This window comes from Haemaphysalis longicornis, unplaced genomic scaffold (assembly GCF_048455015.1).
Source record: "Haemaphysalis longicornis isolate Haplotype H1 unplaced genomic scaffold, Haemaphysalis longicornis Haplotype H1 scaffold_1, whole genome shotgun sequence".
Classification (NCBI taxonomy): Eukaryota; Metazoa; Arthropoda; class Arachnida; order Ixodida; family Ixodidae; genus Haemaphysalis; species Haemaphysalis longicornis.
The window spans coordinates 313,795,633-313,939,811 of record NW_027526203.1 but is presented as its reverse complement, the minus strand read 5'-3'; the positions used below and the strand labels follow the sequence as shown (position 1 = coordinate 313,939,811).

General features: G+C 48.7%; 2 protein-coding genes across 8 annotated transcripts; both read right to left on the bottom strand.

The window, feature by feature from the left end:
- Positions 1-31,415: 31,415 nt before the first annotated feature.
- Positions 31,416-111,058, bottom strand: LOC144150257 (influenza virus NS1A-binding protein homolog). Of its 7 annotated transcripts, XM_077682120.1 has the most exons (13): positions 110,829-111,055; positions 110,336-110,471; positions 108,244-108,335; positions 68,473-68,709; positions 64,167-64,351; positions 63,639-63,763; positions 60,420-60,676; positions 55,117-55,396; positions 51,947-52,150; positions 51,136-51,375; positions 42,684-42,809; positions 40,649-40,822; positions 31,416-35,568 (listed from the first exon to the last, which is right to left on the bottom strand). In XM_077682120.1, exons 2-13 carry the CDS (start codon positions 110,370-110,372, stop codon positions 35,237-35,239), a joined length of 2,289 nt encoding a protein of 762 aa, XP_077538246.1. In that variant the 5' UTR covers positions 110,373-110,471; positions 110,829-111,055; the 3' UTR covers positions 31,416-35,236. The 7 variants fall into 7 exon arrangements, 6 of the variants coding, with proteins under 6 accessions (XP_077538246.1, XP_077538267.1, XP_077538253.1 ...); XR_013318495.1 differs by lacking the exons at positions 31,416-35,568; positions 40,649-40,822 and adding an exon at positions 42,916-44,123 and having other exon boundaries at positions 110,829-111,058; XM_077682141.1 differs by lacking the exons at positions 108,244-108,335; positions 110,829-111,055 and having other exon boundaries at positions 110,336-110,473.
- An 8,137-nt stretch (positions 111,059-119,195) lies between these two features.
- LOC144150247 (RPA-interacting protein B-like) lies at positions 119,196-120,073 on the bottom strand. The gene has a single exon (XM_077682106.1). The coding sequence runs from the start codon at positions 120,023-120,025 to the stop codon at positions 119,348-119,350; it is 678 nt and encodes a 225-aa protein (XP_077538232.1). The 5' UTR covers positions 120,026-120,073; the 3' UTR covers positions 119,196-119,347.
- Positions 120,074-144,179: the final 24,106 nt, after the last annotated feature.

Below are 144,179 nucleotides of genomic sequence, written 5' to 3'. Positions count from 1 at the left end.
GTCGCGACTGTAGATAGTCAAAAACGTACCGTCGCCACTGCCTCCACGCGAGCCTCAACACAAACCGAAGCGGAAGAGATAGCCATTGCGCTGTCCCTTACCTCCACTCGTCGCGACTACGTTACAGTAATCACGGACTCGCAGGAAGCCTGCCGACATGTTCAAAAAGGTCTACTCCCTCGCACCGCCCTACGCATCATTGAACACTCATCTTACCTCCCCGAGGAGTGCCACATTTTATGGACCCCTGGCCATTGTGGGTTGGCCGGCAATGAAGCGGCGCACGACGCGGCCCGAGAAGTGGTACACCGGGCCATTGCCCCCGACCCCCCTCCTACCACCCTGGATGCCCACCCCCTACTCACCTACAATGACATTCTCACACACTACAAGCTCTCTCATCGCACCTTCCCTCCACCTCACCTGTCTCTAACAAAAACCGATGAAATCATTCTACGTCAACTTCAAACCCGGGCCTTCCCTCACAATACACTTCGGCATTTGTTTTTCCCCACCTCTCACTCACCACAGTGCAAGTTTTGCCCCGAAAGGGGTACACTTTATCACATCGTATGGGAATGCTCCCACACACCCGACCTCCCTCCCAATCCCCACACCTCCCCTTCACAGTGGGCGGCGCAGCTGTCCAGCTCTGAACCCGGCTCCCAGCTTAACCTGGTGAAACGGGCCCGGACTGCCAGCCAGAGCCAGGGACTCCTGGACTAAGGAGTCTCCCCACTGGTCTGCCTCCACACACGGAGTCGGATTGGGCCTCAATAAAAGTTTATTCTTCCTCCTCCTCCTCCTCCCCACGACCGTGCTTTCTGATTGTAGTTCCTCAAGCATTCTTTGCACGTGTTCTGCAGTCTCACTCTTGCTGAGTGAAGCAATTAAAGCTACCGCTAACCCGCCGGCCCTGCTAGGCGACTTCAACGCACCTCACTACTCATTGTGCTACATCAAGACTCCGAGAAGAACAGCTAGGGCCTTTCTCCATGCAGCCCAACGTCACATGTTCACGCTGGGAAGTGACTTGATGCAATGACCACCCGACTTGGCATTAGTGCCACGCGAGACATCACCCCCGACCTCACGTTCACAGCCAACGCCCCACGCCTCGAGTGACGTGCACTCTAGGCATCGCCCTCACCCGGCCAAACTCCCTCGTCGCCACGGGCACGCTGATTGGCCATCGTTCTGTAAAGACAGTACCTCGCCAACCCCGGGCCGACGCTGACCTCCAACAGTGGACGATCGACCTCGCAGAACTGGGGCAAAAAAGCCCTGTGCGCAGTCCATGGTACGAAATACCCTCAGAACGTACCCACATTTTAACAGGAGGTAATGATGCGTGTAAAATAACGAAGAATGACTTCGCAGCTGGATGAATACACACACGCCTGCCACGTGGTAAAACAATGTCATCAATAACATGAAAGTATGGTTGACAATACTATGGCACAGGGAACAATTTTTCCAGAAATGCACATGTTTTCTGGTCCCCGTAGATGTTCAACGAGTATTTTAGCTAGGAACTTTTAGAAAATTGAATACATCCACAATGTCCATAGGAAATCTCCACAGGGCCCTCAAAAGAGTAAATGTGAGCTGGTGAGATTTGTCATTCACGCGGCCCAGCTGGGCCCAGCTGGGCCGCGTGAATGACAAACCTGGCCGCCTATACGCACACCACGTGACCTTTTCACTTCACGTCTGGCGCGTTTTGGATTTTTCCGTTTGTTGCCAGTACGGGCAGCCCTGTTCATCGCTGGCTGCCTAGGCCCTCTCCACCAGGTTACTCTGTGTTGAGAAGCCAGCTGGTCCGTCCACTGCTCGTAGGTATTGTGGGGATCGCGACTTTCACGCGAACCCCTTTCTGGCTAGCTTCCGGCGTTGCAAAATGCGCCTCGCTCGCGCGACGGGAGCCATACGGGAGGGCGCCAGCGACCAAAGGGTTCATTGTCGCCAGGGTGGAGGAGTTGACCCTTTTCCCCTCTGCCTTAATTGCCCGAGAACCAGTTCTTCCTCCCCACTAGCTCCACCAAATCGCGAGGTCTGGTGGGTTGTCGCGTGACGAGAGGACGGCCTCTTGTCTTGTGGGATGCGGTAGCGCGCGGACGTTTCGGCGCGCTGGTCAGGACCTGGGGAACTCGCCACAAAGGGACGCGTCCGGGCGAGCTCGGAGACTGCACCCGCGCTCGCACGCGCGGCGCCCCGCTGCTCCGGTATTCAATCGGTGAGTCAAACCATCTCGACCTCTAGCGTTGTTTAATGCCTCGCTCTAATGTTACCGTTATGGCCTACGATTAGTCTCTATGCAGTGCATTTGATTTACACGTTGCAATAAATGCTGCCATTGGTGTTTTGCCCTCGTCACCTCCTGCCTTTGTCTGTCTCCGCAAACAACAGACCCGTCCGCAGCCGGCGCGCGCAAGGCATGTTTGCTGAGCGCGGATGGCTGCGGGGTGGGACATAACTAGTGTGCGAAATGTAGAACCCCACAGTATAACGGGGTTCGCATGAGCTCCCGGGATAGTAGACAGGGCCATCTCTGCGCGTTCAACCTGCAGTGTCCTTTGCACTTCAGCGCTGCAGTCGGCCAGCCTCCTTTCCCATGAAGTGCGGGTAGGATTGGGTAGGGGCCTAGAGAGTGTGATTAGTGCTGGGGTATATATAGTCCCCGCTGTTCGGATACTATCGACTATCCCGGAAACTCCGGACTGGGGGTTCCTGGCGAAAATAAAGTTACTGTCTTCTTCCCACACCATGTTGTACAGGGGGGGGGGGGGTGTATTTAGGTTCTCCTTTCTTCCTTCTTTATTACATGACAGAAAAAGGGGTATTTAGGTTTTCAATTTGATTTGGGGACCATAAAAAATAGGAAAAACAGGGTGCCACGTTGGGGGTAGAAGTTACAGGTAGCAGAGTAGAGGTTAGAGAACATGACATGTAGTAGAGTGCCGGGGGGGGGGGGGGGGGGGTAGCAGTTCGTTTGTAGTCCGAAAGGCGGTCGCCTCGGCTCTGCACGAATAAAGGGGTTGCGGTGGTGAGAACCTGTCGTCGCTCAGGGCGACAGTGAAAATAAATGTGGACAAGCCCCTACCCGCCCGATTCCAAAGGAATTGGATTGGATTGAAAAAAAAAACTTATTGGGCCGGCGGTGAAAGCCTTACACTATGACTTCAGACTTGGCCGGAGTCGCCCTCGCCGTCGCCGCCAGGCCCGAGCCTTCCCGTCATCGGGTCGCTCTGGCTCCTGCGCTAAGATGAACCGCTGGACGGCCTGGATTTGGAGGTCTTGGTCTTCGGATCGCTTCGCGTCCTCAAAGGCGGGTGGCAGTCTTCCTGTCGTGGATTCTTCCGGGAAGTTGAGACAGTCCCAGACGATGTGCTCGAGGGTCGCAGTGGCTTTACGACACACCCTGCACGTGTCGTCTGGGTGCGTCTTCGGGTAAATCTTGTGCATTAGGGACGGTCTCATGACCGTTCTTGTCTGGAGCTGCCTGTACACGACTGTCTGTTCTCTGCTCAGCCCTTTGCAGGGCGACGGGAGCGTACTACGTCTGGCTAGTTGATATGCCTGGGTGATTCTTTGTAGCTGGTCATTCTGTCTCTCGTGCTGTGCCACGGGCGTTCCCCGCTTGGCCCGACGCGGCCTGGTAGTTCGCGCGCCCGGGCGTGTGCGGTTTCGTTGTGGTTTGCACTGACGTCCGACACCTTTCCTGTGTGTTCCGGGAACCACTTGATTTTCTTCTTTTCCAAGATTCTTGGCGCTCCTCTCAGGATTTTCTCAGCAGCGCGGGAGACCCTTCCTCGTGCGAAGATCCTGACTGTTTGCCTTGAGTCTCTGAACACGGTGCTGCACTCTAGGTCTTCAAGGGCCAGTGCTATGGCCACTTCCTCAGCTTCTTCTGGTTTGTCGCTCTTCGTACTGGTCGCCGCACTGACGTTGCCTTCGGCGTCGATCACGGTTACGGCGAAACCGCTTCCGTTCTCGTACTGGGCTGCGTCTACGTAGCGGGCTCCCGCGTCTCCGGCGTGTAGTTCCGCCAGTGCCTTGGCCCTCGCTTATCGTCTGCCCTCGTTGTTCTCCGGGTGCATGTTCCGCGGGATCGCGTCCACCCGGATGGCCTCGTCCGGGATCGGCGCCTTGATTCCGTGCTGCTCGTCGTATTGAAGCCCCAGACTTTCCAGGATTCTCCTTTCCGCCTTAGTTGTTGGCAGTATCTCCAGCTGCGCCGTTCTCTGAGCTTCGATGACTTCTTCTAGGGTATTGTAGATGCCTAGGCTGAGCAGTCTCCCGGTGCTTGTAGACTCGGGTACCCCGATGGCCGCCTTGTATGCCTTTCGGATGGTCGCCTCTCTCCATTCTTCCACCTGTGGAAGGCGGCCCCGAGTCTTGTGAAGTTCTCCTCGCGTAACCCCCTCTTTCTGTTCGACACTCTCTTCATCAGTCCGATGGCATTGGCCGCCTTGCCGACGACCCGCGCCACCGTACTTCCGTTGTTTCCGCGTTCGTTGAGGAGCATGCCCAGGACGCGTATATCCGATACCCTGGGGATCGCCGAGCCGTCTTTGGTGTAGACCGTGATTTATTCTCGTTCCCTTCTCTTCTCGGCGCGCATGCCTTCCTAGCTCGGTCTTGCTCGGTGAGCATTTCAGGCCGGTGCCCTCCAGGCTCTCCTCGACCACTCTCACCGCTCGCTGCAGGGCCTCTTCCGCTCGGGCATCGCTGCCGCCCTCGACCCACAGCGTGATGTCGTTGGCATATACAGTATTTACTGGCGTAATGATCGCACTTTAAAAAAAATTGATGCAAATTTAGGGGTGCGTTCATAACGCCGGGGAAATTTTTCGCAAAAAACTTTTGAGCACAGAAAAGGCAAGCAAGTTGCGGGTCAAAATGTTTACGATAGGTCTTATGAATATATTAAAAATAATAAATAAAAACATAATAAAAAGTCCGCACACCACCGCCAGCCGCTTTGCAAAGTGACACAAAATACAGTGTTTTCATGAATTACGGAACGCACCGGAACGATTTTGCTGCGAGGTGACAAGGGCGACCAATAAGTGGCTGCCGCTGTCACAGTGCGGGACATCAAAACAGACATCAGACATGGGGGCTGACGCAGCAAGCTGAGCGGTTTTTTTCTTTGCCTTGTGAATACATTATGGGCATTTAGTGAGAGTTTCTTCCTCATCGGTATTGAACGCATGCTTGCCGATATCGCTTATATCGGCAAGTCATCGGCAATAACGTAGCCATGTCCGCTTTGAAAGGGAAGGAAACAGACGTAAGCACGATCATCATCAGCTAGACTTGGCACACATACGACATATTTCTACGGAAAGTTCAGGGTGCGTTCGTTGCGCGGGAAATCTAAAAAATCGAATTTTGACGACAAACTTGAGGGGTGCGATCATTACGCGAATGCGATCATTATGAGAGTAAATACGGTATATAGTGTGACCGACGTTCTGCACCTCAGCGAGTCTGTTGGCGGCTTCGATCATGACTAGGTTGAATAGGAGCGGCGAGATCACCGACCCTTGCGGGGTGCCTCGACTCCGGACCTCTTTGGCTTTCGTCGCAATGTCACCCGCGATGATCTCTGCCGTCCGACCCGCCAGGAAGCTTCTGATGTACGCGTGGGTTCGCCCTCCCATGTTCAGCTTCGATACTTGACGTAAAATTGCCGAGTGGTTGACGTTGTCGAATGATCCCTGCAGATCGAGACCCATGATAGCTCTCGAGTCCCGGGTGTCCCTGTCAGCAATTAGGTGCTTCAGCTGGGTCATGGCGTCCTGCGTGCACAGGTGTCTTCGGAAACCGATCATGGTCTCGGGATAGATGCCGTTGTTCTCCAGGCATACTCCTGCCATCGCGCCATCAATACATGTTCCAATGCTTTGCCCAGTGCCGGATTACGAAATTTTGGGGCGCGGGGCTACCTATTTCTTGGAGCCCATTGAGATAATCGTGGGGGCCCTAATGACGATGATGACGATAATGATGACTGGATTAAGACGCTGAAATCTTCGAATCCCACATGTTACGCTCACTGATCACTGAAAAAATATACATAATTTTAATGGTTTCCAGAAACTGATTTCTTGGTTTCTTTCGTAATTTAATTTACCGGTATTACCTGATATGCATGTCAGTATGACTTATTCGCCAGTCGATAACAAATTCACAATAATAGAAATGCCGCATTGGCACACACGACAGGCCAAAGAACGTGAGAGCATTTTCTTCAAAAGAAACATTTTAAGCCTTCTAAAAAATGCCTAAAATTCAACAGAACGCATGAGTCGCTGCCTTAATTGAACATCAAAATAGCCATACGAATCATGTACAATAACTTCGCTTCTAAATAAATACATTCAATACATTTAAGAAAAGCAGTCATGTCTGACTCAATCACTCGTGGCAAAACGGGAACAAAGAACGACTTCCTTCAAACTGTGCACTGAAAAAAAAAAACAAATGGGAAAACTACCACTAGATAAAACATGAACGAGTAGAAAATTGAAAATGGCACGTTATAGCTTTTCACACTCGCAAATTCACATATTGGTTCATCAAAAGAAATATCTTTCAGCAGTTCCCTTACGATCGACATGATGGATAAAAACATTCTTCTTGCAGATAGTAAGCAGTTTTTAATTAAAAACAGTTTTAAAAAAGGAGTGTTCCGCCTCCCAGTTCGTTATAAAAAAGTTAGATAATCACCTCAGAGGAATAGAAACATTACGATTGCTGTAACATTTTGAGCAGTCCGCCCGCGCTTCTGTCTGGGAAACTGTAATTCTCCAGGTAGTGAAAAAACGTCGTCGAGATCGCACTTATGCGCTTTCACAAACATGCTACCTTGATTGACAAGGTCGTCATCGCTATGAACGTCCTTGTCAAGCACTATACCCTGAAATTTGTGCCAAAGACTGGTGTTCGCAGATTTTCGAGCCAGTAAGCCTGTGGTCAAGTTGTCAGTTATTACATTGAGTGTCCCTCGGGTTAAAAGTCCCGAATGTTCTACGGAAATAAGTCAAACATGCTCACGCTGAACCCCTTGCGCCCAAATATCCGTGCACAAAAACGTCCGTGTAACAAAAGCCTGCACCGAGAAGACCGTAGCCGGGCTTGGGGCTTCTACTTCTAGTGGGTTCGTTGGCGCCGTCAAGCTGTGTGTAAAGCTTTACACAGCGAAGCTGTTGAGCTATCCGTTAATTCCGGCATTTCAACAAACTAAGTATAACAGTGTAAAGAAAATAAATCACTGGCACCGGGAGGATTCGGACCTGTGCTTGGTAGATAGAGTCGTCGTCGTACCCACTCGGCTATGAACGCGAGTTAGTACCGGAGAGTCAAACGGCTTACTCACTCGGCTGTGACTGTGGGGCAGAGGTCGGCGAACTCACTAATGAGTCCACTCACTCAGACTCATTTGGACTCAAACTCACGCGTGAGTTTGAGTTGGAGTGAGCGCGAGGCTAGTGTGGCATGGTGAGTTTGAGCTTGAGTGAGTTTGAGCCGAGTGATCCCGACTGAGTTTGAGTCCGATTGAGTTTTAGTACGCCTGAGACCTAGTGAATTCTGAGTCCATTTTGAGTTCTGAGTACATTTTGAGTTTGAGTCCATTTTGAGTTCTGAGTTCATTTTGAGTTTGAGTACATTTTGAGTTCTGAGTACATTTTGAGTTTGAGTCCATTTTGAGTTCTGAGTACATTTTGAGTTTGAGTCCATTTTGAGTTCTGAGTACACTTTGCGTTTGAGTCCATTTTGAGTTCATTTTGAGTTTGAGTACATTTTGAGTTCTGAGTACATTTTGAGTTTGATTCCATTTTGAGTTTGAGTTTGAGTCCATTTTGAGTTCTGAGTACAATTTGAGTTTGAGTCCATTTTGAGTTCTGAGTCCATTTTGAGTTTGAGTCCATTTGAGTTCTGAGTACATTTTGAGTTTGAGTCCATTTTGAGTTCTGAGTACATTTTGAGTTTGAGTACATTTTGAGTTTGAGTATACATATTGAGTTTTGAGTACATTTTGAGTTCTGAGTACATATGAGTTTTGAGTCCATTTTGAGTTTGAGTACATATGAGTAGCCTAGCAGGCAGCTATGGTTGGCTGTTAAGTTTCATGCGTCACTGTGGGCTCGGAATTCAGGTTACCTGCGGGTACGGCACCAATCGCGATCTGCATGATCGGTTGGGAGGGAGGGGGTGTCTGATTTTTTTTAGTTTCTTGTTGAATTTTCATGGCCATAAGCACTTGCTGTATACCTAATTTTCGCGGCTGGGCGCGTGAGTGATAATTGACTGGTGAGGTCATAAAAAAGGGTTGTCTTAACTTTTCCTCCTGACGGATCCACTAAGAGCGTGGGAAAGGGTGGTGGGAAAGCACACGGCGGCGCTGGCGTGCTGGTTGTTCGCCTGCTACTGTTAACGGCTTGATATACTAGGGGTCACAAAGGAAGAGGTGAGAGCCGGGGGGAAATGGGGGCGGGGGCTGTCCTTTCTGCTGTTTCAAATGAATTAGCTGAATTGACTGGGCAGCACCCCTTAAGACAGAATAATGACCACATGAGATTGGGTGAAAAGTGAAACTGATGAGGCTAAGGCGTGTAAGGTATCAAATGAAAGGTCCGGATTAACGGAATCACGTGGGGTAAATAAAAAAATGCTTCCTGATTGTAGTCATCAGGCAGTCGTAATGAATCATAGATTGGGTTAAAATTCAAAATGACGCTGCGAGGGCATGTGAGGAATCAAATTCAAGGTCTCGATGTGGGGAATCATTCGGGACGAAAATGCGTTTGGATATATCATGAGGGCATGTGAGGAATCAAATTCAAGGTCTCGATGTGGGGAATCATTCGGGACGAAAATGCGTTTGGATATATCATGACGTAGTCATGGTAAGTCATAGATTCGGTTAAAATTCAAGTTCATGACGCTAGGGCGTGTGGCGTATCAAATTAAAGGTCTCGATGAGGGTAATCACGTGCTTCCTGATTATTATCGTGACATAGTCAAAATGAGTCATAAATTAGGTTAAAATTCACAATGATGCCACTGGGTGTCCGGGGCATCAAATTGAAGGTTCCGATAAGGGAAATCACGTGGGACAAAAATGTGGTAGGGCTATATCATGAGATAGTCATGGTTAGTCATTGATTGGTTTAACATTCAAATTGATTCCGCTAGGATGTGATGGGTATCAAATTAATGGTCTTGATGAGTGGAATCACCTGGGAGAAATACAAAAATGCTTCCTGGTTATAACCATGAGATTGTCATGGCGAGTCTTATATTGGGGTAAAATTCGAAGTGACCCCGCTAGAGCGTGTAGGGTATCAAATTTACGGTCTTGACGAGGGGAATCACGTGGTACAAATAAAAAAAGACTTCGTAGTTCGAATCATGAGATAGTCATTATGAGTCATAGATTGGGTTAAATTCAAGGTGAGGCCGCTGAAGCATGTGGGGCGTCAAATTGAAGGTTCCAGTTAGGGGAATCACGTCGGACACTTAAATAATACGTCCTGGTTACTTGTCATGAGAGTCATGGTTAGTTTGACTGGTATGGATTCCATATGACCCTGCTAGGGTCTGTGGGGTATTAAATTAAAATTAAAGGTCTCGTCGAGGGGGATTACGTGGGACAAATATAAAAATGCTTTCTGGTTATAACTATGAGGATATAGCAAAAGGTATATAGCAAAAGGTACACACTCACACACACACTCACACACACACACTCACTCACTCACACACACACACACACACTCACTATCACACTCTCACTCTCACTCACACTCTCACTCACACTCACACTCTCACTCTCACTCACACTCATTACACTCACTCTCACTCTCACTCACGCTCTCACTCTCACTGTCTCAATCTCTCACTCTCACTCTCACTCACACTCACACTCACACTCACTCTCACACTCACTCTCACTCTCACTCTCTCACTGTCTCAATCTCTCACTCTCAGTCTCACTCTCTCACACTCTCACACTAACACTCTCACTCTCACACTCTCTCTCACTGTCACTCTCACTCTCTCACTCTCTCTCACAATCTCTCACTCTCTCTCTCACTCTCACACTCTCACTCTCTCTCACTCTCTCACACTCTCTCTCACTCTCACACACTCTCTCACTCTCACACACTCTCTCACTCTCACTCTCTCTCACTCTCTCTCACTCTCACTCTCTCTCACTCACAGACTCTCTCACTCACACACTCTCTCAAACACACACACACACACACACTCACACACGCGTGCATGCTGGAAGTTAACAGCTGGGTACGGTGGCGGTCATTGCTTACAACGACAGCGTGGTGTTTTTCCGAGCTACGAGAGCTCATCCCACCTAGCAAATGCTAATAAAAACTCATACAAGTGCCTCAGCAAACAACGAGGCATTTCAGTAACTCACGATGTCACCCGCGTTGACGTCCGTCGTAGTCCGCACCGTCGTTGTCCGCACCCGTCCCCCTACACTATATAAAAAAAATACTATCCGGCGCCTGGTTTCGATCCCTCGACCCTGCGGGCGGAACGCAATGTACATGGTGCTCTACCCACTGCGCCACAAAGCCGACACAGAATGGGAGGCTACGAACGCGCCTTATATTCTTGACTCATTCAAACTACGTCAAGAAGCTGCTGATACAACGCATTCACTACCACCAACTCCCCAAACACTAAACGTTAACGCAATACACCCACCCCCTATGCGACGCATTTACTCGAGTCCCCCACGCGGGGAGATAGGCCCAATTTTTTTGTTTGTCCCACGTGATTTCCCTCCTCGAGACCCTCAATTTGATACCCGACATTCTTTAGCGCCACACCTCTCTGCATTTTCACCCAATCTGAGACGATCTATGACTCCCGTGTTACACGGTTCGCCATTTTCGATATTTTTCTTATTTCTTTATTAGATTTTTAACATTTAGTTTTATCAATTCTCTACATTTACGCTTTTATAATGATTACAGGTTGAAGTTCCGTGATATCTGCATTTTTTTGTATATGCAGGGCGTTACAAGATCATGGCGGGGATAGGGGGAGGGGTGTACTCGGCAAAGGATGCTACGCAATAAAACAGCAAAGGTATATCCATGAACGCCTCGCGCTTCAGAGATTCGCGGGGACAGTTCGCTTTGACACAAGGCGTTTTTCAGGATGCAGAGCAAGAATGCACGGAACCTTAACCCTAAACAGCTTCGACATAAATGAACGGAGCAGTGAGCGCACGTCCCCTCACCCAATCTTGCTTGTTTCGACCCAGGGACCCAGCACACAATCAAGCCTGCACCGCCTCTGTCATGAACACGAACACGGAGCCTACATCAAGAGTTTGGTATCCAATATATACGTACAATTGCTTCCAACCAGCGCTACTCTTCATGGGCAGCAGGTATAGCTGTATTAAATCTGCAACGAAAATTGTTTCCGACGTCACAGGAGCTACGGTGTCATGTCGTGGCGAATGCAAGAGTTTGAGCTCACGAATTTGCACCCGTAATATTTTTACCACGCGTGAATTTGAAAACACTGACTGCTAATGAAATCAGAGTCCATCTGACCCCGAGTAAATTCCTAGCATGAGAGAGTTGTGAGGCCATTTGAGTTCTGAATTCATTTTTTGTTCTCAGCCCATTTTGAGTTCTGAGTTCATTTTGAGTTTTGAGTAAATTTTGAGTTTTGAGTCCATTTTGAGTTTGAGTACATTTTGAGTTTTGAGTACATTTTGAGTTTTGAGTACATTTTGAGTTTTGAGTACATTTTGAGTTTTGAGTCCATGTTGAGTTTCAGTACATTTTGAGTTTGAGTACATTTTGAGTTCTGAGTACATTTTGAGTTTTGAGTCCGAGTGAGTTCTGAGTTTTGCGCTCAATGTGAGTTTGAGTTTGAGTGAGCGCAGATGTGCTGCTCAGCATTGAGTCTGAGTTTGAGTGAGTGGTGATTCGAAAAAAAAATTGTGAGTGAGTTTGAGTGAGCCGCGCCAACTTTGCCGAGGTATGCTGTGGGGAGAGGAATAACGCCACCTGGTTTGACAGAGAGAACGTGATAGGGTACGCGTTGCACCTGCGGGCGCCTAGTTTAAGTTCTGTTCCGTTAGTTCGTTCTGCTTCTTCGATTTGCTTCTTCTCCACCGTTATAGCAACAAAGATAGAGTAAAGGTCGTTGCGGCAGCGCAGAAGAAGCAAATTGGCTGCTATCGTGAACTTAAACCATCGAGATGGTCGTGAAGGTTGCGTACAGCTTCGCTACCTTCAAGTCTTACGCATTAGTGAGCTTCCTCAAATTTGTTTTAGTCCGGGAAGCTTTCTCAGGAACGTCTGAGCAAAATAAAGAAATCGCATTGAAATGAACGTCAGTGCTGTCAACCATATATGTTCGGGGCTGCGCTGGCTCTTCCCTATAGATGTCACGGATTAGTCAGCACTTCTGTGAAGTTGAGGTTGAGGCGCCGGCCGTCGGATTTCTATCTGATGGCCGGGATCTCGCCCTCAATGAAGCATGCTCATCGACATTCCTTTTTACAAATGGTTGAGCGGGGCCCGGGTGCGGGGGGCCCCTGGAAGCTGTGGGGCCCGGGGCTGCAGCCCCTATAGCCCCCACCTTAATCCGGCACTGGCTTTGCCACGCACGATGTGAGCGAAATGGGCCAGAGGTTGTCTGGGCTCGGCGGCTTGCCTGGCTTGGGTATCAGGTTCATCTTCGAGTGCTCCCAGTCCTTCGGTACGACTCCTGTTCTCCAGCACTTGTTGAAGAATTTCGTCAGCGCCTCGATTGATCCGTCGTCGAGGTTCTTGAGCGCCCTGTTCGGTACGCGGTCCGAGCCCGGCGCCGACCTGCTGTTGAGCTCCTGCAGGGCAGTCCGCGCTTCTTCTACGAAAATGTCTCTACCTAGCTTCTCGTTGGGCCTTCCGAGATAGTCTCCGTGAATGACCTTCTGCGTGGTGGGGATGTACAATACGCGGCAAATGAAACGCGAACACGAAATATGAATCAGAACACGCAAAATTGAAAAATACTGTTCGTTGAGGTCTAACAATGGCGCGCTGTTGGTATATTCGGAAAGTCACATTTCCGGACTTTGTTTTTGTAACCACGCCGCGCGTCATTTTGACTTGTACAAAAAGAAATCGCGCTATTCGCGTGTTCTGATTCATGTTCTCGTGTTCGCGTTTCATTTGCCGCGTTTTGTACTTCTCCAGCAGCTTCTTTTCCACCGCCACCGTTCCCCTCTCCTTGATTTCCGCGTGCATGATCTTCGCCAGCCTGTCCCTCTGGTGAGACTTGGTCTCGGTCTCGTCCAGGAGGTGCCGGACGAGACCGAGACTTAGACAAACGCGCCAGAGATCATGCCAGCAAGCTCGCAAACCAAAACTGGAACGATTTTTGCGAATCGCTTAAAGGCACCCTGAACACTTCCAAAACATGGGCTATTATCAAGGGCATGTTGAACCCCGAAACAAGAAGGAGAGAGACGAGTCACCAACTCAACAAAGTGGCTCACAACTTCAAAGGTACTAACAACGAATTGATTTTGGCTATTAAAGAGCGATTTGAACTGGATGGAAACATCCCACCGGTACGCAGGAACTATCAAGGTAGCCCCAATGACTTACTTGATAGAGAAATCTCGAAGGAAGAGCTACAGCAGGCTATAATGGCCAGCAATAAGAAAAGCGCCCCCGGTGCAGATGGAATAACAAACAATATGCTAAGAAACTTAAACGATGCTCAGATGGAGGCCCTGGCCAAATACGTAAACGATTTGTGGCTCGAAGATCGACTACCCCCTCAATGGAAACACTCCACGATAACAACTATACCCAAGCCGGGGAAACCCCTTGAAATAAAAAATCTAAGACCAATCTCTCTTACCTCATGTGTCGGCAAAATCTACGAAAGAATAATTACGACAAGACTTCAAAAGTACATAGAAGAACACCAACTTTTTCCGGACTGCATGATCGGTTTCAGGCAAGGACTGTCCACCCAGGACGCCTTTCTACAGTTAAAACACGATATCATAGACAACGATAACGACCAAGATCAAATCATCCTCGCACTGGACCTCAAAGGCGCCTTCGACAATGTATCGCACGAGTCTATCCTTAAGGCCGTCGAGGAGACACAGTGCGGGGAAAGAACATACAATTACATTAGAAACTTCCTATCAGACAGAACAGCAACAATCGGCATAGGCAACACTCGATCCGACCCCTTTAAGGCACCAAACAGCGGCACGCCCCAAGGATCAATTATGCCTCTTCTGTTCAACTTATAACAATGATCAAAATTGCTAAGAAACTGGAAGAACGTGAAGAAATTGGAAAAGTCATATATGCCGACGACATTACTATCTGGACGAAAAGCGGAACATTACAATCTAAATTAGATCTGATACAGGATGTTATCAACGACTTCCAAGATCCGATCATAAAAAATGGCTTGAAATGCGCCCCTGAAAAATCTGAACTCATCAGGCTAAGATCGACGAGAAACAACATCCCTCCAGGCAGCATTATACTGGATGGACAGAACATCCCTTTCCGCCCCGCAATAAGAATACTAGGCATGGTCATTCAGGAAGACAATAAAGCCACAAATACTCTCAGCAAGCTTGGAAAGACGGCTCAACAGCTGGCCAGAGTAGTAGATTACAAGAGCTAGTTTGGGCATAAGACAGGAGGACACCCTCCGCCTTGTTCAAGCCCTCATAATGAGCCGCATTGCATATAGCCTCCCCTTCCACCGGATGGATCACAAACAAGAGGAAAGGGCCGATGCAATAATAAGAACAGCTCACAAGACCGCTCTAGGCCTACCAATTTACACACCCAACCAAAAATTCCTGAAGCTCGGCGTACACAACACCTTTAGAGAAATCAAGACTACGCTATTAGATGCCCAAAAAGAACGCTTCCTCAAAACCAGAATGGGCAGAGAAATTCTCAGAAGATCTGGACAGGAGGTTCATGCAGCCTTCATTAATAGGATGGTCGATTTAACACCCGCTCAAAGACACTGTATCAAGACCTCTCCAATTCACAAGAAAATGGACCCCACTCACAATAAGGGCAGAAGATTGGCAAGAACTCTCTACATCCGAAAAACATATCAGGACAATCCAAACGCAATCTACACCGATGCGGCCGTAAACAAGTAAGGCAATTCATCAGCCGTAGTTTTTTTTTATTGCAGAAGTTTGCTATTCAGCATAAAGGGAAATTAAATGTATAGATACACCCCGGATTCCCGAAGGAATCGGAAGCCGTAGTCACTAACGAACATGGGAAGATGCTGGATATCATCATTACCAAACAACTAAATATTCAAGAAGCAGAAACTGCTGCCGTCATACTAGCAATCAGATGGGTTGAATTCAAGAATAAGGACTCAATAATTATCACTGACTCGACCGGGGCCATAAGGAACTTCATCTGCGGCATCGTCCCAAGGAATGCTGAAAAACTTATCCCAAAAATTCTAAAACAGAAGCACACACTTGTCTGGACTCCCGGCCATCAGGGGCTAGAAGGTAACGAGGCGGCCGATTCTCTTGTGAGGACTACCGTATACACCGCAGAGACCCGGAACATTCGCACGCCCTCCCTGCTTACTGTCAAGGCACAGACAAATTAACATCCTACAGGCTTCACCGAAGATCAATGCCTACGCCACACCCCAGCCTAACTGCTGAAGAAGCGAGAAATCTTAGAAAAATACAGACGAACACCTACTTGCATAAGTCCAGACTATCACTTATGTTCCCAGAAAAGTATATTGAGGGCTGTAATCAGTGTCACCAGAAGGCCGATTTATTCCATACAGTCTGGAATTGCCCAATTACTTGGGACAAAAATAGCCACGAAACCTCATTAGAGTCCTGGGAGGAAGCCCTGTCCAGCTCGGACCCTGCACAGCAGCGTGCGCTGCTTAGTAGGGCCAGGGATGGCCAAATAGCTTCTGGGGTCCTGGAATTTGGATCCCACCCTTGATTTCTCCCCCTTTTCCCTCACCCCTTTTCACCAAATAAAGTTTACTACTACTACTACTACAGGTCTTGTCGTTGTGCAGTTGCCCGTCTGCCGCGTTGTATGTCTCGTCCCACTTTTGGCTGCTGTTGTGCGTTGGGTGGTCTAATCCCACCACTGACTCCAGTTGTTGGGCGTCGAGTGGACTAATCCCACCGCTGACGGCAGTTGTCGTGACTTGGGTGGTCAGATCCCACCGCTGGCTGCCACCAGTTGTTGGGACTCCGGGGTTTGGGAATCCATCTTGGTAGCGTGACTGGTGACCGGAGACGTTGATCAAGAGACCGATACTTGCTGATGAAGGAGAAAAACTTTATACACGTATTTACATGATGAGTACAAGCTAGGATGCTGTGCTAGCCACAGCCACAGCAACAGAAGCAACTCGAGAGCGACACTCAGCGGCTCGCAACACCGCCTTTTTGTTCATGCAAAAGTCCCAACTCCCAAGTGTCTGGTCCAGTCACAGATCCACCATCTCCCGCACGCCGGCACCGACGTCGCGCGAAGCCGTTCTGGATTGTTCTCCACGCGACCACGAGGGAGAGGAGGCGATGGCGCCGCCGGTACCAGAAGACCCTTTTCCCCCAGTACGAGGTGCGCCTGGGGGCTTGACTAACGATGCTCGCCGATTACAGATTTCATGGTCCGCTCTTCCGAAGACCTCTCTGCTGTTTCACCAGAATCGCCCGGGCGGGGATGGCTCAGGAAGTCGGGTGCCCGGACACGCCTGCTCGTTTCCGCTAAAGAAAGGGGCACGGTTCACGCAGGGTTGATGAACTGCTGTATTCAATGCGGATAGACACGTGCACGAGCCGATACCGACGAACGCGCTAATTAGCGCCGAGGTCCGTGCGGGGGTGCGCCGGGTTCATGCTTCGGTGCGCCGGCTACACAGCCCGGTCATAACACTGCCCAGCGTGCGGCAGTGCTCCTCGATCTTGCGGTTCAGTTCAGCGACCTTCTTTTGCAGCCTCCTATTCAGCCTTTGCTTAATCCACCTCTCCTGTATGGACTTCTTGGCTTCGATAAGGTGGGCCAGTCTGCTGTCCATGCCACCTACCTGGTCGTCCGTTTCGATCTCTCTCGTGGCTGCCTTGATGTCCCCGGTGATTCTTTCCATCCAGGTCCCGATGTCTTCTATCTGTTGATCTCCCTCCGGGCTTTCATTTCTCTGCTTCCTGAACGCTTCCCAGTCGATCCATGTGTGTTTTCGCGTCTGCGCCGCTCCGACGCCTTTCATTCGAAATCGTAGTTTCCACGATCATGTAGTCGCTGCCCAGGTCCATGCCGGTGTTCCTCGACACGACGTCTTCCGCTGCAACGTCCTTTACGAAGGTGAGATCGGGAGTAGTGCCCCTGGATACCGAGTTTCCCGTTCTCGTCGGGTTAGGGGGGTCCGTGACGAGGACGTATCCTTTGTCGATCGCGTCTTGCGTCAGGTTGCTGCCCTTGGCGCTGCTCTTGGCGTACCCCCAGGACTGGTCTGCGGCGTTGAAGTCGCCGTAGACCAGCAGCCATGGAGCCGTTTGCCTGCGAGCTCGCCCTGTGCAGGAGTGCCCTGAAGCGTTGTTTGCGTTTGCTCGTGTTGCTGTACACGTTAAGGACGTAGACGCTCTCCTTCCTCTTCTTGTTCCACCTCGGCCAGTACGTGGTCGACCGCGACGTTCTTGAGTTGAATTTCCAGCATTGTGTGCTCCTTTTTGTCATGATGCACAGCCCCTTGCTGTCTTCCTCGGCGGACCAGATCGCTCTGTAGCCGTGGAATGGCCGATGTGTCGCCAGTGTTATCTGTAGTAAGATTACGTCCGGTTTCTCCTTGCTGTTCTCGACGTGTTGCAGTAGTACCGCCCGCTTTCTTTCTAGGCCACGGCAGTTCCACTTCCAGATGATCACACTTGGTTCTGGGTCCATGTTTGTTCCGTTCGAGTGATGCCTCCCTGCGTCGCGCTGCGCGGGTCCTGATATTGGATAACTGCCGCCATTTGGCTCTGTAGCTGTTGGACGGCTCCCTATATTTTCAGGAACCGCTCGTGGTCCAGCCTGCTCTTCTCTGCGATGGCCGCCTTTATTGCCTCGAACATCTGTTCCATTTTCGCTTCCAACTTGTTCAACCTGTCGTCCATGCGCGCCTCGATGCCGCTCAGTCTTTCTTCCATGCCGGCTTCGATGCTACTAATCTCCTTGGTGCCGCGCTTTTCCGCAGTTCTCTTCTTTATGGCCGGCTCTCTGGGTTCCGGGACGTCGCTCGAGTCGTTGTAACGTTACATCCATCGGCTGCGCTTTCGGCGGGGGTTCCGCCGTCGCCGCGATCCCCGTTCTTGGTTTTCGTCATGCTCTGCATAGTTTTCTTCATCTCTTCCATTCTACATAGTTCCCTATTCTCTTCTCGAAGGGCCTCATGACTTCGTTCTCTTTGCTCTGCTTTTGTTGTTGCTTCTTGGACTCTTTTTCGCCGGTCCTCTTTGTACCCTTGGCCTTGTCCGCCCAGCTTACGTGCTCCCTCGACGGAGACCTTCCCTTCCGCGTGACGCTGGGACTCTGACTCTGCCTCCGTAGAATGCCACCGCTCGAGGGCGATCTGCCTCTCGATTCTGAGGGCTTCCTGGATGGGGACCTCGTCTTGCTTGCGGAGTTCAGTTCCGGGAAATCTAGCTCCAGCGTCAGCTGCTCCTCTTCTGTGGAAGCGAGGCGCCGCTCCCATTGTCTTTTCCCGGCCACGTAGGGCGTTTTGAAGCGCGCCTTGCAGGTCCTGTCGCCCGTCACGTGTTCTCCTCCGTATAGCTTGCATTTCGGCCTGCACGGGTGTTCTTCCCCCCGGGCAAGCTTGTCGCAGCCCGGACATCGCTTTTCGCTCGGGTTTGGGCACACGTCTTTTCGGTGGCCTACTCAACCGCATTGGTAGCACACGTCCACCTTCTTGCAGTACAAAGAGCATCTCAGCAGCGCCGATCCGTACCTCACTTAGTTCGGTACCTTCGTTCCCTTGAAGACGACGATGACTGTAGCGTCTCTCCGGTTCTCTTGGCTCCTAGCGCCAGCGGGTCGCGTCGGTTGACTACTCTTTCATCGATGTCGTCGGGAGTTTCGTTTGTCGGGATTCCCCTGATGATTCCCTTGACCGTGTCGTGCGGGCAGTTCTGTAGGCCCACACCTCGTACTTCTGCCCTCTCACTGCGATCTCTTTGACTTGGCTGTAGTGACTGGCTCTTTCTTCTTCTGCCGTGTAGATCACGATGATGTTCTGTTGCGTGTTTACGCACAGGGTGTCTTCGTATTCGGCTTCCTTGGCGGTTCCCGCCACCGCGTGAACGGCCACGGTCACTTCGACCAGGCCTGACTTGGCCGTTGATTCCGCCTCTCGGCCTCATGACGATCTTGATATTATCCCTCGGGAACGCTGGCATTCTCGCCGCTTTGATTGCTGATGATCTCGTTCTTCTTGCAATATTCGCCGCTTTCCTAGTCGCGGTAGCGTTCTTGTCCGTTCTCGACGCGGTCTCTCGTTGCTGGCTACGGACGAGTCGGTCGCCGGCAACTTTCCATCCTGCCTCGTTCATTGCCTCCGGCGAAATGTCTTTGCCCTCTACTTGCACGCTAATTTTGCCGAAATTGCTAGTAGCAAAATGGGTGGCTCCATTTTCGCGTCTAAACTTGTCATCTTATAAGGTTGAGCCAGCCCCGACCGGCTCGGCGCAGGGCTTAACCTCGGCGACCACGCCAAGGCTTAGCGGCCTCCCGCCGATCGATGGCTTCAATGTTCGACAAATCGACGAAAAAGCACTTGCTTTAGTAGATATTGGTGTCATTCGATGCCAGCGTCATCCCGAACACGTTGGAAATTATAGATTAGCTCTTCACACTCATTCGCACTAACTGCGGTTGAGCACGTCCGTTCACGCGCAGCTCTCCAAGGGAAAGAAATTAATTATTATAATGTATATTAAAATTATAAATTGTTATATTATAGTTTATTATAATAAAAGAATATATAAAAGGAATGAAATTTCTACGCATGCGCTCACAGCGTCAACTTGACACCAAGGCGGCGAAAATCCTATGCAGCAGTGGAGGCCTTTCACAACTGCATCTTGCGTTCAATTCGGGGAAGTGTAGACTTCCACTCCGATCCACTCATTTCGCATGCATGTGTGTACAAACTCATCAGTCATGAAGTTCTTAGGACCCCATGCAACTACTATAATAATAAATAAATAAATTGGGTCAAGTATCCCATGGCCTACCTGAAATCCCATCTAATTACCTACCAATCGCCAGATCGTGGCCAGACACTGCATGGTAAAACTATGCGCTTCCAAACAGTTTTCTTATCATTACAACAGTATAGGCAATGGCGTCTACGCGAGGCAAGTGCAACTAACTCCGCATAAAGCAGCCAAAATATCATTCGCAGCGCTTGGAAATTTTCCGTTATGCAAATACGCGATAAATGTGTTGGATGCCTAGAATAAGGTACATTCAATTTAGTCGTAATGGGATATTTCACAGATACCCCTGAAAACACCGAACAAAGTAGTATTTCGAATACAGATAAAAGACAGAGATTCTCAAGTCTACCTCTGCCGGTTTCGCGGGATATTCGTGAAGCTGGTTTCGCGCAACCTCATTCAAGAAGCCTCTAAAGAGAAGCGTCCCCAACCTTTGCTAGAGCAAAGGTTGATGCAGAGCAGAGGGAGGGGGAGTCAGTAGTATTAACTCTATGGAGGGGGCGGCGCGACCATGCGTCTGCTCGGCGTTAGGTCTAAAGTCGCGCTTTTGCTTGGCGCGTCGTAAGGCACAACCTGAAGGTTACCTAACGTTAAAGGAGTACTGACACGAAATTTCAAAGCTGAGATAACTATGTAAAACGCTTCCTTTTTATCAGGAGATATCTCCCAGCAAGTTTCAACAGCAACCGTTCAGCGAAACATAATTAAAATCCGTTTTAATCTTCGCCTGCACGAGAAAGCCCAGAGCGGGCCGACGTGACATCATCTGCTACGTGCCCCAAACTGCCGACGTCGGGGCTCCCGTGACGAAGCCGACGCGCTGGCTGTGGTTGGCGCGCGCTGCTCGGGCGTGTGTACACGTCATGGTTTTGGGACTGACGTCATGCTGCCCGGGCCTGTGGGGACGGCGAAGACCTCGGCCGGTCTGGGCGCGCGCGTGCGCTCGCTCGCGCGCGCTTCCAGAGAGGCAGCGATACGGCAAGAATGGTGACGCCATGTGATAGATGCTGTCATGGCGGCCGCTCGGCGTTTTTTTCTCGAAACCGAAACTGGCACGAATAAACGACGCCGTAAATGAATGTTTACGCTGCGCTCGACCGTCTAATCTGTCATTCTATGATTAGTGGGCTGGTAGGAACGCATAGCAGCGAAAAAAACGGAACATGAAAATTTCGTGTCAGTACTCCTTTAAGCATAAACACAGGGCGTTAGGCCTAACGTCGTGCTTTGGCGTCTAACATCGTCAACCGGTATCACTGAAAAAATACTCATTGTACGTCATGTGGGCCATGGTGGTTCATATCATATCGAAAGATACAAAACGTTAGGCATAGCCGGAACATACCCTACAACTGCTGCTAATATTCTAGTAAAGCTGTACATACTCACAGAATAGCGTCCGCCCGCAGTGGTGTTTGGCCAGTGCTTCATAAGCTTGGTGCTTGCGCCATCTGTCAATGAATCTGTAGTGGCGTCAACGTCACTTGCAGTATAGTAGTAGTAGATGTAGTAAACTTTATTTTTTGAAAAGGGGCGAGAGAAAAGGGGGAGATCAAGGGTGGGATCCAAATTCCAGGACCCCAGAAGCTATTTGGCCATCCCTGGCCCTACTAAGCAGCGCAAGCTGCTGTGCAGGGTCCGAGATGGACAGGGCTTCCTCCCAGGACTCTAATGAGGTTTGGTGGCTATTTGTAATTGGGCAATTCCAGACTGTATGGAATAAATCGTCCTTCTGGTGACATTGCTTGCAGTCCTCATTATACTTAGCTTGGCACAAGTGATAGTCTGGATTTATGTAAGTAGGTGTTAGTCTGTATTTTTAAGATTTCTCGCTTCTTCAGCAGTTAGGCTTGGGTGTGGCGTAGGCATTGATCTTCGGTGAAGCCTATAGGATATTAATTTGTCTGTGCCTTGACAGTAAGCAGGGAGGGCGTACGAATGTTCCGGGTCTCTGCGGTGTATGGTAGTCCTCGCTAGAGAATCGGCCGCCCCGTTACCCTCTAGCCCCTGATGGGCGGGAGTGCAGACAAGTGTGTGGCTGTTTTAGAATTTTTGGAAGAAGTCTTTCAGCATTCCTTGGGACGATGCCGCAGATGAACTTCCTTATGGCCCTAGTCGAGTCATTGATAATTCATCATCATCATCATCAGCCTATCTACGCCCACTGCAGGGCAAAGGCCTCTCCCATTATTCTCCAATTACCTCGGTCCTGTGCCAACTGTGACCAATTTATCCCCGCAAATTTCTTGATCTCATCTGCCCATCTAACTTTCTGCCGCCCCCTGCAACGCTTGCCTTCTCTAGGGATCCACTCTGTCACCCTTAATGACCAGCGGTTATCTTGCCTTCGCATTACATGCCCTGCTCACGTCCATTTCTTTTTCTTAATCTCTACTAATATATCCTTAGCACGTGTTTGTTCCCTGACCCACTCCGCTCTCTTCTTGTCCCTTAATGTTACACCTATCATTTTCCGCTCCATTGCATTGATAATTATTGAGTCCTTATTCTTGAATTCAGCCCATCTTATTGCTAGTATGACGGCAGCAGTTTCTGCTTCTTGAATAGTTAGTTGTATGGTAATGATGAAATCTACCATCTTCCCATGTTCGTTGGTAGCTACGGCTGATGCATTGCCTTGCTTGTATACGGCCGCATCGGTGTAGATTGCGTTTGGATTGTCCTGATATGTTTTTCGAATGTAGCCAGTTCTGGCCAACCTTCTGTCCTTATTGTGAGTGGAGTCCATTTTCTTTGGAATTGGAGAGGTCTTGATAGTGTTAAATCGACCATCCTATTAATGAAGGCTGCATGAACCACCTGTCCAGATCTTCTGAGAATTTCTCTGCCCGTTCTGGTCTTGAGGAGGCGTTCTTTCTGGGCATCTAATAGCGTGTTCTTGATTTCTCTGAAGGTGTTGTCTACGCCGAGCTTCAGGAATTATTCGTTGGATGTGTAAATTGGTAGGCCTACAGCGGTTGTGTGAGCTGTTATTGCATCGGCCCTTTCCTCGTTTGTGATCCATCCGGTGGAAGGGGAGGCTATATGCAATGCGGCTCATTATGAGGGCTTGAACAAGGCGGAGGTTGTCCTCTTCTCTTATGCCCTTCCTTTGTAATCCTTCTTTACTCTGGCCAACTGTTGAGCCGTCTTGCCAAGCTTGCTGAGGTATTTGTGGCTTTATTGTCTTCCTGAATGACCATGCCTAGTATTCTTATTGCGGGGCGGAAAGGGATGTTCTGTCCATCCAGTATAATGCTGCCTGGAGTGATGCCTGTTTAGCCTGATGAGTTCAGACTTTTCAGGGGCGCATTTCAAGCCATTTTTTATGATCGGATCTTGGAGGTTGTTGATAAAATCCTGTAGCAGATCTAATTTAGATTGTAAAGTTCCGCTTTTCGTCCAGATAGTATATGTCGGCGGCATATATGACTTTTCCAATTTCGTCACGTTCTTCCAGTTTCTTAGCAATTTTGATCATTGTTAAGTTGAACAGAAGAGGCGAGATAATTGATCCCTGGGGCGTGCCTCTGTTTGGCGCCTTAAAGGGGTCGGATCGAGTGTTGCCTATGCCGATTGTTGCTGTTCTGTCTGATAAGAAGTTCCTAATGTAATTATATGTTCTTTCCCCGGATTGTGTCTCCTCGGCAGCCTTAAGGATAGAATCGTGCGATACATTCAAATGCGCCTTTGAGGTCCAGTGTGAGGATGATTTGATCTTGGTCGTTATCGTTGTCTATGATATCGTGTTTTAACTGTAGAAAGGCGTCCTGGGTGGACAGTACTTGCCTAAACCGATCATGCAGTCAGGAAAAAGCATGGTGTTCTTCTATGTACTTTTGAAGCCTTAATTCTTTCGTAGATTTTGCTAATAACGTCACTTGCAACTTGGCGCCATCATCATCAGCGGTTACAAGCGCAAGATCAGAAGGAACACGACCACGCGCTGGGGCGTATCCACGTCCTCGCCGCTCCCACATCCAGCCGGGCTTGCGCACCAGAAGTAAATGTAGCAAGCCACATCCGTACAACCGAGTCCACGGCCCCTTCCCACAAGAGTTGTAGGGCGCGGTCAGAAAGGAGCCTCGGACAAAATGACCGTTAATTAGTCGGCGTGAAAACATTCTATTCTGCCTGAACAGTCGTCTTGTCCGAGGCTCCTTTTTCACACCATTGACATCGCGCCCTACAAACAATCAATTACATAAGCGGAAGCACTTCTAGGGCCGACCAAAAAAAAATCTGTGCAGAGTCGTGTGTGCGTTGTCTGAAGCCTACAAAAGTGTTGTTCAGCCGGGACCGTCACGTAACACAACCGCTACACGCGCGCGCGCGAGAAATATCAACTGGAGACGGCGAGAAGGGCATCAGCTGCGCATCTCCGGTGGGAGCTGACGTTGTCGTGAACCGTCACGGCCAGATGGCGTGAATCTCTAGCTTTCTCGAGCCTCGTGCTTGCATGCTTTTTGGGAGTTGGGAGGTCCCAAATGAACGGATGTACTTCAGCACTACTGTGCACTGTGTTCTCGTACAGGCGAACCTCGTGGCGCTTCCGTAGGTGCGGCGGTCACGCAATTAAAGCGCACTAAACAGGATTCCGAAAGCCGCGATTTACGCGCGCAGTCGCTGGAGTACTGTCCAAAGAACGTCCTCCTCCAAAAAATGGTTTGAAAGTGTTCAGCCGCGAGTTGTCTCTTACTAAAAAGTTCCAATTTTAAGGGCTGGGGCTTTCGCTTTTTTCTCCCGCATCGAAGCACTGTGGATGCTACAAGCTCACCAGCTCGGAGTAAGACCACGAAGAGCCACCAGTCAAGGCCCTTATTGCTTCAAGATACGCTCAGTCGTTGGCTCCGCTTGGCAGTACCAGAGTCCTTCAAAACATTGAAAGACTCTGGCAGTACGTTGGTCACGCTTTGTTTAGCATCCGAACACGCATGCATGGTTAGCGGGCGCGTTCACACAGTCCTTCTCGCATCCACCGTGGGCGCATTAGTATTAGAATGGGGAAACCCAGCGTTCGGGGCGAAACAAGGGGGCCCAAAACGTGACGTGCTCGACCACGACAATTTTCGGAAATTTCTCCGTACGAAGCTACGACTTGCGGCCAGCTTGCGTTTCTTGCATGCGGCGCTGTTGCGGCGAACAAGTGCTTCCGTGGGCGGTTCGTGTAGAGAAATTCGGGCCTAGCATCACCGCTTTCACTAGGAGCGCGGACTTTGATACACAGCACAAATTTTCACCACTATCATCCCCTTTCGCGCATGTGTAACTCGGGTCTTCACCATTAAGTCCATTCTGGCCTGCGGCGACAAGTTTTGGCTGCGGCGGCGGCCCATGTCGGGTGCACGCATGCATGCGTGCCGTGCGGTCGGGCGCTTGCGCGCCCGTTGTGCGCGCCCGTTGTGCGCGCAGAGCGTTTCCGCCTCCACAAAAACGCCTGGTTTTCAGCATATTTATTGCTCGGGAAGGACGCGCTAAATTTACTCATCTAAGCTGGTGCGGTGGATGGCGGAGATTGGCATTGGTCTCTACGAAGATGCGCCGCGCCATGGAGACGGTGAATGGCAACGACACTCGACTTGAAGCTGCCCGAACCACCAAATTCCACAAGCCGGAGACGCCGATTAGCTGCGGCATTTTATAGTACCACCAATGGTGAGGCCGTAGGGCCGCAGCAGCTGCTAAATTACAGCTTCTGCGTCCCAGGCACTGTTCTGCATTTCAGGCGCTGCTGAATGGCACGAGCAGTCAGAGGTACTCGAGGAAAGAATGAAAGATTTTTGCATGCTTGTGCGGCCCCTGCAGTGCGCAGATGTGTAAATTTGGTAGGTTCCTGTCGTGAACGCGAACTCTAGCGAATTCGCGTGCATGCGCACAGGTCAAAACTGCTAGCAAAGATGCGCGAACGCGTGCCGTCGATACATGCAGCGCAGTCTGCTGATACAGTCAAGCCCGATTATAATGAACCGGATAGAGCGAATTATGCTACATATCGAACAAAAATAAATCAGTTATGAAAATACATGCAAAACATGCATGTATTTCAAAGTTCACATCGGATATATCGAACTCGGTGAACGTAGAATTGCCGCCGAAATGCATGGTCTCACAGCGGTAATCGAGATGCTGACTGGCCGCGGTTGAGACGTTGAGCCTCACATGGAGCGACCTGACGCCCGACACTTTTTGTAACTGAAGCAGAGTGGAAAGCCGGGCTAGTTGAAAATAGTTCATGACTGCAACTGCGCACAACAAAACGGGACCATAGAATTTCGGGGATTTCCAGAGTGTCATCGACGACCCGGTTGCCGTCACTGTGAGCCTCTCTGATGCAGGCACCGTTATCGATGTCATGGTAGCTGGTGCTGTTGAAAGTTCCAAAGAGGCAGGGCATGTCGCGAGTGAAAGCCATTCAATGCTTAATGAAGCTTTTTCGGCAGTTGATATGCTCAGACATTATTGCTTCAATATTGAAGGACACACTCCAATGCTATGCTAGTTTACACCGCCAAAATGAAAGTGAAAACTAGAATCATTTCTTTCTTGTGAAGTAGGCAGTTGAGGTGGAAAGCGGCCTTATTGCTTGCAATAAATGGATTGTTCTGTGTATGGTAACGACATACTTCATACTGTGTTGGTTTCGGTAAGCGGGGAGCGGGGGTGTCCCGCGTATTGCGAACTCTTAACAAAAAACTCGTTATCGGTGGGTTTTGCTATATCGAACTAATGCCAGCACGTATTACAGTTCGCTATAACCGGATTTCACTGTAGTCACTTCCAGAGAGATGGGGGGGATGGCACTGCGGCAGCCGGGCAGTGAAAGCTATTGTTTCCTTTACTTTTTTCCAAGCAAGCAGCGTGCATTGGTTGTGTTTCTGGGTGTGAAAATGACAGAAGCTAACATGTACACAATACGTGGCTAATTACTTCCTTAAAGGGGCCATGAAGACAAAATACAAGCTTGTTTTATACGAAAGATTTGGTATTTATAGTGCTCCCAGCGCTTGCCCGGCAGCAAATGATGCTTTATTCATTGAGAAGTTAAACAATCCAAGTCCAAATTTTAATTCTCTTGCTAAATCGTGTCTCGTGATGTCAGCGATGACGTATCCATGGCATGTACCTCAAACGAATGTTGATATGTTGGCTAAGGCTGCAGCGAACGGCAAAACATCGTCTATTGCAGTGGTTCTCAAATGGGGCTCCGCGGACCCCGGGGGTCCGCGATAGCATTTCAGGGGTCCGCGAAGCTTCCCGCCAAACGTTTCACCCGCCATTTTTCTCTCGATTTTGCCAGCATTTGCTTGCAAAGCAAAAAGGTGGATCCGCCGGATTAAATGTACATTTAGCTTCTCCGCGTGGCACATATTTTTACATCTGCATTTTGTCCAACACGCCAGCTATGAAAGACAAAGAAAAGAAACCCACAAAAGGCAGCATATAGGTGTCTAGAAGACTTACAGATTCAAGTACAAATTGTTTGACATTATGGCACAGATCAACATACGCTCCATCGTGGGGTCCCCCATCACTATTGCAAGCCCAAAAGGGGTCCCCGGGGCAGTCATGGCTGAGAACCACTGGTCTATTGCAAAGTTAAGCGTCAGTCCTCCGCTAAGGACCGCTGTACACACTTGCCTTGTTTATAGATTCATACCCGGCTTATTTTTGCGGCAGCTGATAGTAATCATTTCGTGAAACATTGGGTTTGCACGATTAGCAGGGTCATGTAAGACAATGTCGTTTATGCCGTTGGCCAGGGTTGTGTCAGACAAGCCCAATGTGGTGGACGGTTGTGCAGCTATGGCTGGCACAAAGCGTGCAGTGTGCACTGGTGCTCTTATGTTTACGTATTCGTAACGTCCATTGTTTACCTCACCATTCTTACAGCTATAAAAGAATGTGCACCAAATTTTAACGCAAATAGTTTGTTCTGCAAGCTTATGGTAAGAGTTGCACTGTTATAGTTAGTGTCGCAAAATCCAATTTGCATTGGATTTTGTCGGCCTCAGCCAATCGCAACGAGCTGCCCACAATAAGTCATAGGTTCTTTGTAAAAGAGTGGCTAGGGTGTCGCATGGCTATTTTCCGTTTCCCTCATTATGTATACATACAGCTTATTTGAGTGAAGTTTGCGTTAAAGGTAGTGTCAGCGTTATCCTAACGAAGTAGTCTTTCAAATGAAACAAACTTGCATTTTGTCTTCATGGGCCCTTTAAGAATGATGCACAAGGCGCCGGGACACACGAGACTCCTCACCACTTTGCATGTTTGCACATGGATGCTAAAACTTCACGGTGCTGGTAATGAACGTCCGTGCCAAAGGCAAGACCGAAACTTCACCGGTTATCAGCCCAAGATAATTCAAAAATAGGCACTCGTCGCCGTTGCGGTGATAGACCGCGCAAGTTGAACCTTGCCCCTGAAACCACCGGAAGCATCTGCAATACCTTTCACATGCCTAGCCACCACAGCACTGTCCACGGAGCGGCACTGTCCACTAATATCACTGGTCACGCCGGTGGCTAGCAGCAGGCTGCGCTGCACGTATCGATGGCCACGTGTCCACGCGTTAACATGTTTTGACCCTTGTACTTCCTCGATGTCAGCTGATTGATTTGATTGATTGATTGTGGGGTTTAACGCGCCGACGCAACGCAGGCGATGAGGCGCGCCGTAGTGGAGGGCTCCGGATTAATTTTGACCACCTGGGGATCTTTATCGTGCGCCGAAATCTCGTACACACGGGCGTTTTTGCTTTTCGCCTCCATCAGAAAAGCGGCCGCCGCGGCCGGGAATCGAACCCGCGACCTCGTGCTCAGCAGCGCAACGCCTTAGCCACTGAGCCACCGCGGCGGGTCTCGATGTCAGCTACCAACAAACACTGGGAATAAAAATGCACGAGCTATGGAACTTCGTCAGATGGAAGCAGATTTGGCCCTTCCATTCGGCCTCTGTGTGCACCTGGTGACGGTGAAAAGTGGATGCTTAGAGTTACTATAATGGTATAGTAGGCCAGTATTTCGACCAAGGCGGTCAAGTGCTTTGCAATGTGCAGTGGAAAGGTACCACAAAAAATCTGCACAGTTGCTTGCAATTGCAACTTGCTACATGCAGGTGCCTTCAGTTCACCTACCCAGTTTTGAGACTATTTTAACTCATTTTTGCTGATGCACAGACGACAGCCCACACTCTTGGTTGACATCCTTTGTGGCAATGGAAGCAAGCAAATTATTTTATTACAATTAGTTACACATGTTAATACTCTCGCCCTGCTAATCCCTACAGTGCATGAACTTGAGTTGGACTGCGATGGCAGCGCCGATGCGCCTCGACGGAGCCATGTCTCCCCTCTCGTTGTGGGTATTGTTTCGTTCTCTTCCCTCGGCGGGAGCGAAAGGAGTTGTCGCCGCCAGCACCAGGTATTGTTCCCTGAGCACGCATCGCCATTCCTCCCTCCTGACCGTCAGTAGGGCGGAGGTCAAGGCCCTCAAATAGTTAGCGCACTGCTTTTGAGTGCGAACCGGTCGAAGAGGAGGACAGCCCGGCGACCGAGGCGCTAACTTCAACGAGGTTGTCAAGGGCTGCGACTGCGAGCAGTCGCCTGCAGACTCGCTCCCGTGGCAGTTTCTGGGCGCCAGAACCCCATACCTTTTTCAGCCAAGCGTGTGGTGGTTTGGAACCTTTTTGGCCTCTAGGACCCCCATCAGGGATCGTGCCACAATACCCTCCTTGTGCGCTGCAGCACCTTTTAGGTTCAATCCAGTTTTCATTTTGTCTTGTGTCCGTGCTTCATCGTCTGCTGTAAATACTTGTGTATATGTGTAAATAGACTTTTCTTCGTCGTCTACTTCCTTCGTCTTGTCATCAAATGCCTCACCCCTCATCCACGACAACACCACCAACATCACCGACAAACCAAACTTTACTGTGCCTGATTAAAAAATTAATGACATTTACGCCATCATGCAAGACGTGGGATGTGACAGCTATTGGATTAAACCGCAATACAGAAAATCAACCAACCTTTCCAGTGATCTGCCATGCATTACCTCGTGCATCTTTTTTCCATGGCTAATTGAGCTGACAAGTTTTTTTTAAGGTGCTTGGTGAGACCCCATGTGTCTGCCCCATAAGTCATGACCGTTATTTGAACCTTGGGCCATGCTGACCTAACTGCCAAATGCACAGCCTTCAATGCGTTATTCCAAAGGAACAATTGCTAGTTCACTCATTTGGCACCCAAGAAGTTCACAGATCGAATCCATGCACAAACTATTTCTAGAGGCAAGGTGAATTCAGCATACAACCCGCCGCGGTGGCTCAGTGGCTAAGGCGTTGTGCTGCTGAGCACGAGGCCGCTAGTTTGATTCCCGGCCGCGGCAGCCGCTTTTCTGATGGAGGCGAAAAGCGAAAACGCCCATGTGTACGAGATTTCGGCACACGTTAAAGGTCCCCAGGTGGTCAAAATTAATCCGGGGCCCTCCACTACAGTGCGCCTCATCGCCTGCGTTGTGTCAGTGCGTTAAACACTACAATCAATCAATCGAATTCAGCATTGGTGTCAGTCGGGATACCACTAGAAATGTCACAAACAGCTGTTGATGCAAAAATTTGCTTCGATTTACAGCGAGAAGTTAAATCTTGTCTTGCATGTCTGATTATGCTGCTGAACCTCAACAGTTCAGGAAACACAACGCTGTACTTGACAGGTTTACTAACTTCAGCAGTTCATTACTTTCCAGGTAAGTACTACGATAAAATATTACGGGGAATTAACACTGCCGACATGTCAACTTTTGGAAGCGAGTTGAAGTTCGCATTCAGGTTTTACACACCAAACACAGTGGGTTATGAGGCGTGCTGTAGTGGAAGGCTACAGACCAATTTGGACCACCTGAGCATCTACAACACGTGCCAAAATCACAACACGAGAGTTTTTGCTTTCCTCCTGTATCGAACAACGGGTGCCATAGCCAGTAATTGATCCTTTGACTTCGAGATCCGTCCTGGTCACCAACCCGCCATGGGCAGTCTTTTAGAAGCGAGAAGCAAGGTCCAAGGCAGGAATGTGTGAGGGAGCACAATGATTATGCTGAAAAACAACAGCGAGTACATATGTACACTTTATTTATATACGCATCTCCAAGCCCACATGGGAAACATGTCTGCACACATTATGCCAATGCACGTTTAAAAAGAAATATTCTGTTCCCTTCAGCAGTGATCCCCAAGGATACAAAATGGTCATTTTAGGGGTGTGCGAATACTCAAAGCTTCTGAACATCAAAGCGAATAACATATTTGATTAAAGGAGTACTGACACCAAATGTAGAGGCCTAAAAAACGATATAATTGGCTTCAGTAGTTTCAGTGATACGAGGCTGGAATCATATCGAAAATGTATTTCAATTGCCCTGGCCGTGAGCTACCACAAATCGGCAGCACTAGCGAAATCGTTATCGCCACGACGAAACACGACGTGCGGCATGTGCACGTCGCCGAGCTCGCCAAAGTTCTGCTATGGCAAGCTCACGGAATGCGAAGTACTGCTCAGTGGAAGCCTGTCCGAGCAAATTGACGGACTACGCCAAAATGAATTATTTTCCACATGACGACACACAGTGCGAAACGTGGGCTGACTTCATGCGCGGTGGCGGCCGCAAGAACTGGTCGCCGAAGCTGGCGAGCAGAATTTGCTTGCTACACTTCTCGGATGACTGCTACCTTCAGAGCCCGAAGATGACGTAGCAGCTGCAGTACAAACGAAGTGGAAACGATTAGGCAGTTTAAGAATAGGGGAACCCGGCGATGGGGGCCCCCAAGAAGTTAGGGGCGTCGAAGAGTTTTAAGAGGGGCATCCTTAACAGGCTTGTGTTGCTCGGGTTGGCTCGGGTGATGGGAACTTTAGGCTTAGCACCGTGGCAGATGACAATGACAACTGTGAATGACAATTCCTAGCACAACTTTTCACCACACTATCATCCCCTTTCTTGCATGTGAACTTTATTTCAGCAATAACTGCCATTTGAGCGATTGGTGACCAAGACATCTGCCGTGGACTTTTTTAAATTCTTCCGTGCAGTTAGTGCAACCTTTCAGCCGCTTGCTGCACCGCACGCCGCAGTGCCCGGATTCGGAAGAGCGGCGGCAAGCTGTTGCTACTGGGGTGTGCGCCGGTTCAAGCCGCAGCGATATTAAAAAACTCGGGTGGCAGCGACTCATCCGAGTTTGACGATTCAGGCGACATGTCGACTGTGCGGGCGAGTGCAGACCATGTGCAATTGTAGCAGACGATGCGGCAAACGTTCCTGACGTCACGGGTTTTTGATTGACGTTAGCACCAGCAGTTTTTGCGGCCACAAAACCGTGACGCAAGGCCATCCGGCCTGCATTTGAACGGCCATTTGGTACAAGACGACCGAATCTGAAACTGATAGGAATAAATGCATTATAATTCTATGCTTGTGGCTGACCTCTCCTGGTTCGATTTTCGTAATTACTCGGCCAATAGGTACTCTTTACAGCAGAGAAACCGAAAGTAAGATATTTAGTGTCAGTACTCCTTTAATGCTTCAAATCGAGTAGCACTATTTAAAAATTTCAAAAATTTTTGAAGTTTGAAAACACAAATACACAGGCAGTTGCTCCAATAAAACAGAATACATCAAATTATGCCTTGTTGAAAATGAGGAACTGCCATTTACACCTTTTTCATAAGGGAATTTGGTTAATCATACAGTTTGTCGGAACACATAGTCATAACCTAATTTATAGCGCTTGTGGTTGAGGACCCCATGAGGTGACAGTTGCTCCACATAAAATATAATCAGCTGCTTTCTGCCACAGGATAATTTTTCAAGCTCTATTAGATGCTAAAGCACACTAGAGAATTCACTAAATATTTGCGCTGACACGCAAATATTCGAATAAAATCGTTATTCGCTTTGCATTCACCTTCAAAGCAAAAATGACTATTTGCACACCCCTAGTCACTATACTCCACCTGCCTGCTTCTTAAAAGAGAAGGTAAGAAACGATTACTGGTAAACTGCAGTTGTACAAACCAGGCCTGCACATTTTGCTGCAGGGCTCTATCAAACACCCAAGGCTGGAATTGGTAGGAATACTTGGGCAAGATTTGGCAACAATTAGCCAATTTCCGTTGTAGACGTAAAAAAACCATGAAGTTTTGTGCTGTTGTAAAAGCTGTATGAAACCCTGATGTGTGCCCTGAACAATCAAATAGTGTCTAGAGATGGGCACCATTAGCTCAGAGTTGTCAACTTGCTAACTGCACGAAGGTGGACCTTTTTGCCTGGTGGAAAAATGTTCGTGCGCCATTTTCTCTTCAAAAGTAAAAAAAAGTGCCGAAACGTGCTTTAACGAACTTAGGCACGCGGCCTTACGTCGAAAGGCAGTGAGTACAGTAGGGTACGGTCAACAGATGGTCAGGTCACATTGATCCTGATTGTTCATATTCCAAGGACGGGAAAGACACCCAGCAGCAGCGGCAAAGGGGCCAAAGCTGCCAATAAGCCAAACTTCATCCCTTTCAACAAAAGCATGCGAGGAAAAAAGAGAAAAAAAAAAAAAGTGACAGCACTCCTCAAACTATAATCAGCGTGGTCCATATCATACTTTCTTCACAATTCTGTTGAAAGACGTCAAACAAATGCCATTTGCACCAGCACCAGTTCAAAACTTCTTAGCTTCAAATTTATGCTAACAGTACTCCACTTGTAACCTCAACATAATTAATGCTTTCACCACTTCCCTCCTTTTTTAGATTATTCAATGAAGTGGTTCATCAAGCAACAACATTAAAAGTGCTTTTAGACAACTGAAGTGTAAATGGTCTATGTACATTTAACAGGCCTGCTATGAGCAAGGGTATAACTTGCTGATCACAAAGAATTCACAGCTAGATTCATGCTGCAGCTTGTGCACACCGACAAAATCATAGCTGTATTGAGCAATCCATGGGAAAAAGAAAAAGAAAACCTGCAAAAGAATTTGGGAAGCCTACTTGCAGGCAACTGCTTTAGCGCTCAGCATCAATCCTAACAGAAGTTGCAAAAATTCTTCAACGTTGCTTTTTTCTGCAACATGTTTTCTGCAACATGAACTGGGCATATCTACTAGAGTCAACCTCTGCCCAAAGCTCAGTCAAATTTTAGTTTCTTTCTCATTACAAGCTAACCAATGACCACCTAAAGATTTTACCCCTGTATAAGGTGGCAAAACACAATGAAAGCTTTCTTACACTTGGCAAATTCATTGCTTCTCACACACTGCAAGTAGATTAGTTGCTCTTGAAGGTAGGATGTCAAGAAAGAAAAATTGCTGTGGTCAATTTTTCAGCCAGAAGCAAGGCAACGTTGCCCTAAAATGCTTTCAAAATACTCTCTCTCTTGCTAAAACAGGAGTAAAAATGTTCCCATTAAGGAACCGAAAAGAAATGCACCTTCGCCTGGAGCTCCTCAAATGCTACCACAGAAATAACAGTACATGCACATTCTCTGTGCCTGCTACAAAATAACAGCAGTTCAAATCTGTCTGCACTGTGGGGTTGACAGGGCAAAGTCTGGTTCACTATCGCCGTCAATCACCGAACAAGTATTTGTGGCTGTTTACAAGACCACACCCCCACAAAGCCTGTCTGGTCTACTCAGCCAGCCAGCATCATTCTGCAATTGTCAGTTACGTCAAACCTTTCAAGGGCAGAGGCTTCCCGGTACACAACATGCTTCCAATCATTTAAAAAAAAAAGAGGCAAACGGAATGGTGTGCACCAGCTGGCCGTGGACGCATACACACAACACAGATGTACAGAACGAAAGAGAAGCCTCAAGAGGAGGAGTAGTGGCCACAGGGAGAAGCACAACAGAAAGACCGTGGAGTAGGAATGGGGAGGAGGGGTGGAGGGCCAAGCTAGCGACACTCCTCGGCCGAGCCCTCGCGCGAGGAGTCCCGGTCCTCGTCCTCCACTATGCGGGAGATGGGCTCAAGTCGGGGCTCGCCCTTGGCCACGAAGCTGGTCCACTCGTTGGTGCGGCCGTCCAGGAACTCCACCGTGTTGAGGAAGGCCTTGCCGTTGAAGCCGCCCACGGCAAAGATCCGGCCCCCGACCACCGCCACGCCCACATTGGCCCGGCAGCTGGTCAGTGGTGGGCCCATGCTCCAGCTGTTGGTCTGTGCGTCGTACACCTCGACGCTGCACAGCGAGCGCACTCCGTCGTGGCCTCCCACTGCGTACAACTTGCCTGCAACCCAAACAGCGGAGCCCGTGAGGAGCGGGGCAGGCTCCACAACAGAGGCCGTTCGTGCCACTCTAAAAGCACAGTTGCAAGCTCGCAAGTGTGCTTGGCCAAACACATCCTTTTGAAATCTTAATGGCCATCCAGCTACTCAACAACAAAACTGGCATCCAGCAGAAGAAGAGATGGGGGAAAAAAATGCCAGAAACATTGCAAAAAAGGTATACCGATTCTAACGCGCCCCCGATTCCAACGCGCACCTGATTTTCCTGGCAAAAACACTTGCACCTCCGATGATAACGCGCACGGATCTTGAGCAAGAAAAACGAATGTGAGAGAAACGGGCGATTTATCACCGAAAGTAGCCTCACTCATCTCACTTGTCGTTGCTCTCCGCTGACCACAACATCTCGCCCTTGGTGCCGTCAAGCGCGTTCGCGATGCTACACTTCTGAACGAAGGTTCAACCATGGTCGATGGGATCGTGGCCCATGCCTCGCACGCCCATCCCGCGAGCTTCTCCAGAGGCGCACGCTTCAGCCGACCGCCGCTCGTTCTAAACGCACGGGAGCCGCTGCTGCCATTTCTGTTATCAAGCGCGCAAGTGGAACGATTTGACGATTTGTGTGAAGGCCGAGATAAAAAGCGCCTATGCTTCCTGTGTCCGAAAAATCGTTGCTAAAAGCTTTGGCGCCATTTTGAGATGGCGATGACGATGGGTGGGACGAAATTTCCGCTGTTTCGGCAGTTTCGGTTTCGTATCCGATTCTAACGCGCATGCGATTTCTCGGCCTATTTTTCCGGAAAAAAAGTGCGCGTTAGAATCAGGTAAGTACGGTAATAGCAAGTGGTGTAAAATTTAATAATTGCTAATAAGTTGTACTACAGTCAAACCTTGTTATATCTAAACCGGTTACAACAAACTACTAGAAATAACTAATGAAATTTTCCTTGAAATTCTCATAGATATTAATGTACCTGGAACGACCTGAAACGAAGCATTGTAATTGAAGCAAAATTTTCCCGGAAAGGGTACATACAACAACCTATTTTTAGCTGAGAAAAGTACAAGGAAATTTTCCTACATCTGGTGGTGCGTGCTACTGTTTGGCAGTTTCTGGGGTGGCAATTAAAACTTGCGAGCCATCCAACGAATGCTTTCCACTGTTCATGCAAGCATCCCTTTCCACCTGTTCTTCTTGCGCCTGCGCTGGGTGTGGCACACTCTGTGCACACGTGCGGGGGTTGTGTGCAAGAAGAATTTGCTCTGGAGAGCCAGAAGTCCCTAGCCAGGCCCTGTTGGGTTGTTGCTTGCCCTTTCTTTGCTGTTGCCTGTGCCCACTGTCCAAGTGTTCACCAACTAAGCAAGATGAACAGAGTGACGACAGCTTAAAGCGGTTTATATAGATTGGGAGGAAGTCCCAACAAAGGCTGCTGAACCGAGCCCAAAGAAGAGGGTGTGTTATAGCATTCAGCACACTATCAACTATTTTTGAGTGGCACGAATACAGTTACAGACAGGCGACATCAAAGGCGATTGAAGACAGAGAAGGCCGTCTTCACAACGGTTTCGGACATGAGGGCCAGCAACGTCGCAGTCAGCGGGGGCACTGCTGCAGAAGAAAGCTGGAGCCTTGAGTGATTGATTGTAGGGTTTAACGCGCCGACGCAATGCAGGCGATGAGGTGCGCCGTAGTGGAGGGCTACGGATTAATTTCGACCACCTGGGGATCTTTAGCGTGCGCCGAAATCTCGTACACACGGGCGTTTTTGCTTTTCGCCTCCACCAGAAAAGCGGCCGCAGGGGCCGGGATCGAACCCGTGACCTCGTGCTCAGCAGCGCAACGCCTGAGCCACTGAGACACTGCGGCGGGTGAGAAAGCTGGAGCCTCCACTACCGGGATCGACAGTTCTGTTGCAAGCACCATCTGGCTGCAAGTATCCAAAATTTCAATGTATTTGAAGGTAACAAAGAGTGAACATTAGGTTGATTTTTCCATTAAAGGAGCCATGAAGAGAAAACACAAGTTTGGTTCATTAAAAAGATTGCCTCGTTAGAATCATACTGACACCACTTTAAACGTAAACTTCGCTCAAATAAGCTACATAATTAGGAAAAAAAGGAATGGCCATGCGACCCACTAGCTCATTTCCCGCAACAGAACCTATGGTGTCGCATATGAGACAGCTCTGCGAAAAGCAAACGCAAATTAGACAGTGTTTATAAGCTTGCTGAACGAGCTATTGGCGCTTAAATTTAGGGCACATTCTTTTTAAAGCCTTAAGAATGGTGGGAAAAACAGTGTAACTTACGAATGCACATGTAAACATAGAAGTACCGATGCGTACTGCTGTTGGTACTGCGCGCACTATGCTTGTTTAGCTGCACAGAACTGCGGAGCTTTGGGGTCGTCTCAGACGATACTGGCCGATTGATTGACGCTACGGTGTCTTATGTGACCATATTTGTCGAGCGAGCACTATGTTTCAGGCAACGATTTTCTCCCAGAACAAAAACAAGTCAGGTTAAAGAAGTTTAAAAACAAACCGAAGGCACAAAACGGCATGCCACGGTATGGTGGCGCCATCTAGGTTTAACGTAAACAAACGCGTGAACACCTCGATGCCAACGCTGCCGTGCAGGGTGGAGACACCCTTTGAACAGTCCCGTGCCGCTGCAATTGTTCACCGTGCTCAACGAATCGTTCTTTTCGTTTTCCACGCGACCCAGCAACGCGAAACAGATAAGATGATTTAAACTTTGCCAGTTAACCGCGTTGCGGCGATAATTGTAGCGCGGTTTTGATACAATGACTTGTTTCGGCGGTGAGCGAGCGACCCAAAATGGCGGCGCCAGCGTATACGTGTCTCCACCCTGTACGGCGGACGCGTGAATCAAGGGACCCTAGGCTGCAGGGCGGTCTGTGATGTCATTGCGGACCACAAAAACACGCGATTTAGCAGGAAAATCAAACTTGTAACTTAAATTGATTATTTCTCAGTGAACAAAGCGTCGTTTGCATTCAGACAAGCGCTGGGGGCACTATGAAACACGAAATCTTTCGAATAACACAAACTTGTATTTTGTCTTCATGGCTCCTTTAAAAATGGCGCAGATTTTGGGTGCACTCCCTAAGCAAGGCAAGTAGAGGCTTGCTTCCCCCCTCCCCCTCATGATATTGGCTGTGTGGCATCTCATGCCTTGGAGCTTGGACACCAAACATGAGCAGAACGAATTCGTCAAACGCACATGCCCCGACCACCACTCAGGTAGGGTCGACCACACACTAGAGTCACACTAAGTAACCGTGTTGCAAACAGAAACCCATTTGACGCACTCCAGTACTATGGCTGGAGCTTCCTTCGTGCAGTGCCACCGAAAATCTGCCTACACGCTCTCATTGGTCGAATGTCATGATTTGCTGTGCCAATGACGGAGAACGCAGAATGCAATAACAGGGACCATGCCGAGCTTATGTGGGAGCGCTCTTAACAACATGACAGCTCCATGCAAGAAATTTTTGCGGCAGTTGTACGTAGTAAACAATGCCGCATTTACGGTGCAACTCAATTTGTACATTGTTGTATGTTTACGGTACAATGATGCAAATTAAGGTGCATTTGTTTCATCAAGAAGGGTGACATTTGTAGTGCCAGGAGGGGAAAAAATTTTTACGGCCAGTGAAAAGTGTGCATTTATGATTTAAACAGGTTTGAACGCACTAATATGCAAGCAGATACTACAAAAGCTAAAATTAAAGTTGGTTATACATCTTTCAGGTATGCGAGGCATAGACAATTGATGCTAAAAAGAGGGGACGGGGCTGACATATATGCCACAGCTTCAGTACGCAAGCTGAGTTGTAGGCTTGCAGCCCACCCCTGTAAGCTGTCTTGTAACACGCCTCCCCACAAGGGGTGTGCTGCTTGTCAAAATTTATGCGTATCTTGCTCAAGTACACTACTCATTTGCCCTGTGTCGTCCTGGGGAGGCCTCCCGGCACGGCTGACAAGACAGTCAGAACACCTCGTTGAACAACCAGAGAATGCTCTTGTAATGGGCTCTCCACAGCTTTTTAAACTGTTGCTTCCGATGAGTGCACACAAATGCCATTGTGCAGTCATCGGCTGCAAGGCCAGTGAAAAGAATGTGAAAGCTTACCACTATGTAACACCAAAAAAAAAAAAAAAAAAAAGCTGCAGCAAGTGTAGCTACGACTCATCAAGCCCTTAGAATTGGACAAGTAAAAATGCATCTATGTTTTGCGGATGACATTTTGCTGCAGTCCCACTGCAAAAGAACTCTGCTGCATGCACAAAAGATGTTGCCACCATTCACATTTAACTGAAGGTTATTCCCTGATGTGTGCAAGATCAGGCCTATCACCCAGAGATTTTCAAACTAAGATAAAAGAGAAATCTGGTGCTAGTGTCTAAGGCTAGCTGCACCTCGACAAACATGGCATCGTGGGACCGCTAGGAGTTTTAACCTTACTTGCTTGCAAATGATCTCAAAAGCTGCCTGCGGCTCCAAAAACCGTATTATCGTCACAATACTGCCTGCTACCCTTTCTTCTATCTTTTGTATGGCCCCTGGACACCTTTCTCCTTCCTGCTGCCACCTCCACTATTGTGTATGCACACAAGGCCACTGCCTGGGCTGCTGGTGCCCACCCGACCGGCAGTGATTGCCTTACTGCGTCCTCCAAAAAGTCTACCTACGACTGCCACCACAAATATATACAGCTCATCCCAGGGCCCCTGGTCCTTCCGCAGATGCCGTCTCGAGCCGTAGGGTTGTCGTCGCAACTACTGCCGTGTTACACTGAGCCCTACCTAGTGGAACGTCAGATCACTGATCTGACGCATGAAATTTCGCCAGTACAGCCCCTAGCACCGGAATCATGCACCAACACAGTATCATTTGGTTCAAGCCATACGAAGCTCTCACACTGCACGTGGCCCGATGACTGCAGCGACAGATTTCCTCTAGCATGTTATGAAATTCTATGTTGTCACTGCTCCGAGCAGTAGAAGGCACTTCGAGACCCCTTGCAATTAAGACATACGTGAGCGGCTTTCATACCATTGTACTCCACCACACCACAGCCTCTCCTGGCATTCTGCAGGGGTGCCACCTCTACCCAAGTGTTGGTTGTCTGGTTGTACTTTTCCACTGATGCCACGCATGTCCATGAGTCGCAGCCGCCAACAGCATACACCTCTCCGTTGAGGCAGGCCACCCCAGCCTGGTAGCGTCCTGTAAGCACCACGCAGGCAATGCACGTTACTTTTGGCCAATCATGATCTAGTACGGCCAAACATTATAACGATACTGTGCCCTGGAGTGCACAGTTAGTCCATAATTTTTTGTTTCCTGCTTGAATAAGACTACACACGCTTTCTCAAGAGTTGAGAACACGTCCAGAGTGCGAAATTTCAAGAATAGCATCAGCCTGCAAAAACAAGCTATTACCAGCAACAGTTCAGTCTAGGCTGAAATTTTTCAGCTTTTGTGAAGGCCTCCATTAAAAAAAAAAGTGCAATAGAGGTAGTTTTTCTCCCCTAATATGTTGCACAGTCTGATGGCACATCTGTACATGTACTACATAAGGCATGGGCCACATTAATAACAGCAAGGATAGCTAAAACTATGTTTCAACATCTAATTCACTAGAGATCGCCCACTATATGGTAATGATGCCCTCTACAATGAAATTATACAAAAGCAAAATTTAGATAAAGACAACGAAGCTATCAAGGACAGGTAACTGTTCAAAAAGATCATTGTGTATGCAGCAACCTCAGCGTGCAAAACAAATGCAGAATTTCTAACGTCATGAATGGCACTAATGAGATGACGTGGTTGGAAAGCGAGAGGGAGCTGTCAGAGCGACAGTGAATGATGTTCAGGTGAGCAAACAGCTTGGACCCACCTGAAAATGTGAAAGTATATGTAATTTTTTTGTTGGTGGATATCAAATGCTCACCAAAAGTGGGCTTGCAGTTTTAGTATGGAGATTGGGTGTGCGTTACTCAGGTAAATATGGTAGTTTGGAAACAAAATGTAAAAGGACACTCCATATAGCATTTTGCCTTGAATTCGACAAGAGCACTGTTAAGCGATTCGAAAATCACTAGCCAGTTGCACAATATCGCTGTGACTGGCACTTAGTGATCGATTGCACAGAAATGGTGTCCTCACTGCATGCCCATACGAAAGGTTCTTGCTCCAGACCCATGAAGTATGGCTATGTTTGAACTAATGTGTCCTGAACGCTGCCTTCTACTGGATGCTTCACTGCAGTGTGCACTTTTTGTGATCCTGTGATCCTTCAGGAAAATTCTACTTTTTACTTTTCATTTGACAGCGTCACCCTTACAAGGTCTACTTTTGCACAAACCCGTTACATCATCAGTATGACATACTGGGGACTGAGATCCAGTTTTGACTCAATTTGGCTTAGCTGTGACTTGACAGCAAGTGAGTAAGCGCCTTAAAAGTTGATGTTAGTTACATAAGCCCGGACAGCAAGACCAATCCAGACACATTTGGCTGCACAGCTCATTGTCTGAGAAAAGAACTGGCATTCAGAAGGTGTATCGGATAGATGCACTAATAACCCGCCGCGGTGGCTCAGTGGCTAAGGCGTTGCGCTGCTGAGCACGAGGTCGCGGGTTCGATTCCCGGCCGCGGCGGCCGCTTTTCTGATGGAGGCGAAAAGCAAAAACGCCCGTGTGTACGAGATTTCGACGCACGATAAAGATCCCCAGGTGGTCAAAATTAATCCGGAGCCCTCCACTACGGCGCGCCTCATCGCCTGCGCTGCGTCGGCGCGTTAAACCCCACAATCAATCAATAGATGCACTAATAACAGTACACTCTTCACAGAGCAAAACATCTTGATGCAGTAATCAAAAGCTGGAAAAAAAAACTTGGCTCATGTGCTGACCTATGGTATTCACTGTGCCGGCTACATTAATGATGTACTTTGACGAGTTCGTGCCAAAGGTGCGTTAAAGAGAAATTTTCAGATTTTGAAAAATAACCAATATTGCGCGACTTTGCGTAAAATTGAAGTTGTCCCACAACTAATGCAGGGCCGAAGTGTGTGGCTCACCCAGCAGCATAGGTGCCACACTGGCCCAGGTCCTGGTCAGGGGGTCGAAGACGTCGCAGCACGACAGGCCCCGCTTGCCATTCCAGCCGCCCACCACAAACACCCGGTTGTCCAGGTTGCAGAGGCCTGCAGAGAACAGCAGGGCACAGCTCAGCCAGCCCTGGGGACGACCCCAACGAGGACGACCAGTGCCCAAGTGAGCCGAACAGCTGGCCCCGCCACCCACGCTCACCGTTGGGACTGACCGCGGATCGCTGCGTTCCCACTCACACGTCCTCAATCACACACGGGAAGAAGGCTCACCACCACCATGCACGGCAAACACAAAGAGGGGGAACAAAAAACCCACGTGAACGCACGCAAACTCACAGAGCAAACATTGTGTGTGAAAACAAAACCAGACACGTCGGCTACAAATGTGCACCCTGAAAAGCTACAAGCGCGCACACACACATGTAACTCTGCAATAAGGACGACATATTAGGAGTCAATAATGAAGTTGGTAAAAGCTAAAAGTGCACGTGCCATTACATCAGTTGCAGTAAACCTGACGAAACGCAACAGGGTTGCAGTTAAGCAGAGAAGGTCCCATGCATAGAACTCAGGAGCGAGGCAGGGGTATCGTGCAGTGAACAGATACTGGACTGCATGCAGAGCGGGTGCCTGGCGAGCAGTGGGTTCAGAGCTTGCGCTACCAAGGGAGCAGAACAGCCGAGCAGTGGCTGCAGGTGCTGCTACGCAGTTGTACCACCACAGGCACCTGAACAGGCAACAAGACGCTCCTGCTAGGAAATGAAATGGACAAGCATGCAGGTTACACGATGCCATTGTGTAGCTGATGCCAACAGTGATGGCAAAAAGGAGAACACCACCGGGTAGCAAGGACAGCTAGCTACATCTTCAGCTGTGCTGATATTCTTTATACTCTCTCAATCATGGGATATAAAAACAGTGGGAACAAGGAGCATGAAGAAAAAAGTGGCAGGTACCCTGGTCACAACTTTTTTAACTCAAACAAAAAACGAGGGGAAAATAAGAAGAGAACAAGGTTGAGGACGGGACAAAGGAGGAGCACAGAAAAGGCCGAAGCTGCCGTAGTTGCCGCCTCGCAGGGAAGCAGCTTGTCTTGTTTGCAGCGGCGTGGGCAGATGGGGGGTTGCAGCAGCCCTGCTGCGACGCCTGCAACTGCAATCCAACGATCTAGGGAAAGTGAACGGTGCTCGCCACCTTCCTGGCCGTCCCTACAAGCTTCTCGTTTGCACGGCCGCCAAGCACCGGTGGTCAGCTTCAGGGGTCCTCACCTGCACTGCCTCTATTTCGATTGCACTGTTTTTTGGTGCGCAGCAGAATTTTTGCGCTGCTGCACTCTAGACAGTTTCAAGCTTTCTTGCTGCGCCGGGAGGCAGAACTAGGAGTGTTGCAGGTGCTGGGCGATTCGACCTGAAAGCACAGCAAAAACGGAAACGGAGCATTACGTGCTTTTACTGCACCCACTTGTATGGCCCACAAGTTTGCTCTTGGCTGGCACTCTTCTGCCCTCCAACTGAGATGCACAGGCATGCAAAGGCACACACACGCACGCACACACACACGCCCCTGGAGACAACTAAAGTCACAACAAAGCAGTGTACAAGGGACAGCGCGCATATTAAACAAGGACAATCTTGATCAAACACAGCCCAGCGATGGGGTAAAGCCCAGATGACTTTCTGCTGTGGCCCTGCAAAAAGAGATCCCGGAAGTCACAGGCTGAGTCACAGGCTGGCATGCAAATTAAATACAAAAGGCTTCAAATTCTCCTCAGTAATATGCACCCCCCATGTTCAGCTTTGCAGTGCAGGCTTTACTTTTCTTGCTAGATAGAGCTTCTGAGGAGTGATGAAAATGGAACTTTATGCACATTATGTACAGTTAAACCTCGATATAATGAAGTAATAAGAAACACCACTTGACCTTGCTATAATAAAATTTCGTCGCATAAAAATTCTGTACCTAGCGTGTAGAATGATTACCAATGTATTTGCCAGTCGTAAGGATTCGTTCAGAAGACCCTTTATTTTCTCTGAAAGTAATCTGCAACCTTTCTTTCCGTTTCCTTGTCAGAGGTGGCCTAGCACTGTGTTAACAGGCCCACACGGACTGCATGGCATCTTGCAGCTCAATCGAACTCGCACAGTGCTGCAGCACGTCAACAGCATCAAGCACTTTGAAGCTGCATGGGGTTTCACCGTCCTTGACGTCACTGCCTGGGCCCTGTTGCAAGTTTCCCAGCACATCCTGCATGATGGAGTTGTGCATCATCTGCTCTGTAGCAGTGATGAAAAAGTTGGCGTAGAGGAAGCCCTCCAAAGCGACAGCAGCAGGAACAACCCTCTCACTTTTCAGGCACCTCCACGCCTCTTCAAGGCTGGCCTGATCAAGCTCCTTGCCGTACCCAAGCATACGGGCCACGAACAAAGCCTTTTCAATGGCCTCTGCGCTGTCGTGTTCTTCAGGAGCACTAACTTTTACAGCCACACTGTTCTCGAAAAGAGCTTTCAATAAGCAGTTCTGTACGGCTTCCTTCACAGTCGCTTTCCCACCTTGACGATGATGTTGCAGTAGAGAGAGAGCAGCAACTTGTCAATCAGCTGATGACAATATGGGCACTCGACATTGTTGACAATTGCCTGGTCCAGTGGCTGAACGTAAGGTGCAGTTTTGGCGGAAAAAAATCACAGCCCAATGTTCGTGAGCTTCACATCGTCAATGGGATGTGCACCAGAATCGCTGCATTTCAATGGAGTGAAAGGGCTTTGTGCTTAAAACCACTCATGGCAGTGACACATGCACGCACCCACAGCAAAAAGGAGAATCGACATACCTAGCTCGGCCCAAGCAGCAAGAATGGGTCGGCAGATGCAGACCACAGACCAGTGGAGTATTGGAATAAAAGAACTCAGTGTTTGGGGGCCCCAATAAAATGGGGGACCCAAATGCAGCGCGCTTTCCCCACAACGAGCCTCAGAATAGGGTTTCGCCTTGGAGGAAAGAATCCTGGGTTTCCCCAACGAGCTGTGGCCGGCTTGCACTTTGTGCATGCAGTGCTGCTGCGTCAAACAAAGGTTCCAAAACAACAGTACGCCGCGTGGGTGGGGCTCGACTTTTGCACTAATAGGGAAGGGTGCCTGTATGGTGGCTTCTTCAAAGCACTCGCATCAGCCAGGTCCCTCCGTGAAAGGTCAGTGTTAAAAACTGTAGGCCTGGTACAGCGGCAGATATTTGATTAAAACCAGCGTGGATGACAATCCCTAGTGCGATTCTCCTTCACACTACCATCACCTTTCTTGCATGTGGGACTTTGTGTCCGCCATGAGTTCCATTTCGGCAATTGGCGACAAGCTGCAGCTGCAGCTACCTATGTTGGTTCGTGTGCACAGGCAGGGCCATGCTGCTGTCATTCACCGCACCGTGTTTCCGAGTGTACAACATGCTTCACCCTTCCCAGCGAACCTTGCATGAACAAACTCTGCTAAGTTGTCGCAGCCTGCAATGTTGACTAGGAAAAGGAGAAGCAGTCCTAGCTTCAGCTTGCATATACCAGGCATGGGGAAGAGCAAGACCAGTTTAGGCTACACCAAAGGCACAAAGAGGGGGAAGAGGAGGGCAGGTTTTGTTGACAGTGAAGCAAAAAAGGGGAGACTGTAAGGTTTGACCATGAAGGTCGTCGCATTGCGGGCGCCCCCACGACGCTGACACTGAGATGTCAGCAGTAACCCTCCGGAGGGGCCGCTAACAATTAAGTAGCCTCGACGCTCGGCACTAACTTTTGGAAATGAGCACGGTCGTGTTCGGCCTGGGACAAAAGGGAGCGGCTCTCTTTGACAAGTTGGGAGGCGACCAGCATGTATGGACTTTCTCCGAACGCACCTTGCTCGGCCGGAGAGTATCGCACCAGGCCTTGCTATTTCTTGTTTTCTTTAACGCTTCCCCTTCCCTCACCGAGGGTATTTATGTCGAGCCCGGTGAGAAGAAGGGGGTCTTTTGCTTTCGAGTTAGCTGCAGGTCGTGGGTAGAGTCCCGCCTGCGCCGGCTAAACCCAGGCAAGATTCTAAGCCCCACTGTGGGCTAGTTCTGCTCCCTTGTATATGCCCTGTAAATATTCTTGCACACAAACTGTACGCAGTTTGGATATCGGAGTCTGCCTCGTCCCTCACAACGACATGAGACACCGTGGCGCATTCCTGGAGAAGGAGAAGTCTTGAAATTCACTGCGACATTGTAGTTACTTATTACCTGCTTGCAGCAGAGCAACTGCCGCACGACCCAGGAGGCCCATCGACATGGGTTACTAATGTTGCTCGCAATGGCATCGCTTTTCGCTCAGCCATCACTGTCATGGCAAAATTGTGATTACGGGTCAGTTTTCTTGAAGTTCAGAGGCTCTACTGTTAAGAAATTGCACAGGCAGCTATTTCAATGCACTAGCGAAATTAAATGTGCTCAGTTTCCAATGGGCATTAGGTAACTTATGCATGGTAACTGTTATATTGAGGATTTTATTACATACTGAAATCTGTTATATCGAGGTTTTACTGTACATATCTTTCATGGGGACCAAGTTACCTGATTTGGCAACTTCTTGATTTATTCAAATTTATCAACGCAAACATATTACAGAGAATTCGCTTTCTGGCTGGAAAGAACACCAGCAAATGCTTTTTTTAGTGTGCACTGGTGGAGTGCGAAAAAGGCTCAACACAGTGTAAATGTTATTGTTAGAGCAGTCCCTTTCTGCATAATCCAGTAGACATGACCACTTTCGCAGGAAGAAAACCACTTCACGAAACAAAACTGTTTCACGAAATTGCTGTTTGCTGAAGCCCATCAAGAGCCGTACAACAAAGACGTGATCTCTTGTTTGCCTAGCACAAGGCTGCCTCAAAAATTTTTGCCCTGTGTCAGACCATTCACTCTTATTTTAACTGCCTTTAAAGGAAGTCTTATTTCATATGCAGTACGACGACTATTTGGTAGGAATGCTCAGGTGGGGGCTGGTTGGTACTGATTCGTATTTGACTGCGCTGAGTGGTAACGAAAAATTATGAAAACCATAGGATACACACAAGACAAGAGGGATGATAGCGATAGACGAGAGCTTGTACAGCAATAATTGGTTTTGGAAAACTGTTCTTTCTTGCAGACTAATTCATGTTTCGAAACAAACTACACTGCCTCTCGGCGCTTAAAAAACAAAATGACTGTGCTGAGTTTCGTTTCATTCCCTATTACAGATAATCAGCAATCACAGTTTAAACGAGTTATACATTGCCACCATTTCTGTAGCCATTTGTCGGTTAAAAGGGGCATGAGAAAACTGCTGTAAACACGTAATGTGAATTTGCTGAAACACATACTGGCAAAACGACAACTTTAGGGAGCTAAAGTTTGTACTTTTCGGTCCTGCCTTCAACAGGATCCCAGTAGTTTCACCCACATTCTGCGAAGAAGGCAATGCTATTGCTGCCGTTTTTTTCACACAATGAGGGTAAAGAACAATACGTGAATTTTATTAATCCGTAAATAATGAATACAGTTCTTATTTTCAATCAGAAAGGCATGTCCAAAAGCACGTTCACTGCTTACGGAACGCCTCTGCCCCACTCTTTTGCTAAAAATGCCCCTCCCTACTGCTGCTACCGGTGTGTTATCTGTTACCTGACCACCTTTTTTGACGCAGCTCAGTGGGATGTTTTAGTGGTAAGGGTAAGCTTGCAACGAAGACAGCGTAATTCAGCATAATAGAAACTACGATGCCATGAGGCGCGCGCCTCCCCATTGGTGCAAGTCGTCAGGCTCCTCCCACTGCTGCGCGAGAGGCAGAAGCTGCGGTGGGTACGGAATCATCGACGCGGGCGTGAAAAGATTGCACGCGCAACGCCCCCGCGTGCGAATCGCGTGCAAAAACGCGCCATGCATTCACACCACGACTGCTGAGGCATGTAGTGAGCTTGGGCACCGCGAGTGAGGTGACGAGTGCAAAGTTTTACGCGCTCCAGAAAGCACTGCTCGGCGAAATGGAGGTTAAAAAAGTAGAAAATATAACTGATTTCTTCAAGCGAAAGTAAGAAAAGAAAAACAAAAACTTTTTTTAGTGCTAAATTTTTTTGTCTGTGTTGGTTCATACGAATTTCGGATGATACGAACATTTTTGCAGTCCCGCGAGATTAGTATCATCGAGATTCTACTGTAAACGTGCATTCATGGACTAGCACTGGCAGTGCTACAGTGAGCTAGAAGGCTTTTCTAACTCCCTGTAGCAGTGCCACTGGCAAGGAAGTAAGTAGCTTGCTGTCATAATGGGTCTGGCAAATGAAAAGCCATGTGTAGTTGTTGGGTCATTGTATGCTTTGCCACCAAACAAGCCAATGTTTAAATCAAAGATTAAGAAAGCATGCAAATGCACGCAAACGACCACAAGCACAAGGACCACGCTGTGTGCTACTAAGAGTGAACATGTACGCCATGGCTCGACGATGCACACGTATTAGCGGAGGTCAAAGCTCGAACAAAGAGAGAAATAATTAAAACTTATCACATATTTTCCGAAGTGGACGAATGCATTACCACACCCTTCATTAGTTCATACGGCAGCGAGATAAAACTAATAGTTGATGGCATAGAATGAAGAATTGAGTGTATCAGTGTATGTTACTTTGTTCCAACACCCTCCCAGCAACAAATATATAACCGTCCATAGTTTTGGGAATAAAGCAGTTGATAGTTTGCGCTTGCCTTGCATGGCACCCTGTGCTTTTCGTCCTTCGTTACCACTTAGCACAGTCGAATAAATCACAGACTTTTTTTATTAAGACAAAGATGGTTAAAACGCGAAGCTGCTTGAACCACGTCGGAATGGCGCAATTGGATAGACGTTGGCTTCGTAACACTGATCTTGGAAAGTGTCTTGTGTGCGTGTGTGGGTGTGTGTGTGTGCGCGCGTGAGGCGCTTGATGTGCCGTCGCTATCATCATCATCATTTAGTGATACCATCGTGTAAAGTTGGCTTTCCTGTAGTGCGTTTTGACATGACATCGAACGCCATCACAGAGGCATAGAAAGATTCGCTTTTCTAGACAATTTTCCAAGTGTGATGCCCAATGCCAGCAGCGGTCTGCAACTGTTCCTTTGCTTATACTTAGTTCACTATAACGCTGAAGGACACTGACATTATAGAACACTTACATACTGAAGCCTGTGATGCACCACAGTTTTGAACTCCACAGATGTATGTCATGCAGGGAAGCACCCGTCCTCAGCAAGGCACACAAAGATCAGTAAAAGCTTCCCCACAGTAACGGCTTACATGATTAAGAGCACTCAGTTGCAATGACCTTTCATTAATTTTGTGTTTTAGCAATAAAATTAGCTATTTCACATGAAATTTGAATGTTATTCTGCTAGTTCCTTTTACTGTACCAATGCGGATTTCAAGTTTTCCCATTACGAGTGAACTCTAATTGCAATTCAAAAATGCAAAATTATATTTCAATGTACAGTCGATCCCGGATATATCGAACTCCAAGGGGATTGCAAATAAGTTCGATATATCGATAATTCGATATATAAAATATTTTCTTTCGCATAGGACTTCAAAGGGGATTTTGGACTGTTCAATATATGCAATAATTCGATATATCTGGGTTCGATATATCCGGGATTGACTATCAAGATTTTGCTATTACTAGGTTCACTATAAGCTGACTATACTGCGTTTCTTGCTAGAAAACAAGAGATAGTTGCACATGTCAGTGCCCAGTTACGCCTTATAGGCCCAGAGGGAAAGAAAGAAAGAAAAAAACCCAGTTTTATCGAGTGTGAAAGCTGTCGAAACAGCAGAGCTGTGGTTCTCTTGTGCCGGCTCAAACGTCAGCGCTCGCCCGCCAACGGCAGCGACGCCGCCGCGCAAATTCGACGGCTCGCGCAGAGGAGCCCGCAGCTAAATGTCAGAGGTGGGAGGCTCCCTCCCCTGGCGGGAGGGAGAGGAACCTTTCCTGGCAGGACCACTGCACCCATTATTGATGGATCTGGGAACTGGTTTCTGTGAGGCGGGGCCGCAGGCAAGTCAGGGAACGGACTCCTACCCCCGAGTTACACACGACCTTCAGCAGACGGACGAAAAGGCTCGACCTACAACAGCTTCACTGTTAAAATAAGCAAGAAAGGTCATAGGCACTGCACTGCCAAGTGAACAGCAAATAGCCATTGCCTCTGCCTTCAAAATTTTCTGCTAACGATACCATACTTCAAGGAGTGGTTCAGTATCTGCAGATGCAGATTTGTTCCTTGGATTCGTCACAAGGCCACGGTCACGAGTGAAAGAAGTAGTACACTTTAAAACCAAGGCTATGGTAGTCCCTCACGCAGCCCCAGCTTGGAACTAGCCAAGCGAAAGTAGCCCCCTTGCACCTACCAGTATTCGAGCGGGCAACAGCCATTGGCGGCAATGCGGTCCAGGTGGAGCCATTGAACACCTCGGCCGAGGCCAGCTCCTTGGAGCCATCGCTGCCCCCGACCACATAGACAAGGCCGTGCAAAACGGTGGCATCCACACGACCCCGAGGGGTCTGCATGGGGGCCAGGGAGCTCCAGCGATTTGTGGCCAGGTTGTAGGCCTCCACCGTGCGTAAGCACTCGCCCCGATCATAGCCGCCTGCGCAAAGGCGCCAAGTGTCATCCGATGCTGCTCCCACTTGTAACTACAAACATGCCTATAATGTGCTGTTCAACTAGCAAATTCTGCGATCCGACAGTTCACCGGCTTCGGCAGAGCCAACTTTGCCGCCACGACTGGCAATTTACGGGTGTTGGCAGCGAATGGCCAGCATTCTGTCAAGGTGAATCCGACATCAAGGAGCACACAATTTAGTTTCTATATGCCCATAATGATTGCTACTTACAAAAGTAGAGCTAGCCACAACTCGTCGTAACAGAACTAGCAAAGATAATTGTGCCAGCGAAACCAGTTGAGCATAGTGTGGAAGACCACTGCCAAGTCAAACGAATATGCACAACCTGTACACTAAAGAAGCACAATTTTAGCTCTCCACATGTGCCGTTTCCTGACAATGCTTCAAAATTGGCTAGGCACCTCTGTTGTGCACCAGCTCTGTTTTGTCCCCACAAAAGCCACCCACAACAAAACAGGCAGAGTTGCTCGCATGCCCAGGGAGCAGGCAGCGCTAGGCCTGCTCTCGTACTGAGAGAGTTTGGGCAACACTTACCACAGACCAGCAGCTTGCCCTGGAAGTCGGCTGTGCCCATGCCACAGCGGGAGCTCATCATGGGTGGTACCGTCGTGTATCCCGCTGTGGTGCTGCAGACTTCGGGCGAGCTGTCGCCAGGGCCGGCCGGGCCATTAAGTCGTTGGACCACTGACAGGACGATCATGGTGCCCGACACCACCGCCAGCCCCATGGTGCTGTGTGCTGCAGCACATACACAGGTGCTCAGGACTCCTCTCTCCTTCCCCACACACGCCAAGGAACACTCAGAGCATTGCAAACCAGATGCTACTCGGGTGTACCTAACACTTCCAGTATTCTGTTCCCCGTGTCTCCTAGCAATATTCAGATCTATTTACATTCTGCTTAGTAGACATCAGCGACTATGAATCCACCGAGTCTTTCTGCGCACTTACAAATCGTGGAACAAGGGCTGCTGATGCTCACTGAATCTGACTGAACTCCTCTCAGTGTCCCTGCCGTCCTTCGAGCATGCTAGGGAAATTACTGTTATCAGCGAGAACAATACGAGTGTGCACATTAAAACATCAATACCAAGGCAGAAACCTACACTCGTAAAAAGTCAGGTAAAGAAAAAATCCTACAGCCTCCTATTGATACTTCATCTAAGCTTACAACTACAAACCATGGGTCAGCAGTAATTGAAACACCTGCAGTCTGCAGCTCAGCGTTTTATCTCCTCTGGCAATCTGGACTCTGCAGCTGCACCCGCCATTCACCACCTTTGGCAGTGGATGGGTTAACATCTACAGGGTGTCTAGCAAATTGCCTGATTCAATTTCCCTGACTTTTCCATGTTTTCCATGACCATTTTAGTCAAAATTCCCTGACCTATACAACAGGCGCCATTCTATGGAAATGGTCCGTGAAGCATATAAAAAGCGTACAGAAAACACATTCTATAGTAGGGAAAAACACATTTGTTGCAAGTGCCCCGATTCTCAAATTGCATTTTGATTAACTTCAGTTCGTTCAGCTTGAGGTTTGCTTGCCTTCAGTTACGGCTTCAGGGAGTCTTGCGGGATAGAAGCTTCAAGTCGCGCTTCAGCGAGTACCTTTTGGTTTTTTTTCTTGATTGTCCTGGCTCGACATGCAACGTGAACCGCATGGTGCGTTTTTACACGCGATTCGGGCGCGTCGGCGCTGCGCGTGCGATTTTTTGACGCCCGCGTCGACGATTCGCGCGCGCGGCAGCTTCTGCCTCGCTCAGTGGAGGAGCCTGACGACTTGCGCCAATGGGGAGCCGCGCGCCTCATGGCGGCAGACAGCCGGCTGGCTCCGCCAGATATGCTTTGGCTTACCACCCCGGGCAGGTATTGCATGGGCGCTTTCACGAGCGGCGCGGATGATGTTTCATAGTAACGTTTTCGCCCACGTTAAAAGCTCCTTTACCGCACAAGCAACTTCGTGCGTTCCTTGTGCGGCATTTTAGAGAGCGCTTAGAAGCAATCGCTCGAACTCCGCGGACGAAGCCGCCGCCTTGTTGCCGCCGCCGGCAGCACCGCGCGCAGCGCGCGGGTGGTTCCGCGGCAGCGTCAGCGCGCCTGTGACGTGCGCGGCGCGTTTTCGCGAGCAGAAAACGCCGCATGCGGTTCATGCTAAACCATGTCGTGTTCCTTTTTGATTATGTAATTCTGGCTCCTGATGTCATAAGAAAGAAGTTCCTTCAAGATTAGCTCCCGAAAAGCGCTGCCTTTTAAAATTCGCTGAACAAAAAAAGCGCGTTGTGCGTGTGATTTGGGCGCCACACACATCGTCCCTAGGGTGGCTAGGGACGATGTGTCGTCCCTAGCCCCTATCGTCCCTCTGCGCAAGTGCACCCAGCAACCTAAAACCAGCTGCGAGCTGCGTGAACCGCACGCCGAGTTTCTGCACGCGATTCGTGCGCGGTATTTTCACTGCCTCGTCGACGATTTCGTGCATGCGGTGGCTCCTTTCCTGCACAAGTGCGTTTGTACCTTGAGTAGCATTTTAAGATTGTAATAAGCGTAAAAGCGGCCGTTGGAGCTACCGCACTACTTTGCGACCGGTGCTGCCGCCATGTTGCCGGCGCCTGCCGCTCGGCACACACCGTGCCGAGAAAACGTTTCATGCGGATCACGCTTTCGTCGCCGGCGAACGTGTTGCGTTCGTGTATCTTCTTGGGGGACTCCAACACTGTTTTCCCCTATTCTAAAACAGTGTGGACAGGCCCCGAAGTGGTTTTCCCTGACTGGTACTACTTTATTGAAAAATTCCCTGACAAATCCCTGACTTTTCCCGGTGGTTCAAAATTCCCTGACTTTTCCCGGTTTTCCCGGTTTTCCCGGTCGCTAGACACCCTGATCTACCATCCTCTCATGATGTTGCCTGTCAACAGAACACTCTCTAAAAGTGGTTCGGCCCCTAAACTCCATGGCTGAGGATCATTGTTGTAGGTTCCAAAAAGAACTCTAGAAGATAAATTTTGTTCCCACCCTGTACAGCAATAGGGATGCACTGACATGATTTTAGTAGACTGTAAAGCGGGATTCACACGACGGAAAAATCCTGTCTTTCAGGCCCGCGGAGCCCGCTCTCGTGACCAGTTTTAGGCTCCGCCCCTCGGCGGGGATTGCCTGCCTATGCTCCAGAAAAGAAAATGCTGCCGCATGTTTTCAGCAATCACGGCGGACCTCTGTGGGGAATAGAAACTGTTTTTGGCACTATGGTCAGGCCGTTTTAGGTTGTACCAGGTGCGAGGCCGGCTTTACCGATGCGGCGCGGTCGGCACATGTGGAAGTGGAAAGCGGGCGCTGCAGAAGCGCACCTTGGCGTTTGGGGACACTGTGGGTGATCGGGATTAATAGCTAGGGTGCTTCGATGTGTGCCTCTCAAGAGTTGCCTCGCTTCCACCGTGCTGTTGTCTGCTAGTCGCTCTGCACGTGTGGATGCGCCAGCAAACCGGACCATCCGGTGACGTTGCCTTGATGTCACATATTCGTCCGCCTGGGCGGGCCTGCTCGTCCGTCGTGTGAATGCCGCTTAATTAAAGGGCGCAATCCTTGCCCCAATGCAATATCAAACACGCACGCCAAGACCCATATTTATGAAAACAGCGATGCCAAATGCGCCATGCAAATGATTAGGCATGCGCGTGTCTCACTAAATATGCACATCTGGTAACCAACCTCCGGTGGACGTCGTTGCAATGATCTTCCAGTCCCGGTCGTCCTCGTCCGATGAAGAAGATCCGCTAGAATCCGAACGGGTGTAAAGAAACTGGCGTGGCTTTGCCGGTGTCGTGACAGTGATGCCCGAGCGGCCCTTGGCCTTGTTGCCCTTTGGCTGAGACAGCCGGCGGGAGAGGCGCTTGTAGTCCTGGATCATCTCCGTGTCCTTGGCATCACCAGCCTCGATGTCATTGCAGTCATGGAGAGTGCGATCAAGGTTCAGGTAGAGCATGTGCACCTGAGAGGGATGCAGAACCTGTGTCATTTCAATGGGCCACACAGCTGCAACCCAAGCCACAGGCACAAATAACTACATAAACACAATAAGCAATAAAGCAAACGGGTACAGCATTCATCTAAATTGTAGGGATGCACAAATATTTGAAGCTTCAAATACTTTTTGAATGGCGTCTGCTATCTGAACAGTAACGTGTGCTGCACATTTGATCAAAGTATTCTATTCTAACTTTACAAAAAATTAAGGAATAAAAATAGGCTTTGCCGCAAGACGCATTTTCTAAGCTCCGCCACACAACTTGCGCCCCTGGGTTGGCTTGTTAGCTCTACGCTGCAATTGTAAGCCTGGCACATGTAACTCTTGCACAGAAGCATGTGCTAAGTATGGCATATGTAAGCTCAAGCGGAATGCTGTTTGCACGCAAAACTTATAAATTAGAAAATGTCTGTGGTCAATGGCGGTACAAGCACTTAAACACAGTTACAGACTCTTCGTTAAGCTTGCAACGAGATATCTAGTCGTTCCAACCATTAGCATGCCTGGTAGGCGGCCTCTTTCAACCTGGCGGGATTGCAACACGTCAAGAAGCCCATCTATGTTAAAGAAATAAAAGAAGCTGGGAGATGCGTTTCTTAATGGCAATGCATGCCAAGCTTTTTTTACTACACTGCTTTGCTATCTCGTTACAATCGTATTTTTTACTGTAACTTCTTGTACTATTTACTACTTTTGCTATCGAACACATAGGTGTGTAATGTACCGATCCCAAATTGTTCCCTTTTCCTTGGCTGTGTTTAAAGCTCTAAAGACACAGAGACGGCTGTGTTTAAAGCCCTAAAGATACATAGATGGCTGTGTTTAAAGCTCTAAAGATGCAGAGAATGTCCAGATGTAGAATATCAACCTCATAAACAGACATTTGGTTCTCATAATACCAAATTTCCCCACTCCGTATTGAGTCTTTACACGCCACATTTGTGCAGAGTACAGTAAAGCCACAGCAGCTGGCTTGTCATCGCTGAGAACGGTTCCCTGTCTCTTCCTGTGCACATGCAGTATAGGTATGCTAATAAGTTAGTCTTTCATAACCTAATGGCAGGCATGTAAATGAAATACAGAAATAGAAGGAGCTTTCTAGGGCATTTTTTGTTTTTCTTTCCCACTACTATTACGCAAGTCAATTATACCCACAAAATACTCTGAAACTTCAAACGCGGCTGGATTCACGAAATATTTAGCTTGCATAAAAGAAGTCTTTTACGGTACACAGCTGGTTTCATGCTGGTTCAAGACAGAGCTACCTGGGGAGCAGCGATACCTTGTCTGGTTGCCAGAAGAGCATGGGCTGAGGACCTGGTTCTCAGCAGCTGGCAGCTGGGGCTAGCCGGCTAGTCTAGAAGCTGGTACCAGATGTGAGGTCCCAGTTGGAACCAGCTTCATAGACTATCACAGCTTAAAGAAAGCTAGCTATATATATATATATATATATATATATATATATATATATATATATATACAGTTAAACCTCGTTATAACGAGACGGGCTATAACGAAATAATGGACATAACGAGCAAATCGTAATTCCCCTTGAAAGTCCCCATAGAAGCCAATGTATTTAAAACCTCGTTTTAACGAGGTAAAATTTGCCCGTTACGGGATACAACGAACAAATTTCGTCGAGAAATCAAATTTTGAGCTAATTTTACAACAGTGCGCCACGCGGATTTGAGACAGTGCGCGACGCGACAACTGTATTAGCAGTTCAAAACTCCCGCCACGCGCGCGAAGCTGGATGGCGCGTCGTGCGGACGCTGCGCCCGCGATGCCATTCCCACCCTCCTCTCACTGCGCACGGCATGCAGGGGGGCCCTTCGATTTACAGTCTCGGACTCACCGCGGGCTCCCCGAGAAGCAATCCGACGTTCGATTTTCCCATGTATCCTTATGGCTTCGGGGAATCCTCGGACTACCCGCGGACTATCCGCGGTGAGTCCGAGAAGAGCCCCAATGCACACGGCGCGCGCGGTTGCGTCGCCTTCTTCTCCCCCCTCCTCCCCTGTTCGTATCGCCGACGTCGCTGCGTAGTTGTGTGTGCGTGGGTTTTGGCAGTCTTTATCGTCGTACTGCCCGCGGGATTCCAACAACGCGAGTGCGACAGGCGGGAAGCGAAAGCGAAAGACTATCACGCTTGAACAGAAGACGGCTATGATAAAAGCCGTCGCATCGGGCGCGAAGGGAGGTAAGGTGCACTCCGTGGTAAGGTGGCAAGAGACTTTGACATGTGGACGAGTACGCTGTCCACCATCGGGAGCAACCGAGAGTCCATCGTCAACGCTGTTGCACGTGGCATGAAAGGAAGCGCTAAGGACGGCGTCGGAGGCACTATATAGATGCGGTGGACGTGCTGCGCCGCTACTTCGCCGCACACGAGGGCGGCGAAGATGGCGTGAACATAGGCCTCCTGCGCTGGAGTTTTGGCGACATGCAGCGCCCCTAGCGGCCGACGCCTCTGGGTAGTACAAAAGCAGACGACCCCCCCCCCCCCCCCTTCCATGTGTTTTCAATTACAAGCCAGAGTGAAAGTTGGTTGTGGCGCTTTGTGGCGTGTTTAAATGACTGCACACTGTATGAAATAGCCCTTACAGTAGTTGCAGAGGCTAAAAAAAGATAATATCCGCTAAAAGAAGCCGATTTGTCGGCTTTCTTTTGAGCGAGCTGTCGCGGTGGTCGCGGCGTGGGACAGTATCGCCAGGTCGGGTGGTTTAACTGTTTGAAGACAGTTACAGTTTTTTTCTTCTTGCGTGCGGTCGACAAAGGAAAGTTCACGAGTAGCATAAACACGGAACGCTGCTCATCCTATATCCTGAGGTAACTGCAAAACGTTGCTTCAGCGGGAGCATGCAAGCGAACGTAAGAATTGCGCAGTCGACTCAGCTGACACTGCTGGCCTGGCACCGCCTTTGAAACGAGTGGAAATTTTGTTTCGTATTTTTGCAAACTAAAGGATTCTTGCGTAACGTTCTACGCCGCACGATTAACGAACGGCAGGGTACATGTATACTAGCGAGTAGGTGGGGCAATACGCCAAATAAACAAATTAAGCGCTATTAAAAGACGCAAAACATGCACTAAATCACACGCCCGCTGCCTGCAGAGATGTGTACTTCTATAACATCACATAACACAGCCGCATACACGGCGCGGGGCCCCAAATATTTACACACGATCATCACTGACTGTGTTGGTTTTCTAGTGCAGGGGTCGTCGAATCTGAACGCCGACACGCCAGTTTTGACTTCAAATGGAGTTAGACAGCGAGACAAGAACAGAGAATTGGTGTCCTCCAGTTGAATTGCCCCCCCCCCCCCCCCCCCACCCCCATCCCCCCTATCTTCACACTTCGCCAGATTATTGTCAAATAATTCGCTTAATTTTTTCTCTTTGCATTCAAAGCCCCCCTCCTCCTCCTCATCTCCCCCCCCCCCCCCCCCCTCCGGATTTGCCGCCCAGCCCTCCGCCGTGTCGGCTGATGGAACTCAGCCCTGACCCTCATTCTAGGCTATTAAGTGCGAACTGGGAATGTATGTTGCAAGAGCGTAATTAAGTAAAGTGAGAGCAAACAAGGAAAGCGAGCGGCCTCTTAGTTCGCCCGACAACTTTGTTTTACGGCCACTAATTTCGAAATCGCAAAACAGATTTCACGCTTCTGACGGTCGCGGCATTTTGTCACTGAGACACGCAACAAAACGGCAAGCTAACGCTGCACCATGTATTCGTAACGGCGACGCAAACGAGCTATGTTTAATGAAAGTGCACGCATAGTGTGCAGGTACGCAAAAGAGCGGCGCACCGCAGCAGGCGAGCCTGCGGTCCGCCGGACTCGCTGGCTTTTTAAAGCGCGATCATCGCCGATTGCGTCACTCTTCTTTTTTGATTGGCTGTTTTTGAGAAGTATTTGTCACCTAGAGTATTAGTTTAACCTAGAAATTTCACTTAAAATTTCACTTAGTACGACCATCGATCGGTGAACCTGCGAGTAGCAGACGCCGTCACGGTCCCGGCACTTTCGTCGTTGCTGTAAACGTGTTTAGCGCCGCAAAGCTTTTTCCCCTAATGCCAAGTTGATCGCTGAAATAGATCGGACGCGTCGGGGATGAGCTGGTGACCACGTCGCAAAATAATCGGGAGAGTCGAGCTCATTTTGCTTCTGTCAACACGGGATCCTGTGGGACCCGCGCAGCTTTGTACTACCCGGAAGTACTGCCCGGAAGCCGCTTGCGCAGCGCCCCCTGGGCAGCGCAGGAGGCCTATAGCGGCCGCTGCTGAGCGAGCCATCGCTCGCATCAGGAAGGTGCATCAACGTCCAATTACGGACTTCTTCGTAGCCAAGTCTATTTGAAATACGAGTTTTGAACTGCAATAAAGTAGGTTCGTGACTTTTCCTTTTTACCTCCGGAATGTGTTTATTTTTTCTGACTACCGCCGTGCGGCAAGATGCTATTTCGCCCGGTTTTTGTTTTAGGATGGTTTTAGGTAACTACAATGCATAATATTTGCAGTAAATGTCGGCTGCGGCTATAACGAAATATTGGCTATAACGAGCAAATCGCGGCGCCCCTTCAATTTCGTTATAGCGAGGTTTAACTGTATATATATATATATGTGCGTGCATGCACGCATGCACATGCACGCACATACACGTGTGCACTCACACCTAATCACTATGCACATTTTCCTGATGCTTTCATTGTACCTGGAAGCAACAACTGCCAGTACTCGCTATAGTTTGGGCTAGTATCAGTGGTTGCCGCTTTGCTCGTTGGCTGGCCTGCTCAAGCTGGTTTGAGCTAAGTGCCAGGAGAGTACCCTCACTAACCATAAAATAGACGAGGCCAGCTAACAATTTTTTTCTCGCTTACTTCTGAGGGCAGCGCCTGTACATTATGAGTGTCCCTAACAGGACGCGGAAGAGACGTGGGAACGCAGCGCCAAGCCTGGCCGACGCTCCTACGCAGCGGCGCACCTTCTCGGTGAGGGTCTCCATGAGCACGCCCTCCTGGTCGAAGGAGGAGCGCATCCAGTCGAGCACCATGTGGCACAGGTGCTTGTTGTTGGTGGCATCCATCTCAAGGTTGCTGTGCTGCACCAGCTCCACCTGAATGTGTGGCAGGCTCTGCAGCTCCTTGCTCTTCACTACCTCTGCTATGTTGTCCCGCAGGTACGTGTCAACCTCCACCACCAGCTCCTGGTCCATGGACTCCACCAGGATGGCCCGCACGCCTACGCACACACCACACGGGCTCCGCTCTAGATTCAGACTATGGGGTGTAACGTGTCGAAGCTGCACCTGGGCTAGGAGGCGCGCCACAGTGGAGGGCTCCGGATTAATGCTGGCCACCTGGGGATCTTTAACGTGCGCCAAACGATCGACACACGAATGCTTGTGCCTCCATCTGACACGCAGCCACCGCATTTGGCATCGAACCCGCGTCCTTGGGCTCAGCAGTACAACGCCATAGCCACTGAGCCATCACAGTGGCTCAGTGGCACAGCCCAACAGCACTCAGCCCACATCCACCCTCCAACAGCACTTGGGGAGGTCCGCAGGTGGCTTCCACTTGCACATTAACATTGCCTGATGTACTATGTTCTACCACTCAATAACATTTCCAATGCATCCACAAACACTTTTTGTTTTATACACCTTATCGCCTGATGTACTATGTTCTACCACTCAATAGCATTTCCAATGCATCCACAAACACTTCTTTGTTTTATACGCCTTATGCCTCTCTTTCTCTCATTTGCTTAACGACAGGGTGTACGGCTTCATCAAAGATGCTATGGTTCTGAGACGACGTGATCTGGCGCTAAAAGACTACTTTCCAATAACTTCAAGAAAGAGCTTGATAAAAAAGCGACGCCATTTTTATCTTGATAAAAAAGCAACGCCATTTCATAGGATGAGTCCTCACCTAAAGACGAGTAAAGTCAACTCACTTCCTTTTTCGAGCCACCAAGTTTCCTATCTCTAATGAATAAGGGTACTTTTCCCCCCGTTTACTCAAGTTGCATTTACAGCGCAAAGTTGTTGTGTTCGCGGAAGTACAGGCCAAAATGAGTTAATGAAGTTATCTACCACCTTGCCCACAGCAGCCTTTATTTCGTGTTGTAAACATGGGCTCCGTATTTTTTTCACCTTCTTTTAGCGGCTCATATAGTGGAAGTAATGAGTATAAGAAAGCTGTTTTTATTACTTTCATGAGGAAATTGTACTAAGGTAAACAAACTTTTTTTCTAGGTCTAATTTTTTTTCTCTTTGCACAACAAAACATCATCCCTTGCATTGATATCATGGTCAAGTTACAATTGATTAAATAGGTATTTTGCACTGATATATTTTAAAATAGTATAAAAAGCTCTGACATTGATGATGTATGCTAGAGAACACAACATCTTGGCCGGGTCATTGTTGTTGTGCCAAGAGTAAGAGCCATTTCAATTTGTAATTACAAACAGCATCAATGTACCATGTGCTGCAGGCCGCTGCGAGGCCATTTAGCGAGGCCATTTAGAAGTTTCCTTTAATGTCTGAAGCTTTGTTTCATCTGTTATCATCAAATGTGCCCAGGTTAAAGCCCCTTCCAAGCAAGTTTTTGAAGGCCATCACCAAAGTAAAAAATTTTGCGATGATAAATAACCCACACTGACATATTTGCTCTTGATTAGGAATTACTGCTACGCTTTATGTTTTTAGTGCATTTTCACTGTGCCCAAGAATTTCGCTGCAGGCTACGGCTTCTCTGGTAGCTCAATATTTTTGTTAACAGCACACTATTAAAGGCCAACTGCACTCAAATTTCACCTCGGCCAAATTTGTTTTTAATGCGTAGTAAGTACCCCCAAATAAGCTGAGACACAAGTGGTAGCCCCGTGAAACGCCTCGTTAATCAGTCAGAAGCGTTTAAAAAGGCTCCGCCGCAGACCACTCTGCACCTGCCGGCGGATCGCGTAAACAGCCATGACGCGCCTGTGACGTTCCAGCTGACGGTGGCTTTTTCCTCTGGCCAGCCACGCAGCGGGAGAACCGGTCGAGCTCTGCTGCCCCGTGCGCGAGTAGAGCTTGCGCGCAGACATTCTCCCGAACTGGTGACCGTCCGGCCGCTCGCTGGACGGCTGCAACGTCACTGCAATGGCCGCGCTCTCCTCGGTTTCGGTTTCAAAATCGCCGATTTTTGCTGGCCGCTTGCGGCGTCCACGTGCGTATTTCAGCTGTTGTATTTCGCATGTTGCTTTCTTTTTAAGCAGACTATACGGAAATAGGGTTTTCAAGAAGTCGAAATTTTGAGTGCAGTTGGCCTTTAAAACCAGGGGGAGATGGGGGTGTATCGGCCGATATTGTGTTTTGCTCAAAAAACTAAGGACCTTACTTGGCGTTTAAAGCTAGATATGAACCTTGCAGATCATGAGGCTACCGTCCCACCGAAGAAGCAAGGCAGCTAAGGTTAATGGGAGGCTTAGTGCAAAGAAGACGAGGATGGTGGCAGTGATCTTTGCGCAAAGTCTCCCATTAAGTATGTACCAACTAGCCCAACAACACGTTTTATTGCAGGTAAGCTTATTTCATTACAATCACTTGAGGGGAACATCCCCACAGTTTCGCAAAACCCAGATCTCAGCATCATTTCTCCTCCCGTGTGTTTTCTGAACTGAATCTTGCGGCTTTAGCACAAGCACATGCAGTACGAGTGTACCAAATTTGTTCTGATATGCTGGTCGTCACTTCCTTCTGCAGGGTCCCACCATACTGTCAAATGCATGCGTTAAGGAAAAGCCAACAAGTGGTAAGAGAAGCATGCAGTGCGAGATCGTGGCTAGTTTTCCGTTTTAGGGGTAACAATGTAATGAAAGGACAACTGTGCTCTTTCAGTGGCGGTTACTAGTTCCATGTGTTATCAGTGGGGGCAATGCGCACATTTCAACAAGTATACAAAAATAATTATTACCCGTGTGCACAAAGAGGTGTACACCTATACAGGTGCACACCTATGCCTATACAGAAATTAAGAAGAAAAAAAGCTCTAAAACAAGGAGCTTGTTTCCAAGCAACAATGCAGCCCACAAGCAAAAAGCAGCCATGGCAGCTGGCAGCAGCTGTGGCCCCAAGGACAAGTTTGGGGGCTACATGCTCAGGGCCATTACCACTGAAGCACAAACAAACCACCCTTCTCCCCACCCTCACCAGTGCAGTTGTCAGGGGTCAGGTGTTCCACCAGGTACTTCCCGCAATACTTGGTAACAGGGTGCACTTTCAGCTTGGCAGCTGCCAGGTACATGGCTTTCATCTTCGACTTGGGCACTTCCAATCTACACAGATAAATTCGAAAGCAACTATTAACAACAACAACAAAAAGGACAGCAGAATTTTCGGTGTGCTGCTAGTAAATGGCACTCTATAGTTACCTCAACGCTGTCTACTCGTGGTAACGTTTGTTCCTGTCACATGCATCCTTGGGAATAAAATCTTGTTCAAATCTCATTGGCATGCTGCTTCTAACATGGGCGCATTTGTTAGATGAAAAGATAGCACCCTCCAGTGGGACAATACTGATTGGATACATTTCCACATCTCACACACGGTGCAGTCCCTTTCCTGCTCGAAACTCATCTCACTGCACGTTGCGTTTTTTTCTGCAAGGTGAACTCGTTTGAATGTGACGTCACAGCAGCGAGCCACAAGTGGCAAGGGCTAGCAAGAAAATGCCTGCACCTGGACGTGTAGGCGTAGTCCACAAGGCGCTCGAAAGCACTGATGTCAAAGTTGCCATTGATCTTGCACTGGTTCTGCAGGGTGCCTTTAGTCTTCTGCGCCAGCAGCTCGAACAGGTAGGGGCTCACGCTGGCTACGACCGCACGGTGGGCGTAGATCTCATGCACATCCTGGCCCGAGCCCACCTGGGTGGCGGCAGGAGAGGGTGTTACGATTCCCTCCCGAACGTCCCTCACAGGGCACGAGAAGAAAAAGCTGAACGGGCTGTTTGGTGGGCACATCCCCTAGGGTTTGCACCAGATTAACCTGTTAGCGTGTGCCTGAACGTGAACTGAGAAAGAGAATGAGGTAGACGGTGATTTTTTTGACGTTTTGCTCTACCCCATGTTTAGCTGGCAGAATTCAATTTCATATTACATGCCCATTCTATTTTTATAGAAATTATACACAGCAAGCCATACACAAATAATTGACAGATGGTGCGACTTAGTAGCATGGAGTAATGAATTTCCCTTAATGGAATTATTTGCAAGTCAGGTTGGAGTCTACAATGCCAAGGTCTTTGAGTACGAAAACCCTGAAGTATCTCGCACTGATTATTGTATCAATAAAACATCTACATATGTAGAACCTTGGTAGTACACTTCCTGTGTGACAGTGAAAGAGATTAATATTCTCACAAAGTTTCCTTAACATAAAAAAAAAAAAGCGGTCACAACATGCACTATTCTTATTTGTCTAGGTGGCACAGCATTATGCAAGGTACTTCACTCTTTTTTTACTAATATTCTACCAACCTTTGAATACTGATAAGTATGACCTACTGCAAGGTTAAATTTGCAACATATTGCGATAATACAACATACAAGGTGAGATTATAATACAAGGGCCTTCTATGGGCACTGTAGAGAGATTGCACTACAGCTATACTATAGCTGGGAAAACACAACCGAAATGAATGCGTTGTCAGGATTGTACTGTATCATAAACTTTGCAAGTTTGCATTCTGTAACAACATCAGCAACACCACTAGAGCAAGCCTCCAAATATAGCTTTTACTTTTATGAGACCAGAACCTCTCAGTTTTTATGAATTGTTTAGCAACAAAATATCGAAGTAATGTAATTTAAACAACTTTCAAACGTGTGGCATAAAGGGACACTGAAGGCAAATAGCAAGCTGGGCTCAGATGAAAGTTCGACTGCCCCGAAGCCTTCTCAGCATTTCTTCAGAGGTGAAAGATGCTTTAATTGCCAAGAAATTAGCAAATGAAAAACACATTTCATTCCTCGTGCCATTTCATGACGTTTCGCATGACGTCAACGGTTGCTGGAAACGAGTGAGATGGCGGTGTGGTCTAACAGGAAAACATAGCATCCTCGATAAACACACACTGGGGTTGCCCCCAAAACTGGCACAGTGCACAGTGCTCTACGATGGTGCACACCAGCACGGAGCATTGATTGAGGACAAACTGAGCAGTTCCACACTAGTGCCATCTCTTGGGCCATAAGAGCAACTCGTGAAAGCGTTGACAAGTTCCAATAGGGCAGCTCAGTATGACACAGCGCTGCTACAAACTGATATTTATTGAAAGCCACCACATAACCTGTATCGCTCACATTTGCCACGTTTTCCTACTAAACAGCCATCTACAAGCTGCTCCTCGTCTTCTGAAGGCCTGCAGTCTTGGCCTGCCTCTCAGCTATGACAGAATATGTAGGCCCTTCGTTGTCCAGGCACTCCAGTGACTGTTCGCGATACCTCATTTAAACAAAACGAATGCAAAGCTTTAATATTTACTCATACTGGCCGGCCAAGCGGCCTTCTTTGCAGTAAGTGAAACTCCTGCACGACACATGTTTGTGCGCTCATATACAATCTCTGGCCATTATTAGCGCCCGTTGTAAGCTTGTCCAATCACTGTTTGATGAATTCGCAAGCGACCTATCCTTGTCAGCAACTATATACAGACATTTCCGCCTTCACGCGAGTGCGTCAACACGCCATCGCTGAAGCAGACGGCAGAGGAAGCCGCTTCCTCAGAGTCGTTCGCAATGCATCTCGGCATTGCATCCCGGCGCTCTGCCAACTCTCTCGGTGCGCGATGGCGCGCCCTGGTTTACAGAGGACAGATGGTGCGGTTTATCAAGGATGCTATAAAGCCTACGGAGCAAACTATCGCAGCAGCAGGAGCCACTGGCCGCGCACTCGGCACATACGACAGAACAACTTGCCCGCTCCACACGTTTGTTACCGGCCACTCTGTGCGTCAACCTTGGTGCCGAACGGGATGTAAGATGGCAGTTAAACAATATAGAGTAGAGAGTTTTAGCACTCCGTATGCTCCATCTGTTCCGTTTGTACTGTGTTCACTGGGACCAGACTGCACCTGCGCGCATGGGCACGGTGAGAAGGACACCCTCCACCACAGCGAATGTGCGAGCATGGCAAGGGCCGGCCACCACCCTACCGGATCCACCCTAACTAATCCACCCTACCGGAGCGAATGCGCAAAGGCCCAGTCGGGTCCCGGTCGACACGGTACGAACGGAAAACACGCAGCATACGGGGTGCTAAAACTCTAATGTGAATGTGCTGAGTGGCCTTTTACTTCACCTACAAAGTGTCTCTTGTGGACAGTGCAACTGCAGCAAGAAAGACGACAGGGGTGCCCTTTTGATTTGCATTCTCATTATGGATAATCGGGTTTTAGTCGTTCCAATGCACTCGGCTTAACAACAGGGCGCCACCTGTTAGTTTAACTTGTAACAGCGTGCAACACTAAATTTTTTCCGTCGCTAGCCCATGCGCCAGAAGTGTGCCTAGAACTTTTACGAGCACCCAAACCACTACTAACAAACGCCTTGGTGCCAGTATGAAATGAAAAACGTGCATAACATGATACAAATATCATTTTACCTACGTACGCGCCATAGTGGAAGCATAACAGCACACAATGCCCTGAATCAAAAGACCCGGTTTGACGCACACATTTTATTCAACTGCAAGACAACCAAGAAATGGTTTCAAACAAACACATCGTCACGGCATGTGCTTTGAGGCTGAAGTGCCAAATTAACAGGAGATCGATTGCCTCCTGTTTGTAAGGGTAGCACTCGCTTCTTGCAATTTACGGGGGCGAACAAGTCATTTCACTTTGGCGCAAGCCGGGAAGGTTTTTAAAAAACCTCGCGCACACTCTACATACCCGGTGCGGGGCTGAATTGTCGCTAGTGATAATTCCAACATAGTAAGCACAGTTCCACCTGCAGGAACACGCCGTCGAATTTCACTGCGAAGTGAACGCCACTACGACACACACACAGCTTCGGCCGCCGCCAGCCTGGGCGCAAAACTTCGTTCGGGCAGACAGCGCTACGTGAGGTAGCAAAAAACGCTCTTATCACATGCAAATTACTGTCCACAGAAGGGTGGAACTGTGGAAAGTCGATGTGCTACTTGCCACCATGTTGTAAACAAGGAGATAACAAACATGTTCGCTGAACCTGCAATAATCATTGCAACCGCCACCAGCACTGCGGCTTGGCAGCTTGTGAATGTCGGCACGGCTTGAATTATATCCGTACATTTATAATTGCTTAGGACTTATGAAAGTGAATGTGCAAAGAAAGATTTTGTGTGTTTTTTTGAGAGCCTGTGTGGGCGGTTCTCATTCTGTTTGTCACATGACTCTTGGCACATCCGCTCAGTTGGCGTTGACTTCATCCCTGCTGGGCGGCCGATAGCTCAATTTTTTTTATTATTTACGCGATTATTTTCAAGGCAGTGACCCAGAAACTGGTATATTCGTTTTCTGTGGATGCCGATCTATTTTAAGCACCTTTAGGCACCAAATTTACATCCGAGCTGCAAGAGTGCTGTCGGAACTCCATTCTAAGAAATCTTGCATAATGCAGACTTGCTTAGCGACGGGAATGTTCTGTTCCTTCAGACTGCAAGAAAGCCCCATGCTCATAACAGTGTCACATAGACATCACCTTCCATTAAATCATTCAAGAGTAAGCTTTGCAAGCTTCTTTGTCACAAACTATTACTATGACTATTGTAATACAGGCGGATTGTTGTTGTAATGCCTTTTTGTATATATGAATTTCACATCTGCACTTTTTACACTACTGCTGTTAACTACACCAAACTTTTTTTTTTCTCTCTACTCGTAGTGGGAAATCTCTCTCCAGTTTGATGACGATGGGACCTCCTCCTGTATTTATGCTGTTATGCTTACTCCCATTCTGCATCAATAAGTTCAAATGAAAGAAGTAAGATCATCCTGTACACTTACATGCAAGACGACGTCGCAAAACTGCTTGTTCTTGCGCAGCTTGTTCAAGTTCATGAGCACTTTGTTGAGGTGGGCAGAGTCATCAAAGACAAGCATCTCCGCTGGCTTTGCAGGCTTCTGTTCTTCTTCATCTATGGTGTTGATCACAAGCGTCGGATCCATTGCTCCCGAGTTAGTCCCACTGAAGGCACAGTCGCTACTATGAGATGCCACGAGTGGAGGCTGAAGACCAGAGTCCTGCGAAGATTAGAAGTAGAAGTCATTGGGAAAAAGAAAAAAGAGGTCATCAGCACTTTTATCCGACAAAGGAACTTTTTCACTCTCCCTGCCACCCAAAATCATGGCAGCCTGCCTACTATGAAATGTGCATGCAATTGATAAGTGTCTATATTTTTTAAAATTACGTTTACTCAAAAAAATAAGTAAGTAAGTAAGTAAAAAACTGCATTGATGATTGCTACAGAGTAAACATTCAATTTGTTTTCCCCATTTCAAACGTCTGCCTATTGCTGCACCACAAAGCATCTTATACAAGAAAAAGTGGTTGAACAAGGCCTGGATGCACCGAACTTCGTAAACAAGTTTTAACTACCAGGGAACTAGCAATACGGCCCTAAACATGCAAGCATGCACAAGTGCAAGTACAATTGAGCGACAGCTCACGCTGCTTTGCCAAAAGCACATGGCTGAATTTCGTAAACTTTGTGGCTACAACGACTACAGCACTTTATTTCAGCATTCTTAGAATTCGCAACGGTGATTCACGGCTTTCTGAAATTACTCAATGGATAAGGAGCGCTTCATAAACAGAAGTGTGTCTGAAAATGCCTAATTTTAGCTCAGCTACGAAAAATATACCTTTAAGTTAGTTAACCCTAACTAGGCACAGCAGTATTGGCAGCCTCCTTAACTGCAGTCCCGGACATCCGTAGACGAAATCCAGCACTTAATTTTCCTACGTATTCTTATCAAACCTCAGTCAGTCCTGCGGACTGAGGTTTGATAGGAATACATAAGAATACGTATGATACGAATATGTATTAGTATCAAACCTCAACCCCGTGGACTATCCAGGACTGGTAAATAGAGGACACCTACAATGTTCTTCGGCACTTATCTCAGCTCAGATGTCCCAAAGTAGGTGAGTAAATGAACCGCAGGACTAAATTTTTCCTGCAAAGATTCAACTTGGGCAGCACTCCCAAAGAAATGTGTTACGGTAATAAACTGCTTGGCAATACCAGTGAAAAAGGCAAGCAACAGAATACAACTTGTTTTACAATTGACCACTGGGCTTAAAGGGACTACAGCGGTACGAGCAACAAGAGGTAGGAAATTTAGTCACTGATCACCTAAAGCCCCATGAACTGCCGTGAATGGGGCTTTAGGTGATAGCTTCGTTGTGTTCTTGCTGCAATTCCACCTAATTTATTTATTGACACTGCCAGCCTAAACTCTCGAGGCAGCCGCAGAACTGGGGCAATACATTATATACACTGTACTTGGCCAGTTACACAAAACTGAATAGAAAACAAGGTGTTAAATCAAGCAGATCGGCTAAACAAAAAAAGCATGATTACACTCCATTTCTATTATTCATTAAGGATGTTTGCTATATTTAGAAACACAAAAAACATTTTGGCACTAATTACCACACAATTCAGCTCAACGTGCACTAAGGCAAAACTAGACAGTTTGAAAGTAAAATTACCAAAAAGCGCTAGTTACAATGCTGCTACAAAGACACTTCGATTTTCTTATCACATATTTAAAAAAGCTGTTGTGGAATACGATGATCTGTATAGAATAAATTTGTCCATCTTAACGTGCCCTTCTTGACACCAATTAATTTTATATGCACCATGCTTTTGTACAACAGATATGCAAACTGCAGAAAAGCTATGTGGTTGTGACGACATATAAGCTCGGAAAGGGTGGCGCACACTAACCATTATATTACTTTCTCAAAAAGGCTCAAGCAATGCAAGAAGCATGTCTCCCCCCCCCTCCTCCCCCCCCCCCCCCCCTCTGCCACCACTAAGCAGTTCCTTGGCCTCAAACTGTCATTGTAACATGATCTTTTGCGTTGTTGTGTTATAGCCCTAAGAATGCACTTGCAAGCCTCCCACAAGAGATTTTTTAAAGCTTTTCATAAGCAAGCCTTCCCATAAATTCTGCGGTACATTCAGCATTTCTTGCACATGCACCTGTGCCAACAATACTACAGATGGACTGAACTAGTTCCATTCCTTACTAAGTTGTTTTTTACAGAGCTACAAACTTCAACCATAGTTGCCGTAAAATTGTCTTCAGCACTGAGGGAAGCAATCGGCAAGCAACTTTAAGCAAGCCGAAATCACTTTTTCATGACACTGTTTCTCATCTACATCGACCCAACGCCATCCAGGCACATCAATGCTGATCAACTCACGAGCGCTAACAGAGGGCACTCCACGGGATAAAAAAAAAATGGAAAGAGTAAGCGAACCAACGTCTAGACGTCTAGCCCGGTTTCTTTGTCTCCCAACCGCCGCGTCCTAGGAGAAACGACGTCCGCGAGGAGTGCCCAGACAATCTCCGCTATCGCGAGCGCCTGCATGGCAGCCAGGGCTCGGATAAGGGCCGCGCCATCAGACCGTGCCGTCTGCGGCGGGAATCACGTGAGGTTGACTGCAGCACGCGTGAGATTAGATAGGCGCTTTGGCAGGGAGCCACGATACATGCATGGCTAAGACGTTAACAGAGATAGCGGCACCTCGGCTCTCAAAACAATGCAATCACGGTACAGCTTCCTCCGGGAGCTGTCTTTCCAGAACGCACAAACACAGGGGCGGAGCATGTTTGCACGGCCGCGGGCAAACTTCCCGTTCATACGTGGAAACAAGACAAACGGCACTGACAGTCTCGATAGGAAAAGGCGCAGACTGCGCTTTCAGATTCATGCAAATGACCGCGGTGATGCGGCCATGAATGGGCGGCAGGAGCACAGTTCACGTGGCCGCCAGTGTGGTCAACTGATGAGCTCCAGCAGCCACCTACATAACTGCAGCTCTCACTGCATCGACGTGCGCCTTGTCGAGCAGCTGACAAGAGCGGGTGTAAATGTGCCCGTCTGCAAATATGGCACGGGGGACCCGAATAGAAATGCAAGCCTACCATACAGAATTGAAATCAAGTCAAATTCTCATTCAAAATTCAAACATCGTATGGACCGTGCTAAAGCGTAGATAAGCTATGTCGCGGTCTGGAACACGCGTTTTTCTGCTTCCCCTCCGTCCCAAGTGCCCCTGCAACAGCCGTTCGGGTCGCGTACCCGATCGCATGGAGGAAATAAGGCCTGATCGCGTACCCGGATCGGATACCTGGTCCCACGACAACGGTTACGGCGTTTCCGATCGCGTCCTTGATACTTGGAGAAACAGGGAACAATTGCGGGAGAATGCCCACGAATTGTCGGCGAGCCTTCGGGTGCAGTGAAGGTGACAGTGATTGGAGCGCACTAGTCGAAGTGATGCGAACTCATGACGATAACGATGCATGCGTCCGCTGACATGACACCGCTTCCGTAGTTCGCACCGGGCCACGCGTAAATGCCGCCCTTCCTTCCCACCCCCCATACATCTGGGCCACCGATATGTGCCGATATCTCCAGACCCTGGCAGCCTCAGCACGATTCCGCCATCCCAAGGGGTTTCATTGCATGCAAGGCCACGTGGAAATTTCCAACGACCCTTGTGGGACATGTGCAAATACAGCACGCACCGATTGCTCGATGACGGTGATAGTTCCGAGTTGCTAAAGAGGCCAAATTAACGGCATCGCATGCGACGCACGCGCACGCCGAAATCGGGACACAGGCTGGCAGAAGCGGCGACTGCATGACCGGAGAACGAACACTTAAAGGAGCCTGTGATCGGCACCAGCGACGCAGAAAACGCCAAGGACTCGCTTCGAAGCTTGCTCACACTCAAAGTGCAGTGAACATGACCTGGGCTTTTCTGCGTGGTAATACAAGTGACTTGTACCTTCTTCCTAGCACGTCCGCCGTTGCAGACAGTGACAGACTACCACTCGCCACCATTGCAACGTGGAGACAGGACTCGTTATGGTTTAAAGTTGAGTGATTGATTGATTGATTGATTGATTGATTGATTGATTGATTGATTGATTGATTGATTGTAGGGTTTAACGCGCCGACGCTTCACAGGCGGCGAGGCGCGCCGTAGTGGAGGGCTCCGGATTAATTTTGACTACCTGGGGATCTTTAACGTGCGCCGTCTGGTCTTAAAGTTACCTGCTACGCTACTTATGCAGCGTAAGATAACTAGAACAGACAAGCAGTGCATCATCCTAACGCAGCCTCACTGCCTTGACCAACGTCTCCACCGAGGTCCGAGAGCACTCAAGCGTCTTGGGCGCGACACGATGTTCCTCTGCATCCTTCAACACGATACCACAACGCGCCGGCTCAACGGTGAGCCTGATGGGTGCACGCGAGATGGCATTTTACCGCCACGAAGGCTGCGTCCGGTCGGCAACGGGACGCCGACGCCCAGCGCAATCGCCAAACAACTCCTGCAGTCTGCGAGGGGATTCATGAGGTTGGAAGCCAGTGGGCGCTTATTTACTACGGGGATGACCGCGCCAACGGGCCTCCTCTTGCCAGAAACAGGGGGCAGAAAATTGCGAAAATTCGGTGTGGCGCGTCTGGCCAGAGCTGGCCATGCCCATCGCCAAGCGTCGCGAACGACGCTTCCGAACGCAGCGGAATGTCCCACCACCTGCTCTGTATATACAGCTACCTCCTCCAGCGAGACACGTGTGGCATAAATTAGGCCGCGATGCGACCTCGCTCTTTTTTTGCAAACCTCACTCGAGCAGCGCCAAGGTGTAGTATTCTGAGCGCGCACGCTAATTATGCAGCCGTTCATTCAAGCGCATGCATCGAGTGATGCGTTTCCGGATGATACGAGCACGGAATGACCGAACTTGAAGGGCGAGGAGGCGGAAAAACAGCGTCAAAGAAAGTGGGCGCAAAGAGCGAGACACGCGTGCATAGGTCTCGTCCCCTGCTGTGCGCTTCGTTTCCCGCCGCTACACACGTCAAAATAAATACGCCAACCAGTGTTTAGGCGCGCAATGGCGGAGTTTCCTTTCCCGCGCGATTATGGGCGTAATTTTTAAAGACGATAGTCTTTCTAGGGCTACTTAAACCCAGAAATTTTGGTCTGTCTGTATGTCTGCCTGTCCGTCTGTCTGTCTGTGACTCGATTCAGCCACCCGGCCAAAGTAAAACAATGCCTGCGCAATAGTCTTATATAGTCACAGCTAAATCTACCCGTCTAAGTCCGGTGTAATGTTCATACCTGTCAACATTGTTGAAGAAGAACAAGACATTACGCAAATATAAGACAAAAAATTAATACAGAAGTGATATTAGAAGGATCAGAATGGGGTGGGGTGCATATGGCAGACATTCCCAGATAATGAATAGCAGCCTACCATTGTCGCTGAAGAAGAAAGTGTATGACAGCTGCATCTTACCGGTACTCACCTACGGGGCAGAAACTTGGAGGCTCACTAAGAGGGTTCAACTTAAATTGAGAACGACTCAGCGGGCAATGGAGCGGAAAATGATAGGTGTAACATTAAGGGACAAGAAGAGAGCGGAGTGGGTCAGAGAGCAAACTGGTGTTAAAGACATATTAGTAGAAATTAAGAAGAAGAAATGGACATGGGCAGGGCATGTAATGCGAAGGCAAGATAACCGCTGGTCATTAAGGGTAACCGAGTGGATCCCTAGAGAAGGCAAGCGTTGCAGGGGGCGGCAGAAAGTTAGATGGGCAGATGAGATCAAGAAGTTTGCGGGGATAAATTGGTCACAGTTGGCACAGGACCGAGGTAATAGGAGAATAATGGGAGAGGCCTTTGCCCTGCAGTGGGCGTAGATAGGCTGGTGATGATGATGATGATGATGATATTTGCAGTGTTCCTTTATAAAAAATCATACACGCTTACGCTTGACTTTGGCGAAATTAAATACTTCATCAACTCCAGAAAAAAAAAAAATTCACTTCGCCGTCGCCTGCTGTCGCCCGCGCCACTATAGCTTCTTGCGGCATTTTAAGGAATCAACCGGCAACAGTTACGAATGGTTCCACTAGAAAGGTTCCACGTTCTGCTTGCAACGCACGTGGAGTAGGGAAACGCGGTTCTATAAACGTCGAAGTAGGGCGCCTCGATTCACGCGCGTCTTCGCCGTACGGCAGCGTTGGCATAGAGACACCCGGTTTGGAGCAGTGGAACGCGGGAAATTTAAACGATTTAAGCAAACCTTTGGCGTCTTTACCTTGGGAGGAGCGCGACGCAACAGGAACAACATGAGAGTTGAGCGGGAAAGCGAAGGGAGGCATTTACTTGGCAAAAGTCGATAAAGACTATCGTTATTTGACGACATTTGCAACGAAAGGAGCAGATACGCGGCCAATTTTTTTTTGTGCGCGATGAGCTTACTGCGGAATCAAAACTGACGTCGCAAGGGAAAGGGGGGGGGGGGGGTAACAAGCCCCATGTTGAATATGGACGTTGGAAAAATACAAGTTCGCCAGTCGGGCGAGCACCACATGAAAGCTAAAGCGAAAGTTGATATGATTTTTCTACGCATCAAACAACGCAAGGACAAAACGCGTTGGAGCGGATCCTTCAGTAAAATACACTCCCAACTGATCTTGTAAATAAACAAACAAATAAACAAACTGCTCATAAAATATATCCCGCTCCGTCCGAATCCGCTCTGCACCACCAAATTTCCGTATCTCGTCCCTCCATCGTTGTCGCTCTTCCCCACTTCCAGCCCCGTCGTCACCCTGGCGGTGGCCCACCGCTTGTCAGTTCTCCGCATTACATGTCCAGCCCAACTCCCCCTTCCACCTCTTAACGAGAACTGCTGCAGGATGCCCTCCCTCCACCTGAGTTTGCTCCCGAATCAATCAAGCTCGTCTCTTTCGTCTCAGCGCTACCCTCCGTATATAGTTCCGTATATCGCTCAGTGGCTCGTTGGGATGACCTCGGTTTCCCTTCGAGGTATCTATGTCCCCATGTTTTTCGGGCCACGATCGAGACATCTCCGGAAGCACGCATTGGTTGCGCATATGTCTACCTATTCTTGTTAGGGACACAGGTGTCCTACTGTTCATTACTTCAGAGTGGGCCGAATTTCCTTTAGCCCGCGACAATTCCTGGCCCCATTTGCCTCACGTGGATTGGGTCGGCAATCACAATTTGCCCAATATGTTCATCCAGCTCTCCTAGCATTTCATCGCCTAGGCTGAACGGGACGCTTGCTGCCTTTATGTTTTACCTTATACTCTGTCTTACTCGCGATTATGTTTAATCGTGCGACAGTAGTGGTTTTCTAAATACAGCTCCCGAAGCATTCTTTGGAAGTCTCCGGAATCACTGAACAGTCATCTAAAAACGTAGTGTGGCTCAAATATTCTCCATTTTCTCGCATCTCTCGCAACCAGTCTTCCTAAATACACCTTGTGGACATGCTGTAAATTAAGGCGAGCCGCGACCCGACCAGGAGCCGACGACGTTCCCTTGCCCAGCTCTCCGGCGCGTCTCGGAGGGCTTTGCACGTTGCCGGAGCCGGTATTCACCAAACTCATCATGGTCACGCGGCGGCGGCAAATACTTCACTGTACATTCTCACGTCATCTTACGTTTTCCGCGCAATCGCCGACCTGCTGAAACCTCGTTACACTGGCTCGAGATCCCTCAGGACCGACATCTTGTAACTACACTGCTCCACCGTCACCCATGGATCGTCCCATCTTCGTCCTGCCGCCACGTAAGAATATATCGCGGAATGAATGATTTATAGAATAGTCGCCAAGACCTGAAAGTTCTATCGGAACCTTTAATTTCACCCACAACGAGCGGAGCACCCGCCGTGGTGGCTCAGCCGTGGAGGCACAGTTCTGAGACCAAAGACGCGGGTTCTATCCAAACTCAGGGAGCCGTTTTTTTTTTTTTTTTTTTTTGATGGAACCGAAAAGCGAAAGCAGCAGAATGTTGAGACTTCGAGTCACGATAAAGGTCCTCGGGCGGTGAAAATTATTAATGCCCGTAGCCCTCCACTACCGCCAAGTGCAGCTTTGGCGCGATCAGAATTGTGTTTTGTAGAATGGGCGGAACACAAGGCCGCTTTTAGGCAGGGCCGCCACGAATGAAGACCGCCACGGGGCGGCAACGTCACCACTGGTACTGGAACGGTGGTACCACTGTTACGGCATTTCTTTCGCCTGGCACATTGTACGATTGTAACGGTAGGAATGAATACAGTGAATGCAAAATCACCCTCTCTTTCCTCAGTTTTTTTCCTTTGACATCCACTGCGCTGAAATTTATGAGTTACCGGGACCACGGTATACGGGAAGAAATGTTAGTGCTCAACATTTTTTACTGCCTGGTAGGCAAACAGCAAGTGCTCGTCTACTGGGCAACGGAGAAATTAATGATTATGACATCTGAAACTTCCTCCCTATGGCTTGTGTCCCCGAGCCCAATACGCCGGTGGCGGGCTCGGACGGTAGAACGGGAGAAGCAAATTTGAGCGCCATGGTCGCCTTTGCTTCGCGAATCTGATGGAGTTGATTTCACCTGCACTTTAGCGCATATACACCTGGGCCTGAATTGCGTCTTAGCAGTGCTTCCTCAGAGAGGAAGCCTTTGCACTGCCTCATTTCCCGTGGCGCTACACGTGAACCAAGCTACCCAAAATGACGCTTTATGCAACGTGATCAACGCCACCACACTAGTGAGCCCCGTTTATGGATAAGTCACCATACAAAAACAAGAAGAAAAAAAACGAGAACTCGGAAAGAGCCGTCTCCTCTTACGATGCTGCTTAGTAGCCGGCCCATCTGCGGCCCTTGGTATCGTTTACGATTCGCGGCAACGTGAACGGGCCGCCGTTTCAATTAGTCGAGCAGAGCGGAGAACCCGTCCCGGTGCGGTACCCGGCATACCTGCGCATGCGCACAACCAGCTTTTCCGCCTCTGCACACGCGCAGTAGCGCCGGTCGCCTACCGGGTACCGTACAGGGCCGGTTCTGCGCTCTGCTTTCGCTCTCTAATCTGTCCACTACGGTACAATCCAGAGATATCCCGTACTGCACAACGTTCCAGCACGCGGGTGGCCGAACTGCTACTCTTGGCGAGTCGACGTGCACCTTTCGGCAACCTTGTAAAGGCCACTGTAAGATCGTGGCATGCCTGCCTTGTCCGCACGCAGGAGGCTGCCAAACATTTACCACACATGAAGTTCGCCCGCCAAGACGGGATGATGTTCCAGCTTCATAGACGAGAAAAACTCTCGCTCGAATCGTAACAGTTTCGGACCAGGGGGCAACCAGCCTGTGATTATCGGGACTTCATAACAATAGATGTGGAACAACAGCAGCGAGGGAAACTATCGGATAAGGTGGACACAGGGCCGCCACTCAGGCTGTATTTTGCTAATAAGAAGGCACAAGGAGTACGGTTAAACTGGCCCCAAATACGGAACGTAAGCTTATGAACACTGCACTGCAGCCGTGCCGGGCTGTGGACAGAGATGGCACTCGAAGTCTGAGTGCTACCGAAGAATTTGCCGGTCGCCCAGTGACTGCCATTCTCAAACTTGACGGGCCATTTTCTTCCAGCGCATTGCATGCATACATGCGACCCACAACATGAGGACTACAGTTAAAAAGTTTGCAATCGCGGTCAAAAATGCCGACTGAAGTTGCAGTTCCGACCCTTTAAAGGCTGGCTCAGGAAACGAGAGCAAGAAATACACACTATAACCCTTCCGTCAATATGAGAAATCTGGTCGTTCCTGCTCCCACGCGCGCCGACGTTACGTAAGCAAGCGGAAAAGGCGCGTATGCACGTGCGCAGCCCGCCCGCGAGCACGAACCAATTTCCGCCGACTTGTGCCCTCAAGCAAGGACGGGAATGAGCGTGGGCGGCGCCTGTCGTGAAAACACGTTCTTCGCGCTTAAAGCAGCAGTAACGTCTTTCAAAATGACAGCGGCACGAGGCAAAGGACGCAACACGCGCGCTAACCGCGGCTGGAAGCTAGCGCTCGTGGGTTGCGTTCTCTGTATACCTATAGCTCTCTTTCACTCTCTTGCCTTTGCGATTTCAAGGACCAAAGCGCCCGAATTTGCCCTCCAGGATTAACACGCGATTTCGGCTCAAAATCCTCCTTAAACCTGGCGAATGTCGCTCTGCAATGCCTGCTTGCAGCATTGCCGGGCTCCGTGATCTACATTTCTTTCAACACCAATGCTCTGCGGGATGCACTGCTACCAACCAAAATAAGTGAGGGAAGGTGGCAAGTAAACCTAGACTGGCTTTGGCCCATATTTTCTCACAATTTCAATTCCAAACCGCACGCTTCATTTTAATTCGGAAGTAAGCTTCTTATCCGAAATAACAAAGCGTAGAAACCCCATAGAGCAACGAAATTCCAGCGGGTCGAGACCGGTGACCTTATTTAACTCGCATCCCGCCGACGTGGAAACCACCCACGAACTCTCGCGCACTAATTTTTGTCACTTCTTCGCGGCAGGAACACGAAGCAGACCGCCGAAGAGTCGGCCCTGGCGGAAATAAGCTGCGCGAAAAGTGGCCTCCGGCGGAGCCCGGCCTGCACTTGCCTGATGGGGCAGGACGGTGCGCGCTCGTCGACTCGTCCCAGGCAGAATCCCAACAGATAGGAGCCGACGCGTGCTCGCCCGGCGACAGACCCTCGCGACAGCAGCCCCAGATAAGGCCGGCAATCGCCGGGGCAGACGTCCCTTACGCAACAAGTGCGCGGACAGGCCGGCGGACCCCAAAGACGCACTCGGGGGAGAAGAGCCGCACGGGGCCCCCACCAAGATTGCGCCGGGCAACAGGCGCCGGTGTAGCGCACGTCACAGCGCGCCACCCAAGTCGTGAGTCGTGATTAGCGTGGAAAAAATCTTTCTACTCAAGGTCCCCCCCCCCCCCCCCAAAAAAAAAAAAAAAAAAAAACAAGACGAAATGCTGAGGCGTGGATTTGCAACACACATCGTAGGGCATTGAAAGCAGACATTTCATTTCTTACGGCTACGAGTGCACGAACAGCTCCGTTTTCGGAAGGAGGCGGACAAGCGGACGGACAGGCATTGTTTTTCGAGCTGTTTCAGACAGTGAGACCCAAGTTTCCCTTGCGACAACGTTTCTTTGTTTCTTGGTCCAACCTGGTGTTTTCCCGAGTGCATATACGGCAAGAATTCGTAGCCGGAGCAGCACTTTCAGAGCCGCCTACTAATCGATCACTGCCTGATGATGAGCCTCGCCTGTGTATCGGGCAGCTGGCAAATGCAACTTTGCCGCTGGATCTGGTAGGTCTACTTTACAGATTACCGTCCTGCTCTTGCATGGCGCTGCCATTGGCAGCCCGCCGGCCAATGAAGTGACTATACTTAGTTCTATTCGGTGGCGCGACTTGTTGAGCGGTTTTGTTCTGGGTTTCTATGGAACAGTGAGCAACGAACGACGACCTTCAGGAATTACTCCATCCCAAAAAATCGCCCACACAGCTTCGTTTAGGCGCTGTTTTATAATTGCACCTGGTCGTGGCACAATTTCCTGTTCATGCGACGTTTCGCCCGATCAGAATGTGTCGTTTCACCTTTATTGCTGCCTTACGTAATTCTGTGAAATATTCTCCCCTAATATACCGCATTAGGTTTTAATTCCTGCTAGCTGAGTTGCGATCGCGCATGCACCCCAAATGACGCCGACTCGAACTCAGCTCAAAGCTACACACGTTTCGCTAAAAGATGAATGGCCTAATTTACCCGACGTTACAGCCCTACACCTAAGTTGCGGCATCACGCCGGTTGAGGACGAAAGTGGGACAACAAAGTTTGATATGAGATGATCTTCCAAGTCGCGCTTTGTGGTCTATTTTGTTTGACACCGGCAACAACCACGGCACTTATGTGTGTATTCAGAAGATAAATAAAAATGATTTTCGTCTATGGGAAAATGGCGACCAATTTGGACGTGCAAGCTCATGTTGGAACAACGGCGCCACCTGGGGTATGCATAACGAAACGCGTGATGGCGGTTCACGGTAGAAAGGAGCCGAATGAGGCCGCAGACGACCACAAAACCTTTTTTTCGCCGCTAGCTTACGATGATGTTAAATTGGTGCACACGAGAGTTCATACGAATCAAAATATTCCCACGGTTCATCGTTGCCAATACCAATAAACGTTCATTTTTTTTTTTTGCATCTGCCTTCGGATCGTCTGTGGTCTGTTGTGCCAGGTTACCCGGCTTTCCGGAATCTGGATCGATTCTTTGTACACGTTTGCTGGTTTGATCTCGCTGTACATTTTATTCTGTGCGCGCGTGTCTGTGCTTGTGACGTGATGCTATGAGATCATTCATTAAGGATGAACTGGCTGCATTTTCGTCTGCAGTGGACGATCTCATAAAGGCACGTCACAAGCAGACACGCACGCACGCAAAATATTGTTACGCAAAACACGTTACGTGGCGGTAGGACGGATGACATGAACCCCGCTCGATGCTGAAGCTATCTATTTACAGAAAGAGATGCAACGTATTTACAATTCGGCCATCACAGCTCGAGCAATGCCCAACCCCAACCGTCTTCGTCGGTATAAGATTACCATCGCAATACGCTGCCCAGTCCACTTCCTCCTCTTCTCGTTACAATATTTAAAGACGTTCACTTATCGATGTGAACACATTGCACATGTATATGGGCGAGATAGAAGTAGAGCTCGGAAAGGGGGGGGGGAATTAGGGGGGCAAAGAGTGAACTCGGGAAAACTTGCGACATGGGTGGATCTCTTCCCTCACCTCCACCGCACCGTGTTGTGGCGGGCGATGGGAGCGGTGCAGGCGCACCGAGACGTCCGCATTTCGGGCCTCGGTCATCGATACGCGACCGCCGTCCAGGCGACGGTGTCTGAACCCGCGTCCTCAGTGGGGGCAACGAGCGGATCGATGGCCGCGCACACACGCCAACTTCGATCGGAGGAAATAAATTCCCCCTTCCGTTTGTTGCTCTCGGCATCGAGCAGTTCACGGGGGCAAGGACGGCGGCACCGTTGACCGTGCACGCCATGCCACTGTCACGAACATCACACGCCGTAGCGAGCGCCCTGAAGCGGTAAGTAGCAGAAGGGCTCAAGGAGATCAATTTCAAGAAGGCGCGAGGCACGGGCCCTTCGCCTCGGTTGTAAAATGCCGTCGGCGGCGTAGGGAGCAGGCAGATTTCAGAGTGCACGGGGCACGGATACATCCCGAAAATGGGCGCGGGAAAGAAACACACGGTGCGCATTGATGCGCGATCGAATGGCCCAGCCTTTGATAGCAGAATCAAAACAATCCAATCGGAAAATCTTGGTAAACTCGCTCCTGACCAGCGTCATTCCTCCCAACATCTTCAGGAGAGGGACCGCACCCGTTCTCCCGAAGGAGCGACAGTGCCGCGCCATCCGCTAGTCTCCAACGGGAGCCGTTGTGGCGGATTGAAGGGGACTGCATTTCGGGGGCGTTTTTGCTGTTGAAAGATTCCAGGGAAAGCGACCGTAGTAGCTTCGTTGTAGGAAAACACCGCAAGTGGCCGGTCTTACAAGGTTCGCTGCAGTAATCGCGCAGTATTCACACACGCAGTATTCAGCACGCGGCCCAATTTATGACAAATACTATAATCGCGCTCACATGTCCAGCACGGGCCTTCATGTACAGAATTTGTACAGAAGCGGTTCTTTCTGCTGAAATTGCATGTGCAAAACACACACAGTGCATGACAAGCGGATAACAAATAAATCCCACGTTTTCCACTTGATCTGGCAGTCAGTTGCTGGGATTTTGTGATAGCAATGGCGAGTGCAGCGAGCAAAAATTAAGATCACGAGCACTGTTTACAAGCAGACCATCCTCTCTTTTGAGCGCTTGTTCTAACTCAAGCGAGCTGGGGAAGGGGGGGGGGGGGGTGCGACAGCTGGCTACCAACACTGCAGTGTTGGTAGCCAGCACAACATGTTGTGCGACGCATGAATGAAGGTCACGCAAGCGAAGCCCGCGCGCTGATTGTTCTGTGCCCCTGAAGTTCATTTTCAGCCCTGTACTCCAGTGTGGAGCCCACTGTACAATCCAGCGCACGTCGTATACGGAACACCTACGCTAGAGAAGGCGTTCCTTGTTCCGGGTAGGTGAAACGATGTCGCTATACGAGAGGTATCCTCGTAACTAGAAGTGACGTCCACTCACTGCTCATTCGCCGCTCGTAAGGACATCCGCCCTCACTCAGGCGAGGCGCGATCCACCTTTAACTAAAGACACGACGAAAAAGAAAAATCTCTCCAACCTGACCAAACATACAAGTACAAGACAAACGTCCGCAGAGATCGCCAGCAGAACGTACAAGTAGCGCGATCCTCAGAATTTGACCAAAAGAGGGGCAGTTTCGCTCCACCGAGCGACGCTATAGGTTTGTGCCGGAAATAAACGGAACACCCCTGTATGCGGAATGACTGCACGGCCCCAATGAGGTCTGCTGGCAGCTGCTAGGCGCCTTCGGGAAATAAACAGGGCACGGGGTGGTGTTGAACCACGTCGGAATTTGCTCCGACAAAGCACCGCACGTGGCCGGAATACCACAAAATGTGGTGGCGTGATACATCGTGTCCGACGATAACCTGTCAGCAACGAGCGCAGAATACATGCGCGCCTGCCCTAAGATCGACATTATTCCAGCGAGGACATGGACCAGACGTTGAAACCACGACGGGAGTTACAGGTGGGCGGACCCGCATGCTGATCCCAGGCGTAAAGCTATACGCCTAAGAAAATAAAAGTTAGTAGACGGAGTCAATTTGTGTGACGACACCAAATGGAAAACGATACCATATCTCAAATACCCTACCGTGCCAACCTACGACGCGCAAGTGAAGGGTCGTTCAGAGACAGCCTGGTTAAGTAAGCGTCGACCAAAAGAGAGACGTCAGCACGGCGGCTGATCTGCCGGGTCGAGAGCGACTAAGTGCGCAGCTCCCGCCGCGCGGCGACCTTCACCGAGAGGTACGCCATCTGCATTCCAAACGAAGCCAGACGGAGGCTTCCCCCGCCGCCCACACCGCGACGCGCACCGGCTTAGTGAGAGTCTTCAGTTCGGGCTGCCTGTTGCAGGCTGCGCAGCCGCACCTTGTCTCGCATAGTGTTAGGGAGTGACGCGCAACCAAGAGGCAATCTTGGCCATAAACGCTCACGCCTGCCCGGCCTAATGGCTTTGCGAAACGGCGCGTACCAACAGCCGACGCAGGAGCTCGACCACGCCGACAAAAGCCTGGGAAGCAAGTGCACGCATGCGCGGAAATGCGCACTGTGCCTGTGGCGATTGTTGGACACGATGTGCACGGCTGCTGAGCTCGACCAGGCTGCTGAGCGCCATCATTCTCTGCTCGTACCCAACGATCGCCGGGAACGGGACCGTTCATCGCCCAGCCCGGTGTAATGCGAGCAGCGTGCTGCGTCAACCGGTCACAACAGCGCCCACTTATTGGCGAAATTCCCAGAACTCGGGAGACACAAGCATCACGGCGAGCCGGCCTAGTTGGAATTGGTTATATTATCTTGTACAATAGTGGACGGGGACAAGAAAGGAAACACGGACAAGCGCCTCGAACTGATCATTTAATACAACAGACTTTTTCGAATTACTACTACAGAGCTGGCCGAAATGAATGTGCCGGCAGTCTTGCGGTTGAGGTATATCGAGCAGTTATCCGAAGGGTTAAACGAACGCCATACCCAAGGCGTTTTTTTTATTGTTGCTTATCTGACCTTCCCAGAATTTTGGAAAAACAGAAATACGACAGAGAAACAGTTCCAACAATAGCGGATGAACGACGTCGTCGCTCCACGTGCGCCGAACGGCTGGACAGGGGCCAGCATTTCGAGGAAGCGTTTCACGCGTACGTCACCCACGCACGAATGCGTTGAAATCCAGCCTGCGCCGTGTGCGAACGCCGTACGGGTGTCTGTTCCCAGGTGCATGACGAGGGATTTCGAAACAGTGATTTCTCGCGAAAGCACGAAATACCGTATCATACACGCGATAGAAGATAAGGCAAGAGAAGTTATGACCTCACTGCTGGCACATATTCGCACAAAGTTTTTATTTACTTCCTCCCAACAACGTCGCCTCATTCATTGACACCCCTGACTTTTTTTTTAAAAAAGCATTTGAAGTCGTAACGCTCCCGTACTAAATTTGCGGTGGCTGGAGCCACTACAAATACCCAGTTAACGAGCTTTATGAACTACGAAAATAGACCTGAATATGAACCCACAATACCCTCATTAACTATCGGGCCATAGAACGACCATGCCGATGATGAGCGCGCCGTGAGCTGTTCCCCCAAGCACGACATACACCCTTCCACCGTTAATCACCCGATTAGGGGACTACAGCGCAGTTTGCACGCGGACAGAAGGGAGGAGAACTAGACACACGAGCGCCAGTCTAGATCTCCCTTCTGTCCGTGTGCAAGCTGCGCTGTAGTCCCCTAATCATGTTCAACCAACAAGCCCCAATAGCCACTTTAGTTAATTGTTCACCGCCGAGCGGCGACAGCGATTTCGCGCGCGTCATGTTCCCTGCCATCTTTTTTTATTGTCATAACACAGGTATCCGCGCGTATTGAGAGGTCTCTGTGCACCAATAGCCAAAAGCGCGCAGGCCCACTCTTCAAGCGGCTGCCACAGTGCACAGCGCTGTTCTGTACACTCGAGCGTATGCTGCTGCACGCGAAGATAGTCCTGGCGGTTACAGCCACTTGAATCAAGCAAGTCCCAGAAACTGCAGTTAGACATGCGTAATTTCCACGACTGTAGACGGAAGTTTCGTCAGAGGAGGCTTCTCTCGTACAAACGAAAGTGATAGCGAAAATCGCCCCAAAATTACAAAGTGTGCGGCATAAGATGGCGAGCACAGTACTAACTTTCCACTAATCCGTCTGCGCGCACACAGGCGTGCGCTGCGTACTCCGCTTTTGGAAGCGAAGTATTTGCGTTGCGCCCCCTTCTAATTTTAAATAATTTAAAGCAATGAAATAAATATACTCATTTGTTTTATTATTTGTTTATAATATTTTGAAAGGTTTCATAGTCAACTTTTTTTACGCGGCTAGCTGTTTTGCGCGACGCATGTGACACACGCAGCACGGTCAAAAACAAAATCACTTTTCCTTAAACAGGCTTCTGTTATTAAAGATCATTAACTGTGGATCAGTAATTGAACAATATCCGCCGGATTTCTGGACGCCCCCGATCGTAAAATATGGCGCCTCTGACGTGCCGGTCTTCAGCAGATACACTGTTGAAAAATGGCTTTGGTAGGAAGCACTAGTCGAGTTCGAAAGACAATGGGTGCAAAAATTAAAATGACGTGCTTTTCACAACAGCCTGCCTTTAGTCTCCGGGTTTCCAGTGGTGATGGTGGGAAGTACAGAGTTCTTGGAACGCCACATCAGGGTTGCTCGGCCTCCATTGTCAAAAACCTGCACGGCACTCCGAATAATGACGGTTCAGGTCCGCCTAAGTAAAAATATGGGCCAGACACCTATGTGAGCGCAGCTATGCGTGAGTGCGTCATGTATGTGTGGCCACCGCAATGAACCGTGTTTCTGGGGGCGCACTCAACTTCTGCAAGTTAGAGTCCACCTCTGGTATTTGATTATCGGCGGCTGACTACAAAGCCCTGCGCCGTGAAGGCATGTCCCCGGAGCTCACCTGGCAAGACTCGAACGTCCTTCCTGGCCCTTTTCTGTCACACGAGGCGCCCGCCCGGGTTCTTGGCGCGCGGGCCAACGTGTCGCGGAAGCGCGCTCGACACTGCCCACAGAGCTGACAGCGTTTCCAGCGTGCGCAGGCCGCGCCGCTGCAGTGGTGCTTGCCGCCCAAGCAGCAGCGCCACTTTAGCCCTCGTGGTGGTGTGGGGCGTCATGTTTTGCTGGATAGCTCGCGTGCTCGTCGTTGCCCTTGTTCGTAAAATGCTATCCGCGTAAGCGTCGCCTCCCTGCTTGAGTTGTTAACGGCCACTCTTACGACGCCACCCACACTAAACAATGACAATGCACCTAGGGCACCGGCGTGATAACAAAAGCCGCGATAAATTAATGGATGGCGTTAAGTGACGAAGGTCACGGAACGTCATTGAGGTGTTTTGTAGACGGCCAATCAGGCCGTAAATAAGCAAAGTCCGAGGACACGCAAGCACTTCTGAAGTGTTCTGAATGCGAAAGCAATAACGAAGCTTTGCTCCCGCCCGCGTTATCGAAGAGCTTCGCCATCCGCTTCCGCCTGGCGCTTTCGAGTGGCTTCGATCTGCCTCCCACGCCTTGCGCTTCAGCTCGTTTCTGCCGCCGTGCAGTCGACGGCGATGGTAGATTTCGCTGCATGCCTGTTCGCTCGCTAAGGTAAAGCGCGTGCTATGGAACGCCTCGCGCGATGAAACCCTTCAAAATGATGATGATGATGATGAAAACCTTTTGTTATCAATCAACGGTTTTTTTTTTTTAACCCTTGCTAGGAGTCGGCCAGTATCCCTTGGGACTTGGCGGCTGCCTGAGCTTGATTGATGATTTTCCGTTGGGCTTCTAGGTCTGAGCTGAGCATCAGAGCCTCCCATGTGTCTATGGTGTGTGTGCCGTCGGATATCTGCGGGCACGTCCATATCATGCGGACCATGCTTGCCAGGCTTTCGCAATGTTTGCATTTGGGTTCAAATTGACCTGGGTAGAGTTTACTAAGCAGTAGAGGATTTGGGTAGGTTCCAACCTATAATTTTCGCCAGATTGCCTCTTCCTTCTAGCTGAGTTTGCGGTCTGCGTCCGAGTATTCTTTTCTTGTTAACCTGTAGTATTGCGTTATTTCTCGGTAGGTGAACATCCTGTCTTTTTCAGACAATGGGTGTCCTGTGGAAGGGGCGCCTGAGCCTGCCTGTAAAGTGAGTCCTCGGGCGAGCTCGTTTGCTCCTTCATTGCCTCTGAGAGCCTGATGGGCCGGGGTCCAGATTAGTAAAACCTGATGGTCCATTGGGTTTTTGCAAGGATTCTGACCACCTCAGCTGATATTCGTCATCTATTTTTATGGCGTTTTTGGAGTCTCAGATAATTACTTTGGTGTTTTTGAACGTAGCTGCCAGCGCTATCGCCACTTCTTCCGCCGTTGTGACAGACCTATTTCTGATCGTGCAGTATGCGCGTATGACCATGTTCTCATCGGACGCAACCGCAATCTTATCTCTTCTGTGATGGTATTCCGCAGCATCAGTGTACAATACATCGCACCGTCCTCGGTACTTTCTCTGTAGCGCTTCAGCCCTGCCCTGTCGCCTATCCTCATGGAACGCTGGGTTTTGGAAGGGGAGGGATTGGGATATTGTTTCTGATCTCCGGGAGAATATCCTCTTGCGGGTCGGCTGTGGTTTCATGAGGTATACCGAGTCTGCTCAAGATATGCCTCCCTGCCTTGGGTGGCAAAAACACATGGGGCCATTTAGCCGCATGCTACAGACGCCGACTTTTTCCTTTTCGCTCAACGGGCCATTTAATAATTTGATATGAAGACCGAAAGGAGACAGCGATGCGTCCTTTACAATTATTTATCTTCTTGGCCTGTCTTATGAAGAGACACTTCAGTGCGGGTCGCGCAAAACGTGGGCACTGCCCGTCAGGCACTGGGTGACAAATGTTCAAGACATTGGCACTCGCTTATCGAAGCCCTAGTGCCCTTCCACTTCGCGAAGGATGACCAGCGACGCTGGACGCAGTGCGAGGAGTGGACGAAGCATAACACGTTTGTTTGTAGTTGGCGATTGAGCGGACTTCCCAGTTGATTAGCTGAATTGAAGTTGGACGGACTGGGGTCGTCTCTGGCGGACACACACGCATGGGGCTGCTGCCCGTTCCCCTCCGGTAGAAGCCCATGTATTGACAGCAGACACAAATTCCCCGATATTTACAACTGCACCGTGAACTACGTAATCATTCATCGGCGTAATATAAAGAGTCGTCTTAGCGGCTTGTCATGCAATCTGTTTCGTGATACTTTGGATCAAACAAGAGTTACAGCCGTTTTCTGTAACCATACTCCGTCTGTAGGAGGCGAATTATTGACAACAGACGGCAATTTTTAACGTTTAACTGTGAACTAACCGATTGTGAAAAATAAATTAAACTCAGCATAATGGTAGAGTCGTCCTATCGGCTAATTTCAATGTTTTTTTTTTCTCTTCTTCAAGATACCTGCATTGCCATGGAGCATTCACCAGAAGGTTGGCTTGGCCGCAAGATTCAACATTCTTCGTCGACGCGACTCTGCCCAGTGGTCTGTGCACAGTGCAAGGTGCCCATGAAGTGCGCTCGACACTGGCCACTGCGCTTACAGTGGCCATGGCGATGGACGCAACATGACGGCATTGCAACAAAGGCAAGCGTGCGGGCGAGGAGAGGGCAGTTGGACAAGCACCCTCGCTCCCGACACCTCTACTGCGCATGTTCGCCTCTTTTCCAGGGCCGCAATCCGCCTCTTTCATTGCGGTGTGCTGCCACCTAGCGTGCCTAGCGGAAGTTGGAGCCGTAGGGTTTGCCGGCGTTTCCTCCGGCTGCGTTCTCGTTGTATGCACGGCAATCCCACATTACGGCGAGGAGCAGCCGAAGTTTTTCTTCTGTATTGGTGTTATAACGCCTTAAGATGACAGCCCCTGGTCATCACATAATACCAGGCGGCTTCTTATCACTGAATGAGGGCTGGCAGAGAAATCTCGGACAGATCCGTGTGCCGTCCGAGCAGCAGAGCGAGCAGTACTTGGAGTCGTCTGGCATGAAGTGCGATCGCCAGCTCAACAAAGGCCGGCAGTTCGCAAAATGCCTTTAAGCGCTGGACACATGTACGATTGGTACACGCGATTCGCATGCGACTGATCGTTACGACTGTCGCCACGACTAGTCGTACGCGTGAATTTGAGACGGCCCGATGCGCGCATGAGATGCGTCGTCGGCGTCGCCCCGCCCACTATTTTTGCTCCATGGTCAACTACGATGATCGCTGAGCTGAATTTGTAGATTCTGCGCGTTTGTTCGCAAGAAATGGATAAAGCAAGCAATCGTGAAGCGTTTTCTGCCCTCGGAAACAGTCCGCGCACACGCCGGCCGCGCCTGCCAGCTCGGCACACTCAGCGGCTCGAACCGACGCAGACCACGGTAGCAACCGCGCTTGTCGCTGCTCTTCTGAATCAATCTGATCGCTAAAAAGTTCCACATGCGAGAAAGTAGGTGTTAGTGTGGTGAAAAATTGTGCTAGGGATTGTTGTCAGGGCTTATTTTAAAAGCGGCGATCAGATATATCTGCCGCGATGCAAGCCGCCTACGCTGACCGGTCGCCGCGGCGCGCGGTGCGCCGAGCGGTCGAGAGATGGCGATACCTGCGCGGAAGCATCGAAACATGCTACGCAGATGTCTTGGTCACCGATCGCTCAAACGGCAGTTATAACTTAATAGAGTTCCACATGCGAGAAAGGGGATGATAGTGTAGTGAAAAGTTGTTTTGCGGATTGTCATTCGCAGTTGCACAGATAGCACCCATCAAATATCCGCCAGGATGCTAAGCCTATAGTTCCCATCACCCGAGCCGACGCGAGCGACGCAAACCGCCGTAGCCGATCGCGTGCGGCGGACGGGAAGCGATAGAAGCCGACACCGCTCCCTTTTCGGCACTCCGAGTTACAGCGGAACGCAGCACAAGTTGTGGGCATTGTTCCGCGCACAACGAGCACACACAAAAAATCGAACGATGTAAATACAACCACGACCCCTTCCCGCTTGAGCGGGAGCTGTGGGGAATGTCGTCTGCTGCCCCTACTGGACTGCTTAGGGACTTGGCCGCTAGGGGATTGCGCATGCGCAGTGGGGTTGTACACATCTCAATTAGCGTTCTGGCCTGCCTCACCCAATGTGCGGTACGTCGGTCCCAGGCGAAAGCGAGCAGTTCCGAGTGGAGAGGGAGGAGGGTGGGTGAACAGTTCGGCACAAAGCCCTCTGCGTCAACCGGAATGATCGCCCCAGGAACAACGTGCGTCGAGATGCCACCCCGAGATAGGTGCGCACGCATGGCACCAGTTTTCTTCACGTCCTACTTGACCACTGGAATACAGTAGTGATCGAGTAAGGAATAACGTCAGCCATTACGTATCTACCACCGTTAATACAATAACTGCATCTGCGTACATAATTATGCGTAAAAGAATGGGTTCTGCCGCAACCTTTTAGCCAAAATTAATCAAATAAAAAATTCTCTCAAAACGAGCAGGCCCTCGTTTCCCTTAGCTGTGAAATGCAGAAGTAGACTAAAAAAAAAAATACAGTACCAAGATACGCAGTTTTTCGTTAGCGTGGAGCGTGTCTTCATTCGCCGTGCGTGCAGCCACAAAGCCACGCTATATTTGCTTTTCCCAGCTACCACAGCAATTTCAGGCGTGTTCTCACGATGCGTCCGTACTAGAGCCCGACACTGGCATTTGCGTTCGCCCTTGCAGAATTTATGACACGCGCTTTCCCCACTCTAACCAGATAATGTACTCGTAGAAAAAAAAATGCAGAATTCACTAGTAACTAACATGCTTAAATATTTATATAAGAAATTGTACACAGCTATCGCGTAGTCAGCAGATCTTCGACCGAACGCAATCTAGCACCGCCACAAAGCAAACCGTACAGCGCAACAGCCAGCGCATTTCGAGAGACTGATCTCCCGTCATGGCTGGCCTGCGCGCACCTACATGTCTCCAACCGACGCGCCTTTGCTCCAACGGACGCCGTGTGCCTCGTAGACACGCGCCCGGCGCCAAGCCAAATCTTCGCCAACGGTAGTTCGTCCTTTCGAGGAAATAAGGCGCCAAATGGCGCCTTTAATCACGCGTCGAGGGACGCCCCTCCCGGGGGGTGGCACTGAAAATGAGCCGCTCTCGTTCCCCGAGTACATGCGATAGCCGGTCAGCACCGGTTCCAGCCGGTTTCAAACAACCACGCCACCCGAGGCCAATGCAACCGCGCATTGCATATAAAGGAGGCAATGCCAGCGATGAGGGGGAAAAAGAAGCACCGCCGCACCAGTACTAGCTGCGCCCTGTGTCGGCGTTTTGCGGCTGCTGCGCGACAAAAGGGGAAAAACAGTGGAAACGGACACGGCGGAGACTCTCCACGAGTGCACATTTTTGACTCGCGCAGCGATGCAGGCAACGCGACGAAGAAACATGCAGGCATTGTGGCGTGGCACGCTCCGTATTAGTTTAGCCTCTCAATCCGTGGGCGAAGTGCGACCGACGCACTAGGTCCATTCGATTCAGACGCGGTTCAAATGTACTATGCACCAAGTTCACGATGAGCTGCACCAACAGACAACCGGCAGCTAGGGCGACGAGACATCGCCGTCGATGGGTTCTGCGCTACCACGATGATCGTTAGCTTCGAGTTCTGCAAAACAATTTGCATACCATAAAACCCGCACCCCGCTCGATTGTGAACACAGCGGGCTCAAACGCGTTTCACAGCACTGGGGAACCACGCCGGTGCCGTGAACCATGCTGGGAAGGAAGGGGACAACTCAGAAGATGGAAACCCGTCGCGTGCGACGCAAAGATAGCGGCGCAACGGACGGTTCGAGTCCATATGCGCTTCTCACAGTTGCGGCACCAGACATTACGCCCAGCCAGGTGGCTCGAGGCACGTGAACGGCGGCACACAGGGCTTATTTTATTTATTTAAAACATACTGCAAGCCCACTGAAGGGCCCAAGCAGGAGGGGCAAAAAAAAAAAAAAAAAACATTTTAGGCACAATACACATGATACACTGATCCAAATAGTTTGAACAAATACAGGAATGCACCAAAGTTACAAAAATACCAATACACGTGGCACCCTGTTGGAAATAGATTGTACACATACACAAGAATGCATCAAAATCGCAGAACAATGCCATTCAGAATTCCAATTGTTCAAGGGAGTGAATATTGGTCACAGCCGATTCAGTTAGTTTATTTCAATCTGTTTATTCCATCCGGCCAGGCACGGACGCTGCTGCACCCGAACAACGCAAATCTCGAAGGCTTGAGCAGACATCCGCAGTGACACGCCGCCACTACCAAGGGTACAAGGAAACGTTTATTCGGACGGATGGCGCTAAACAAAATCAGCTGCTGAAGGCAAAGAATGACGATTTCGTCCTTCCCGTGTGCGGCTAATCAGCACTGCTTGCAGGCAGAGAGAGAACCACCGAGCTGTTCTGGGCCTCATGCAAAGGCTAGGTCGCACCGACACTGTTGTTGGGGCGGCACGCTGCGACCTAGACGGGATTCTCAGGAAAGAGAGCAGCCCAGGCTGTCAGAGGGCAGCCACAGCAGTTCCGGTGGCGGGGAGGGGCAGCCAAACGGCTTGGGGTCCCAGAGCTCATACCGGTTTCGCCTTTCGCGCAAAAACCGCTCCCCCTCCCCCCCTGGCCGCCCTAACGAGACTAGAGCTCCGAGCATTTGGCTTCCCCGCCCAACAAAGCAGTCCGGCCTCCGCTGTAACACACCCCCCGCGGCCTTGGCCAGTTCTCCGAAAACGTGCGGAAAGCTCCTTCGATAGGCACCCAACTCGTGGCGTTCGAACGTGAGCCAGACGCGGCCAGAAACCTGGAGACCTACCAAGACGAAAATGAAAAGGGCCACACGACAGTCGGGCCCGGCTATAAATAGGGCCGGGCTCGGGGTTGGCACGCAACGCGCGGTCGTCTCGTTCATTCATGGAGTCTGGGGCTTGCCTCATCATTTCGCACTCTTCTGCGCTGTGCACTCCATTATTCTCGCTCGTAGCAAGTGACTGAAGAGTGGGAGACACTGGGCGCGCGCAATGTCCCAACGCAGACTGGAACACGAGAGGCAGGCTGCGTGAAAGGCGGCGCGACACACTCATCCCCGGCACGTGTGAGTGGCGGCGGCGGCTCGGTGGACACGTTCCAAGTGGCCGCACTGCCAAGCGCAAAAGGCAAAACGAGGGGGGCGTGCCGCCTCCTGGGGTGCTCCCCCAAGGACTCGCTGCCCCTCGGGTTTCGTGTTCCCGGCCACTTTCTGGCACTGCTGCCAACACGTGGGCACTGTACTGCCTCGCGTACGCCCCCATTCGTGACATGTAATGCAACTCCGAAGACCGCGCAAGGAGACAAAACTAAACGATTGATTGATTGAGGGGTGTAGCGCGCCGTAATGGAGGTCTCCGGATTAACTTTGACCACCTGGGCATCTTTAACGTGCGCCGAAACCTGGACACAAGGTCTTTTAGCTTTTCGCCTAAACCAGCAAGCAGCCACCACGGCCGGGATCGAACCGGCGTTCTTGGGCTGAGCACCTGAGCCCGTTCTACATGGTGTGAATTTCTCAGCAAAGTCGCAGCTGCGGCGCCGGTCGTGCGGCAAAATGACCTATTTTCGTAGCTTCAGGCTACGAAAATACGTCGTTTTGCACACACGAGCGGCGCCGCAGCTGAAATCGCAGGTAAATTCAAACCATGTAGAACGGGCTTTAGTCACTGCGCCACTGCTCAAAACAAGTAAAGCTATAAAGCGCGGAACATGCTGAAGTCCCGGTCATTTTTTGTCTCGAACGTCGCCTGATCCGCGCAATTTGTCAACCGGCTCATACACCTGCGCACAATGTGAGACACTGTAGCCTCGAGACCAGTCGAACACTGGCATTCCGATAGCTGTTGTTTAGCCATACTGTAGCTTCACGTTTTTGCTACTGCTCTTCATCCAATAACATCTATCTGCCTCAACAAGCCTCCCAGCGAGAAGAGCCAAAAGTGCCAATATTGAACCCCGGTCAAAAAGCCCGCCAATGTTTGGAAAACATTGCAGAAGCACCCCCCCCCCCCTTCCCCCCAGCTTTTTTAATAAAAGTGAAATGGCGTTAACATGTCTCCTAGCGAAAAATTTGTCCGCGCGCACATTGAGACGCACTAACCAGGCCATGATCCGCCCCTCCTTTACGTAGAGGCGGGAGTGGGGATCCCCTCATAAAAGAGTAGCGGCTCCATAACGTGATGAGACGCGAGCGTTCTACCTGCACTGGCTGCACTAGTGCAGAGCCGTATGCACTGGCCTCGCAACACAGTGAAGCCAATGCGGACTAAAAAAAAAGGTCCTCATGAGTAAGCTGCAGAGAAGGATGACTAGACATTGAAGTCTGGAGGATCGGGACAAATGCTTGAAAAGTAGCCCCGCTTCACATTCTCTGTTCCACCCCGCTCCTCTTAATGGAATTACTAATACCGCTAAATGGAGCGACTCACATACGAGACACAGAAGAGCCATTTCACGGCTAATTTGTTTGTTTTTTCATAAGTGTAGGAAGTTTTTTTTTTTTACATAATTCATATCTAAGGAAAGCTCCCAGTGGTTCCTCTTAATGGAATTACTAATACCGCTAAATGGAGCGACTCACATACGAGACACAGAAGAGCCATTTCACGGCTAATTTGTTTGTTTTTTCATAAGTGTAGGAAGTTTTTTTTTTTTTTTTACATAATTCATATCTAAGGAAAGCTCCCAGTGGTTTGGAATGAGTGTTTCAGTGTTATTTTAGATCTACTGAATCGTATCGCATCGCTCGCGATTGTGGCAAATTGCACAGACAGAATGTGGAAGAACCTGCTAGGCATTTTCAAGCCTTTGCAATCCCTGCTGAAGTTTCATCCGCACCTTCGAATGCAACCACAAGCACGTCCAGCATTTTGCGCGTACAAGCTGGCGGTTAACGGAAATGGTCGCACAGCTCCAATTAATGGCAGCCGGGAGCTGTCGACGGAGACCCTCGTCCTCCTCCTTCCTTTGTGTCTGTTGGGAATTTCTCCTACCTTTACACTCCTTAGCCCATTTTCTACGCCCACTGTCGTCATCGGACATAGCCATGTATTCGTTCTTATTCGAACCGATTCCAAAATACAATGACTGCAATGTGCTTTAAAATCACATCCCACGGACCAGTACGAACCAAATGGATGTTCTTTATCAACTGCCTTTTGATTCTAGAGAGTTCTAGCACTCCGTATGCTCCGTCCGTTCAGTTCGTACCGTGTAGACCGGGACCCGACTGCGCTGCGCGCGCGGACGAACGGAACGGACGGAGCATACGGAGTGCTAAAACTCGCCACAAATACACTCACCGCTCATGAGAGATCTGGAAACCTGCGAAAAAATAATAAAGCAAACCTTTCTGTGCGGGTCGGTTAACGTTCGCTTTTGACCGCTGGGCTGCCACAGCATTCGTACGACAAAGGGATTACTGGCGACCGAGACGTCGTTTTTTTTCGCTCCCTAGAGCTAACAGAACAGGCGAAGTTCAAAAGCATGGGACACGTCCGTTCGCACCTGTTCGGTCGGAGCGAACCCAGCCACGTCAGAGGCGGCGTCAACAACAGCCGAACCACCCGCGGCCGCAGATAAGCGCTCGGGGTCTTGGCATGGAACATCGGCCGCCTGCTTGCTATCAACCGGCCAGGCTGCTGTGCCCGATTTAGACCCACAAAAGACGCCACCCGCTCACCACCAACCACGACGTGGCCGCGCGGATAAACAAGGAACGCGGCCAATCATGCGTCAGCGCTCTGCGTGGTCGCGCAGACCTAGAACGGGTCATCGGGCTTCGTCGCGCCGGGAAACCCGCAAATGTTTACCCGCCTGCAGCCGAGCTCGTCGAACGAAGGTGGCGTGGCATCATTCCTGACCGATGGCCCACCTTTTTTTTTTTTTCTCTCCCGTGCACCTCCGACCGTGTCTCTCTCACAGGACTGCATGTGCGCATCAGAAGCAGCACTACGGATGAGGTGATGGCATTTGCCTTGATGTCACCTGCCCCACACTTGGCACAGACGAAGTTTTTTTTTTTTTTTTTTTTTACATTTCTTGCTTACCTCTATGCAGGACAGTCATGGGGAAGAGCGCGCTTTCGTTGTGTTAACGGGACTCGACGGCGCAGTCACAACGAACAATCGTTTCCATGGCTACAATTTTTCGTAGCTAGCCTACTGCACAATACTATGGGATACTGCCGCACACACAAACTTCAAGGCGTTCCAGAGGGGACCGATTTCTTGAGAGCACACGGTATCCCAAGTAGCAGCGTGGCAGTCGGACGCAGGTAGCGGGAGGGGAGTCAGGCTCAAGCTCACAGCAGGGTATCGTAAACGCGCGCCAACGCAGGAACATGTGTGTGTGCATTCATTCATTCGCAACTTCACAGGCTAGAGAGTATGATGTACGTACGTAAATGATTTACCCAACGAAAAGCTGCCAGCTTATTTTCTCCTCGCTGAGATTGACGTCTGTACACGAAATACCAGTACAAGAGATGTAGGTTCATATGCTGCAGAGGAGAAACGCAGTAGGAATGAATACATACACACAGGCGTCAGTGACGTCATTATACTTTTTGGTGAAAGAGAAAAAAAAATGAATACATATTCATTGGGGAGGCACCAGCAACATATCGAGTATATCCTGTAGCCTTTCTGCCCAGAGGAAAACTGATATAGCATTTATCTAAAAAGTGAACCACCCAATTGCAAAAAGATGACCGTGACTAGGTTCGGTATGAGTAATATATCAACGCTGGTATCAGTAAGGGTCGAGCGGCTTCATCAATAACAGACCGAGATCCACGAGGCAAGCGCACCCTCCCCTTTGGCCTTTCGCTTCTGGAAAGCCTTCATTTCAACGCGCTCCGTGCGCGACACCTGGCACCTAGTTCGTTCGACCGTTCCTCCTCACGTCATAGGGAGGGAGAGAACAGGAAGAGAAACGAGACCAAATGGATACACGTAGATACGCGCACCTACGGACCGCCCAGCCACGCTATTCACGCAAGGAGAGAAGGCGGGCGCGTGACATCCTCGATACGTATCAGGACGGAGGGTAACACGCGCGGCTCAAGGTCAACCAAGAGGCAGACGCGCACAAACGGCAAACGACAGACGCAACGTCGCACGCACGCCCGCCCTTTCCCGGCGACGATGAGCAGCCGTGCACCCGCAAAAACAGACCGACGTGACATGTGGCCCGGCGGCCGAAAGAGTAGGACAAAGCGCCAACCATCGCGAATTTGCACATCACAGCCACATGACTGAAGAACTTCCCCAGTGCTGTAACTTGACACAGACGACACCTACAATCATTGGCGGGTCGCTGACAGATTGTGGATCCTTTACTTTCACAATCAGGTTCAGGTGAACGGTGAACGTAAGATTATCCACCACTCTTTGAGCATAAAAAAAAAAAAAAAAAGCCCCTGAGCACACTTTATTGCAAACACACCATTTCACTGCTTTTAACAGACACGTCAACTACTGCAAAACTAATTACTTCAACAGGCCTCCTCAGAGATTCCTCAGGTAGCACTGGAGCAACCACATAGCCTCTGTTAGTACTGCTGGTTCAACTAATATCACTGCAATATGTGACGAGTGTCAAGCGCTAGTATAAGAGGTGCATGGAAGAATTATTATTCAACTGTCACAGTTGAAGCATGACACAAAGGACTAACCATCAAGAAAAAAAGAAAAAAACATCCGTTGCATCTGTAGTGTTTGCGACATCAAAACTGGTGCAAGGAAATTATGAATCACCTCAGATGATATACATTTTAGCCAAGTTCATGACTATCTTTCGTGTACGAGCCCTGCAGGGTATAGATTCTTAGTCTCATTTTTGTCAACACTGAACGAGGCAAAGCGAGGGAAGAATGAAATTTCAGCTTTTGAGCCTCCAATGATGTTTTTTGGACACATGCCCAATTTGTCCTCTACTCAAGGTAGGAGAAATGTCAGGATTGCTGAGGACAGCAGTAAGTTGTCAGGATGTACCCTTAACAAAAACAAGAACAAGAACAACAAAAGCTGCCTGTTCTGTAATTGACTAGGGCCTGATGCAAGGAACTTCATGCTGGGTACTGAACCAAGCACTGCACGTATATTCATATGCCTCTCATGTAGCTATACAGCTATAAATACCTAAGCCATTTTTGAAAGAGGTTCACTGTGACACACATTGCATCACACACGTTTGTAAAGGTTTAAACGGCCTCTGATCAAGAAAAAAAAATACTTGTTTGCAGAAGAATGGCTTTGCTTACCAAACTGAATTATATAAGCCTGACCTGGGTTATCAAAAATTCGAAGCTCCACAGAGTTGCTTCCGGCTTTTGCCTGTATAAACCTTAATGCTATGAGATCTGTAGTGTTTGTCCGTCCATAAACACAACCTGCATGCTAAGCTGAAAACACAGCATGCTAAGCTGAGAACAGCCAACTGTGTCCCTGCAGCCACCCCGCAGCACGCCTCTAAATCTCAAATCCCCTTAGGCGCCTGACCTGTTAATCAATGTCCTTGCACAGTCTAGCCTATGCCAAGCTTGCTCATTTTTCTTGAGCAAATATTTCATAATGCTGCAAGCCTCCCCACAATGCTTCAACCACTGAAATGGGCCAATAATCAGTTGCATGCAAGGGCAAAGGTTTGCTCCTCCACCAATCTTTTGTCTAAATGGATCAAAATACATTGCAACAGAAACAGGACACAAAACCGAAATGAGATCAAACCCCAAAGTTTCGCAAATAATTCGCAGAAACACTGGCAGGCCCAGAAGAAAGGGGCTGGATCCAGTGGAAGCCATAAATACTAACAGATACAGCATGCGTCACATTAAAATAGTGTATTCCTCAATGGACACCAGATGGTCTATTGTCCCTTAACGACTTAAAGGGGCCATGAAGACAAAATGCAAGTTTGTTTTATTCGAAAGATTTAATGTTTTATAGTGCCCACAGCGCTTGTACGGCAGCAAACGATGCTTTATTCACTGATAAATTACACACTTTAAGCCAAAATTTCAATTCTCCCGCTAAATCGCGCATTTTGTGACATAAGTGGCAGGTATTTGAAATGAAGTGCGTTAACTAGGGCTGCAGCTGACGACAAAATGTCTTTCATTACTTCGTTTACCGTCCATCCTCTAGGTGGCACCACAATACCACTCACGCCCGCTTGTCCACACTCGCTGTGTGTTCATGACCCTATATGCACCTGGCTTATTTTTGTTACAGTTGATAGTATTAGCTTCATGAAACATTGGGTATGCTCGACAAACAGGGTCGCATAAGATAATGTCGCTTGTGCCAATTGAGACATCACCAGAGTGCTGCACTACTGTGAAGCTATAACAAGCATAGCACGCAATATACACACTGGTTTCTACGTTTATTTGTGCATTTGTAACTTCCATTGTTTACCCCGCGATCCTTACTGCTATGAAAAGCGCAAATAGCTTGTTCTGCAAGCTTATAAGCACTGCCTGACCTGCCTTTGCTGTTAGCAGCCCCACCCATAATACGTCATAGGTTCTAGTGCGGGAAATGAGCGAGTGAGTCGCATATACCGTATTTATCCGATTCTAACGCGCAGTTTTTTTCCGAAAAAATAGGCCGAAAAATCGCATGCGCATTAGAATCGGATACAAAACCGAAACTGCCGCAACAGCGGAAATTTCGTTCCACCCATCGCCATCGCCATCTCAGGATGACGCCAAAGCTTTTAGCAACAATTTTTCGGACGCAGCAAACCTAGGCGCCTAGGCTTTTCTATCGGCGTTCACAATAATCGTCAAATCGTTTCACTTCCACGCTTGATAACAGCAATGGCAGCAGCGGCTCCCACGCGTTCAAAATGAGCGGTCGGCTGAAACGTGCACCTCTGGAGAAGCTCTCGGGATGGGCGTGCGAGGCGTGGGCTACGATCCCATCGACCATGGTTGAACGTTCGTTCAGAAGTGTGGCATCGCGAACGCGCTTGAAGGCACCGAGGCCGAGATGTTGTGGTCAGTGGAGAGCGACGAGGAGTGAGATGAGTGAGATTACTTCGGGAAATAAATCGCCCGTTTCTCTCGCATTCGTTTGTCTGGGTCACAAAGTCCCGTGCGCGTTACAATCGGAGGTGCAAGTTTTTTCGTTTTTTTGCCAGGAAAATCGGGTGCGCGTTAGAATCGGGGGCGCGTTAGAATCGGGTAAATACGGTATAGCGTATTTTTTTATACCGTATTTTTTTATATAGCGTATTTTAGTGGAGTTTGCGTTAAAAGTGGTATCAGTTTTATTCTAACGAGGCAATCTTTCGAATGAACAAACTTGCACATTGTCTTCATGGCTAAGTCAAACAACAACCTGATGAATCAAATACGAAAACAGATCTAAACTAAAATAAGAACAAACAGCCTGAAAGAAAAAGAATGGCGCGGAGCACATAGAATGTTTTGGAGTTTCGACATTTGTATTTAAAGACAATATTTTCTAGAATCTTGTGATATCTTTTGTATTTCTGCTGCTACATTCTATGTTTTGTCAGTTCTTTGTGTTCACCTGTTCTTTCCATGTGCTAAAAAGATTGTAACGCATCGAGAATACTAAGGAGTCAATAGCTGGAAAACCCAGCATTTCCCCAAGATATTCTGGGTTTCTGTTAACAAACGAAAAATCCCAGACAGAGTTCTTAGTCAAAGGACATCATAACTCAATTTAAAGCCATAGTGAACTTCAGCGACACATTTTCATCCTCTTGCACACCACTGAAGAACTCACCAACTCTGCCTCCCAATAAAACTCATTGCCCTCAACCCCTTGCAACACTCTAGAACAACCACATCGACATCAAGGAAGCCTTCCCTCATCACATTGACCAATTGCAGCATGTGGAAACTGACAAAGCCCATCCAGCTTTCCTAAACTTGGACTTGAATGTGCCCACGCAACCAGTTGAGCCCAATCTTGGCATGCATGTTCCCTAATTTCTTCTAAATGGGCTGTTCACAGCAGTGGAAATTGGCCCACATAATCCTACTGCAGGAAACTACTCGCCCAAGTCACTGGTCAACAGATAACATCTTGAGTGCCACCGTTTGCTCTCGCCGCACAGATACGGTTTCCACCTTGGTCCGAGCTGTGCGCCAGCTCTTACCCAGTAGCTCTACAGATGGTTGCATACCCTATGAGCTTCTAAAACTTGACTTTGAGCAAGCCTTCAATAAGGCGGCCAACATAAGCTCCAACATAAGCTCTGTGCTACAGGAGTATCCAGTCCCCTTGAATGGATCTGCTGCATCTTGGTTGGTCACACAAAGCAAGTAGAATTTGCCACAGCAGTTTCGGTAGCTATGTGTCACCTTGGGTATCCCTTGGGGCAGTCTCAAAGGCCAACTGCACTCAAATTTTTCTTTGTCCAAATTTGATCCAGATAAGTAGTCTCTGCTCTTAAAATCACCATGGCGAAATCTTAAGCTTCGTAAGCACACAGCACACTAGGTACCGTCGTTCAAAGTGCCTCCAAGCAGACGTTTGAACTGGCAGAGAGTCGCCGAAACAAGTTCTGAGTGGCCTGTGGTCGACGGGGGTTGGGGAACCTGTCCCATGAAGCTCGCGCTTCTCCGATGACTCGCAGGGCGCTTCGCCGGGTGCAGGGATGCGTTCGCCCGGGGTTTCTCTGCTACACCAGTGCTCTGTATCGCCGCCACCATCACATGTTTAAACTAACCGCATAGGCAGCAATATCCGCCATTTTTTTAATGCAATAAAAAAGATTAGAAGCTACAAACTATTCATGCGCTTGTGAACATTTTGAAGTTAGCAAAACGTTTTTTTACTTGAAAATAATATTTTTACTCAAAGAACAAAATAGCGCGAAACGACCACTTGCCTTATATTTGTCATTTCTATTGAACCTACACCACAGAAAAAAAATATATTTTATAAATCCTTGACCACTTGCCCTTCCGCGTCCAATATTGTCCATATTTGGGCTGGCCCAACGCCACCTCCATCCTTTAGATCTTTCCAAAAGCTTGACGACATAACTAGAGTTGTGGTACACGCAAGTATGAGCATTTGTGTGACTTTAGCCTCACTCGCTAAGAGGGCCAAAATCAGCCTTTCTCGTAGTAACAAATACATCCGCACAAATATCGGCCGTCGTCTTCACAAAGTGCGAAAGTTAACGAAACTGCTCCTCTCCTAAACAATAAACTAGATTTTTGTTCAATTCTCAAGTGAAGTATTTACTTTGTTAAAGCGTTAGATTTAGTTTACTTGAAAGTAAAATGTTTTCAACAGCACATGTCTCTGGTGAAAGTAGAAAACAGTGGCAGATAGGAAATTTTTCCGTGTTTTAGTGCATCATTAAGCTGTGGAAGCTGGCTTATAGTTTCAGACAACTTTTATAATTCAATTCTCGATGTAGAGCAAGGCAAATAATACAGCGCCGATATTCACGAAGCTGTTTGTACGTAATGTATAGTAAAAATAGTGATTGATCTCCGCCCGCCTGTGGTTTGTTCCCTTCAAAGAGAGCGATGTGATAGCCGAGGCGCCGGCTAACGAAAGCTGCTTTTCGATATCGTGCGAGCAAGTAGCTTCACAAATGAGGGTCTGCTTTTTTACTCGGAATTCCAAGAATTACTACTGCGGCAGTTATTCTGATGGAAAAAAATTACTGTCAGACGGTCTACTTCACCTGGATTGATGGCAACAGGATGCCGGATTTGAGCCTAACTCCACTATCATGGGCAAACGTTAGTGGAAGTAGTTCTGTGGAAATAACAGTGCGAAACGCGACGCTACCACGCGCTTTGAAGGTGGCTCTGAGCGGCCGCCGGTTCTGGCGCTGTCACTTCAGTTCCATCACGTACAGTCATGGACAATTGAGATACGAACCGCGGAGCGCATGGCCAAAGATAACGGTGCCGTCACCTGGCAGCGGCCGTGGAAAACGCACGGACATGCGCAGTTGAGATGACGGGAGCGAGGCTGCGTGTCCCACTGCGATATGTTGCCTTCTCCTCGCTCGCATGCTTGCCTTGTCACCATGCCGCAAGAGCGCTGCAAGCACTGCAAGTACTACCGCCGCTGCAGCTGAGAGTGTTGGTCGCGTTGAGAGCAATGCGGTGCGTAATTGCTTGCGGGTGCGGCCAGTGCTTGCGTGGGAAACGCGTGCACGCTATCGCAAGGTATACTGTTGAGCTCATCATGCTTTCTTGAAGAAAACCAGCACGCATAAATGGAGACAAAAATAAATGCATGCCGCCTAACTTCTGATGGCACTGCATTGTTTTGCGTTCGTGGTGCAGTGGCTCGGGAATTGAACAATGAGCTGGCCGCCAACAAGAATGCGCCTTTGTTCGACGGAGTCATGGCTGAGTCACTTGGCGGATTCAGTGCTTGTAACAAATCGATATACCACCAGAATTCGTCTCCAATCATATGCATTAACTGCAAGCATTGTGTGGGCTGGGAAAATCACTGGCAGAATTCTAATATTCACAAAAATTAAGAAGATATGCAGGTCCAACCATTCTATAGGCCAGTTGCCCTTGCACATCAATTTTGGCGGCCCGATTTTTTTCGTTTTTTTTTTTTGGCAGGCACCTCACTGCTAGTAGAAACCTGCGGAGCGGGCATTACTGAGTATGGTTTGGGTGTGACCCAGGTGTCCATCGTTATTTGATCAAGTTACTGCCTTCCACATACAAAGCTATGTCGGCAATGTGACGCCGGCACACACGGGGAGCAGGCGCTCGTGTGAGCCGAGCACACAGTCGCTGCAGATGCTATTTCGCGCCGCATCGCTAACAATTGTTTTCAGCGCTCTGGTGGCATGGTGACAAGGCAAGCATTCGAGCGAGGAGAGGGCAACATATCGCACTGGGACACGCAGCCTCGCTCCCGTCATCTCAACTGCGCATGCCCGTGCGTTTTCCACGGCCGCTGCCAGGTGACTGCACCGGTATCTTCAGCCATGCGCTCCGTGGTTCGTATTTGAATTGTCCATGACTGTACATCACGTCCGGCCGCCGCTAAAGGCCGCCTTTTCTATTCAGTTTTGGTTCCGAACGCCAATGTCCTGAGCAATTTCCGTCGCGTGTGTTGATGTTCAAAGTGCAGTATTTTGCATTTCGCACCCTTTTTATGGGTACTATTTGGTGATATTATTTTTACATCGTCAAAAATTTGAGTGCACTTGGTCTTTAAGTCTTGCATTTGATTGATTGTAGGGTTTAACGTGCCGACGCAATGCAGGCGATGAGGCGTGCCGTAGTGGAGGGCTCCGGATTAAGTTCAACCACCTGGGGATCTTTAACGTGCGCCGAACTCTCGAACACATGGGCATGTTTGCTTTTCGCCTCCATCAGAAAAGCGGCCGCGGCGGCCGGGAATCGAACCCGCGACCTCGTGCTCAGCAGCGCAACGCCTTAGCCACTGAACCACCGCGGCGGGCAAGTACTACATTTCAAGATCTTCACACAGGACATCACCCACTGTCAGTGCTCCACAGCCCTTCTGTATATCGATGACCTTGCCACAGTAAAGCCCGCTCAAAACTCTCAGGAGTACCACCAACTCCAGGTTGACCAAGAACAAACTGCAGATGAATTTTTTTCAAGGGCCCTGCAATGCTGATCACCTCCTCGGGGCAGCACAGATTAAAACCTCACCCTTTAAACCTCACCCTTGGCAGAGCCTCTGTTTCCTGCATATCTAGCACTAAGCTTCTTGGCTAAGTCTAAGCTGTTTAATTTCCAAGCTCACTTCCCAGGTTAGACAAATGTTGGCTCTAGTAACCACGATGCGGAGATGAGCTAGAGCAGCATGCTGAGGCCTCTATACAGAGCACTGGAGTGCCCACACCTGGAATACTGAGTGCAAAATACACAAGAGACCAAGTGCCGCGACGTCCCGATGATATGGCGGTGTTTACAGGACAGTGACAGGAGAAAGACAAAGCAGCTCGAGCTTCCAACCTAATGACAGGCACTGATGACGATTTCATTGGTGCAGCGATGATGATTCGTAAATTTTCTACACTGTGGATTGATACAGGATCAGCATCTAACCCTCTTGATTTCTTCTGTGGAATGTGTAGTGAGGAAAGCGCCTATGCTCTCTTACTTTGTCAGGGCTCTTCAGTGCCCCACTGTCGGACTACCATAAGTAGTCAAGGTTTGCTCCACTGCATCATTGCTGCTGGGTGGGCATCACTGGTCACATGCAGGAAGGTCGCTATATTCCATCTCCTGGCGAGCTGCCTCCTGCCTCGAAATGCGAGTGCGTCTCTCACTGCCCACTTGCGCCACCAACAGGACTGGTGGCCTTCAGCCCTTGTTCGGCTGCTCAGAACGCCACTGGCACACATCCCTTCTTTGAGAAGTTGTCTTATAGCACTCACTACCACTGCATTCGCATTTCTTGAACTATTAAACGTAACCGACATCAAACTGATCTGCCAAGAAATTGCACAGCAACTAATGCTCCTGCAAATCCCAGTGTCATCAGGGTTCTCAGTGCAACTGCCCTCTCCTTTGTTACATTTGAGTATGCTGTGCACATGCACTTTGCAAATTCACTGTCACAGGAGGCCTTCTGATATTAGTACATGCCAACATGTGATACAGAAATTCTCCAAGATGAATAAAGCATTACTTCTAAGTATGCAACTGTCTTCTTTGTCATTACAGACATTTATTTAAGTTATGTCTGGGCCATGGCATAGGCCACATATAAACCCTGCTTATCTGTGGTATACCAGAAAAATTCACACTATTTTGCTACCCTTGTTATTAAATCATCATTAATTCAGTTTTTATGCTGACACAAAATCAAATGCACATTACAGTCAATCTGATTTTGTTTTCATTATGCCACTGCATTTTATGCACAAGAATGAGGAAGCTTGGGCTAGTTCTATTTCCCACCACAGTACTCCGAGTTTCGAAGGTCAATTTTAAAAAGCAGCGCTTTTTTCCGTTCCGCAAGTTCATTTACAATTATTTAAATTCAGCCAAAGCTACCATGCAAAGTGTAAAGGTACCTTGTTCGACGATTACAAGCTTCCTGTATAGTGTACATGTAACCCACAATACAGCCCGCCCATATGTGAAGTCGAACTCCAGGCCCTCATTTGTGCTAAAAATGCCAATAAAATAATTTTGTTCTACAAAAATAAAACGAACATGCCAAAAGTCATGTTTACTCTTGTCTTTATGATTACCGTGTATACTTAAAGGCCAACTGCACTTAAAATTTCGACCTCTTCAAAACCGTATTTCCATATAGTCTGCTGAAAATGAAAGAAACATGCAAAATTTAACAGCTGAAATACGGGCGTGGACACTGCAAGCGGTCTGCAAAAATCGGCGATTGTGAAACCGAAACCGAGGAGAGTGCGGCCGTTGGAGTGACGTTGCAGCCGTCCAGCAGGCGGCCGGACGGTCACCAGCTCAGGAGCAAGCCTGTGTGCAAGCTCTACGTGCGCACGGGGCAGCAAATGGGTGACGCGTGCGCAGCAGAGCTCGACTGGTTCTCCAGCTGCGTGGCTGGCCAGAGGAAGAAACCCCCGTCGGCTGGAATGTCACAGGCGCGTCATGGCTGTTTACGCGATGCGCCAGCAGATGCAGCGTGGTCTGCGGAGGAGCTTTTTTAAACGCTGCTGACTGATTAACGAGGCGTTTCACAGGGCTACCACTCGTGTCCCTGCTGATTTGGGCGTACTTACTACACGTTAAAAATAAATTTGGTCGAGGTGAAATTTGAGCGCAGTTGGCCTTTAAGTCCCGGGAAGAGGCTAGAGATAATTTTTATAAGTGGGATTTGCAAACCAACTATTCGTTTAACGCAGTGTCTAGAATTACTTCCGACAGAGCCCCAATAAAAATTAAAGTCAAGCCCGGTAAAACCTTACCCCAATGTATCGAGTTACGTAACTTGAAATTGACATTTAAGTTACGTCCGATATAACTCAAAGTAACAATTACAGTTGCATCTGACGACGTACCCTCAAGATACACGTACGAGTTACGTTCGATGTAACCTCAAGTAAAAACTTAAAGGGCCAGCCAACCGATTTTTGTGGAGTGCATGCCCTTCAGCTCATATGAAAGCCAGCATTTTATATACTCAAGTAAACACGAGAGATTTCTAAATAAACAGGTGAAAATAATTTTAATTTTGCACTAAAATTTCTGAAGCCTAAAAGGTGGCGACATGTAGTGTCTAAACGTGACACTACCTTGCGCGTCCCAACAATTCCGTCGATTTCAACGCGCGAATCAAGAACCGCATGAAGGAACAGGAAAGGTTGCACATTATCGTTTGTTGTTTTAGCCGGGGACAAGTTTTTGAGCGCCTCTATTAATCTCGCATGCAGTTAAAAGTACATTGCAGCACGGCTCACTGCCATGGTTGCCAGCATTCCTTTTGGCGGGACACGTATGGCTGGCAGATCTAAAAATTCTGATTTCAAAAGTTCTAGGGCGCTATCAGCAAAACTGCTTCGGGTTAAGGTGTTTTGAGTGATGCCCTTTGATTTGGAATGAAAAAAATATACTCGACAAAAATCGGTTGTCTGTTCCTTTAGAGTGAAGTCCAACTCAACTAAGAAACAAAAAATTATGTCTCCCGAAATAGTGTCTGACATAATCAAGGCAACCTTATTGTACTGTTCCTCTTCTTGGCCCATACATGACTTGACATGCATACATGCATAAAAAAAAAAAAGAAACGAAAGCAAAGACAAATTATTACTTTGTTATGTCCGAGGCAGCACTGGTAAATTGGTTGAAATTGCACCAGTGACCAAATGCTTCCAGGTTTCTGTGGCCCAGAGCGTGTTCCTCCTACACAGAGGTGGGTGAAGTGAGGTGGGTTCGATGCCTGTTACAGAACCGTTTTCATTTTCCTCCTTTTTTTTTTTTTTATTAACGTAGAGAGATTTCTGCAAATGACGTGCGAGCGGTAGAGACACATCAGCAAAAATGAAAAACTATTGGAGGAAATTCATTTAAGCAAGACGTATCAGTTACCGGCCAGGAAAAAACCTAGAGGACCAGGAAGGCTCCATGGTGCAGATGCAGTAATACAAAGTGCAATTTGTCATTTAAGCTATGTGTTCTTTCTTTCACGTTCTTTCTTACACACCCCCACCCCTTGTCCCACTTTGGGGTCTGAGGAATATGGTCACTTTATGTATGGGCCATGAAGCAGAACATTACAGTAACGCAGTCATGGGCATGTTACCAGAAACAAGTAACACTGTTACGGTTACCTCAGCCAAAAAAGTAATTCTGTTACAGTTATAGTTACAGAGATACCAAAAGTAACTTGTTACAGTTACCGTAGAAAAGTAATGCCATTACTTTTTTGTTACTACAATCCATAAGTAATAGATCATAAATGATACAATTTATTTTACACAAACGTACAAAGGTAAGCGGGTAGTCAAAATTGCACGAGGTAAATTCCTAAACGAACGGAACAGAAAATAAGCAAACTCAAGCCCAACAAAAACAATCATGCATGCCTCATTTTGCTGCATGAACTTTTTCGCTGATGCCCTATTTGTGTCAGGGAAGTTATTGGCAAAACTCATTGTGCTTAATACGAGTTGTTCTGAAAGTTGACTTCAGAGAGCTCTATTTTCAGAGGTCTAATTTTCAGCTTCTTCTCTTTTTCTTGATTCTGATAAACTCAAAGCGAAGGAAACGTTTTATGAAATCACCTTTAAGACTGACCTCCCCTGCTAAACTGTGAGGGTAGCCGTGTTGTGGAAAGATGAAAGGTGGAGAGGATATGGGAAAGAAGAGGAGAGGATATGGAAAAGAAGAAGAGGATATGGGAAAGTGGAAAGCGCAAACTATATGTCAGCCTTTATCAAGTGGTGCTGTTGGATAATTTTTGTAAAAACTAAAGTAACTGTACTCACTGTTAAGTTACTGTGTAAAAACGTAACAGTTTTACAGTTACAAGTTACTGTGAAAAGTAACTAGTTACTGGTAACGGATTACTAGTAACTAATTACTGCCCAAGCCTCCAATAAAGTTACATAGATTACATAGGATGAAACTTGTTTTTATTTCTGGTTCCTGTCAGCAGTAACTTTAATTTTTTGCTTGAGTTTACATTACAAGTAACTAATTTTGTTTACGTGAGGTTACGTTGGACACAGGGTAATGCTAGGTCGGACATTAATTTTCCTTTTGGGTCGGTCGGACGTAAAGATAGGCACTGCGTTCACTTAATGCGGAACAAATTAGACTAAATGTACATGTGCATAGTCTAGTGTGTAGCAGAGAGATGCTGCGAATAATGTAAAACTTCTACTGCAATGAGTGCACTGCAGCCCGTACACTGCATGCGGAGTTCGTTTTGTCAACAACCTTACCACAAGTTGACCTGCCTGATAGGCCAGTCATTTCTGAACGACTAAAAAATAAAAATAAAGACAATGAAGCATAACTGACAGCTACGATGGTGCTTTTACGCAGTCATTAGGAAACCAGGATGATCATGCGAGAGCGCGTGTGTCAGAGTTTGTAGCATAATAAATATGCGCGATTGAAGAAGATACGTATTAAGAAGATAGGCGTAATGGCAGGCTGGCTGCTTCCCCGATCGGCTGTTGGCACTGCAGGAACTCGATCCAGATGGAGCAGTAACGGCGCGCGACGCGTTGAAGAGAGCTTCCGCTGCACGTAGCCGGGCGACGAGCGAAGTCTTGCGCCAGCCACGGTAAACTAGGCCATTAAGCAGTTACCATGCGAGTACCACCTATTTCAGCATGTCAGCGTGCCCAGAAACAAAGCGCCGCACGCACGGAGAAGAAGAATGCGTAACAAACCTTGATGTGGGATGGCTTGACCGAGAGCAGCCGTCATAAGAACACGTGCATGCCTTGCAGCGAAGTAACTCGGCAGGGTGTTCCCGGAAATGGTGGCGGCAGGAGGATGACCGCCAACAGAATCTTGGCCTCCGAGCTGCCGACGGAATGAAAATTGTCGATAACTACTCAACGCAAAGCCATGTGAACGCCGCAACCACTAGCGACTGACTGGAGCTATTCCCTACACATAGCACTAGGCCCACGGCTAAACCTAACCCGGTGCTCACAACCCCGGAGCATGGCTCAGGCCTTAAGCCACCCGTCTTTTCCGTGCATGTGGCGGAAGGAAGGCCCACGGCAGTAAGGGGGTAATTGCCTACGATAGCTGAAGACACACCTTAAAGAGAGTAGGTTCCGGTACTTCAAATGTCACAGAAGACGGTAACATTTAAAATAGACAGATGGCATGCCTGCAATCGCGATCGGAAAGAGAGAAGTGTAGAGCACCCACCTCTGACACGCAGAGCACACCGGTAGCCTCCTCAAGAGGAGATGGCTTCGTAGGATGCGCCGAAAAAAAGTAACACTACGGCAAATGGGTAATTAATGCGAAACGTTGGCACCTCCGCTGTTAAAAAAAATGCTCGCGACCTAACGGAGTAGTTTACGAGCAACGGCAGCTGGAGAACGTTCTCCCGAAGCGCGAAGAGACGGAGCAACGGAGCCAACGGAGGCACGATCGCATAACGCGCATGCACAGGAGCTGCTTATCCTAACAACACTCTGACGTCATATAGCAACCAATCAGAGAAGCCTACGGAGCGTGCGTGTGTGTTCCCTTCTGGGTGCGTTAACTCTTGCTCTCAAGCAACATCGCTCTACCCGAAAATGGCATTCAACTTAGTGAAAGCACGGCATTCACACTTTCAATATTCGGTGTAAGTTTGGTGCAAAATACACAACCACTTACGTTGTTCATAATTTTTCTTTCGTTTGGTTTGGCGTTGTACTCGTGCTGCCACCTATGCAGCTTTAGAATAACTCAAGCGTTTTCTTTTTTTTTTTTTGTCATCCTGCTACGGTTGTAATGCCCCGCAGTTAAAAATTTAGCACTGTGCGATGTTACACTACACGCATTAAGTATCCTCGTGCGTGCAACCAGCCGATTTTCTGCGGCAAAGACAAAAACAAAGCTTGCTAAAGCGCGCTGCCCTCTAGAAGGTTCGGGGGAAAAAGAAAAAAAAAAAGGAAAGAACCCCCCGAATAGCGGTTGTTGAACAGCACTAGCAGATGGCAGCACCTACCTGGATAGCGTTTTTGTCGGTTGTCCCTATCCGCACGCCTCGCGCGGATAATTTTTAAAACAGTCCGCACGCCTCGCGCGGATAATTTTTAAAACTGTCCGCACGCCTCGCGCGGATAACTTTTAAAACTGTCCGCACGCCTCGAGCCCGAATGCAGCCAATGCAGCCGATGCAGCGCCGTGTGCCGAGTTTCTTTTTCCGGGTGTCATTATGGACGCACCAGTTTCTTCCGCTCTCAACTTGGATGCTATCCGCGTGTTACGTTTTCGTGGCTGGTTACTTTAGTGTTCGCTATTGGCGGTGAGCGCGACCACGGGCGGCGCTGCAAAGGGCGTCTTTGTGACGTCAGCTTAGGGATTCTCGCATTTGTCGTCTGCTTCACTCGGGCTCGCTCTACCTGCTGTTTCTTTGGGCTCGGTCGATTTTTGATGTTTGTCCGCACCAGATCTTTCGTATGCGCAACTTTTTATTACAATAAAAGACTTACAATCGCATACACTAGCTCAAGGCGTGATTTACAGTACAGTTTTCGACACTGCTTCGGAAGAAACATTGATGGCGGGGCCACATTCCTGCGAAGCCGGTCTTGTGAGGAGAGCCTGAGCTATAGGCGTCAGCTTCTGTATTCACAAATCTTTCGAACAAAGGAAACATCCAGAGTCTAAAAACCGACAACAGCGAAATGCAAGGCCAAAACTAACTTCAGGCCTTCGGGGCTCTCGGCTTTGGCAGAAGGCACTACGATTCCTGGTAATTGATCGTATGTAAGGTAAAACTGTTTTTTGCAACCTTGCCGAACGCTCGAAAGTATTGTATCACATCACTTTACGTTGTCATAGCATGAAAGTGTGCCGACATGCACTATGGGGCGCAAAAATGTAGGTTGAGTTCCAAATAACCTACGGTGTGTATAGGCACGTGCTGGTGCAGGCTTCTAACCAGTATGGATGCTTTTTGATCAGAACGGGTAACAATTACAGTAAAAATACAACAACAATGTGTTTCTTCAGACCTTGACGGACATTTCGGTACATATTTCAGACAGCCATGCCTTCCCAATATTCAGATATGCGTTATAGTAACACTGCACTCAAGAGTACGAGGAGGAGGGGGAGGAGGAGAAAACTTTTGCAGTAAAATCGAGCTGGTTAGTGGGCGGTGTCCTCAGTCCAGGACAGAGAGTAAGAGTAATTTTCTTCAGTTCGTGGAACATCACCCCCAGTAGGCTAGGATTTGTTCTTTACGCCTGAAGGGGTTGGAAAACAATAAATAGCTGCTTGGAGATATTCATCGGTTATGATTCTTCATAATATTGAAAATCGGCACATACACAATTTCTTGCGTTTCTTAGAGAGTATATCAAGCATTCAACGCTGTAATCATGTCGTAACTGTTCGGGTTGAGATTCAGTTCATTAGTTACGATGGAAATTCGGGGCGGAAAAGTCGCCTTCGAGTACTCTGGACAACGTCGTCTGCGCCGTTTCGCGGTGACGTAGCACAAACCTTCTCATTGCATTTGCACGTGAATAAACGCACGCTGCGAATATGCACGTTGTATGCAGCCATATCGAAAGCCAATTTCTAAAGAAGTTAGTGTACGCCTTACAGCCTGAAGAAAATATCCACACAAACTATGTGCGCCTCTCAAACATCCACAAACCTCCTAATAAGATATGTGTGACGGTGCAGCAAAATTAATTCGTTGGGCATAGAAAAAACATTCACCTGATACAAGTCAACAACAACGAAAGAAATAGAAGACAACCGCTTTGTTTCCTGATTTGCGATGCGCATGTATGGACGCGCCGCTTGGTGCGTAGCATTACACTGTTGAGTCTTCATAAGAACATTTCAAGAATACTTTAGGGGGGCCTACGCATTTTGCATACCTATCGAGGAGCTCTGAGCCCTGAACCTCGCAAATAAGCTAGAAAAGATGAGTTACACACGATCATCTGACCGATGCTCTGAAGAAAGTTGGTCTCTCTCTTCTCGTTCGTTGCAAACTTGTGCGGTATACAGCTTGCAGTTATTAAGATTTGTCAATAACTGAATTACTGGAAATACGCTTTTTCATGCCCTAAAAGATCGAAGCGGGCGATCCCTTACAAGCGCACCACAGCGGTGCCAGTGTAGCAGCGGCCCAAGTGTAGCAGACGACAGCGGCGCGAGTCCCTAAGCTGACGTCAGAGCCAGGAGGCGCCACTCAAACATCTCACCGCCAATAGTACGATGATTTCCTTACTTAAACCAAGTGCAGCGTCGGTATGCTAACGCTCGGCTTTGCGTTGTGTGCTGTCCTGAGCCAGCCAGCTCACGGGTGAAGCCGGCGTGCTAAGCCCTAGTCGGAGAAACGGCGACCACGACGACACCGACCCATCTCCTGAAGAATCGAGGACGAAGTTTGCCATCGCTAGTTCTCCACTTCCTATCCTACAAGCCATGTTCCAACAATGTGCCAGAGATCACTACACGAACAAATGCTGTGCTGCGATATGGCGAATACTGTGAGGTGAAGATGATTGTGTGCATCGGGGTGTAGTGCTCGACGTACTACCACATTCGACTTGTGATTGCGGTGACGGCGTAAACTTTGTAAATGAGAGAAAAAAAAAAAAGCGAAGTTCCTCCGGTTGCTAGTGGACTTGGTCCTCTATCCTCATTTTCACAGCGAGCCTCCTCTGACCGTAACACCTTCCCTCGTGGTGGTGTACAGCCATTGCTACTATTTCTCAGGCCCACTTTGTGTTGCACACAGAAGTAGCCATTCCACTGAGAGGAGGGGGAACCACCCCCGCAACCTCACCCACCCAGACGTCGTCACCTGTACTCGTACTCTTAAACGTATGTTGTGCTGTCAATGCTGTAAGCATTGTACGACGCAAGATAACGTGTATGCTAGTTCAATCAACACAGTGAAGCACCTGAAGTAGCTTGGTGATGCTTTGAGTTTGTCAGCGTATCCATGGTCGCTGTTCAAGATCTCTATACAGTGGTTGCAAGAGCACAGCCTGAATGTTTGTAACCACTTTGCCGACCACATTTTCCCTTCACCTTATGTGAATCCTTGCCAAGTTACCGCCGTCAGGTTCTGTTGTTTTCTTTATCTCAAAAATCTCTGCCCTCTGATGTCCTGCTCCCTCCCTGCCTTGCGCTGTTTCCAGGAGGAGGAAGCTCCTCTCACACAAACGCAGTCTTGACCGGCCGGCCCATTGCCGAGGAGGGTGCTGATCATCCACTGTGGGACCAAGGCCATTCTTGGCAGTGTGTGCAGTGGAGATAGTCTATTGGTTGTTGACCCGTCACCGTTCCATTACTCTTCACTGTCCTTTCCTTTACCGCCTTTCCTACCTTTTCTTCTCAATCCCATTTAGGTCTTCCTTTTAGAAAAAACTTGCTAGCCAAATAGTGCTCAACAGAAGTCATTATGCAACAACGGTAGGGGTTTTCAATTATCAGTCCTGGACTCTCTACGAACTCCCCGAGAGGCAATCTGGCATTTCTTGCTCACATGTATTCCTGTGGTGTGGAGAATCTTGTGACTACCCGTGGACAACGGGTGAAATGTCACTGTAAAGACCCAGTATATGGTTGAGGAATTAAGTCAACTTAATCTTTGTCACTTGAAAAATCTTGCATATTCTTCACATTTGGCCTCATGTTAGCTCCTTCTGCACAGGCAGGCTTAGTGAAACTATGTATGAACTCGCTGCACATTGGCTCCAGGGTACCATTTTCGGTTAAATAGCCTGCTGAAAAATACCGAACACTTTCCAATATCAACTTCAGGTTAGTTGTAGTGCAGTGGGATAGTTTGTCGTGCACTCAGAAGCCATGATGTTTTTCATAGCTAAAGCTGTGGCTACGTGATAAATCCAACAAGTGTAGCATGAGTTGTTAGACCAGCGACCGTCCTTATGTTTCTTGCCCTCTCTTCGTTTCTGTTGCACCGATTCCATCCAAAACGCACTCTCTAAATGTCTGCACAGTTTCACCTAAAAACTAGACCATAAGCTACAGTTGAGGCTAACATCAACCACCCAGAGTTATCGTCTGCGGGTGAAAGGGTGAGGAGCGTGATCCAGAAAAAAAAAATGAAAACAATATGATGCTGTTTGGGCAAAAGCTTTATTGTGCTCAATTTCTTTCGGAAAAAAGTTACTAGCGAGTAAAAGTGGATTTCAGATTAGTTTATCTTCAGCATTTCTTTCAGTAAAGTTTTACTAAGGCTGCTCTCATTTCACAAGCTGACATCACAAGCACGGTGAGTTAGGCAACAGCACTGCCTCAACATTAAAATTGTATCATGTAAGGTGTTTCGACTGTGGTGATTCCGGCACTCAATAAAATGCAACAATAATGTGTTTAACAATCACGCTTATGACTCCACATTACTACCCCTCCCTTTGCATAATACCACCAGAAGCTACTGCATTCTACCTGCCCTTGACATGAATGAAAATTTCCGGGCACCTTCCTCTGGCACTGACGTCACCTATTTCCCTTTTCATTAAAAAATTATGAACAAGGTAATGGTCCTTTTATAGCAACCTGAAACGCAATTTTGTTTACTTTTTTCTTTGTGCTGAGTGAAGAGTGGTGTTACAAAGGCACCTATGTCGAAAGCAGCCCTGTTCTCATCTTCGTTGCCCCTGTGAAGAATAAAGGCGATTTAAAAGACTACTGACATGAAATTTCCAATTTGAGCAACTATGCAAATAGCTTCTTGTGTATGTAATCTTTCAGAAGTTGGAACTTTACTGTTTCATAAAACAATTTCAAGCTTCGCACGTATTCAAAAGGCAAAACGGTGCAAAAAAAAGGCAGAACATCAACCCAAGAAAAAGAAATTGATAAACAGCACAACATGAGCGAGTACATATCTTGAAACACCTGCACTACCTATGGTCTAAAAAGGTTTGCCCAGTTCAGTCTCGTAGCAAGAACTGAACATTATAAGTAACTACTCTTTTAATATGTGCGCCGTCTCATGCACTCATAATACAAACAATCTGGTGGCACAGGTTGGAATTATCAGCTGTTGAAGTGTTTGCTTTTGGCTCTAGCTCCTCTATTACCATATATAGTATATTGAACAGAAAAATTTTGAACGACACATGATGCACGCACACAGAATTTTTGGCTAGGGGTCAACACATATCGCATCATGTGATAAAATAAAGAACAGTGGCCGTGTGTTGGTTCTGCACAACAGGAAAAAACAGCATGGCTGGAACAATGACAAAGGAAAGACGTGACACACCCAGAACTCGTGTGATGAAATGCTTGCCAGTGCCCTTTTTGGCATTATAGCAGACCCTGAGTTGTGTACAGTTTTGCTGAGAAGCTTTGTATATCATGTACAGTTTTGCTGAGAAGCTTTGTATATCCAAGCCCACATATTGCACATGTGCTAGTGCCAGTAGGCAGTGTTTCCCGGTCCCCCACCTCACCCTGTCCCGTGAAGCTGCATCTACGGTCCGAAATGCACAAACCCCTTCCCTTCTTGCCCAGCCTCGTGTCCACTATATAAATGGAATCCTCCTGCCCCACTTGCCCGACAACCAACTGCCCTTCACACCCCACCAGTACTACCCCTCTGTTGGGGGTGCATCCACTATACCTGCCGCAACACGCTTCCTGGGAAGACTGGCTGAGCGCGGATCATGGTGTGGACGTGAAGTCTATGCAAGAACTTCTGGTGGTCATGGCATTCGGGTTAGTGAGGAACTCTGGTAGATTTGCAGACTGGCCGTCTTCTGATGAAGATTAGGAGACGGCCAGGCAATCTAGACTATGACTGCCTATATAGTACAGATTTCTCTCTCTCTCTCTCTCTAGGCATGAATACCACATTTATAATGATTTAACGCGCTCATAATAGCAGTGCATACAATGTGCCACTACCTAGAAAGAATGTGGCAATGATGTGTGTTGTTTAAATGCATCAGACTCGTTTCACACAACAGCAGTTTCCACGAAAGCGAGTGCTTTAAAATGGAGCGCTTGTAATTTTGAACTAAATTTTTATAGGCAAGAAGTCGACTGATCTTTCATACGCAGTGTTTTCGAAGGGTCTTTGATGCCTCATCACATCTAGCACAGCTAGGACATGAGGGGGTCAGCTAGTGGGTAAACCATAATGCTCACAATAAAAAAAAAAACGGGCAGATTAAAGGACAGCAAACAGCGTTAGATTTTATTTTGTGCTGTGAGCGTTATTATACGTACCCTTGTGTTGTTTTCAAAACAAATGAACACTTGATTCAGTATCGCTTTGGCACTGTGCCTGTTCCTCTAGCCTGAAAACTAATACGCGGAGTAGCAAGCAAGCACCAGCAGAACAATACTAAGCACTCAAGGTCTGCACAGAATATACCACACGCATGCTCAGGTTATCAGTTCCGTGCGATATAATTGCGTTTTTTCCCTTCAATGTTACGCGGGTAGCAGCTACGTTGAATGAAAGAACCTCGGGCGCTAAACAAACGCCAAGGCGACCGTAGCTGACTAGTGCAACCGCGCATTGCTTGCAACGGCTGCCTGCAACAATCGCTGCCCGTGCAAGCATCGCACTCAGCCGCCGAATGCGCCGACATGAAGGGCGATGCGCAGAGAACACACCCTGCACTCGGCCCCACCTCATTCGCGCATTTACCATGTGCTATGCTGTCACCGCAATCACAAGACGAATGTGGTAGTACGTCGAGCTCTAGGCCCCGATGCACACAATCATCTTCACCTCACAGTATTCGTCATATCACAGCACGGCATTTGTTCGTGTGGTGATCTCTGGCACATTGTTGCATCGTGGCTTGTAGGATAGGAAGTGCAGAACTAGCGATGGCAAACTTCGTCCTCGATTCTTCAGGAGATGGGTCGGTGTCGTCGTGGTCGCCGTTTCTCCGACGAGGGCTTAGCACGCCGGCTTCACCCGTGAGCTGGCTGGCTGAGGACCGACGCTGCACTTGGTTTAAGTAAGGAAATCATCGTACTATAGCGAACACTAAAGTAACCAGCCACGACAACGTAACACGCGGATAGCATCCAAGTTGAGAGCGGAAGAAACTGGTGCGTCCATAATGACACCCGGAAAAAGAAACTCGGCACACGGCGCTACATCGGCTGCATCGGCTGCATTCGGGCGCGAGGCGTGCGGACAGTTTTAAAAGTTATCCGCGCGAGGCGTGCGGACTGTTTTAAAAATTATCCGCGCGAGGCGTGCGGATAGGGACAGCCGTTTTTGTCCATGCGCGCACGCCTCCGCAGATACTTGTGTCGCGCGGCTTCTGTAGTTTCACTGTCAACTGTTAACATTCGTGAGAAACTTAACCGAGTTCAACAATATACGATGCAAAGCATTATGACCCACATATCGATATGTCCGGTCTCACAGAGCAGACCGTAAAGCAGTCACAAAGTTTCAATTTATGACGATTTGGTTACTGCTTTTAACAAAACTTAACACCGTAATAATGTTTACTGGAGGGCAAAAATTCTTACACAAAATAGAAAGCGCAGCTCCGTGCACCGAGATAACGGTACCCAGCAGGGAATCACTTCACACAGTAATACCGGCGTAATAATGTTTACTGGAGGGCAAAAATTCTTACACAAAATAGAAAGCGCAGTTCCGTGCACCGAGATAACGGTACCCAGCAGGGAATCACTTTTCACTCCTGATAACAAATAACGAACTCGTGTTACGACGCATTACAGAATAATCACAGGACGCTGTTCATGAAGTCACAGCAGTTGCAGAGGCACACAAGGGTAGGCGCACCCGTCTCGATGAGTGAAAACGCCAGACAGGCGCGACACCGCAGCGAGTGGACCTCAACGACGCGCTCAACGCTCCGGCGAAACTCCTCTAGTGAGAGCTCCGTCGATATCACCAGTCCACAAGGGCAAAGTATGCGTCCGTCTTTCTTTTCCAAGTCGTTCCTCAGGCATACAGGGCAAACAACGCCCTCGCAGCTCCACATGCGCACAGCGGCGTCAATTTCCTGGTTCTGCAGTGCGATCATGTCTTCATATTGTCTCCAGACCTCGAGCTCTTCTTCCAATAAAGCAGTAACCATTTCTGCCATCACCTCGTCGTCGACGTAACTTTCATCCCACGGCGCTGCCGTCACAGTTTTTTGGGTATCAACTGCAGGAGGTGGTGCAGAAGCACTCTTGAACTTGTCGAGCTCATCACGAACGACTTCGGTTACAGAGTCGCGCAGCTGTTGCACGCTCTGACATACCTCGCCGGTAAGTCGGAAAGATTCAAATAATGCTTGCCTCGAATTTTTCAGCCTTTCCCTGCATTGGTTGCGATATGTTTCTTTCCAGGGCGCTGTTTTCGACTTGTAGAGCATTTGGTGCCGCGAAGAAACAGGCGTGTATGGGGAGGCCATGTTTGTGCGCGCCACTGAGCGGCGACGTCGCTTGGCTTGGCTAGAGCAGTGACTAGAGTGTACTATGACAATATAGTGGGTAAAACCAGAAAAAGACAGCGAACCGTTGAGGGACGCTACGATCGTTACCCCTGCGTGCTCATGGAGTAGTGGATAGAATATTCGCTTCCCACGCATAAGACCCGGGTTCAAGTCCAAGTCGAGTTAAATTTTTCTACTCGTAGTTCTAGGCTATTTTTGTACTGTTTGTTTTGGTTGTACGAAAATTTGCTTTCTAAAAGCCCACTTTAACAATGAATTGGAAACAGATAGTTAAAGAAACGGCACCTAGTGGCCTACCAATTTTCTCCTAACGACACTGAAGCATAGAGTTAATGGGTGCAGCTAATGGGTGCATGGGCGCAGCTAACAGCAATGTTTTTGGAGCCTCTGTGCCTCCAGCTATTGGGAAAAATAAGAACATTAAAAATTCTCATAAAAATTATTGCCACGCAGCCCTGTTCAGATCATTGGACAGCGAAGCTATTGATTTTGTGAACTGAATGACAGATGCGCTTGGAATCACATTTTGACAATACTGTATTTACGAAAGGTGCTGATCGGGACACCCGCCGCGGTGGCTCAGGGTCTGTGGCGTTGTGCTGCTGAGCCCAAGGACGCGTGTTCTGTACCAGGCCGCGGCGGCCAGCTTTCCGGTGGAGGCGAAAAGCAAAAACGCCCGTGTGTCGATATTTCGTCTTAAAGATCCCCAGGTGGTCGAAATTAATCCGGAGCCCTCCACTACGGCGCGCCTCATAGCTTAGGTGTAGCTTCGACGCGTTAAACCCCAAATAAATAAATAAATAAATAAATAAATAAATAAATAAATAAATAAATAAATAAATAAATAAATAAATAAATAAATCATTGCTTCAATTTGCACTCCTTAGCGATATTATGCATTAATGAAGTTATTGTAGAAGACAAATGGGGCTGCCCTTTCCACGGCAGCTTTGCGATGCGGCTGGAATGCCTTCGGCGGCTTCATGATATATTTGCATGAAAACTGTGATTTATTGATACTTATTCGTTATACCTGCTGAGATAAAACTTTTCACAGTTGTGCAGTCGTTCGAGCAGTACGATTTCATATATATAAGCTGTTTTGAAATAGTTCAGATGACACATGTAATTCCGATGGTTTGCAGCTCTGCCGTGAACTATAATTATTACAAGTAAAGGGAACTAAAACGTATAGAACCGTCGCAGCTGCCAATTTCACTGTGATTTTTTCTGAAATATAGGATTGAGCGTTGTAGAGCATTCGCGCGAGGGTTAATTGGCTAATTGCCAGAAAGCGTATATTCTGCTCACGGGCCACGACACGAAGACATCCCGAGAAGTGAGCCATATATACAGCTTCGCTGTAAGACACTTCATATTTTTATTCACTGTGCCCACAACTCCGGCGAGAAGCTAAGCAAGACAAGTGTTTATTTGCAACGATACTGAAGTCCTGACGTACCAAGCAGGTATTTTGGTTGAATGAGAAGGCAAAATAATCAAGCTGATAGTACAAACATCGCCCTATCATGCACAACAACTACATACATAGAAAACAGTCAAAACATCGCAATAAAAAAAGAGCATTTGTTAGACCAAGCTTCGTGGACAAGTATAAGAGATTTGATGGGTGCATCTGCAGACGCGCGGGGAGTGAGAGGTTTGATGCACATGCGTTCGTGTCATACTCCTGCTACTCGGGCGTTTTGAAGGCCTCCGAACCGAATGTCATTGGACTCAAAGCCACCATGGATCTGCTATGTGTACGCTGTTTTTCGACGGCATTGTGCGGCGAGGCCAAAATTTGAGCCCTAGGAGCACCCCTGTCGACCTTTGAGGTCCTAAATTCCTTTGAAACGCGCGCAGTTTCTGCATGCCGCAATTACCAAAATGGTTATTGACGCGTAAACTTAGATTTCGAAGAGCAAGTTTTTAATAATTTTTATTTGTTTTAGCTTTATATCACTAAGTCTACAATTATATCTGTCACTGGCTTAGTCTACTAGTGACCCCTGGGCACGATACGTCCGTATCGAGGACACGGCACATGGACAAGGATGGCGGCTGCGGATAGGGGGTAGAGAGGGTGGGAAAGTGTGTGCTGCCGGCTCCTGACATCTAGGTGGTGTTGCGCCTTCGCGTGTGTCGTGCGCTTCTGTGCTTGTGACTTCATGCACGTCAGAGGTGCTGGCGCGGCTGCAGCAGCGGCTTGTGCCGGTGTAGTGCTGTCGCGCTGCTGTCTTATGACATCATAGATGGTGTGCATAAAACTGGGATGCGGGCGTTAGAGCAATGCGAGAAACCGCAGATGGCAAGGAGAACGACATGCTGGCTAAACAAAAAGCATTGCATACCACCATCAGCAGCTGGTACTGTGGTCTTGCAACAGCTTCGCTGGGCATCCACTCCCGCAGGGTTGGGATAACGCATCTTTTTTTAGTTAGGCGTCAGGGCACGGCACCTTGGTTTTCCAAGCCGTCAAAAGTAGACAACGTGGGGTTTTTCGCGTCATAAGACATATAATGGTTTCGAATTAAAAATAAAACAGCACCGCCTAGTTATCGCGCGAAGCCCCTCTCAAACGTGGCGCTGTGATACGAGGGGAAAGATGGTGCGTCTTGAGCATGAACGCCGCTGATGTCCTTCAAGATTGGACAGATTTAGCTTTTTGCCAGCGTCGACAGTGCTGGTGATGACTAGGATGAAGGTTTTCATGCCACACACACACGGCGTTCTGCCGGCACCTTGGCCAAAAACCCCAAGCACGCTTCACCGTACACTCTGTCGTAACAAGGTGAAGTTCCCCCAGTAAGTCTACAACGAGGCTGAATTTCTGATAGACGCAAAATACAACAAGAAATTTCGAAGTAATCACGGTGACGGATTTGAGTGAACAGCGTCAGAGCTCACTCTATACAGAATAAAAACTTGTCTTACTGGTATACCTTTATAGGCAAGCGAATCCCCGTAACTACAGCAAACACGTACTGCAGCTGGTTTACACATGCTTCTTTGGAGGACATCATATTTACTAACGGGCACAGGATCACTACCTGAGATATTTTGCGCCTACTCCTGTAGTTTTTGTAGGACGTACGCCTATGTGAAGTTTGGTGATTTGCCGCGTATAGTTTTTAAAGGTGCTGACCGGGCGGAGTAATTGCCGGCACACCTTGCAAGGCTAGGTCCGCCCGTTAACTAACTAACAACGACAGCAGCAACAATATGCGCATCTGAAGAACTGTAAGAAAAAAGGTGAATGAACTAGCGACCCGACAGCACGTGGCACGAAGGGGTTACAGGTGACGGTCCCATGGCATGCTGTCTCGCCTACAAACGCGATGTCAACAATTTAGTCAGCGAAATGAAGACACATCATCAGCACAATGTCAAACCAAAGTATGCTTTTTTGCGTGCGTAAAGTCGTTTTGCGGTGATTTCAATGGAGGCAACTGCGTGAAACGCAGTAAGTACACTGGCGACATCTGAACACATCATTAGGGCGCGCCCCTTCAGTGGGCGCTTTGCGTGTAGCTTCTGGTATATCGGGACACTCAGGCCTCGATAGCTCCACGAATGGTTAGACCGCTCTGTGCACACGCGACGCGACGTGAGGCTGAGAACACCTTGCGTACTTTCGTCGCCTTCGCCGTCCATGCCGATGGACCTAACTATATCCTCTTGAGATCTCCCTCTCTCTTCCTCAACCCTATCCGACGCCCCTGCTCATTGGCGAACATTTCCGGCATAAAAGTAGAATAAGCCGACATAAAGTGGTACAAACCTCTGAAGCGAAAAAAACAAACAAACAAACAGTAAAGCGACTTGACTTGTTCGGAGACAAATGGGTACAATTACATTACGAACCACAAATGTATGACAGTAAACAAAGATATTTTAAATGTTTCAGTCTCCGCCCCACACAACATTGGGAGTGGAGAAATGATGGTTCTCTCCCTCACGTTTTTTTCTCTGTCTTCTGGGGTTGAGTCAAGGTTAAAATTCGAGAAACCGTAAGGTGAAATTAGTTGAAATCGGATGAAATCAGTAGAATCTCGGTGTATTCGCCAATGCTTGGGGTCTTCGTCGGCCTGATTTGAAGCAACATCAAGCAGCTCTCCACCGACGGAGTGCTTTGTGGTTTGCAAATTATCAGAATGCACCTTTTTAGCACTTTGCTCGCAACTTTTGCGAATCACAACTCATTAGAACTGCTCAGGTCTCCTCGGATTTTTTCTGGACCAAGGTGTGGCCGATATGTTTTAGCATTGCCAAGCGGCTTATGTAGTACACGTGCACATCTCAGAAAAAAAAAAAATGTACTGCACTTGCAAAGGCCACCGTAAATGTAACTTTTAATGTTGTTGACTCCGCTGAGTACATAATCAGCTCAATTGAAAGTCACTGACCTGGGGTTATGTTGAGGCGCTCGAATTTTATTTTTCCTGCTGTGGAGGGCGGAGAAAGGAATGGGTCACGTGAGGTAGGTTGCGGACATGACGTGTGGCATGCAGGAGCCCCATGCGTGTGGAAACTGGGTGGCCAGAAAAATTTAGATTGGCGTGCTGGACCCTTGGCTCACCCCTATTTTGAATGGTGCCATAACCGGAAGACGGATGAGGAAACACGCCGTTTGATATCTTGATCAACGCACCAAATCGGTTGGTTAAAACTTGTTTTACTAGTGCAGCCAACTGGATAACACATCGCGCGGTTGTTGTATCTGTGGGGGAGCGTGTGCGGCCGGTGAATATTGGTCCGTAGACTTTACAGTTGGAAGTACGGATTTCAGTATTTGGAGCAATTGCTTTCTCGTAAAACGCAATATGAAACATGTAATCACCACGGCTATTCAGATGGAGTAGGTATCACTGCGTGTTACGTAAACATCATAAGAGGTGCTAGTAGTAGAAAAACTTTATTTTGCCCAGGATGGGGTCAAGGGAAGAAGAAGAGGGGGGAGATCCTCTTCTGTCTTCTGCCCCCTTTGGGCGGCGGCCAGAAACCCTTGGACTATGGCAGCGACTTCAACCATCCGGGCAAGCTGGACTTACGCGTCCGGGTCAGAACTGAGCAGGCCCGTGTCCCACTGCTCCGTCGTTCTAATTTGTAATAAATAGTGGTCTCTCTTTCTGACTTCACTCCTGTTTTCAAGCGGGAACGACCAAACCATGTGCTGCAGATCCGCCCTGCCTCCACATATTTCGCATCCGTACGTATATACTCCTGAGTAGCAACGGCTGTAGGCCACAGGGTTGTGGAAAGTGTTAGTCTGGAGCAGCGGTCCCGCCGCTGACTACCACTTGGTTAGGGTTCCCTGCAGGTGCTGCGGGCTGCGTGGCTCTCCCTAATCTGTTATGATCTATTACGTCTCTATAGGAAACCAGCCTGCTGCTGTCAGGCAGGTGAAACGAGTGTATTGTTCTATTTTACGGCTCTCGTAAAGAAGCAGCGGAACGCGAAACTTATAATTAGGTGGTGCCCGTTGAAAATAACTGGAACAATGGAAATGATTGGTGGCAAATATTATTGGAAATTTCTTACACACTCTAAGACAATCCTGTGGTTCGGCCTCACCCCAATGCAGTCGGTTGAGCAATCTATGCAATAAACAACGATATAAGGAAATTTCAGCGAATGACGATGGCGAGCTAACGATTTCCGGAAAGTTCGGAAATCGTTGGCATCACGCAAAGCAGAAATGATTGGTCTCTCTTTTTTTTTTCTTTTTGCCTGCGCAGAGCAGCTCTGAGCAGCTTCAAGTAGCTCCGTATTTTATTTGCCGATAGAACGTCTATGGTGGGAGCAGTTTTGGGCTGCTCGGAGCTGCTCTGAGCGGGCAAAAAAAGAGACCTGGTGCTCTACGTTGCGCAGTGTCACAGCACGGGTGACTTGTTTGGGTCAAATGGTATGAACGTTGCTGTCCTACGCCGGATTAGATTTGTCGGTGGCATGGATTGGTCACTCAAGTTTATTGTGGTGAAGTTGCACCATAGCATTGACTTAGAGTGTAGAATTCAAGGGGGAATAAAACGCTAAGGTTACTCGAGACAAGTTGTACACTGGCGTTATGGTTGACACCTGAAAAGGGACAGCGTTTCGTTTTGTACAGCAGCAAGTGACACGTTTTACCAAACAAGTAAAGCCTAAGGAAAAAAAAAACAAAACAAATTACTATAGAATTAAATTACAAGAAAAGACACCAAGCGATGTCAGTTCTTTAACTTTACAGCACCTCGCTCAATAAGCAAAATTGTTACGCGTTTTGCGTGCAGAGAAAAAGTATGGCAAAATATTTACGCAGAGAAATAGCAAGAATGCAATAGAAAAATGAAGCGCGATACTGTATGTTCGCCAAATATCTCATCAAATGTGGGTCACAGTGGCTTCAGGCTGAAGTGGCATCCTCCGGGAGCGCCGAAATAGGCAGTTTATGTACACCCGTTAAAACGGTAGATGACTGCTCCTTAAGGCGTCCCACATAAACACGCTGCTCTGACGCTGCGCTGATTTGTCGTTGAGCCCTTTTATGACGCGTGCTATTAAAGCGAAAGCCTTGTATGACTCATGAATAAAAAAAACCGGCATTGTCCACATCGAATGGCTAAAAAAATCGACGTGCCCCGCATCACCATCTAAATAAACAAAAAAAATAATTGCAGGGACATTAAACGAGTGTCTGTCTCTCGTGGCTTCATAGCGCGTGGTTGAGAAGACTGCTACACTGGGTGGAGGCCTTTTGCATCTCTTTACGCGTGATCACACTGTTTCGAATGAAATGAAATGAAAAAAAATATATAGTAGTTAGGTTCAGCTAGATTAGGTTAGGTTAGGTTTAGGTTAGTTTTAGGTTGGATTTAGGTTAGGTTAGATGACATTACCTTACGTAGAAACAGCCCCTTTGGGTAGATGATGCTGCGGAACAACCTGCAAGCAGGCTCTACCGCTACATCGTGTTTGCGTCTCTTGCCTCAGATTCCTTTCCTTCCGGCCATTTGCCACTACCCCATTTAACTGTCTTCTCATTGGCCCATGCGTCCTCATACCGGTTGTTTATCGAACGCACCTAACGGTCACTCACGGCGTATGTCTTCTCGGGATTGATGTATTCTACTCATGCTCTTAGCAACCATGGGAGGAATCTCATCGATAAGCTCCCCCCCCCCCCCCCCCTTTTTTTTTTTTTTTCCCTCCCAGCAAATCCACGGTGCCGAAACCACCCCGCGCAATCATGAGTTCGAGCGCCGTCGGCGACGTCAGCTGCGTGGCTCCTACGTATTGCGCATGACATCCTTTTAAGCGAAGCTTAGATTGCCAGGGTCCCGTGTATTTTTATTGTCCGCCAACGAAAGCTCCCGAGGCTGTACGTGTCTTTGAAGTTCGAATCGTTCTATAGCGCGGGGCGAGGCGTTGGAAAACGAAGGTCCCGGGTCGTGTCACCCCCTGAGTAGCCCGCCGTTCGAAACATTGATACCTCAATCTTATACGTCTCATCACTTGGACATGAATTTTGAGTTGATTAGTTATCATTAGGCACCACTTTCAAGATCAGTAAGTCAAAATAAAAGTGAGTGCATGCATGTATGTGTCTTTCTTAGGGATGACCGCCGTCCACGCCCAAGAGAAATAACATTTCTGCCTACCTTCTGCCTGAATTCTCTGTCACCTCTTCGTCACGTGCTAAAAAGCTTCGGTGAACCTTCACAGAGTGGAATGGCTCATGGTATTTTAACAGCAGAGCTGTTCTAGCGCTGACCTTGATGAAAGTCCCTGCTGGTAATGTGTCCCACTCACTCGTAGCAGGTTTCTCCGCCCCGCATAGACCTGTCCCAGACTAGTGTAGAAAAATGCATTAAAAAACAAAATAAAAGTCCTACGGCCTTCATACTTCGATATCACACGGCTTATACTGCCCCTTAAACTGTCTTCCCAACAGTGAATTTGCGCTTAGAGGTGAAGCCGACTCTATTAACAAGATCGGCGTAAACTTGGTTTTTGTAAGCTGGCTTTCTCACATTGCCTGTTGCACAGCGAAGCATGGCTATCTGCGGAGGGAGTGTGATAGAAAACGGCTCTAGCTCTTGCGTTGTCTAAAGTATCTCGAAAAGAAATTATGTGCAATTAGCGACTAAGACGAGTCTACCACTATTCCGAGCTTCATTTACTTATCATAATTAATTAGTTCACACTGAAGTTGTACAGGTTACAGAATTACTGTTCGTTGTCAATAAATGACCATCTACGGAGGGAGTATGGTTACAGAAAAAGACAGTTACATAAAACAGATGTAACTGTCGCTTTACCGGAACTACCCGGAAACAAATTATATGACAATTAGCCGATGAGACGACTCTAACATTACGCACGAGGAAGAAGCCGAAGCTAAACGGAATATTCGCAAAGACAACCCGCAGCTCCGCTGTTTCGGCAGATTTCACACTCGGTGGAAATGGGTTTACCTTATTTTTCCTTTATCTCGCCTCTTTCCAACGCATTTTTTAAAATCTGTATGTGCTGGTTTTGTCTTGATCTCGTAATAACCAATACAACGTGCATCCTTGATTTAAAGAACTCTTATACTCTCTATTATGTACTTGTGTTTCGCTTTAAATGTCCCCAGGGTTTCCTTCTGACTAAAAATGCTAGCTTGTATGGATCGTGCCACCAGCGCTAGTAAGTGGCGAAGCTGTTTGTCCATTTATACTTCGCGTTCGTACACCCTGGTAGAACAGAAGAGTTTTCTAGAATTGTTCCACTGGGCTTAAATTGGATCTAAAAAATGGCCGCGTACCTGCTCACTTCGCAGCAAATGCCGTCGAAAGACGATAGCCCTCTGCCGCCCCTGCCACGTAAGTGCCTCTCTTCGCTCCCTCGCCCACCTCCAACGCTTTTCCCCTCCCGTCTCGCTCCTCCCACGATAAACGCGTTGGAGGTTTGCTCAAGTCAATTCAATTTTGCCGCGTTCCACTGCTCGCGCGCCAGCTACCGGAACCTTTTGTTACTGTTGCACTTCTTGGAATGCCGACACAGGGGGGCGTCGCGAGCGCTTTTTGTATTTTTGGTCAAAGCATTGTTTTCAACGCGTATTTTTTTATTTTATGCAGCAAAAATCAAACAGTCCTGTATTTCTCGACAAAAGAACACTGAAAATATCACTTATGTATTGATGTTTTGCCTCAACTATGGCCAATGTCTTCTTTTTGCCGAATAATATTTACAGGTAATGAAACATGGTAAGAACAGCGCAGTTAGAGACAGGACGCAAATGAAGAAAGACACACTACTAGCGCTGGAGATCTGAATACATTTTACTGCACAAAAAAAAAAAGGTATGCATAGACAGCCCATGCGCGAACATGAGCGAAATAATCAGGAAAATGTTTCGCGACGAATCAGGTGCACCTCTTTTTACGCACGTGGCACGTGCGCATTGGGATAATGCATTTCTTTTTTGGGAACGTTAGCATGGCATCTATGGCAATCCTCCTCCTCCTCCTCCTCCTCCTCCTCTCTCTCTCTCTCTCTCTCTCTCTCTCTCTCTCTCTCTCTCTCTCTCTCTCTCTCTCTCTCTCTCTCTCTCTCTCTCTCTCTCTCTCTCTCTCTCTCTCCGCGCATCTGACCAACACCACCCAACGTTTTTAGATTAGGTCAGTTGGCAAAGAGCGCGGCCTTCCAAGCAGCGCGGCGCGGGCCGGTGCTGTCGCCGACCAGGCGGTGGCGCTGCGGTAGCGTTGAGATCGGTCTCGGCGCATCGTCTGCTACTCCTTGCTTGGAAAGGCGCCGGTGAACGACCACCGCACACCGTTAATGTTCTTCTTTGACATGCGAAACCCAACTTCGCTCTACTGTTACGCTTTAGGGACAAGAGCTTTACATTTTTATCGACATTATAATAAAAAAACAAGCTGTACTAGGAAGAAAAAAAAAAAGGCAAGGCAAACACTGCACAGTCCGCTTGTCTTCGGCTGCTTCCCGTTCCATTTACTTATTTTCCCATTTATTTTTCCCTAGTACGGGATCCCTTATAGCTCAATAATATTTAAAACATACCCGAACACGTCTTACGCTACTGAAACTGCGGGAAAGCCTAAAATAGTCAGCCATCTACTTGGAATCAAGAAAAGACGCCTCTACGTTTTTATTTATGCTGTGGAAGCAAATGCAGTACACACGTTTTAACCAGAACAAATTTACAACCCCAACAAAACTGATCAAGTGAGCCGATTAGAAACCAAGTGCTGACGTGCGCGCTCACCAAATTATTGGTATTTTAACTGCGGACACGAAAAATTACGATTTGTTAACAGCTTCGCTGTTAAAGAAAATTGAACCAATTATTAAACCAATGCTTTTTTTATTTCTTTGACAGGTATAAATGTGGTTTCTTAAAAGAAATAAACGTTTTTCTCGGATGAGAATGCTTGTCGTACTGCTATTCTTTTTTGTTGGTTTGTAAATTGATGGACTATCTGTTAGGGTCACAGAAACTTTCATTGATCTTCTTGTAGCCCTGATATGCCGATTTTTTAAAGCGTTTAGCCTTCATTTATCTTCTTGTAGCCCTGATATGCCGATTTTTTTAAAGCGTTTAGCCTGGTAGTTTTTCCGTTGAGCCATCGCTTATGTCTTCTGGGTTGATTTTTCCTGCTCGTTTCCTTTTGCAATATGCAGATAGGTAACACTTCTCAGTTTTGACTAGTCAGATTGATTTATAAGTGGTTTAACGCGCCGACGCTTCACAGGCGATGAGGCGCGCCGTAGTGGAGGGCTCCGGATTAATTTTGACCACGAAGGGGATCTTTAACATGCGCTGAAATCTCGAACACACGGGTGTTTTCGCTTTCCGCCTCTATCAGAATAGCGGCCGCCGTGGCCGGGAATCGAACCCGAGTCCTTGTGCCCAGCAGCACGGCGCCTTAGCCACCGCGCCGGGTAGGGATCTGATCTGACTGTTCTTATCAGCACCGTGAATATGTTGTGCCACACACACTGCATGCCCTTTCATGGCAGTTATTGCGGATGAAACGTCTGGAAACAGGTAACATTTGTTCCAAGGGCTGATCTTTAAGGCAACAATGCAGCAAATAAATGTTGCTACATTCTTCTGCCTTGTCAGCTGAGGGTGAATATTCCCATTTTTATCGCTGTAGCTACACGGCGGGACAAGGAAACCTCTTGAATTAACTTCAACCGACAAGTTTTGCCCGACTACGTAGAAGATAGCCTGGGTAGGCGAACCCTTCTCATTCTACGTTTGAAATGTCGGACATTTGCTGAATTCCTGCATAACCGCGAACCACAGCTCAGTTCGCATAACGTACGTGCTGACTTCGGCGCTTTCTACACCCCTCATACCGCCACTTACGCCAGTTTCATCGCGCAAGGGCCCATCATTTTGGCAGGACGCAACATAGGTGGGAACCACTGTCATCCATTTGGGTGCTTTTTGGCATGACTTTGACGTATTTGGTGCCGACAGATGCTCAGATATGTCAAGTAAAATACGGGGCGCCGCGCCGTCCCCCAGAGTCCACCTGCCTTACGGTATCCTTACAGTTTGACCGTTCACGACGTGTTCGTAACAGTTGACGATGTCTGAAGGCTCACAATGAATGTCACAAACGTATGTTTATGGCGTAACCTTGGAGGTTTTCCGCGGAATCGCGCTTTCCCACGCCTTCAATCCGTCAGGACCCTTCGGTGCTTTGAAAAATGCCGCTGCACGGACTTTGCCGCTTCCGAAGCATACCCCGAACGGCAGCCCGGCGCGCAGCACGTCAACAAACCGCACCGACACTTCAGAGATCCACTAAAATATGTATGCACGATGACAGCACAGAACTAATACGTTAATACAGACGTGACGAACAGGCGAGCACCAACAGCACAGCGAAAACACATGGCCGGGGCGAGCCTCGCTCTCCAAACTAGATCTCAACGCAACGCCAGCGCCACCTCTCGGAGTGGCGACAAAATGGTGCCGCCTCTCGAGGCGCAGTTTGCAAACTGACCTAATCTAAAAACGTTGACACCACCTAGGTGGTGTTGGTCTGACTCACTGCTTGATGGTCGCGACGTTTGACGTCAAACGGATTTTTTGACTTGGTCAGTGACCTATATTTTATCGTTGCAATAATGCTTTTACCTGACTAGGCGGTATTCCGTCAAACACTGGGCTATCACGACGTTAGTGTCACGCAATAGCGAAAAGCCCAATGTCTGGAAGGGGGGGGGGGGGGGGGTTACGATAAAAATCTGGCACGCTGCGAACACAACACATTGACGCACGAACCTTTGCAGAAGAGTGGTGAAAAAGCTAAATATTGATTATGGGTTTTGGCGCAGCCAAGCTACACCTAGGCTATTAGGCGCGCCGTAGTGGAGGGCTCCGGATGAATATAGACCACCTGGGGATCTTTAACGCGCGCCGAAATCTCGACACACGGGCGCTTTCGCTCTTCTCCATCTAGAAAGCAGCCACCGCGGCCGGGAATCGAAGATGCGTCCTTGGGCTCAGTAGCACAGCGCCTTAGATATCGAGCCACCGCGGCAGGTGGACAAGCTAAATAGGCACCGATATGAAAAAACGGGAAAGAATTTTGCGCATATATTTATATTATCAATCAATGTTTATTAAAGTGCCCAGGAACAGCCGGAGCCTTCGTGCTGGCGCATTGAGAAGGAAATAGAGTTTGCAAGAATCGGATACAGTTTTTAGCAAAATTCCGGGCCATCTCCACTAACGTGAAACCTGGGGAGGGGCGAAGCATGCAGTGTATAAGTGTGTTCTTGGCGCCTTGGCGTTTTTGCCAACGCAGATGAAACTGCTGGGGGGTAGAGGTATACAGCTTTGCTGTAAAAGTCTCGTGTCTTTGAAGCACGAAGCGCTCCAGCGCGACCCGTAAACGACTGTCCCGGTGTTTTTGTAGTACGCGTTACGCTCTAGCGCAAGGCGTAAACAAGTTTCCCGGTGTTTTAGTACCTCGACTACGTGAGGCGACGATTACGACGACGATTACGACGACGACAGGAGACGCCAACAGCCCCAGCCCCTAAGGGGCTTCGCCCAAAAAAGAAACTTCCTCATGAAAATAGATAGATAGATAGATAGATAGACAGATAGATAGATAGATAGATAGATAGATAGATAGATAGATAGATAGATAGATAGATAGATAGATAGATAGATAGACAGACAGACAGACAGACAGACAGACAGACAGACAGATAGATAGATAGATAGATAGATAGATAGATAGATAGATAGATAGATAGATAGATAGATAGAAGTTTCTATGAAACTTTATTGAAGCACATAATAAAGAATACGCCGACCACCAGAGAAAATAAAACAATGACGTTTCGGCACCCCGAACGGGAGCCCTGTTCACACTAAAAGCAGAGACAGAAAGCTAAGAGTTTAAGTAGTATGAAGCACGTGACCTAAACACCTTGCGTAAGCGGGGGGAAGATTGCCGTCAGTGCGGTTCAGGGTGTTTTTGTTCGTCTGTATCATTATGGATTCAAGATACAGCCTAGAGGCGAAGTCCTTCTCGGTGGCGACAACACGTGCCTTGCCCCAGTCTATCTCATGGTTAGACGATTGTGCATGTTCCGCGAGGGCATTAGTGGACACTTAAACTCTTAGCTTTCTGTCTCTGCTTTTAGTGTGAACAAGGCTCCCGTTCGGGGTGCCGAAACGTCATTGTTTTATTTTCTCTGGTGGTCGGCGTATTCTTTATTATGTACTTCAGTGTCATTCCCGACCAGACGGGCGTCCGTCGAAGCCTCGATTTCAGAAACTTTATTGTTCATGAGATGGGGACGAATCATCCGCCTCGGTCCAGGGAGCCGCTGAGGGCCCTGATGATGTGGGCCGCCAGTTCCCGTTGCTCTTGGAGACTCCCCGCAACGGCCAGACACTCTCCGTTGTAATTGTGCTGTTGGGTAGGGTTGTAAGCGCACTCCCACAGAATGTGGTTCTGGGTAGGGGGAATAAGGCAGGGGGGTCAGAGTGGGACAGGGGTGTCTGGCATGCGTTGGAATAGATGGAGCCGAATGGGTGTGTGCAGTGTATATGTTTGCGCCTGCCTAACGACTACTTTCTCGCGACGGGTAAGCCCGGAGTGGAGGGGAGGGAACGTGCGGCGTATGCTTATAAGGTCTGCTAAGGTGGGGAGCGGAGGGGGAGGACAAGGATTCGTGTCGCTCGGAGGAGAGCTTCGCGGGCAAGCTGATGAGCGCGTTCGTTCCCTGCAACGCCTGCGTGACCAGGGATCCAGTGCACGTGAAAAGGCCCTTTAACATTGTTGAAGAGGGACAGGGAGGAGGGGAAAGCGAGACCCTGAGCCAGGTGGTAGCATGCTGACTTGGAATCGGTGTAGATGTTGGTCGTACGGACGGGGGATGTGTTGTCAGCAGCGGCAAAAGCGATGGCGAGAAGTTCGGCTTCTTCTGGGGAGATGCAGCGTCGAGTGATGGAGTAGTGATGAAGTGATGAAGGCGACCGCACCGAGGTTATCTTCAAATGCCATCTGTGAATACGTGGCAGCTGCCGGTATCACGATTTATTTTCTTGGTGTAGTAAGCGGCACAAGTAAGACGGCGTTTGGGATTCCGTTCCGTGTCCATGTGGCGGGGAATGGGTGCTACGGTAATATGTCGGAGTATTTTGCTGTCTAGAGGAGTCGTTTGAGGTCGGGGGGGGGGTAACGAGATGGGTATCCTAATGTGCGTAATATATGACAACCTGTTGCAATTTCGTAGAGGCGTTGACGTTGGTGGCTGTGATGGATGTCGAATATATCAGAAACCGTCGGGAGAACAAGTTGCGCAAGTCGGGTGGTGCTATAGTGGTGATCGGAAGACCCAGAGATATCTTTGTCGCTTTGCGGATAAGAGCTCCAAGCTCCCCTTCCAACGTGCGAGTTAGGACGACGTACGGCGCTTGATAACGAATGCGGGAGATGATAAGAGCATCACGGCGCTGAAGAAGGTCCTGTTCTTTGAGTTGATTGATTGATTGTGGGGTTTAACGCGCCGACACAACGTAGGCGATGAGGCGCGCCATAGTGGAGGGCTCCGGATTAATTTTGACCACCTGGGGATCCTGTTCTTTGAGTCCCCTGGAGTGTGTAGTGACACGGCGCATAATGTAGAGGATGGGTTCGGATGACGGGGAATGTGTTGTACGGCGGAACCTCCATCAGATTGCATGTGAAGGCCGAGCACTTTCAAAGTTTTTTGTTGGTGAATGGTGTTGTCATGATGATGAAGGACAACTTGATTGATTGATTGATTGATTGAACGATTGATTGATTGATTGATTGATTGATTGATTGATTGATTGATTGATTGATTGATTGATTGATTGTACGGTTTAACGCGCCGACGCAACGCAGTCGATGAGGTGCGCCGTAGTGGAGGGCTCCGGATTAATTTTGGCCACCTGGGGATCTTTAACGTGCGCCGAAATCTCGTACACACGGGCGTTTTTGCTTTTCGCCTCCATCAGAAAAGCGGCCGCCGCGGCCGGGAATTGAACCCGCGACCTCGTGCTCAGCAGCACAACGCCTTAGCCACTGAGCCACCGCGGCGGGGGAAGGACAACTTCAGGTGGGTTCCAATGACGGGAGTGCACCAGGAGCAAGGAAGTTTTCTCAGCCGAGCAAGCTAGTCCGATAGTGTGAGCTGCTTTATCAACAGCTCTGAGGGCGGCTTGAAGGGTATCTTGAATGAACCCCATACTGCCGTGATTGATCCAGATAGTAATATCGTCGGCATACAGAGAGTACTTCGGGGAAAGATTCCAGAGCACGGTGGATCCGGCGCATGGCGAGGTTAAATAATGTAGGAGAGGACACGGCTTCCCTGACGAATGCCTCTCTGCGGGTCAAGCTTGTGGTCGCCAATTTGTATGGTAAGGGTACGAGATTGAAGAAAGTCTCGGACGTACCTGTACATGTTCTAGCCGCAATTTGTGTCTTCTAGTTCTGAGAGCATAGCGTCGTGGTCCACATAGTCAAATGCCTTCACAAGGTCTATAGCGAGGATGGCTTTCAGCTGGGCTGAGCTGGGAGACTGAAGGATAGCCTCGTATATGCGAAGCAGTGCGTCTTGGGTGGATATCTGTGAGCGATATCCAATCATAGAGTGAGGGAGTGCTTGGGTGTCCGTTAGATGTTCCTGAAGGCGATGGAGGGCCATGCGTTCCATAATTTTGCCAACGTGAGAGGTCAGTGTTATTGGACGGAGATTAGGCAGATCTAGAGGTTTGCCAGGCTTTGGAATGAAGATCATGTGGCCCTTCTTCCACAAGTTACAGAGTGGTATTTGCCTTGTCCAGACGGGGTTGATGGCATGCAAGAGATGGTGTTGGTCAGAATCTGGCATATTCCGAAGTAGGGCGGTATAGTAACCCAGTCGGGACCAGGAGATTTGCTGCCTCTGCACATACGGAGGGCGATGCGAAGCTCAGCCAAGGTGAATTCCTCATCGAGTTCGGGGTTTGGAGAGCCATGATCTTCAGAACACCGAGGTTGTCACGAAGAAGGGATATAAAGCTTCTTCATGGTGGCCAGTAGAGCAGGTTCACAGTCATACGCCCCCACATAGACATACAATGCTGACGAATGGCGAAGGGTGTACAGACCAATGCTTACCAGATAAATCTGAATAGTCACCTGGTGTGAAGAAGGGAGAGCAAAAAAATAAAGTGCCAACTGTGTTTTATGCGTCAAAGCAACAAATGGCCTATGACGCTTGCCGTACTGGAGAACTACGGATAAATTCAGAGCGCGAAATTGTGAAACTGCCTTAGTCCTCTACCACCTAACCGCACGGGGGGATTGGCGAATGACTGATGATTGCGATGCGTCAAAAATCACGAGTGCCGGTTTGCTTGCTTGGTCGTTTTCTAGTTTGCTGGCCTGCTCATTCGGATGGTTCATTTTCGAATTTTATGCACTCAATAACTTTCTCAGGAAACAGTCAATCGCATCTATTTCTCTGCCATGTTTTTTTTTCTTTTAAAAAAATAAAGTTCATGGAAGCTGTTGCCAGAATAAAATTTCCAGCAGCTGCATGAAAACCGACGATTGCTAAAATGCATGAGACAGCAAACCTCAGGTGTATTGGATCAACTGCAGCCTTACTATTCTCAGGTATTATATCAAAACACATCAAATATTAATAAAGACGTGGTTTTCATCGTTTTTTTTCTTACTTCTTTAGTGTACGCAGATTTTTACGTTTTTTTTTTCAATTTCAACTGCGTATTTTAGTTCGCTGATTTATCATTGCAACAAGGAACGACTGCCTCCTGAATATTATGCCATGTTAAGTAAACAGAGCCATATTATTTCACTCGAGTGGAGAAGTCAAGCATACGAAGCGAGCAAATCTATCTTATAAACCAGCTGCTTTGAAATAAAGCTTATTTGATAGCACACTGCGTCGCAAGTTTCGAGGTTCCAGAACAGCCCACAGTATACGTTACGCCTAATGTGAGGTTCTTATTGGCACCGATGCACACAGAGTCTCGTTTAAAATTGGTCAGCTAGCACAATAGCATGGAATTTCTCAAGCTTTTTGAAAGCTTGCAGCAGGTGACTTTGTTGACAAAACAAAACAAAACAAATTAAAACTGACCATATTCTCAATTTTAAAGAAGTATCCCTTGCGGCGGTCACACAGTTAGCCTTCAAAACCTGTTTCCGTCAATGATCACGCGATGAACAATTTTAAAAGTATACGTGCGGTGCAAGCAAAGTGCAGCATAGACTTGGTTTGCCGTAGCGTGAGGCTTCTCTTCTCTGAGCAGCTGGTTGGTTTGCATTGCTTTCTAAGTTCAGCCTTTCTGGGACGAGTAGCCAGGAAGGGATGGTAACAGTGACCAGCCGTGCTTCGTTGTCTCTTTTCTGTTGTTTGTCTTTTACTAGCCACTGTAAAAAGAAATGCGGGTTCTGTGCCGTGAAAAGCGGTACGCGCGCAACGGCCTCTCATAATCGTCGTCGTCGCCTGCTTGGCCTCCCCGTATTTTGTCCCCTCCGTCTTTGTTCCCCAATTTTCTTCTCTTTTTTTTCGCCCGTGGTCATTTTCGCCGTACGTCGTTCCCCATTGAGGCCGGCCCACCGCAGAGCTGCAGGCCCGAACTTCCAAATGGACTTTAGAGCGGCCAACTTCTCAATCCCACTCGCCCTCTCCCTTGATATCCATATCTGCCGCGTCACCGGCGACCCTCCTCCACACGGCGTGCACGTTATATCCCCCCTCCCCCCCCCCCCCCACCTCCTCTGTCCCCCTTTCTGTTCGTTGTTATTACCATCCCTTGCAGCGCGTCAATATACTTCATCGCCTTCTTCATTTTGACGCGCGTTTTCGGCGCCCCATATTCCCCGCGGTACCAGCGCGACGGAAATCCATAACCATGACGCTTCCAAACTCTAAAGAGCACTTCCACCCCTTCCCGACAGCAGCGCCGCCTTTATTTGACGTTTTTCTTCGTTGCCTTCCCTCTCCCCCACCATGGGCCCTGTTGAAAGCAGAGCCCATGGCCAGCAGCAGCAGCAGCCCCGTTTTGGAAGGCCGCTTTTTCATCTAAGCATTCCAATCATGGCCCTCGCCGTCGCCCCCTCCATATAGCCGGGCCCCTCACACCCGCGGCCTGCTGCAGCCGCGTGTTCCAGGGGCCGCGCACGGGCAACTCGGGTGGACCAATTCACCGGCCACTCCCCGGGGCTTTCGCTCCAATATCGGGCACAAGGGCGCACCTCAGCGGCGCCTCTTCCTCTAAAACAATTCGCTTTCCATTTCACCAGTTGCTTTGGCGACGTTGTTTGGGAATACCGGCCACGGGAAGGCTTCGAGGCGCGCCTTTTCGCTTCTGTTTGTTCACGCAATGCCGTTACAGTCGCAGGCACATGTTCGAAATGCGTTTTCGTTTTCTCTTGTCTTGATAGTCTGCGGGGAGTGGAGAGGAAACTAGGAGGTAGGGAGCGTTCTGCTGGCCCAGGGCGTTGTCCGGTCAACCCTTCCGTGGCAGCGCTTGTGCAGACGAACCCCTTCAAGAACCGAACCCCGCCTAGTGAAGTACTGTCTACAAGGCCAAGGCGGGAAGTTTTTAAGCCCTTTTACTGCAATAGCGGTGTCATTTCGCAAAAAAAGAAAAAAAAGAAAGAAGCATCGTTGTTATCCGTTTTTAGTAGTTTGAAGCCTTGGCGAAAGTGGACAAGAAGACAGAGTGGCGGAAACGAAGGGGAAGAGGGAAGGGTGTGTGGGAGGGTGGGCGAAAGGAATTCAGTTGGTCAGCACATATCTGTCAAACAACCGGAATCACACTTCCGGCGCATACCCACAGCATCGATCGGAATGATCACCCGTAATCTTTTCCTCGTAACAACTTTTAACCGCTGCTACTACTGCATTTTTGTGTTGTCCGTTCCTGTCACAATTTTGGCTCGAAGTTGTGACAGGAACGGACATACACGTTTTTCTTAGTTCGGGAGTCGCGTGTGCATGCCATAACTGAGAGAAAATACAGAGCATACCTCCTCATGAGGGACAATGTGGTGGTGTTAGTGCGCTCCAGCCGGGGAGCGCCGCTTAGTTTTGCCTGGTCAAGCCCATAAGCACAGTTCCTATAGGGAGCTGCCCGGGCTGTGATTGCGATGTCGAAGGTATTTCCCGCATTCTGGCGCGAGCCCTTCGCAAGTGGTACACCTAAAGCTCTCGCGCTTAAAAGCCCGTCCTATCTCCGAAGTCAACCTAACCGGACAAACCGGTTGAACCGGCTGTTATCGATGAAAGCGACAGCCGAACTAGGCGGCGCCAGGAACGTCGCGCCCACATCTGACTTGCTAGCTCGGCGTTCCTTCATTTGGCAAGCAGTGCCAGGAATGTTCCTGTCGGCAAGAAAACTACCTCTCCTTTTCAACGATTGTCGTCCTTGGGTAACTTAAACCAGAAAATTTTGGTCTGTCTGTCTGTCTGTCTGTCTGTCTGTCTGTCTGTCTGTCTGTCTGTCTGTCTGTCTGTCTGTCTGTCTGTCCCCCCGCCCGCCCGTCCGTCCGTTCGTCCGTCTCTCGATGTAGCCACCCGGCCGAAACACCGAATTATTGATCGAGGAGTCTATATGGGCAAAACCTTCCCGAACCACAAAATCTGGTAAAATACTTTTTGCTTGATTGCATTGTTGAGCAACAACAAATCATTAGGCATATTTGAGACGGAACATCAATACATAGCTGGTACACGCATTGTAAGTCCAACAGAAATAAAAGGTTCAAACAGATGACATGCGGGCAGTGGAAAAACTAGAAAGTTGAGTTTTTTTGAGAAAATCTCCCCAATTTTTATCGTGGGAGGATCGAGACGGCAGGGTTAGACCGTGAGATGTGGGCGGGGGGCAGAGATGGGAGCCATTTACATGGCAGGGGCGGCAGAATAATATTGTCTTTCGACGACATTCGCAGCGAAGTAAGCAGATACGCGGCCAATTTTTCGACGCAAAAGTGATAAATTTCCCATTGCGTAAAGAAGTCGGCATCCTGTGTCGGCGTTCGCGGCTGGGACAAAAAAAAAAAAAAAAAAAAAAACGTTCCTTGAGGAGCCTTCCAAAGCACGAGGCGTTGCGAGCTTTACCATAGAAAAAAAAAGTTAAGGACCGCGCAGTTATTAGGCAATGCAGAGACGTGGAAAGCGGATCCGTTGCATTTGTGGCTATGAGTGCAGTGTTCGGCGGCATATTGTCACGACAACACTCCGGTTCCAGATGTAAGGGGGTTTAATAGGTGAAGAGCGACGACTAGAACAGCTATCAGCAAAAGAGAAAAAGAAAAAGAGCCGACACACAACAGTCAGGCCGAGCCGCTCGCTTATGCAACCAAAGAGCCGCTTGGTGGCGACAGCAACTTGCTGAATGTTCATCCTCTTCAATGCCGCATCGTCGTGACAATATCAAGCGTGCGCTCCGGGGACCTGGCACTGCGGCGCAACAGCCACAGTTGCTCGCAGCCCAAAACTGGAAGGAGCACTCAACGGCATGCGCATTTAATCGGAGATTAATGATTTCGCACTTACTAGTATAAGGAGTGCTTTTGTACCCTCGGAGTTTCTCTCTCTCTCTCTCTCTCTCTCTCTCTCTCTCTCTCTCTCTCTCTCTCTCTCTCTCTCTCTCTCTCTCTCTCTCTCTCTTGATGGTTGCATATTCTTTCGCTCAGCAAGCAGGCCACTGTGCGCCTACCCAATGACGTTCTTTTGCGTGCTCAGGTTGGCTTCACACATAGGACGGATTTTTCGCAAGTGGTACATAGATCCAGCATTGTTCCGCTAAAGCGTGCGCGGTATCGATTTGTCATTTTATGCGCACTTGCTGGCGATAATACCATGGCACCATTCAGCGCGCACATCCTTAGTGTCGTCGTTATGAAACTAACACGCAGATATATATCAACATTATACAACATTTCAGCAAGAACGCGCGCGTTCTCCACGTGTGCCTTTAGGCGCAAATGGCAGTGGCGTAGCCAGAAATATTTTTGGGGGGTGTTTTATACTGCCGGTAAAAACATAAAAAGGAAGAAAGCCTGCGCCAGAACAATACCTTAGTCATTCTCGTTTTCATCAGTAACTTTAATCTTTCGTTTTTACATTTTGATTATCGATAATAGCACGGGAAAAAAAGTCCAAAGGAGCGGAGGGGGGAATGCAGCGCTCTGAAAGTTTAAGGGGGTGTTCTGACACCGAAACACCCCTCTGGCTGCGCCCCTGGCAACTTGTACGCAAGACCGTCGCCTTATATTCGCCGCGTTGTGGGTGAGACAAACTTCCGAGCAGAAGGGACGCGGATGCGACAAGCCGTAATTCGTACACAGACGCGACACTTTACCGACGCCCAGCGATGCTCTCGACATTCGGCTGCAGATTCGGAGCGCTGATGACAGCGGCAGTCTCCACTTTGCTCGACGGCGCGCCTAAGATGGCGCCCCCTAAAACCCCCCGATTTTGAGCCGCTGCTCCCGTCCAGACTAGTTCTCTCGTCCACCAAGTCGTCAGGAAAATTCGCATTCGGTCTTTATAACAGAACAGACCAAACGCGCAGGGAGCTGTGCTTTTCTTAAAGCTGTTTTTTTAATGAGTAAATAGGCTGCTTGCTATCCTTAGAGTATTCATGTCAGAGTATTCAGTATTCAGAGTATTCAAAGTACTCAGAGTATTCATGTCATATTAAAAATTCTCACCTCTGTAAGTAAAGTATTTTTGGAAACACTGCGATTTCTTGATAAAAGCAACGAAACTTACGCCGGGGCGCCCCTCTTCGCCGTCTCAACTCATGTAGGCGAACAAAGTAAACAAGCGAGATTAAACGGCGTTGTTATATTTAACGAGCTGAAGTATCTTGAAACACTCATGTGGGTCCTTCCACTCTATAAGACTAATATGTCCACAAAAATGTTTAAAACGAGGGCGGCAGCTCGCTGGGACGCAAATATTTGCTTAGGTAACTATGGGCTTTCAATGGCCAGCCCCGAAAGCTTTAGCGCTTCCTCAAAGGCCTTGCGGTCCAGAGACAAGCAAAAATAGCCACTGGCGCAATATATTGGGGCAGCCATGTTATCTTCTACTAGAGTTCATGATTTGCTTCCGTGTCGACCCGTCCATTTCGCTTGGATACTCCCAAATTACCGCACCATCCCTTTGTAATGTCGCCGATACAGCTCGTGGGGATTTCAGCCTTTCAATAACTTCGTCAAAGCATTATTGCAGCGAACACACCGGGCCACAGGATGTGCCACAGCTGAAATCATTTGGAAGGGTCCGATTCGATTCGGTTCGTAATTTTTGCTTCAACATCGGCGACGGCGTGCTCAACGAGCTGTTGCACTTGGATCCGTTGGGGACCCGCGTCGTGGTAGCGGGACTGACGAACCTTGTGCGTGCGCGCTGCCACCGTTTGGAAGAAGAGGCAGCTCGCAGTCGTGCTTCCATGGGCTCTACAGTTTTTCCTCACATGTTGTGGTAATTTCATCGTCCATTTTAACCAGTGTTATCACTATGCGTATCAAGTTGTTGCGATCATTTTGACACCACGGTTGACCCTGTGAGTGCAGTGTTACCTTAGTTAGGGCTGTTATTCTTGATGGCCACGTCATGGCCATGTCAGGCCTAACCCTTCACCCCGGAGTGCTGGGCGCGGCGCCTGTGCCTGTCATGCAAGGGACATCGAGCGTCGGAGACGGCACTGTGCCTGTCTCAGTAGCTGACTTTAGTCTTCCCCTGGATACCGACATGGACCCAGATGTAATGGAAGATGGCCACGCAGAGTCCAACGCAGGAAATAGCCATAGCTTCATTAAGGTCGTGTCTAAAGCTAAACGCCGACGCCAACGTGGCTTAGCTACAAAAGGAAGTGCGCAGCCAGCCCTACCTCAAGCAAATGCCACTACAGCCTTTACGTCAACACGTAAGCCATCCATTCGTCCTCAACCGCTATCCCGTGACGACTTCAAGCTTGTATTAAGACCTCAATGGGGCCTTGGTCTTGGGGATGTTCAATACGCAGAAATCTCCATCGCCTTACTCAATGCTATCCGGACTACTTGGCGGCAGGCGAACCTGAAGCTACGTATCGACACGACCCAGAATACGGCTACAGTAAGCACACCTTCTGCGGAGGCCGCTCGTGCTCTAAGCCAAGTTAAACAAATCACTATCGGAGCTGCCATCCACCAAGTCTCGCTCTACGGCTTAGCACCAGACGACTCAATCAAGGGGTACCCCTTCGTTTCACAGAGCAGGAAATCCTGAACAACCTGGACCAAAACCACGACGAGATCTACGCAGTGCGCAGATTGGGCCAAAGTACAATGGTCATCCTTATTTTCGCGGGACCAAAGTTACCTTATCATGTACGACTCTATGGGGCCGAGTACCCTTGCTCTATATACAAAAAGACAATTCCCATTTGTTCTACATGTCGTGAGATTAGACACCGTTCCAAAGCCTGCCCTCAACCGACAGCTCAAGTTTGCCATCAGTGCGGTCTTCGGGACCCTGTTCCAGATCACCCGTGCTTTCCCACCTGTGGCCTCTGCGGTGGCCTTCATCTCTCCGG

Excerpts from the sequence above, each read along its gene's own strand:
- LOC144150257 (XM_077682120.1), bottom strand. The coding sequence starts at position 110,372 with ATGACGGCTGCTCTCGGTCAAGCCATCCCACATCAAG. Across the intron at positions 108,336-110,335 it reads TCAAGCCATCCCACATCAAG|GAGGAACACGCTCTGGGCCA; the intron begins GTTTGTTACGCA and ends ACCTCTGTGTAG. Across the intron at positions 52,151-55,116 it reads TGCAACGACGTCCACCGGAG|CACACAGCACCATGGGGCTG; the intron begins GTTGGTTACCAG and ends TATGTGCTGCAG.
- LOC144150247 (XM_077682106.1), bottom strand. The coding sequence starts at position 120,025 with ATGGCCTCCCCATACACGCCTGTTTCTTCGCGGCACCAAATGCTCTAC.